The sequence below is a fragment of the Myotis myotis genome, unplaced genomic scaffold (assembly GCF_014108235.1).
Source record: "Myotis myotis isolate mMyoMyo1 unplaced genomic scaffold, mMyoMyo1.p scaffold_m19_p_14, whole genome shotgun sequence".
NCBI lineage: Eukaryota > Metazoa > Chordata > Mammalia > Chiroptera > Vespertilionidae > Myotis > Myotis myotis.
In genome coordinates this window covers 53,007,290-53,122,959 of record NW_023416318.1, presented here as the reverse complement: position 1 = coordinate 53,122,959, position 115,670 = coordinate 53,007,290, and the positions used below count along the sequence as shown (strand labels likewise).

Sequence of the window (115,670 nt, the reverse complement as noted above, 5' to 3'; positions counted from 1 at the left end):
CGTCGGCCACCGGGCGATTCGCGGTCAGGGCGCAGTCCGGGCTGCGGGCTCCGTCCCCAGGAGGGGCGTGCGGGAGGCGGCCGATCAACCAATGGTCCTCTCTCATCATGGATGTTTCTATCTCTCCCTCTCTTCTTTGCCCTCTAAAAAAAGAGAAAGAAATGTTATCTTTAAAAATATTTGGTCTGGATTTGTTAGACACTCTCCCGCTAAGGAAGGACAATAAGGCATAAAATAGTGGAAGGAGGGGTGAAGATCCGGGAGGAGTGGGTTTAAAGCGAATGGCCTTTGAGACGGGCGTGTGGCCATGGCGACCGACACAGCCCCGAACGCCCATGGTTTCGCGAAGGTTCATCCGCTTCGTTGATCTTCATCTGCGCAGAGAACCGCCCTGGTCGCCGCGAGGACCTGAGAACCTGAGGGGGGCACAGGGGCCCTTCTGAACCTGGAACTAAGGCTCACCTCCCGCACCGGGCAGGCGGGTGGGTCGCCTTGAGCACAGGCCGTGCCCGCTGGCGGCAGGTACACAATTCTGCACTTAGCGGTTTGGTTTTCTTGTCACTAACACGCAGGACTGACACCCTCCGCGGGGAGGCAGTGTGGCGCCTGCGGAAAGATCCTGGGCTGCAGAACGGTAGATCCTTTAAGCAAGTCACCAAGATGGAAGACGCTTATCTTACAAACTCTGCAGGGTGACTTTCAAGAAATCTGGAATAATTTTATGCACAATAACATTCCCTCTATTATTTCCAAGAATGCATTGTAAATGCCCACTGCCTGTAAAGTAGTATCCGTCACTTATTGTTATGTTTTGGGTGTAAGGTGTGTAAATAGATCCTGCTCCTAACTTTAGTAATAAAGGTCCCAGACCAGTTCACTTTACTTCCCACTGACCCCTGGGGTTGCCTTGTGTCTCGCCAGCATCAGTTTCGGGTTCTGATTTTGAATCTCACCCTAGGCCAGTCTGGACTGCAGTACCTTCCCCTCCTCCTTATATCCATATCCTACCAGCTCATCAGGACTCACCCATTGGGTATCTTGCTCATTGTCCTGTGCTTTCGCTGTACTGTATAAATACCTTTGAAGGCAATTATATCTTTTTTGATAGGTTTTTATTATAAAAATACAAGGAGCACATCCTACAAGCATAGTAATACTGAACTTGGCTGTAATCCTCTACCCCAGTGGTTCTCAACCTTCTGGCCCTTTAAATACAGTTCCTCATGTTGTGACCCAACCATAAAATTATTTTCGTTGCCACTTCATAACTGTCATGTTGCTACTGTTATGAATCGTCATGTAAATATCTGATATGCAGGATGGTCTTAGGCGACCCCTGTGAAAGGGTCGTTCGACCGCCAAAGGGGTCACGACCCACAGGTTGAGAACCGCTGCTCTACCCGATATCTATGCTTGGACGTTCTCTCAGGCTCCCTGGTTTCCTTAAATCACCACAACCTCCCCCGCTAAGGAAAACACCCTTTTTAAAAAATGTATATATCTTATTGATTTTTTATAGAGAGGAAGGAAGAGGGATAGAGAGCTAGAAACATTGATCAGCTGCCTCCTGCACACCCCCTACTGGGGATGTGCCCGCAACCAAGGTACATGCCCTTGACCAGAATCCAACCTGGGACCCTTCAGTCTGCAGGCCGACGCTCTATCCACTGAGCCACACCGGTCAGGGCGAAAGTGTCTCTTTTAAGGAGCCCACAAAGCTTCGTTCTTTATTAAACGGGGTGGGCTCCTTTTGAACACGTTCTTCACTCTGTTGTTTTTCTCCATCGTGATGGTTACTCTAGGAAAATCTTGTAACATATTTAAAAGTGTCATGTCTTCAACTCACATATGTATCACTCAGCTTGACAATTCACACGTGACCCACCCCTCGGGTTTTAGCTATACCCTCACCACGCCCTCATTCTTGGATTATTTGGAATGATTTTGAAACAAAGCCATCTTTAGAGATTGTAATGTGCTTCTCTGGCCGCCCCCTCCATCTAGACTTGATGACAGGACTGTTCACTCATCAGTGGGTTCCCTGGGACCGACCCAGTGCCTGGCGTATGGCCCACTTTCAGTAAGTATTTTTTGTAAAAATGAATCAGTTAATCGACCACTCCTCATCCTGACCCGAAGTCCCAATTCTTTTCCTCTACATGTTGGCCTTTGGTCATGAAAACAGTGTATTTCGGTGCCAGATGATTGCTTTTTCAAACAGGTCCATGCACACATCGTGTCTCCCCAACAAGAAGTGTCATAGCTGGCCTGGCCGGATGGGCTCAGTGTGTAGAGCGTCGGCCCGAGGACTGAAGGGTCCTGGGTTTGATTGCGGTCAAGGGCACGAACCTCGGTTGCAGGCTCGATTCCCAGCCCTGGTCAGGGCGTGCGGAAGGCAACCAATCAATGTGTCTCTCTCACATTGATGTTTCTCACTCTGTGTCTCTCCCGCTCCCTTCCACCCTCTAAAATCAATGGAAAATATCCTCAGGTGAGGATTAACCAAAAATAAATTAGGACGAATGTCATCCTTGGGGCCAGGAACCGCACAGGAGGGACCACCGTGTTTTCTGTGAGATGAACAAGGTGTCCTTGGTCTTCAGGGCCAGCACCACTCTCCCCGCAGTCACTGGCCCGAGGGCTTGACCTACACAGTCCAGGATTGCTCTTCACTGAGGACACAGCACTCCGTCCCTGGGCTGTAATGAACTTGATATGACGAATTATTTTATGCCCATGCTTAGAGTTCAGAGCCATCCCGCCTGGGTACAAATCCTGGCCCCCCGGACAGCACCTGAATCGAGCGAGTTAACCTGGTCGCTCCCTCCCTCCGTTTCCTCATCTGTACCTCGAAGGGCTGTTGTCAAGCTAAATGAATATAGGCCATAGATCACTGAGTCCAAGGCATCTATTTTTAACATCCCTGAAATAAGGATGTGGTTTGCGTGTCAGGCGTGTTTCATTGACAGTATTTTTCCCCTCCAGTGGTACATGAGTAATGGTGCAACTTCGAGTTAATGAATGGACTTTAGATTCAATGAAATATGGTACATATGAAGCACAGTGCCTGACATAGTTAACACTAAGTATTAGTTATTATTACTTACTCCTGGGAACCAAAACATTGAGTATTGTTTAAGAAAAAAAAAATAGGGGGCAGTTAGAGATCAACTAAGGGACTTGTATGCATGCACATTAGCAGAACCAATGGACACAGACACTGGGGCAGTGGGGGCTTGCCCTCGGGGGTGGGAGGGCTGGGGGGAGGTCAGTCGAGGAAAAAGGAGACATATGTAAAACTTTAAACAATAAAAAAAAACTATAATCAGAAAACAAAGTAGTTAAGCTGCAGGCTCTATTTAACCTTAAATGTTCCATTATTAGTTGCCATTCCAGAAGCCTCCTCCCCTCCCCCTCTCCTTCCTCACCCCCCCCGCATCCTCCTTCTCGTCACCCTCTCCCTCTTCTGTGGTTCTATCCCACATCCGCCAGGTTGTTACTCGCAAATGACAGTCACAGACTCTGGCCGATCTAAAAGGAAAAGGAATCCCAGGAAAGCGAGGAAACCAGCTCAGAAACCAAACAGGGGTGAGGGAGGCTGGGCCCGGCCTAAGTCTACCCCCTGAGGACCCACTGAACCTAGATCCACCGGCGGCCGCCCCAGAACACGGGACATTCCTGCAGCCACCACCTCAGGGTCCCAGCCTCCCCTCCTCCCTGCTGCCGCCAGCTCTCCCCTCAGCCCTCAGAGACTCGTCAAATATTGCATCAGAATAGAATCAGTCCCCGGCTTAGTAACCAGGGTGCACACCTTTCAACCCGGACTCCCTGCTGAGCGGACAAGAGCGACCCGCCCGCCTGCAGCCGTCTCGGCCCTGACCTGAGCGCCGTGCAGGGGCCGCCGCCAGTGCTCTCTTGCCTTCTGGCCTCGGGGCCTCTGCGTGCTGTTCTCTCTGCCTGGCATGCTCCGCCTGCAGCGTTCCCATGGCCGGCTACTCTGTGCCTTCCAGAGCTCAGCGGAAATGTCACCCCTCCGAGTGCCGTCTCCGACCCACAGGGGCTCCCTCTGCTCCCCAGCAGCCTCCTCACATCAGCCAACCATGTCCTGGGCCGATGGCCAGGCCTCAGGCATCTGAGGAACAAAGGGCTGCCTGGGACACAGGCCCCCGCCAGGGAGCTCTGCATGGGAGACCTCCAGCCAGGGAAGCTGAGCGAAGACGCACCGAAAGGCTCGCCCGACTTGACCGTGAAGATCCTCTCCAGGGCCCGGGCCCCAAACCAGAGAGCAGGAAACACCCTACGCCCGGCCGCAGAAGTGGGGTGCCGCCTCCTGCCCGTGTCCTGCTTCAATCTCACACTTGCACTTCGTGTCCATGACACGCAGGACAGTGCGCGTGCTCCGGGGCGTTGGGACGGAGACGGGTGGGCGTGGTGGGTGGACGGCACGCCGTGAACAAGCGCGGCTGTTTCCTGCGCGGGAGCCCAGGTGAATGAGACCCCGAGTGGCTGCAAGGTGACTGCTGTCCTTGCAAGCGCATCGCAGCCTCCGCCTTTGGGATGGAATTGCCGGCTGACGTTTCAGCCACAGCCTTGGAGCTCGCCGGGCCATTTGTTGACTGTTTTCGGCACTGAGGCACTGGGCTGTAAGGCTAGTGAGTGTTCTACCGAGAGCACTTAAGCGGTCAGGTTAAAACCAAACACAAAGCTGGTGGCCCTGGAAGAGAGCACCTCACCTCACGGATGACCTGCTGGGCCTCCACACTCTGGGGCGGCCGGCTCCACAGACACGGAGACAGCAACGAGTGTGGGGCACACAGAGGACACGGCAGCCCCCTGGCCCCACGTCAGAAAGGCCTCACATGGTTTAGCATGCTGCTGTCTCGCCATTTTTATTGATTTCAGAAAGAGGAAGGGAGAGAGAAAGAGATAGAAACATCAATGACGAGAATCATGGATGGGCTGCCTCCTGCACGCCCTGCACTGGGGAGTGAGTTCCTAACCTGGGCATGTGCCCTGACCAGGAATCGAATTGTGACCTCCTGGTTCATAGGTCGACGCTCAACCACTGAGCAACACCGGCCGGGCTTAGTCATTTTTGAATGAGGGGCTGTGCATTACGTGGCCAGTCCCGTGTGCAGGCCATGATGGGCACACCGAGCAGGGGCTGGCGAGGCTTTGAGGACGAGGAAGGCACAGGGACTGGCAGGAAATGAGCTGAAAGGTCGGAAGGGCCAGATCCTGACCATGTGCAGTTCAAGTTAAGGCGCGTGGACTTCACCCTGGAGCTCATGGGCGCCAGGTGGGGTGGTGGCAGGCGCAGGGGTGCACGAGCTGTCTCTCCGAGGCGCGCGTGCAGCTAGAGTTACGGGTCCGGCTGGGGAAGCGGTGATTGCAGTGACCCAGGAGGGTCAGGAGGGAGGCCTGCGCCAGCACGGTGCAGGCAGTAACAGTGAGACCGGGCCCGGATATCTAGCGAGAAAGTCAGCAGTCCTTCAGGATTGCCGTGGGGGCTGAGGGCAGGGCAAGGCTGCCTCCCAGTCTCAGAGGCAGGCCAGAGGCAGGCAGCGTGGGTGGGGGAGGAATGGGGGTGACAACAAAATTACTCAGGATGAGACTTATTGTTAAGATGTCCATTCTCACCACATTGACCTATAGATATAATGCGACCCCCATCAGAATCCCAGCAGGCTTTTTAATTGTTATTTTTTGGCAGACATTGGCAAGCTGACTCTAGAACAGTGATGGCGAACCTATGACACGCGTGTCAGAGGTGACACGGGAACTCATTTTTTTGGTTGATTTTTCTTTGTTAAATGGCATTTAAATATATAAAACAAATATCAAAGATATAAGTCTTTGTTTTACTATGGTTGCAAAGATCAAAAAATTTCTATATGTGACACGGCACCAGAGTTAAGTTAGGGTTTTTCAAAATGCTGACATGCCGAGCTCGAAAGGTTCGCCATCACTGCTCTAGAATGTGTAAAAACGCAAAATGTTTGTTGTTTGTGCTTTTTTTCAAAACACTTGCGGGGATGGTGGGGGGTTAGAAGGCTTCCTGCTAGCTGACTTCATGACATACCATATACGTAAAGCTACAGTGACCGACACAGTGTGATCCCGGAGGAAGAATCAACAGACAGATCAGGGAAGAGATTAAAAAGCCCAGAAAGAGACCCAGTTAATGCCGTCGCCTGATGTTCAACACAGGCACCAAGGCAGCCCGGTGAGCGAAGGACGTGCTTTCCAACGGCGATGCGGGGACAAGCAGGACACACGTGTGCGGAAAAGGAGCGTTGTCCTATTTCACACCATCCCCAAACCATGATCATAAACCCTGCCTCAATGTTAAACCATAAAGCTTTTTAAAAGAAACAGAACAGGCCCCAGTGACTGAGCCGCCGCCGAGGACTCAGCGACCTTCCCCTTGGGCCCCCCTCACTTTGCTTCCCGACGCCCCGTCCCCCCTGCCCGCCTTCTCCCGCCGCAGCCTTCCGCAGGCCGTTTCCACCGAGGAAAAGGAATCCTATCGGATGTCCGCTATCCAGAACCTCCACGCTTTTGGCCCCTTTGCTGGTGCAAGTAAGGGTGATGACCTGCTTCCCGCTGGCACTGAGGGTTATATCCATGTAAGAATCCAACAGAGAAACGGCAGGAAGACCCTTACTGCTGCCCAAGGGATCGCTGGTGATTGCGATAGAAAGGAACTCGTGAAGGCCTTTAAGAAGAAACTGGCCTGCCCTGGTACTGTCATGGAGCATCCAGAACATGGAGAAGTAATTCAGCTGCAGGGTGGCCAGCGCAAGAACATATGCCAGTTCCCCCTGGAGCGTGGACTGGCTAAAGACGACCAGCTGAAGGGTCGTGGGTTTTAAGCGCTTTTGGCTCACTGAAGCTTTAGTGAGGATTTCTTTGCAATGAGTAGAATTTCCCTTCTGTCCCTTGTCACAAGTTTAAAAACCTCACAGCTTGTATAATGTAACCGTTTGGGGTCTGCTTTTCACTTGGACTCGTGTAACTCCTTCATGCAATAAACTGAAAAGAGCCATGCTGTCCAGTCCTGCGGTCCCTCATTCAAACAGAGGTCACGCCGCAGCACCTGGCAGTGCCAGCCTGAAACGGAGCAATACCGTGATGTTTCAGCCAAGCCCACGTCAGGCCAAGCTCCTCGCCAGAGCTCCCTGCCCTCAGAGAACGTCCGCGCCTGAGCAGCCTTCGGTGATGCTGAGAGGAGAGGGGTAAGGAGGGGTAAGGTGGCAGCGGCACCTGTACCACTAGAGGGAACCTCCGCAGTCACAGACCTACACCTGACCAGGTGCTGGAGCCCAGAGCAGCCGCCACCTTCCCTCCAGGAGGTGTAAGGACTTCTGGCTGCCACCAGGGCCTTTTTGACCAGACAGATCCTAGCTAATTGTCCAAACACCATAATTGGAGGCCCACCTTCTATCCCAGTTAAACTTTTGAGAAGGGAACAAATTTCAAGCTGAAGTGTCAGCCATGTAGCTAGCTGCAGAGCTTGCAACTCACTAGCAACAGCTGCCCAATGCCATGTGAAGTGAAAAAAAAAAAGGTTTTTGGGGTGTTTTTTTCCCCTCCTTCAGTTTTAATGTTATGTATATAAACCCTTATTTAAATAAAACTTGTTTTCAGAAACAAACAAAAAAGAAACAGAATAGCCTGTGACCTGGGGGATGGGGACTTGTGCCTTTAGCTCAAATAATCCACATACCACAAAAAAGCCATAATTTTTTTTTTAAAAAAAAGCAACAATTAGTAGTTTTATCAAAATTAGAAACTTCTGATCATCAAAAAACACAGTTAAGAAAATGAAGAGACGCCCTAACTGGTTTGACTGCAGACTGAAGGGACCCAGGTTCAATTCCGGTCAAGGGCATGTACCTTGGTTGCAGATACATCGCCATTGGGGGGTGTGCAGGAGGCAGCTGATCGATGTTTCTCTCTCATCGATGTTTCTAACTCTCTATTCCTCATCCTTCCTTTCTGTAAAATATCAATAAAATATATTTTTTAAAAAGAAAAGAAAATGAAGAGACAAAATACAGAATGATGCCGAAACCGGTTTGGCTCAGTGGATGGAGCGTCGGCCTGCGGACTGAAGGGTCCCGGGTTCGATTCCGGTCGGGGGCATGTACCTGGGTTTCGGGCACATCTCCAGTAGGAGATGTGCAGGAGGCAGCTGATTGATGTTTCTCTCTCATTGGTGTTTCTAACTCTCTGTCTCTCTCCCTTCCTCTCTGTAAAAAATCCATAAAATATATTTTAAAAAAAATGCAGAGTGGGGGGAAATATTTACAAAACATATTCACAAAACATACCTGGCAAAGGTCTGGTAGCCAGGAAATAGAAAGAAGTCTTGCCACTCAGTCACGAATAAAACAAGCAATCCAATAAAGATGTGTTAGTACGTTAGTGACCAATAAACACGTGGAAGTGTACTCGACATAACCAGTCACCAGGGAAATGCAAAGGAAAGCCACACGTGCTGTTATCACACACACATCTGAGGGCTAACACCCCAGCAGCACCAGGGTCCGTGAGGACGCGCAGCGGCAGGCACGGCCACGCACTGCAGGCGGGCGTGGGAAGGAGTGCGATCCCTCGGGGAAACCATTTGAATCCTCCATAGGAGCTGAGTGGACAGAACCCGAAGGCCCAGCAATTTCATTCCTAGATGCAGAGTCAACAGCAATGTGCCCGTGTGTTTAACCAAAGACCTAGGCGAGCATGTTCACCACAGCATCCACCGAACGCACTGCGGTGAGCCGGCGAGGAGCGCGGTGCAGTGAGACGCGTGCAGCGGCCCGGCCGGCGCGGCTGGCTCAGGGTGAGCATGGACTTAAGAACCAGGGGGTCACTGCCGATTCCCGGTCAGGCACATGCCCGGGTTGCGGGCTCGATTCCCAGTAGGGGTCATGCAGGAGGCAGCTGATCCATGACTTTCTCTTATCATTGGTGTCTCTCTCCCCTCCTTCCTCTCTGAAATCAATAAAAAATATATTTTTAAAAAATGAATGAAGCAGATCTCTGCAAACTGAGAAGGGAAAGCCCCACCTGCACACACCTCCCCGACCGAGCCAGCCGTTTCCTGCCACCGGGCGTCGCACTTCCTGCTCCCTCGACCCTCCGTGGCTCGGGCGTCTGGGTCGTGTCTTCAGGGACAACCCTATTGAAAGTGGGTTTTCCTGGTCACGCTCAGTCCCCTTGCCCCTTTCCTCCTAGAACTGTGAAAAAACAAAGTAAATTTCTCGCTTGTATGTACCTGCTTCTTGTGCTGGGAAAGGGAAAGGTTCCCCTGTCATCCTCCGGTCCGTTTGGCCGGCTGAAGAATCAGATCAACAAGATTGACAAGAGAAAATCAAATTTAATTTTGTGCGTACCAAGGGACGACAAAGGGACAGCGCAGGACGCTAGGAAGAGCAGGCATTCAGTAAGTGGCAGTTTGCTCTCCCTTTAAATAGAAGGAAAGGGTGACCTGGCCATCTGTTATTACGGGCAAGGTCCCTAATTCAAATGCCTCTATAAAATTAAAGGAAGTGGAGCAGGAGTTTCTCTGGAGCCCCCGGGCCTCGGTTGGCTTTAGCTCAAAAAATCCACACACCGCAGAGGCACATCTCGGGGTGGCTGGTTCTGAACTCCCACAACTGCCTATGACCTGTTTCCACCCGGACTGTGAGCTTCCCGAGGTAGGTGGCCTTGCCTGTCGTGTCCCACGTTGTTCTCCCAACAATGAGCACACAGTGGGTCCTCCGTTGTCAGGCGAACCCAGGTGTGTGGGCAGTCAGGACTCAGACGGTGCCAGAGGCCTCCCGTTTGGGAAGGAGTGAGATGGGGCGGTGGGTAGGGGGACTCGGAGCCCGAAGGGGAGGATTTTAAGGTAGAAGACGACTGAGCTTGTTTGCAAGCTGAGAGGAGAAATGGGGAGACTGACAGTGAGACGATAAAGGAGAGTGAAGGGGGGAGATGCGAGGATTGGGGGTGAGCAGAGGAGGCGGTGCTGACCTCAAAGAAGGGGAGCCTGTCCGTCCTCTGAGGCCAGAAGAGAAAGGCGGCAGTGGGGACGGACGGGGGTGTGTGGGGCGATGAGTCACAGGTGGTGGAACTAGAAGGGACAGGAGGTGTCACTTTTCTTTCCGTAGGAGGCAGAGTCATCTGCAGAATGGAGACTGCAAGCCCACGGAAGGGACACCAGCAGAGCTGGGGTGCTGGGCCGCGGCATTGCCCGGACGCTGCTTCTCTGCTGTCTCCCCAGCAGGATGGGCCCCGAGAGCGGGCCTGGCCTGTCCTGCTGACCACTCACCCCCAGCACCGTGAGCAGGCCCGGCTCGGGGCACACGTGTGGAGCGTGTGAACGATGAGTGAGCACAGCAAACAGACCTCCGGCGCAAGAGGTCGTGTGGGCCCTTTCTGGGACAGCGTAGCGGCCAGGACGTAGGTGAAGACAGGGAGCCGATCTAGGTGAGGGTTCTGCTGAAACAGGCAGCGGGGGGTGGGGGGTGGGGGTGGGTGGTTGTGGAAAGAGTAGGGCACCAGGGACCCAGGTGCCACTGAGCGGGAAGTCAGACGGTCCGGTCTGGCAGGAAAAGAGGCCGGATCAGGAGGAGGCAACAACAGGAGAAAGCAGAGGCGTGTGTGTGCGTGCTTATGTGTGCGTGTGTGTGCGTGTGTGTGCGTGTGTGTGTATATGTGTGTGTGCGTGTGTGCAGTGGGAGTTCGGCATGAGTGGGGGGGACAGCGGCTGTGGAAAGAGAGTGGGCTCGTGGTAGTTAAGCCTTCACAGGTGGAGCAGTTTCAGGTGATGACAGGCCAGGGTGTGGCCACAGGAGTGGGCAGCTGACGGGACGGGGAAGGGGCGGCCCCTGGCGCGGAGGAGAGCCAGGTGCTCAGAGGCGGGTGGGTGTCGTCCGGGGACACCCTCCTGGAGGAGGGGAGCACTGCCCGGGCTGCACGGAGGAAGGGCTGTGACCGGATGAGGCCTGTCACTCATTCGTTCATTCATTTCTTCATGAAGTACTGACTGTTGGTGAGCTTGCCTGGAGGTGAACCCGGCAGACACGGTCTTTCCTGATGGTCTTGTCATCTCCGAGGCCCTGTCACCAAGGACACACGCCTTCGCTTTCTCCATCCGGTCCCAGGAGGGGCAGCGGCAGCGGGTCAGCTGGTGGCAGGAGCCTCGGGGCCAGGCTTCTCCGCGGACACGGGCATCGGGTCTGGCACCAGCTGTTTCTGCGGGGATCCTGGGGGAGTCCGGGGGCCCCGGGGGTTTGGGATGAGGGCGAGAACGCAGAGGCCTCTGGGGAGAATGAGAGTGAGCAGCGGGGGGGGGGAGCAGGATGAGCTGGAAGCGCACAGGTGGGATGGCTCTCCACACTCAGGAACTCCCGCTCAGGTCATGCCCCGGACCTGCGGGCACGCTGAGCTCCTTCCTGGGTCCCGCTCACGCCCTGCCAGCCGCCCTCCATGTCGCTGCCCTGCATGTCACTGTCCGAGCTGCTCCCGCTACAGGCCCCATCGCGCAGCTTGCGGGGGACTCGTGCTGCTCCCCGTGGCTTTGTGAGTGCAGACCCACTGCTCCTTGAGGATCTTCTTAAGCAAATCCCCTGTGAGCTTGGCGCTCGTGTTTCCGGTGGAAAACTGATGCCGTGCTAAAAAGATGCCCTGGCCCACTCCATCCCCGTTCACCTGTCAGGTGTCACTCCTGCCACGTGGGTCCACGGGGAGGGGCCGGGTGCGTACAGAGCGGCAGGCCGAGCACAGGTGCCCCCGCGGCTCTGAAAGGGAGCCTTCAAGCCTCTGGAAGGAGAGGCTGGGCAGGGGCCACCCACACTGTCCGCCCGCGGAGCTGGCAAAGGGTGTGACTGTCCCCTGAGCTGGCAGCAGGCACCTGGTGGAGTGAGAGGAGGAGGAGGACGGGACTGGCCACGTCCCCACCATTGTCAGCTGTGCGCTCCTGCCTCTGCCTGCAGACTTCCTCCCCTTGGCCGGCGGCTGACCCAGCTGAGCCCACACCAGTGGAGATCCGGACGCCCTGGTCTCTCAGCAGAGCTGGCCTCAGGCTGAGGGCCAGGAGGGGCGGCAAGGCCCAGCCCCCAGCCATCCACACAGTGGGTCCCCCAAAATGCTGGCTGCATGGTGTTGAGATCAACATAGAGGTCAACAAAATGCTGGCTGCATGGTGTTGAGATCAACATAGAGGTCAACAAAATGCTGGCTGCACGGTGTTGAGATCAACATGGAGAACCTGACGTGCGTGACCTCTGACTTCAGTCAGCACAGTGTGGTTCTCAGAATCTGAATTTCAGCAACGTTTATCAGCTGTGTATGCGCCAAGGATGTACTATTGATGGCAATGAACAATGTATATTTATCAAATAATTAAATGTCTGGTTGCTATATGTGTTCAATATCATAGTATTTAACAAGTTGGGAATCCCCTTATTAAACAAACATGGGCCGGCCACCTGCCAGGCACTGTGCCGGGTAGAGGTTCACAGAGGGTGCAGTGTGGCCCCTGCCCTCTAAGCGATGCACCGTCCACGGTGGGGACAGAGGACTAGCCCAGGATTACAGCCTCGTGCACTGCAAACTGGTGGGGGGATGGGGGACACCAGGTCATGTGGGAATTCAAACGAGGATCTAGAAAGGTTTCCAAAGGCAGGTCATGCCTTGCCTGGCTGTGGTGGCTCAGGGGAGTGAACATCACCCCATGGACCAAGAGGTCCCAAGTTCGATTCCTGGTCAGGGCACATGCCCAGGTTGCAGGCTCGATCCCCAGTAGTACAGGAGGCGGCTGATCAATGACTCTCATCATTGATGTTTCTCTCTCTCCCTCTTCCTTCCTCTCTGAAATCAATAAAAAAAAATAAAATAAGAAGGGCAGGTCATGCTGAGCTGACTCTGTTTTAGGTTAGCTTTTTAGTAACCTAGGTGGGATTTGTGGTCGCTTTCTTTTTGTTTAACAGCTATATTGAGACTTAACTCACATACTATACAACTCGCCAATTCAACTATACTCTCCACTAGATGTTTTGCCAGCCTGCAAAGGGAGGTCTTCCTTTTTGAGGGGTAATTTCAAAATTACAGAAAAGTTCTAAGAGTGTTCGCAGATATACGGTGAGGTTATACATTCACAAAGACCTATTATTATTTTGAACAGTTTGAGAGTGAGTAGAAGACACCCTGTCCTCTTACTGGCCCCTATTCCAGCCCTGGCTCCACCCAGTTCCCCAGGGAGCCTGGGTCCTTTGAGTGGACAATGGTGTTTAGAAGGTAAGGTGCCATTGCCTCTGGGCCTTTTGGCTACGATCAAGTGTAGTATCGGTTCTGATCAGTTTAGTATGTGGTACGTCCTTTATCCAAGGACAACATGTTAAATGGATTTCTGAAATTAGGGGATGGATAGCAGCTTCCTCCATGCATTGACCCGGTATTGCAGTGCCTCCTGGAATGACGCACCCGCTTCAGGGGAAAGACAGAAACAAAACCAAGGCGTGGGCCACTGAGGTGTCTCCGTGCTGCTGGCAACACATTGCTCCCAGGGTCCCTCAATCAACAGAGCGAGGAAATTATCTATCAATCAACTATCTATCTATCTATCTATCTATCTATCTATCTATCTATCTATCTATCCATCCATCCACCTTAAATCTAGTTCATTACTGATACCTCTAGTTCCAATCCATCAACCCAGGGTTCATTCTAGTTTTCTCCTCTTTTTTCTTGTTAAATATCTTTTTATTAATTTCAGAGAGGAAGGGAGAGGGAGAGAGAGAGAGAAACATCAACGATGATAAGAATCATGGATCAGCTGCCGCCTGCATGCCCCACACTGGGGATGGAGCCCACAACCCAGGCCTGTGCCCTGACTGGGAATCGAACCATGACCTCCTGGTTCATAGCGACGCTCAACCCCTGAGCCCCGCCGGCCGGGCTCTAGTTTTCTCTCTTTCTGCACTTGTAACTCCCTCCCCTCGTGTGGTAAATCGGCTTCCATTATCCATGTGCTCAGCCGAGGACACACCAGGCTTGTTAACTCGTCCTACTGTGAAAAGTGGGCTGCTCACGGGCGTTCAGCAACAACCTATTTTAACATCGTGATATAGTCCTTCTGAGACAGAGGTTCTCAACCTGTGGGTCGCGACCCCTTTGGGAGTCGAATGACCTTTCACAGGGGTCACCCAAGACCATCGGAAAACACGTATATAATTACATATTGTTTTGTGATTAAGCGCTACGCTTTCATTATGTTCACTTTGTAACAATGAAATTGTGGGTCACCACAACATGAGGAACTGCGTTAAAGGGTCGCGGCGTTAGGAAGGTTGAGAACCACTGTTCTAAGATCTATATTATGGATTATAGATGATTTTTTTACCAAATTGGAATCTTAATTTTGGATTTCCACTTAAAATGTTATGATCATTTCTTATGCCGTTTCATGTTCTCGGAGACACTTTTAATGACAGCATGACTGCGCCAGCGTTAATTTGCCCAACCCCCTTTTGCTGGCATATATGTTGTCTCCAGTTATTAGTCCTTTTTTCCAGTCTTATAAACATAAATGAATGATTATGGATACCATTCATATTTTTACATACATACCCAACACTTATGAACACCATGTTATGTTTTTGTGACCTTTTCAACCCGTTTAAAACTTCTGAAGCAGAATAGATTGAAGAAAAGTAAATAAAATCTCACCCAGATTCTCCAGGCCATCTCCAGCGCTGCGCTCCCTGCTGTAGGTGACCCCAAAAATATTCACTGAGCATCTTCTCGGCACTGAGAACTTGACAGTGAACGAAGCGGTGTGGTCCTGGCCTTCCTGAAGCCTGAGATCAGAGTAAAAAGACCAGCACCTTCCAACCAGGCGTTCCTGCACATTCCGTGTCATTTTCTCATTCCATGTCCATGAGGACCCTCTCACTAGCCCTGGAGGCCACCATTTCACAGGTGAGGAGCCTGGAGAACAGAGAGACAGGGCACAGCTACGAAACAATAGAAATAGGACTTGAGCTCAGCTCCTCTCAGCTCCAAAGTCAGAACTCGAGACCCTGCGGGGCTCTTTGCTGTACCCCAGACTCTTCCCAGAAGCACTCGCTCCACTCTGCTTCCTACCAGGGTAATGACATCGAAGACATGTTGTTGTGTTTGTTTGTTGTATTGATTTCAGAGAGGAAGGGAGAGGGAGAGAGGTAGAAACATCCAGGATGAGAGAGAATCATGGATCGGCTGCCTCCTGCACGCCCCCTACTGGGGATCGAGCCCACAACCTGGGCATGTGCCCTTGACCGGGATGGAACCTGAGACCCTTCAGTCCGCAGGCCGACACTCTATCCACTGAGCCAAACCAGCCAAGGCCTCCCATGCTATTCTTTACCAGCCTCAGAACCAGTGGAAGGTGGGCCCTCTTTGGGGGGATGGGCAAGGTTACGCAGATCACCGATGGCCTCATTTCAAAGCCTGATCTTTTCCTTCATCACCATACTGCCTCGCAAGGGACGATTCCACTGACATGTTTCTCCTCTAGGGAGCGGTGCCTCTAGAAACCCCGCCCTGGGTTCTTCCCAGCGGAGCCTAGAACTCACCTGAGCCCATGGAAGGGGCATTGCGTGTCTGTGCTTCTTTGGACAGAGCATCCTCCGTGCTGCCTCCATGAAGCAATAGCTATCGAGGTCCAGGGGAGCCATCTGGGCGAGGCCACGGAAGGGCAGACCAGCTGGGCCGGCCTCGTTCTTCTGGTTCCCAAACCAGACAGGACTGTTCGATCTTGCACAGCCGTCAGCTGGCTCAAAGCGTAACCATTGCCAACTGCGGAGACATTTCAGGCCTGCGTGGCCAAAGCCAGGTTCATTATAAGCAGAGATGAGCCAAGGCTGGTGGCATTTCCTGCCCGGCCTTTCTATTTCAGAAGAGAGCCTTCTTCATGACCTGGTCCTTTCGGGCTGTGGAGCTGCAGCACTTTTCATAACCAGGGGTGTCTGGGATCAGTGGTCAGGGCCCATAAACGTGCAGGCCCGTAGCTGCAGTTCTAGAGGCTTTGGGAGTGGGGGGAGGGGGGGTGAAAATGGGTCGTTACATGCTGGTTCAGGCTGATACGCCGAAGGGAATGGCTTTCCTTCGATGCTGGGAACGATAGGTGATGTTGTCCTAATAGACAAGGGGTCAGGCCCCACAACTTGTGGCCGATTTCTCTGCATTAAAGACTGATCTCACTTTATAGGGAAACTTGAGGGGATCACACAAGTTGCCTCAAAACGGACCAGGATCTGCCTGGTTGCCTTTGAACATTGCAAATCAAAATACCCTTGGGCAAGTTAGTGTGTTTTTTAACTCTCCCTCTCTCTCTACTTCAAGATGTAAGTTGTCTAACAAGATCTCTTTATTTGCCTTTGGAACCGATGTCTCTGACTCAAGTCCTGAGCTCTGCTAAACTGCTGGTGACAAAGGTTACATTCACTGATAAGAGAGATCTGATCAATTTAAAAAAGCGATTGACAGTAGGACGCCAGGCTTTATGTGTAATATTTCTGTAATCTCATTCATGCCAGAACGTTTATATCTGTTTATATGAATATGCATGAAAAAGTAATAAGGATAGAAATAAGCCAGTTGGAGAAAGATAAATATCACATGATCTCACTCATTTGTGGAATATAATGAACAACATAAACTGATGAACAAAAATAGATCCAGAGAAGCATTGAACAGACCATCCAACCTCAGAAGGGAGGGTGGGGGGAGGGGGTAAAAGATCAACCAAAGGACTTGTATGCATGTATATAAGCATAACCTATGGACACGGACAAAGGGGGTCAGGGCATGTGCTGGGGGGTGAGAGGGGCTGGGGAGTGGTCGATGGGGGAAAAAGAAGACATATGTAAAACTTTAAACCATAAAGAATTTTTTAAAAAGTAATAAGGATACTTTGAATGTTAATGGTGGTTATTTTCAGATCACGGAAACACAGGTGGTATTTTTACCTCCTTCTTCCTACTTTTTGGTGTTTCCCAAAATCTCTACAAGAAGCACAGAATTACCTTTATAAGCAGAAAATAAAACAAGTCATTTGAGAAATGTCAAGCCACCCCTACAGCAGTAGTGTCACCAACTCTGACGTAACCCAATATTTAACAAGAAGTTTAAGATGCGAAAGACTACCAGTGGTTCTCAACCTTCTGGCCCTTTAAATACAGTTCCTCATGTTGTGACCCAACCATAAAATTATTTCCGTTGCTACTTCATAACTGTCATGTTGCTACTGTGATGAATCGTCATGTAAATATCTGATATGCAGGATGGTCTTAGGCGACCCCTGTGAAAGGGTCGTTCGACCGCCAAAGGGGTCGCGACCCACAGGTTGAGAACCGCTGGTAGGCAGATTTATGAATGGAGAGGTATTCAGGAAGACGAGGGTCATGGTAGGGCCTTATCGTTTTCTTAATCAGATGCCCGGGCCTTGTGTTGTATCTGACTCTTTTTTCATGAAACAAGCTAGTTAGAAAGAAACTGTATTTATAGAAAGAATGGTGCCCATGCAAGCTGGGGACTCCCAAAAGGACCACCCAGTCTCCGAGGGGCTGCGCCCAGGTCCTGAGAGTGAAGGCTGCAAACCATGGGCTCCCCAGGAGAGTCCTGGCCCAGCCCTGCAGGCTTGTGGGAACAGCTGGACCGAGACAAGCTGGGTCAGAGGCCCGAGTTCCACCCACGGCTGTGCCGAACCAGCTGTGGGATGCCCGGCAGTCCACGTATCCCTACGCGTGTGGGTCCGTGGAGCCTGCTCCAGCTCCGGGGCCCTGTCTGCCCTGGCTGGGAAGCATGGCAGCGCAGGGTACGTTGCACAATTGGAGACCCATTGTCCAGAGCCACCAGGACACTCCTTCCCTGGAATTGCCACCTCATCGCGCTGCACACACCGGGTTTCCCCATCCCGGTTTCAGTTGTCCTCCCTCGGGAAGATGTCGCAAGGCCTGACTAATGCGCACGAGTGTCCCAATTAGGGCGATGCGGGGCGCAGGTGCTGGGAGCTCCAAAGGGCCAATCCCAAACCCACAACCGGATCGCAGCGCACATGCTGCACATGCTGTGCCCCAAAGCCGCCTTCCCTCCCAGCTTGTGGAGTCACGCCTTCGCCTCTTTACAAAGATCTGAACGCACCCACCACCAGGAGTTGACAGTCGTTTAGTCAGGGGGCGCCCGTTCGGAAGGCAGCAGCCATACCTTCTCCCAAAGAATAATTCTGAGATTAAAAAACAAACAAACAAACAAAAAAAGTCCCTCCCACTGAGCCCACCGAGGCACTCGGTTCCCTCCTCCTCTCCAGGGAAAAGGAATTCTCAGTTTTCTTGATTTGCTTTGTAAGGTGCGCGGTAGGGGCCGGGGTTTGTGAGCGGCGCGCCCGGCGCCCCCGGGCCGGGCCGGGCAGCAAGTCCCTCCCCGCCAGGGGGGCGCCTGGGGCAGGGGGAGTTGCCGGGGCAGCAGGGACGGCGCGCCCACGCCCCGGGGACCTGCGGCTGTGCCCAGGTGTGTGCCAACCGGGCGCTGGCGCTCGCTCTCCGCAGGTCAGTCGGGCCGCTCGGCGATCTTCCCCGAGACCCTGGAGCCCTGTCCCCGGCTGGGGGAGCGGCGGCAGCGAGGGCAGGTGTCCCCGTCCCGGAGCCCCGCCTCTCCCTCCCGCTGCGCTCGGCCATCTCACGTCCTGTCAGCTCCGCGCGGCTGTGCGGGTCTGGCGACCCCGTCCCACCTCCCAGCACCCCGCCGGGTCCCGGCCCCCGCGGGAAGGGCAGCGCCCCCTTTCCACTGTCCCGGGGCGGCCCTCGGCCCCGGCCCCCGGCCCGGGACCGCGGGAGGCGGCAGCCCGGTATGCAAATGCCCGGGGGCGGGCGGGGCCTCCCTCCGCGGGCATATAAGCTCGGGGCGGGGCTCCGCGCACAGCCGCTGCCTCCCGGGAGCCGGCTGAGCGCTCCGGCCCGCGCCCGTCCGCCCGCCTGCCCGCGCGGCTCGCCGGCTCCCGGTAAGGACGCGTAAGGACGTGTGCGATCGATCGGGGATCCGAGACGACGGGGGAGAGGCGCGCCCGCCGCCCGCGTCCCTGTGGTCCGCACGGGGCGTCCTGTTCAGAGCTTCCTCCGTGGGAACCGAGCCTGCGCCTCCGCTGCGCCCTCCCCGCGCCAGGCAGGTGGCCTCCGGGGCGGCGCGCAGGGCCAGCGTGTCCCCAGGCCGCAGACCGGGAGGAGCTGTGCTGTCCGCGGGCAGGAGCGGCTGAGCCTACCTTGAGCACCTTGAGCGCAGGGAGATGGTGTGGGAAGGAAGAGCTGCCAGATGGGTCCCAGGGGCGCCGGGGGGCGGGAAGGGCGCACGGAGCGAGGGAGGACGGCGTGGGCGTGTGCACGTTTGAATGAGCAGGACTAATGGGCTTCGGGGGCCTCCGCACAGAATCTGCCCGCGAGTCTCGGGAAACAACTTTCGAAGCCCCTGGCCCCACCGCTTTTTTTTTCTTATTTCAACAAAAGACTTCCTTCTGAAGTCTATTTAAAATTTTTAAAAATCATGTATTGATTGATTTGAGAGAAAGGAAGGGAGAGAAACATCGAGGACTCTTGTATGTGCCCTGAAGGGAGACCTGCCACCTGAGTGTCTCTGGCGATGCTCTAACCACGGAGCCGCCGCCAGGGCCTGGGTCTATTTTTAAAGCCAGTGCCCGTCTCAGGTTCGGCAAGTGACGACCTGGGGTTTGCCCAGGTGGCCTGGTCTCGTTCCTGCCTCCACCCCATCCTGCATCCCCAGAGACGCAAGGTGCGAAGGAGGAAATGCCATTCCAGAAGGTCCCCCGCCCCGTGTACTGTCCCCCTGTTTATGACGCTGGGTGGGGTCTGTCACTGGACGGGGAGAGCGGAGGAAAAGGAAGCACGCTGTCCCTGAAAAGCAGGCAGAACCCCCTCGGGAAGGCGCCCCTTTGGGAACCCTGGGGGGGACCCGAGGGCACTTCAGGCGGAGATGAGAACATTGCAGATCAGCTTGTACCCATGGGTGTCCTTGGAGCTATGGGATCTGAGCTGAAGGTCAAAGGCACAGAGAATGGGAACCAGGGAGAGGGTTACTTCCCAGGGAAGGGAGTGGTGAGGAAGGAGGGACAGCTGACACTTGTCCTGTTTCTCTGTGTGTGTGGCTCCGGGCAGTTACTGGATAAGAGAAGACTGGAAGCATGTCCGAGTTTTGGTTAATTTCTGCCCCTGGTGATAAGGAAAATTTACAAGCGCTGGAGAGATTGAACACGGTCACTTCCAAGTCCAACCTGTCGTACAACACCAAGTTCGCCATCCCCGACTTCAAGGTACAGTTCCGGGGGGAAGGGAGGAGGGGGGAGGCTGAGGGGGGGGTGTCTGCCAGAAGCCGAGGAGAAAATAAGGGCAGCGGCGGCCACACTGAGGGTCTGCCTGGGGGTGAGGGTGGACGCGGAGCCCAGGGTCCTCCTGGGACGTCACGCCATCGCCCAAATGGCTTGTGGTACCCGGGGACTTGGAGCGACAGGACAGAAGGAAGAAGGAGAGGGCGTGGGCGAAGTGTCTTCACACCGAGGGAGGAGCATCTTACACACTTGAGCTCTTGTGAATTGCTTTCAGATTCTTCCTGTTTCCTCTTCAACATCTAGGAAGACCGATAACAGAGTTGAAATATTCAGGGTGGAGAGTTTCAGCTGTGACAGGGCAGGAAATCCAGGATCCTCCCGGCCCCGTCGGAGAGGCAGGCAGGGGAGCTGGTGTTAGCTGGGCAGATGACAGAGATTTGACAGCAGGAGCGTCTAAGGCAAGCATGTCAAACTCGCAGCCCTCGGCCGCACGCCTCGTTTGTTTGGCCCGTGTTAGCCTTGAGTTTGACGCACTTGGTCTCAGGCAGTGGTTCTCAACCTTCCTAATGCCGCGACCCTTTAATACAGTTCCTCATGTTGTGGTGACCCCCAATTTCATTGTTACAAACTGAACATAATTAAAGCCTAGTGATTAATCACAAAAACAATATGTGATTATATATGTGTTTTCCGATGGTCTTAGGCGACCGCTGTGAAAGGGTCGTTCGACCCCCGAAGGGGTCGCGACCCACAGGTTGAGAACCGCTGGTCTAAGGGTTCTTGCTTTGGAGAACAAAGTGAGATTGAAATGAACAGGACAGACAAATACAGGGACAGTCTTCTCACTTCAAAGAGAGGGACGTTCTGCGCTGCTCCCCGAGGTGGTGGGCCTCCACGGGGAAGCAGCATGGCGAGTGCTGGAGGGGCGGCGCTGCCCACAGAGCTGAGCACGGCCACGCACCCCCTTTCCACCCTCCACGCACCCTTCCCAGGAGAGCTGCACCTCAGCTGCCACAGTTGTTGGTGCTGCTTCTACTTTTATTTATTTATTTATTTTTATAATTGATGTCAGAGAGGAAGGGAGAAGGAGAGAGAGAGAGAGACATCAATGATGAGAGAAAATCATGAATCAGCTGCCTCCTCCACACCCCACACTGGGGATCGAGCCACAACCCGGGTCCGTGCCCTGACCAGGAATCGAACCGTGACCTCCTGGTTCATAGGTCGGCGCTCAACCCCTGAGCCCCACCGGCCGGGCTATGCTTTTCCTTTTGCTAGTGCTTATCGAGCGGTATACTGGGGGTGAGGCACTTTAAACGCATCATCTCGAACCTTTGCAAGTCCCACCTCTAGATCGGCCTGAGGAGGGCACGGGTTGGAGAGCTGGCACGTGGCAGCTCCGGGATTTGAACCTGTGTCTTGCTGACTTCCCAAACCTGCACTGTTGTCCAGGGACGGCTGCTGGGGCAGTGAGTCAGTTCGGCCCCATCGCCATCTCCTCTGCGCGTGGCTGGAGGGGACAAAGAGGAAAACACCCAGGACCCCTGCCCAAAGTTGCTTAAAATCAAGTTTCTTGAAAAGAAGCCGCTTCACCTACCAGAGATACCCAGGCTGCCAGTGATTTTTTTAATCCTCACTGAGGATATCTTTCCATGATTTTAGGAAGAGTGGAAGAGAGAGGGAAAGACAGAGAGAAACACATCCATGGGTTGCCTCCTGCTCACGCTTGGTCAGGGCCCGGGCCAGGGAGGGGCCTGCAACTGAGGCACATGCCCTTGATCGGACTCGAACCCGGGACCCTTCAGTCCGCAGGCCGACACTCTATCCACTGAGCCAAACCGGCCAGGGCTCCTAGCTACTTTTTAACGGCTGATTGGTGGCTGCTACTGTGAAAACAGCGTTTTTTCTTCTGATTCTGCAAATAGACCTTCAGTACAATTTCGGACTCCGATGATTAACACTTACTAGTAGAAGCAGGCTGTGGAAAGTAATCTGAACAGGCAAGGACTCCCATGAACGGCGGGAGGGAGAAGCTGCCCTGCCCGCAACATCACTGTGACGCCTGGAAGGGGACAGAGGGAGGGTGGGGGGGCGCTCTTGGAGAAAAGGGCCTTTTGGAAGGAGCACTTCTCGAACTTGCTTTCTGGTCTATCTGCTCATGACTCGGGATTAACGTGTGACAGCAGGCCGCCTTTCTAACAGGAAAGCCAGGCGAGGGCAGCCACCACGTCCTAGTCACGTCTTCCTGTGGCAGAAACGTGACAATGTATCCCACCGGCAACAAGACATTTAAAAACACTTTAAAAAAAATCCACTGATTTCCCTTAAGAGCTCTTCCCAGCTTCCAGTTTGGCTGCTGACCAAGGACAACGCACTCCAGGCGGCGGGCACAGGAGCCTGCCCCGCGGGGAAAGGCGCCCTCGCTCCTCGGCCACAGACCCTGAGCCCTGCCTGCTCTCTGCTCTTTCCAGGTGGGGACCTTGGATTCCCTCGTCGGCCTCTCGGATGAGTTGGGGAAACTGGATACCTTTGCCGAAAGGTAAACTATTTCTTATTTACTACAAACAAGGGAGAGGCGGCCACTGTTGTCAGAAGACACAGGGCTCTGGCTTTGGCTGAGCCCACACTCGCCTAAACCAGGTCCTAGAAGTCATGAGAAGAGTGTGGGGGGCGGGGGGAAGGGAGGGCGGGGGGGGGGGGGTCGCCTCAGGGCGCTGGGTGGACAGCGGCATGCAGGGTCCACCGGTTTCGCTGGCGGGAGGCAGCTTTTTTTAAGGGGCTGCCTTCAGCACGGAGAGGCCGGCCGTGGCTCAGGTGCTGGCACCTTAGGAAGAGAATGGGTGCAGCGTCCCCCCAGGCGATTTAAGGGTTTTGTTTGGGGTTGCGTTTGGAGTAACATATGCGCATAGTAAAAAATTCAACAGCCCAGTGGAAAGCTATCCGACCTGCTCTCCTCTCTCCTTTGCCCTTGTTTCTCCTCTTTGGAGGCCGCGTGGTGCTAGTTTTCTAGGGGAGCCTTCTGGGGACAGCCGGCACATGCACACGCACATACGAGTATATCCTCAACAGTAACGTCATGCGGACGGCAGCACGCATTCTGCACCTTGCTTCTCCCGCCTGGTCACAGGCTTAGAGACAGTCCCTGAGCGCGCGTCCTTCCTCCCGGCCGCGCCACCGTGAGCAGACGTGGCCTTGATTTATTGGCTTTTCTCTGTGGATGGACATTTAAGTTGTCTAGTCTTTTGCTACACGAACAATCTGTGATGACTGTTCTCGTGCACGTGTGGAAGTGAGGTGGCTGAGAAATGCTGGGAAATGTGACAGGGCTGCCCCCGTGACCCTCCGGGAAGCTGCTCCTGCTAACACTCCCGCCAAAAGGGCGTGAGGATGCTGGAGTCTGAGCATCCTTTGCTGTCTAGAAACACTTTTACCGTCTGGTACAAAATCATTGGAAGTACGTACAGATCACAGAAAAGCATGAGAAAGAAAATACAAATCACCCATAATTGTTATATTTGCAGTAGGTACATCCATTTTCCTACACATAAGCATTATTTTTTAAATATATTTTCATTGATTTCTGAGAGGGAGGGAGAGGGAGAGAGAGAGAAACATCAATGATGAGAGAATCATTGATCAGCTGCCTCCGGCATGCCCCCTCCTGGAGATTGAGCCCCAAACCCAGGCATGTGCCTTGACTGGGAACTGAACCTTCATCTCCTGGTTCATAGGTCAATGTTCAACCATTGAGCAACGCCAGCCGGCTGGGCCACATAAGTATTATTGATGCATACATGTATTCATACATATCCACCTATTCATAAAGGTGACATCACTTCACACATATTTTGTAACTTGCTTTTCATATCTTGTTCTTTTGATCTCACCATTAACTATTGCACTGTAAAATTATGCCATGTGAATTTGCCATCACTTATGAGGTGGTTTTAGAATCATAATTCCTTGTTTTGGTGAAGATGAAAATCTTGTTTAACAAGTGATTTTTAAAAAAATTCAGATGGGCCCTGGCTGGGTGGCTCACTGGTTGGAGCATCAGCCTGGGCAATGACAGATCTCAGGGTTGACTCCTGGTCAGGGACGTCTGCCTGGGCCTCAGGTTCATTTCCCGCCCCCAGGGAGCCAGTCCATGCTGTGTCTCTCACATCCATGTTTCTCTCTTTCTCCCTCCCCCCTCCCTCCCTTCCTTCTACTCCCTCTGAAGAGCAATGGAAAAATATCCTTGGGCCCTGGCCAGGTTGGCTCAGTGGATAGAGCATTGGCCTGTGGACTGAAGGGTCCAGGTTCGATTCCAGTTAAGGGCCCATGCTTCGGTTGTAGGCTCGATCCCCGGCCCCAGTTGGGGCATGTGCAGGAGGCAACCAATCAATGCTTCTCTCTCTGACTCTCCGCCTCCCTTCCACTCTGTCTAAAAAATCAAGGAAGAAATATCCGTGGGTGAGGATTAACAACAACAACACAAAATGCAGAGAGGTTAGATGAGGAAACAGTCGTGGGCACCTCCTGAAATGACCCCGGTCTGACTGCTTCATCTCGCTCCTCCTTGGAGGGTTCAGATTCTCGGGGCCTGTGGGCACGTGCAGCTTGTCCTTGTCAGTGGCTGGAGTCACGGCTGCGACTGCCTCTTCTAATGCGTTGTGTGGGAAATGTGTCACTCGGCGTCCTGGGGGACATAGTTCAGGATGTCTAGCCTTCATAATGGTGCCCTGGGCCAGGGTGTGGTTCTCTGTGCAGTTGCTATTCGTGTTCTCATTGCCCACGCCCACAGAGACTCCCGTGTCGCTAACATGTAGCTCCACGTGGGGTGTTGGGCTAACCACACCACGCCGGCCTCATCCCACGTGAGCAGCTCCTAGTCTTTGAGAAAGAAAACTAGCCTTTGGCTTTCTCATCTGTAAAATGGGGTAATAAGCGACCGCCTCTGCTTTCAGGGGAGATTGAAGGGGAGTAAAATTGTGTTAAATCAAGAATGAAGGGGAGCCCTAGCTGGTTGGGCTCAGTGGATGGAATGTCGGCCTTTGGACTGAAGGGTCCTGGGTTCGATTCCGGTCAGGGGCACATGCCCAGGTTGCGGGCTGGATCCCCAGGAGGCAGCCAGTCGATGATTCTCTCTCATTATCGATATTTCTCTCTCTCTCTCCATTCCTCTATGAAATAAATAAAAATACATTTTTTAAAAAAAGAATGAAGGGGAGTAAAATCAAATCCCAGGACACGCTCTATGACCAATTAACATCCAAGAACAAGTGGCTTGACCCTAAGTATCAGCTCCTTTCCTGGGCCGCTCTGCATGGTGGGCAGTGCGCCTGACAGCGGCCCTGGAAGCCAGCCCACCGCCCTGGGCTGCCGTTGCCGTGGCTCCCTGGCCCCCGTGAGCCACAGCAGGAGGCTGTGCAGCCAGGCAGGGCACTGGCTTCTCTGTGCACTGCTCCCAGGCCTGGCTGCAGAAATGACCTCTACTCGGCATTTTCTCCTTCGAGGCCTTTCCTAGCCACCTACTTTCTTCCCTAGCGCAAGCCGTTACCTGCTCTCTGACTCACCAAAGCCCTCTCTCGCTCTGGAAGTCTGTGATCCTGCAGTACTATTACTTCCACCGTTATGCTGTTGTTGTTTTTAGGAGGCCTTGGTGTTGTGTTCTGTACCTGTTTGTTGTGTAAGTTGCTTGTGATGGTGAGATAGCATCTGTTTAAGGAATGATATGAAAATGTGTGAACAAGCAAAGTTGAGGCTACAATTGTGAAACAGATAAGACCCAGAGGAATGAAAGTGGTGGGGTTCTTTTGTTTGTTTGTTTGTTTAAAAAAAAACAGGCTAGGTGTGGTAAGAATGAAAATCACCTTTCACTTGTGGGTATATAATCTCAAGAGCCTACTTATAGGGAAAAAGAAAAAGGGTGTGGTCGGTTTGAGACCCCCATCATTCTTTTTTTTTCTTTTTTTTTTAAATTGATCTCAGAGAGGAAGGGAGAGGGAGAGAGATAGAAACATCAATGATGAGAGGGAATCATTGATTGGCTGCCTCCTGCACGCCCCACACCGGGGATCGAGCCTGCAACCCAGGCATGTGCCCTGACCAGGAATCGAACCATGACCTCCTGGCCCTGAAGTCATGCTGGCTGGGCGAGACCCCCCAAATTCTTATTCCCAGTGTTTCCCTAGTCCGGATAGCAGGGTACGTGCCTCAGGGGTGAATACTGAGCTTGGGGTGAGATAATGAGGTCCCAGACCGGCCTCAGGTTTTCGGAATGCCCACCCCCGGTTCTCTGGAAAGGACCCGTGTTGTGGGTAAATACATGCCTGCTGGCTGTGTGGCCCGCAGCCTGAACCGCCCGCCTGTCCGGCCAGCAGCACAGCGGGAGGGAGGGTGTTTTCAGGGTGTACTGTTTCCCTAGCCTTTTATTATTTATTCACCCCAGGGCACTGCAGTGTTTTTCCAGCAGCTGGAAGGCGGTTCGTTTACTGGATGGGGCCTTCCTGTGTTTTTGATTTATTTCCCCGTTCTGCCTTGGTTCAGGGACTCGGTACTTACACTGTAGCTCGCGGCCATTTGAGAAACCAAACCATCTTATCTTTTAAAAAGCTACCCCCCCCCCTTTTTTCCCAACGTCTGAGTCCTTCACGGGATCTCAGCCTGGTTTGCTGTGCTGGTTGAAATATTACGTTTCCCGGGCGCCTGGCATCCGGACATACCTCGTGGGCGCCTGTGGCACATCGCCACCGTCACTGGCACGGCGGAGCGTTTCCTGGTGGAGTAGCTGGTGACTTTTCTTCACCCACGTGGGTCCTTGCGGGAGGCAGGGGCGGCTGACGGGAGAGTGCGATGCCTGCTTAGGAGTGCAGATCTCAGGGAGTCCGTTCTCCGAAGGCCATTCCACAGAGAAGAAACATGTCATTTTATTATTTTTAAAATATATTTTTATTGATTTCAGGGAGGAAGGGAGAGGGAGAGAGAGATAGAAACATCAGTGATGAGAGAGAATCATTGACTGCTGCCTCCGGCATGTGGGGCAATCGAGCCTGCAACCCAGGAATGGATCGGGCATGTGCCCTAACTGGGAATCGAACCCTCACCTCCTGGTTCATAGGTCAACGTTCAACCACTGAGCCACGCCAGCTGGGCGCAAAATATAATTTAAAAAATGGCCCAGCTTCTCTGCTGCCGCCAGAACATCAGGTGGAGATCACCCGCGTGCCATTTCTTCCATGCGTTAGGCCAGCGGTTCCCAACCTTGGCTGCACATTAGAATCACCTGGGATTCTTTTTAAAATCCTGATTTCTGGGCCTCGGGATCAGGACGAGGCCCAGAAATCAGGATTTTAAAAAGATTCCCAGGTGATTCTAATGTGCAGCCAAGGTTTCGAACCACTGCGGTAGACAAACACCAATCGAATGCCTCTGTGGGCCCTGTGGTTTCTAGATGCCTGGAAGCGGCCTGGCAGTCCTACTGTGCGTGTTCCCTATTCTCCTGCCCCCCCTCACCCGCACTCACCCCCATGATCACCTGCTCATCCCGCTCAGCTCCCCTGACTTCCCCCTCCCCCAGCTCTTCTGACTTACCCACCGGAGCCCCTCCCGCGTAGCACTCGCCAGAGCGGACATCAGCACTCTCCTGGGAGATTGTCTAACAGCCAGACTGGGGGTCCCACAAAGCCAGGCGCTCGCACACTTACCTCCCCAGAGTGTAGAACACGTGGCCCCCAAGGACCAGCGGAATGTGCGGGTGGAAGAGAGGTTCCTGGGAAGGTCCCAGGCCTTGAGGGAGCTGACCTGACCCCTTCACGTCCCAAAGGAGGAAGGAAGCTCCTACAAGGAGGCGGGGTGAGGGGGTTGGGGGAGGCGGGGCCACAGGGGAACGCACCCTGGATCCAGGTTCACCCACTCACCATGGACGCCTGTCCGCCCGTGCCCACCCTGCCTCTGACGGCTTCCGTTTTCGTGGACGCATTTCTGTTCCATTTCTAATTCTGTTGCTTTGCTGTTGGAGAATGAAGTAAGCGCCGTTCTGCCTCGGGAACTGGAGGTTTTCTTTGACCTGATCCGGGGCGGCTTTTCCTCCGAGTTCTGGTCCCCAGGACGGCGTCTTCTCCCGGCTCCGGCTCCGTGTGTGACACCTGCTGGAGTGACAGGTCAAGGATTTTCGTGTCTGCCGCGCCCCTGCTTTTATACGTGAGCTCCTCGCGGTCACTCCCGGCTAAGGGCTGAGTCACGCTCTGCGACAGGCAGCCCTCCATCAAGGTTGACAAATGCTGTGCTCTGGCCTCTGTTTTTACTGTTTTCTGTCTTCTTTTTTTTTAAATTGCTTTCAGGAGGAAGGGGGAGGGGGGGAGAGGGAGAGAGAGAGAGAGAGAGAGAGAGAGAGAGAGAGAGAGAGAGAGAGAAGCATCCATGATGAGAGAGATTCATGAATCATCTGCCTCCTACAAGCCCCTCATGGGAATCGAGCCCTGACCTCCTGGCTCGTCAGTGGATGCTCAACCCCTGAGCCACGCCGGCCAGGTGCGTTTTCTGTCCTGGGGCTGTAACTGCCACTCCTCGCTCACCCCTTGGGCGCCAGGCGTTGTCAGGTGCTTTCTGTGTCTGTTTCCTCGTGGCACCTGCGCGAGGATGAGCAGCCACACGTGGCGCCCCGGGTGAGCGCACGCACTCACAGAGTTAGTCACGCTGGCGCCCAGCAGGCTTCACCGGGTCGGCCGCTTCCCTCCTGTCCTCGCAGGCCCTGGGCCCTGAGCTCCTCCCAGCTGGCCTGCTGGCCTTCACCGTCCCCAGGCGCTGCCTCAGGTCCCCACCCCTCCCCGTGCCTCCCAGCCGCGCTCACCAAACCAGAGGCAGGTTGGCCAGCAGGGAAGGAAGGAATGCCAGCCGGCCGCTCTGTGCAGCCGCTGGGTAGGGCCAGCCCGAGGCCACGTTGTGAAACTCACAGAATAATTCCTCGGAGATTAGATTTCACACAAAGCATGTCCGACGTGGACCTCGGCCAGCTCCTGGGACCCGGCCCCTCCGCTCCCGCCCTCAGCCCGGCCACACTCGCTCGTGTCTGGCTTTTCACCAGCGAAAGTGGCGGCTTTAAATGGTCCTTCTTTGCATGGCGCCATGTCCTAAGTTAATACCATCCTCACAGCCAGCTCACATGGGCACATTCTCCTTGAACGCGGTCTGCTCATTGCAGCGAAGGCTCCTGGCCCAGGCACTGGGGCTCAAGCAGACAGTCAGGCGCCCTTTTTCTGACCGAACACTGACTCCAGTGGGACCAGCCCTGGGGTGTCCCCTCCAAACCAGCTCTGTGCCCGCCGGCTGCTCCGCGCTCCACCTCCATCCACACCGGCTTCCTCTCCTTCCTGTATTTTTGCACCAAACTCCTAGCCCATCTCCTGATTTTCTCTTCTCGACTCTCCACATGGCAGCCAATGCTCTTTTTATTTGTATTTATTTATTTTTTAAAATCTTCTTAAAAATTTTTATTTTATTGACTTCAGAGAGAAGAAGGGAGAGGGAGAGAGAGAACCATCCATGATGAGGGAGAAAGATGGATCGGCTGCCTCCTGCACGCCCCCACTGGGGATGGAGCCCGCAACCCGGGCCTGTGCCCTGAGCGGGAATTGACCTCCTGGTTCATAGGTCGATGCTCAACCCCTGAGCCACGCCGGCGGGCCCACCACATATTTTTATATTTCCCTTTTTAAACACAAAGTAGTCAGTGACCCCCGTGTGCTCCTGAGCATCACGCTTCCTTTTCATTACCAGCACATCCTGGGAGATTTCTCCCAGCTGCACGTAGTGAGCTTGCCGCTGCCACGCATGCTGCGTGGGGAAGTCCTAGGCACCGGCAGCCCCGGGGAGGCCGCCTGGCTTATTGACTTGCATGGGGAGGGCCTGCCGCCAGCCACACTCAGCGTGTAGCCGTGCACCGCGTCATCATGTGTAGGTGTATCTGCAGGTGTATCTGCAGGCTGAGTTCTAGGAGCCACATTGTCGGGTCAGGGGTCGGTGCTCTGCAGTTTTGCTAGCCGTGCCTGTCCTCTCTGGCTGACCACCTTGCACTTCCACCAGCAATGCGGAGTCCCCATCTCCCTACACCTTTCTAATGAAACGTCTGGTCAGATCTGGGTGTTTTCATGAACCTGACAGGTACGAAATGCTCCCTTGGTGTTGTGTAGGCTTTTTTAAAAAAACCCAAAACCTGCAAATATGAATAACATGCAGGGGATGGCAAAGTGCGAAGGGTATACTGTGATCGAGGAGTTTTGACATAGAGTGGGGCAAAGGTAGGCTTACAGTTCATCTGGAAAATAATGCAGGAACTAATCCACAAGAACACAGGAACACGCTCCGTCCGCGTGCTCACGACTGCAGACCTCCTTCCGTCCCAGCCTGCGTGCACATGGGGCCATCACTCCAGTCTCCCACAGCACTGCCCGGTGTGTGCTGGGCATTCGGGGTGGCTTTGGTGAGTGAAGAAGCAACATGATTCGAGTGGGGGTGTGGCCAGCACGGTGGTCTGTGTAGGGTGGGCTGAGAGGAGGGACATGGGCGGGAGGGTGAGGGGCGGAGGGAGGAAGCTGGACAGGCCAGGCTATTGCTTGTCCACTGTTCTGAGGAGTTAGAACATCAATATTTGAAGGTCTTGGGAAACCACGGACAGAGTTTAAACAGTACGATGGCATGCTAAGAGGTGTGTTTTTAGAGACTCCTCCAGCTGCCGTGGGAGGGAGGGAGGGACGGCGGAGGCCAGCTTGGGAGAGAAGGGGGGTGGGGGGAGCAGCAGGAGGCTGTGGCAGGAAGCCTGGGGCAAGGAGGAGACCCTGGGGTAGGGCCCAGGGCTGGACTTGGACACTCCCGCTCACTGTAAGGCCGGAGGTGAGGGAGAGGGGAGCCGAGCCTGGCCTCTAGCATCAGGGCCAGGCCAGCCCTGCCCCTCTTCTCCAGGCTGGGTCCCCACCCTCAGAGCCAGGAGAGAGGCCAGGACATGCCCCTGCCATTTGATGTGCGCCATTCATTCGGCTACAGTACGTTTGCAAAGCAAGGCGACCCTCCCCCACCATGGAATTTCAGAACATCGTCATCTAGAAAGAAACCCTGCACCCACGGCAGTCACCTCCCACCCCAACCCCAGCCTGGTGGTTGGAGAGGCTCCGGGGATGTCCCAGCCGCCTCTGCAGCCTGGAGAAATGTGTGCCCGCGAGCTGACTGCTTTCCTCTTAAAAAAACACCACACACACACACACACACACACCAAGCAAACAAACAAACCCACAAATCCCTCTTAGGGTGGACAGGCAAGGGTTTTAAATGAGGAGGGGCCTATGGAAAAAATACTGTTATTGCATCCAATTTATTACCCTAAAATCGAGACAGGAAGTAGTGAGGCCTTGTTTCAGGCCTGGCCAGCTACCCAGGAGCCTGTGACCTCTGGCCAGTCCCACGTCCCCCTGGTCTCTGAGGGCCTTTCCGCTGTGACCCAGGTGTGATGCTGGGTGGGCAGATGTTACCATGGTCACACTCCCTCGGCACGACTAAAGGCATGGGAGGGATTTTAAAAAATATTTTATTGATTTCAGAGAGGAAGGGAGAGGGAGAGAGAGGAACAGAAACATCCATGATGAGAGAGAATCTGACCAGCTGCCTCCTGCACACCCCGCACTGGGGATTAGCCCACAACCTGGGCCTGTGCCCTGACCGGGAATCGAACTGCTGATCTCATGGTTCATAGGTCAATGCTCAACCACTGAGCCACACCAGCCGGACCCAATAATTTTTTTTTTTTAATGAATAAACCGGTAGAGAAACTGGCCAAGGATATAACACACTCTTCACAGAAGTAAACCTACAAAAAGATGTCCAGCCTCGCTGATGACCAAAGAGATGCAAATCAGACAGAGCGAGCCTGAGATCTGAAGCCCCGCTGTCAGAGTGGCAGAGACACCGGCCTGGGGAGGGTGCAGGGAAGCGGGCACTCACCGTGGCTCGGAGCACCCATGGGGTCTGCATGTTTGGAGGGTCGTCTGGCCTATTTGCTAAAATGGTGCATGTTTACGCCTCGTGTTCCCGTAGTTACTCCTTAGCAACTTACCCTACGGGTAAGGCTCCGCACAAGCGGGCCAGCGTGCGCCCAGCGCAGCGTCCCGTCCGGGCAGAAGCAAGGCACTGTGCAGCGTAGGGGCTGAGGGAGGGGGCTGTTCCGACCTGCAAAGGCGCTCCCAGTGAGCTGCCACGTGAGAACAGTAAACTCAAAGCCGCCCAGGCCGCGTCCTCACTGAGAAACACGTTCTGGCGCTGACACCACTGGTGACAGGTCCGTGGTCCCAGCGGAGCCAGGGCCTATTTGTCCTCGTGCAGCACTGGCTTCCCAGCAGCTGAGCTTCGTCGGACTGTGTTATTCTGAGGCGCTCCCTGGTGGTGGGGATCCGTGGGGGAACTTGCTCAAGTTACGGTTAGTAAGACTCGGAACTGCTGTTCTAAGCAATGCAACACCTTGGGGTGGGGGGGTGGGGGAGATCTGAGCCCAGGATGGGCCATCGCGACTGTAAAGACAGCAGCGTGGCCTGGGGGCCTGGAGATGGACTGGATGGTTGGGGGGCAACTGACGTCTCTGGGCCTCAGTCTTCCCACCTGTAAAACGGGGTGATCCCATCTTCAAGGATTTTTGGGGGGACTTAGTGAGATAGTGATTATAGCATGTTTGGTGCTTGGTGGACTCCGCCGAGTGGTAGGTATTAGCAAAGGGAACCCTCAGTCACATGCGCCATGGACGGGCCCTGTGATTGGCATGTTTTTTGGAAATGGCTTCTCTCCCGCCCTCTGTTCCTCCATCCGGGCTGCCCAGTGCCCTCCTGCCTGGCCCTGGCCTCCACGCTCTGTGCAGCCAACACGCCCAGTGCCTGCAGCCACAGAAGCCCCTGTCCTCCATTGGGAGGTCAATGACCTGGTCCCCCCTCCTCTTTACAACACCCCTCCCCATGGCCTGGAGCCTGGGAGTCAGGAGAGAGGGCCTGAGGCAAAGACCTGGACCATCAGAACTTGCAGACTCTGGTCCCGGTTTGGCGAGTTTTCCAGCTGAAATTCTAATGGATTAGCCTGCAGGAGTGGACGCTCTGCTCTTAGGCTGGTTCTACGCATGCGCATCAGAGTCCTGCCAAAGGGGTGAGGTCCACGTCTGGCACCTAAGAGGACTGAGGCTCAGAGGGATGAGATGAATGCGGCCCAAACCTCACCCTGGCCGCAGGCAGAGCCCTGCTGAGGGAGTCCTCCTGCCCCAGATGCTGTCTGAGCCCCGGGGGACCTTCTGGAGACTCCGAGGTTCCCGTTCCCCATTCCAGCGGCGATGCCCGATGGTTCTAGGAAAGAGCTGACGCAGGAAGATCAGCTCCCACGGTGGCACCCCCACTTTCTGTGTGCGTTTGATTCTGGTTTGTTTTCCACACAGCGTGACAATACACGCCTCGCTCCACAACAGCAGAAACTGCGCAGCCGGGTCCGCAGGGGCTGCCGGGCGATGGGCCTCCTGCAGGCACCGTCCCTTCCGCAGTCAACCCCGATGGTGGCGCCTCCCGCGGTGCCGGCTCTCCGCTGTCCCGGCGGTGGCATGGAGGGCAGCTTCTTATGCTGAAATTCTAATGGATCAGCCTTTTTCTCTCTGTCCGTTTCCTTAAGCTCGTTTCCCAGAAGTGGAAATTCGGGCTCAGAGGCCGTGAGCACGTGCGGCCCCTTCCTGCCGTTGCCAGATGAGTCCCCCAGGGCGGCCCCGCTCCTTTTCCCACCACCAGAGGTGGAGAGGACTTGGGGGGCAGTGTCCGGCTCTGAGCGGCCCTTCGTTCTGTTCCACAGCCTCATAAAGAGAATGGCCCAGAGCGTGGTGGAGGTCATGGAGGACGCCAAGGGCAAGGTCCAGGAGAACCTCCTGGCCAACGGAGGTAGGTCACTCCCACGGTCACGGCGTGCCTCCTGGGCTCCTGCTGGCCCACGGGCAGCCCCAGTGTGGCCACGCAGCAGTGACCGAGATGATAGGACCTCCTTCCCCTCCCTCCCCCTTCCCCCACCAACCCCGGTGACAGACCGTGTTCTCCATTTGGAAGTCAATGACCTGGTCCATTTGATCCTCACAAAAACCCTTCAAGATGGGATTGCCCCATTTTACAGATGGGAAGACTGAGGCCCAGAGACATCAGTTGTCCCCCAGCCAGCCCTGTCTGCCCCGCTGTTAGCTCAACAACACGGCGTTTGGAAGACATGCCCCTTTGCCAGTTTACAGTCCCCTGTCGCGTTTTTTTACCCTGTAGCTAAAACCCTCTATGAAACGTGAAGTGGAAATGTGTACGGCAGGGTCTAGTGGGTTGCCTGGGCCTGCCCACCGTCTCCATCAGCCTCTGCCCTCTCCCGCCTGGAAGGTTCCATCCTGCCCACAACCCCCCACCGTTTATCCCTTTCCCGAAACGAGGCTGAGGATGCCCTCACGGGCGGAGGAAGGCCTCACACGGAAATCTTAAGCTGCTCCCAGTTAAGTAGAGTTAGACCCACATGCTCTGGTTCATTCATCGTGGGCCTGAAACGAGAGTGCCCCTGCGGCTCTGGAAACGGTAGAACTAACTCCGTGGTGAAACGTCTGCAGCAGCGATCAAGCCCGCGCCTCGATGCCTCGGCCCTGGAAAGGGGCGGACGGGCTCCGTGTGTAACACCGAGATCACGTGCTGCACAGAAACCCGTAGTTCCCCTCCCGCAGCCCTAGAAAGCGTCCTAGCTGCTTGTTCCAGTCGACAAGCGGGGCCGTTCACACTGCCGGCTCTGCACGGGCTTTGTGGGCGAACGCGGGGGAATGATGACGCCTTCTTCCGTTGCAGGTTTGAAGGAAAAGATGAAATGTTTAAAGAGTAGGTGGTGCGTTGTTGCTGTGTGCGTGTTCCGTGTGGTGCCCCGCATGTCCCTGGGGAGGCGGATCTCGGGCTGGTGGTGGGGTACAGTGACCAGGTACGACGGGGTTCCCGAGTGGCCCCCTCGCACTTGGTCACTGTAGCCACACGACCCAGAGAGCGGCCGTGTCCTCCCCTCCCCGCTTCCTGGGGGCTCCCCCGCCGCCTGGCAGCTCCGCGTGCCTCCTGGAGTGGGGGCGCTTGGACCCTGGGGTCCCAGGTGCACATCTGCATCCTAGCTTTGCAGTCTGCTTCCTCCCGGGTGGCTGTCCTGCCTGCTCAGGGGCTGGCTGGCACGTGGCCCCTGGCGGCTTCAACGCCAGGCTGAGCTCTGTGGGGCCTCCATGGGCAAGGAGCCTGCTTCTCTCCAGCCTCCTGGGGTGCCCCTGGGCCCACACAGGCCTTTCCTGGTTCCCGCATGCGAAGGAGCCATTTGCTTTGGGTTTTCTCCCGCCTGCTCACGCGGGTGGAAGGAAGCCGGCACACCCTCTCGGCACCAGCACAGGTCCGCGCAGGTGGGAGTCCCCGGTGCCTTCCCAGCCAGCCTGCTTGTCACAGTGGGTTTCTCGCTGGTGCTAACAAAGAGACGCTTTTGTTAAAAAGATCGGCGGATCTTACTTCCCAGCGGGTCACTGGCAGGGCCCGAGACGGAAGAGCGACGTAGGTAGAGCGCTGCTTCTCTATAAACACCAGGTCTTTGGGGCGCGAGGACGGGAGCCCAGGCCCAGGCAGATAGCGATCCAACCGCCCCTCGCTGTCAGGTGTGACTGTTCCGCCCGTCCGTCCGCCCGTCCGCCCGGCCCCACAGCACCCGCTCCGGGGGCGCTGCCTCGCTCCTCGGCGCACAGCTCAGGGGCCCTGGTGGGGAGCCGTGCGCTGACGTGGGTTTGTGTCCTTCCAGTTGACTTAACGTCCTTTGTGACCCACTTTGAATGGGACATGGCCAAGTACCCGGCGAAGCAGCCGCTGCCCAGCGTGGTGGACACCCTGGCGAAGGTGAGAGGGGGGGCTCCCTCCGGGACACTCGCGCGTCTGTGACCGGGGGCTGCGGGCCCTCTACGCGGCATCTGGACCCTGGCTGGGGTCCTCATCCCCACCTGCCTCCTGCCAGCCCTGACTCCTGGGACAGTCCCTGGGGGTCCAGCCCCTCATCGGAGGTGCCTGTGACAATGGGGGCGCCAGCTGGCGCGGCCCCGTGGTTCTGCCATGTTGGTCAGCGTGGCCTCCAGCTTCTGCCACAGATGGAAGGCTCCGGGGCCCTGGGCGTCTCGCTGCCGTGCTGACCCCGGTCCCACTGAGTGTCCCCTCTCCCCCCACCACACCGGGCGCCTCACAGGCACAGCCCCGTGGCCGTGGCTGGGAGAGCGTCACCGCCAGGAACAAGGCCTCCTGTTGTCTCCGCAGAGCGGCAGAGCCCAGGGCGTGGCGGGGCGGGCGAAGGAGGTGGCGGCTGGGCCCCGTCCCGTCCCATCCCATCCCGTGCGCCAGCGTCTCCTCACACCAGGCTGCTGCCGCCTGTGTCTGGGAAGTGGGTGGGGCCGGAAGGCGGGGACGTGGGTGCGGCTCCCTGGGCATCACCGTGTCAGAGGTCCCAGCCCCGCGGGACAGGCAGACAAGCGGGCAGTGATTCTGGGGGCCCCGGAGGAGGGGCTGCCCAGCGCCAGGTGTGGCCCCAGGAGGCCAGCTGGGACGCGGGCAGGTTCGGGGCTGTTTTCTTAAGGAGCGACGTGTGCCAGTTTGCAAAGCTTGGCGCCTCTTTAAACACTTCTGCTTTTCCGAGCAGCAACTGGCGCAGATCGAGACGGACCTGAAGGGCCGCACGGCCGCCTACAGCACCCTCAAGGCCACGCTGGACAGCCTGAACCAGAAGGCCAAGTGAGTGCCATGTCCGCACACGGCACGGGCCTCCCCCTGCGGGGCAGATCCCGGGGACGGGGCTGTGTGTGTGAGAGAGTCAGACAGACAGACAGACAGACAGACTGAGAGGCACTTCTGACTCGGGAGCTGGCTGGGAGGGGAGGCCTGGAGCAGACACAGCTCCTGCCTGTGCCCGAGGCCACCCTCTGGGGGCTGCTCAGAGCCCCCGGGGGCGCCCCAGGGGTCTCCGCTTGAGAGCGTTCACCCGGGAAGCACTGCGGGCTGATGAACGCGTGTTAGCTGACATCGCGGCCTGTGTGCACGCGGCCAGGCGGTCGTTGGAGGCGTCTCGGCCCGTTGGCGGGCAGTGGCCTCGATCCGGGTGCTAAAAATACCCTGACCTCGATGCGACCAGGTCCGCTGCAGGGAGAGAGCTATTCCAGGTGAGTGCCCCCGGCTGCCGGGCCTGCGGGGCCCGGAAAGGGAAACGGAGCCCTCGCTGGGCCGGTCCCGCCCCGGACGCCCGGGCAGCTGCGAGAGCTGGCCGCCGCGCTGACACCGGAGTAGCTTCAGCTGCTGCCACCAGGGCTCCTCCCAGCAGCAGTGGCAGCACAGGCAGCACAGGGACCGGTGTCCCCTTCAGCAGCCCCTTGGCTGGCAGGTGACAGCACCTGAGGCCCTGCCGGCCACGCAGTGCTGGCCTCCCAGACGCGGAGCTGAGGGTGCACTGAGTCCCCCCGCCCGACACCCTAAGCCTCCCCCACGTGCTGCCTGCCCCTCCCGTCCCCGCCGTGTGTGTGCCGTGGGTGCTCGGGTGCGTGCGGCCTCCACGTGCCTTTCTGCTGACCACGCCCCCTCTGTCCCACGTGGGCTCAGGGCAAACCTCTTCACGCGGACGCTGAGCGACATCGTGAACAAGGACGACTTTGTGCTGGACTCCGAGTATCTGGTCACCCTCCTGGTCATCGTCCCCACGTAAGTGGGCGGGGAGGGGGCCGTGGGCGTCTCAGCCTGAGTTAGTCATCGCGGAAGGCCGCCGGCCCTGCCAGAGGCCCACACGCCACGGCCGGGGCGCAGGCCCTGGGGGAAGCCAGGTGGGGACCATGCTTGCAGGGTAAGAGCAGTGGCCGCAGCAGCCATTCCTTGAGCACCTACTATGCGCCAGGTGTCAGACAGGCTCATTTCACTCCCTCAAGCCAGGGGGAGCTGTGGTCAGCTGCCTTGCCCAGGCTGCGCAGAACCAGGGGCAGAAACCGCCCCTGCCGGTATCTTTGGCGAGTCCTTCACACACGCCTCTCCCGGTGCTCAGGGCCCCTCGGGGAGGCCGGCCCAGGACCGGGCTGGGCGCAGGGCTCCCAGCGCTCCTGCAGGGCCCGTCCTGCTCGCCTCGGTCCCTCGGGAAAAGGGGGGGTGCAGCTTCCTCAACACTCAGGACACCCCACAGCAGTGGTTCTCAACCTTCCTAATGCCGCAACCCTTTAGTAGAGTTCCTCATGTTGGGGTGACCCCCAACCATAAAATTATTTCCGTTGCTACTGCATCACTGTAATGTTGCTACTGTTATGAACCGTCATGTAAATATCTGATATGCAGGATGGATTTTCATTGTTACAAATGGAACATAATGAAAGCATAGTGATTAATCACAAAAACAATATGTAATTATATATGTGTTTTCCGATGGTCTTAGGCGACCCCTGTGAAAGGGTCGTTCGAGCCCCAAAGGGGTCGCGACCCACAGGTTGAGAACCGCTGCCCCACAGCCTTCTCCACAGAAATCACTAACGACTCTGTGTTCTCGCAGACAAAACTACATACAATGGCAGAAGACCTACGAATCCCTCTCGGACATGGTGGTCCCTCGGTCAACCAAGTAAGTGCGATGCCGGCTTAACCCGGGGGTCCCTGGGAAGCATGTGTGGGTGCCCTGGGGCACCCAACCACCACACACTGTGCCCACCAAGAGTCCCTCAACCTGCAGTGGCCATGCACCAGCCACGTGGCAGACTCCCTCCATCTTTTGGGACTTTGCTTCCCTGCCCCCTCCTCCGGGAAGCCCTCCCTGGCTGCCCTCCTTTGCTGTACTCCACTCTGCCTTGTCAGCTGGGTGTGGCCTCTTCCCCACAGGAGGGCCAGGCCAGGGCGGGGCCATGGTGGCCACAGAGTGAGGGAGGGGCGGAGGACAGTCTCAGCATGGAGGTCTGAGCTGCTGTGGGCAGTGAGGGCTGGGCGTGAAGCCATTTAGTTAAGGTCTAACAATGGCCACTCTAAACCTCCTGAGACTTGCGCACATGCAGGTGCACAGTAGAATTATGGGGGTTTTTGGGGTGAGAAATGCCAGGGGTGACCTCAGGGCAGAGAGGTCAGCGGGGGAGGGCTTTCTCCTGTATGAACAGTGATGTCTGTAGCCGGGGGCAGGTACACGGGTATGTGTCCTGTTCGGTGCCTCGCCTGTGCCTGAAATAGCTTGTGATTTATTTAAAAGACCTGACAGCGAGGCCATTCACCTGCCTCCCGGCACTCGGCTCAGCCTGAGGGCAGCCCTGCCCTCTCCTACCCCAGCCCGGAGGCCAGCGGGCACCTGCCCCAAGGCTGGCTCTCCCAGGACCACAGACTCACAGGAGAGGCAGTGAGGGGTGCAGGGAACAGGACAGCCACAGCCTGAGGTCCCCCGGGAGCTGGAGGAATAAGCCAGGGCAGCTATGTCCGAGGGGAGGAGCGGGGCAGACGGGCACAGGCACTGGCCTGCTTGGCGAAGGCCAGGGCACCAGCTGCAGGGCCTTGGCCTCCCAGCCAGAGCCCCCGGCCTTACACCGTCAGGGGCCCTGGGTCTGCGGCGATGGCCTGGAAAGGCCTCCAGCCTGCGGCCAGCCTCCTGGGCATGGGCTCTGAGGAACAGGAGGGGGCCGCCAGCAGCCCACAGAACTCTGCCGGGGCCCCAGGACCCGCATGGGGGGCATCTGGCCAGCAGGACTCAATGATGCTTAGATCACTGGCCTCAGCCACCCCCACGCCCTGGGGACAGCGGCCACCGTGGCTTTCCGTGGACGTGTGCCAGGAGGTGTGTCTAATTAGAACACTGACATTGACCGTGAAGTGGCCATTGTGAGATGTTCCAGCAGCCGAAACGCCCCTCACCGCCCCCCCTCCCTCCCCCGGTTCACTGTCCCCGGAGCGTGCCAGGGCCAGGGCCACCGGGCGCACCAGGGGACCGAGCCCAGGAGTGGCCTCATCTCTCAGGCAATTGATGAACGGGACCCAACCCCAGATCACGGCACAACCAGGCTCCCGTCCCTTCCTCCCCTGGGCCTGGGTTTAATGGCCTGGAGGCCCCTGAGGCTCGGCTTGGGGGGCGAGAGAACGGGCAGGAGAGGAAGTGGAGCGCCGGGACCACAGAGCCAGGAGTGAGGGAGCCTAGGGAGGCCGGGTGTGCAAGGCCACCAGGCGGAGGGGACAGCGGCCGTGGCTGCAGCAACCTCCCAGCCCAGCCCAGCCCAGCGAGCAGACGCGTCTCCCCACAGGCTGATCTTTGAGGACAAGGAGGGCGGCCTCTTCACCGTGACCCTGTTTCGAAAAGTGATTGACGATTTCAAAGCCAGAGCCAAAGAGAACAAGTAAGTTCCGGCGGGCTGGCTGGGCCCTGCCCCCGGGAGCGGCTCCGTGACCGCCTCTGTTTGCCTGGTTAAGGTTCATGGTCCGAGAATTTTACTATGATGAGAAAGAGATCACACGGGAACGGGAAGAGATGACCAGGTTGCTGTCGGCTAAGAAGCAACAATATGTGAGTACCGGCCACAGGCCCGGATTCTCGGGCAAGACGGGGACAGAGGGCCCTGCCAGTCCCCGCCTCTCAGCCCCGCCATCCCCCTGCCCCTGGGCACCTCCCCCACCCGCCACCCCAAGGAACATGTGCTCTCCTGGGGGAGCCAGCGTAGGTCACTGTGGAGATAGCGCCTGAGCTGTCAACTATGGTGCTGGGCAGCTCCAAGCAAGGTCTCCCCGAGCGCTGGCACTGCCCTCCCAGGAAGGGACTGGCTCCATTGTCGCTGAGAAGTCGGGGTGCTGAGAGGGTGATGAGCCAGGCCCTGGGAGAGGACCCTGCCTGGGGCCCCCCCCGAGGTCGAGCAAGGCAGGCCGGGCTGCAGGCAGGGCCCCGCCCCGGAGGTGAGGCCAAGGCCACGCAGCTGTCCTGGGCAGTGTGAGTTCCAGGTGTGATGTGCCGCCTCTGTCCCAGCACCTCTATTTACCCTCGCTGTGCTTTTAGCAAAGAGGGGGTGCTCACCCTGAGATTACCGACAACGGCCACTCGGAAACGTTGAGGGCAGCTGAGCTCAAGAGGGAGACCAGACTTTCGTGTTTAAACAGGGACTCCCTCCGCCGCTCTGTAAAATGGGCGCATTCCAGACGGGGTGCCCTCCGGCTGGGAGCGGGGCCAAGCCGTGTGGCCCCGAATGGGTGGAGCGTTTCGGGTCCCCTCCTCAGTCCTAGCGGGAGGGCTCTGGGAGCACCCACCTCGGTGCTGGGAGGAAGAATGAGTCGAGTGTGCTCCCGGCCCTCTGGGAGGAAGGGCCGTGTGTAAACAGAGCGGCAAGGGCGTGCGAAGCAACAAGTGCCTCTCCTGTGGCCGAGTGTTTGCCCCGAGCCTTCCCAACGGCGGGCCGGGCACCCTGCACATCTGGCCTGACCTCTCTGGGTCAATGGCCTTTTTTCCCCAAAACTACTTGTTATTGACTTCAGAGAGGGAGAGGGAGAGAGAGATAGAAGTACGAATGATGAGAATCACTGATCGGCCGCCTCCTGCACGCTCCACACTGGGGATTGAGCCGCAACCTTGGCATGTGCCCTTGACCAGGAATTGAACCCTGACCTCCTGGTTCATAGGTTGATGCTCAACCACTGAGCACATGGGCCAGGCTCAATGGTCTTTTCAGAGGGACTCCAGACAAGTTGCCCCTCAGAAACGAGCACTAGCCATGGGGCCCCCGAAATGGGGTTCTCAGAGCCCCACTGGACCGGACCGGGGCCTGTGAGAGGCCATGGGAACGAGCATATAAAATGCCCCCCAAGCATAAAAACGCTCACACACCATAAACACGCTTGTACACGTATGTGTATAGATGTGTACCCCGAAGGGATGCACACGCTGCAGATCCTCTGAGACAGGGCTGAGCTGGAGCCCTGGGCCCTGAGGACTCAGACCCATGCACCCAGGCACCCATGCACCAAGTCACCCAGAGACCCAGGGACCCAGGCCCCCAGGGACCCAGGCACCAGGGACCCAGGGACCAGGGACCCACACACCCACACACCCAGGCGCCCACGCACCGAGGTGCCCATGCACCCAGGCACCCACACATCCAGGCACCTAGGCACCCATGCAAGAAAGGTGTTCAGCACCAGAGCTGAGACCCAGAAGGGTTGCGCCTGAACCGCAGCCCTGACACCTGGGAACACTCCCGAGGTCTCTTTAGTGACCGACCCAGCTCTCTGCCGTGTGTCTGGACGGCAGCTGGGTCACAGCAGCTCCCACAAGTGTCCGGGCGGCAGGTCCTGCCCAGAGGACAGGTGGTCAGGTCCCTTGGCACCCACCCGTGTGCTGGCACAGACCCCCCTGAGGACCCAGGACTGACACCTGAGCCGACACCTGCACCGGGTCTCGGGTTCCCCGCGGTGTAGACTTCTGCCCACGCAGCCGGGAGCCCTGCCAGGGCCTCGGGGAATGGAGCTCAGAGGGAGATGCACTAACTCGGAAACACTCAGTCCCTTCCGAGCTCTCGCTGTACGCCAGGGAGGGGCGACAGCAGGCCAGCCGCCCGGCTCCTGCAGACTCTTGGCCCTGAGCCTGTTTGGAGGTGGGCATGAGCAGCATCCTGTATCTTTCTGGCGACTTGTCAGTGGAAGGGACGGCTGGGTCCCGGATGTTGTCGGTTCCCTCTGAGATCACAGGGTGGGAGTCTCCCGAGCGCCCACCTGTCTGAGAGAAAGACGATAAAGGGTGCCGTGCACCGACTGCATGCCCGGCGCCCGAAGGCCAAGGAGGCTGCCGTGGCTGGGCTGGGTGGAGACGCCCTGACCGCGCCCAGACAGACAGCTCCGGAGCTGCCCCGGCCCAGGCCAGGCAGAGGGAGCGATGTGTAACCCCAGCCCTCGGCCAGAGACGGGCTCTTTCCCCGGAATACGGAGCCACAGGAAGGCTGTCCCGGGCCGGGCCGGGCAGACAGGGCCACACCTCCACCCCTGGGCGGGCGGCATCCCTGAGCCTGCCTTCCGTCAGGCGACGAGAATGGTTTCTGTTTCTGATGTGTTTCCTGAAAGATTAATAAATCGTTTCTGTGCCTTTAGCAAACTTCCTGTGTTGCTCTTAAAAAGGGATCCTCCACCTTCCCGGACCACAAGGTTAAGGTAACCCCGCTAGGTAGCCCCGATAGGCCCGCTGCGGGGCACAGCGACAGAGAGAGAGAGAGTGAGGGCGAGAGCGAGGTAAGCAACCCCCGGAGCCCTGGGGTCCCCGCTCGCATGCCCTCGCCAGCGCAGGTGTCTGAGTGGCAAATCCTTGCCTTTCTGTTCTCTAAGCGGCTTTTGAGGTCTTCAAGGAGCCCAGAGCGGGGCCTTCTTCCTAATCTGCAGGGCCTCTTTGGGGCGGCCCCGCCCCCCAACAATGGACGGTGCTTTGGGCCAAGCTGCCTCTGCTCTGCCTGGAGGTGACGAGCTGGTGACGGGCAGGCCCTGCTGGGGGCAGGCGTGGGCGGCAGCTCCGCTGTCCTGTCCTGGCTGGACCCACTCCTGACCTTTGTGGGCTCAGGGCCTTTGCTGCGAGACTTGAACTCCCCCAGGTGACCGCCACACCAGCGTTAGTGACACCCTCACGCCCTGGGGCTGTGGTCATAGCGTGAGGTGGGGGCCCAGCTAGAGCCTTCCAAGAAGGTGGGCCCTTGTAGCACAGAGTCTGATGGAGGCTGTGAGCTGCCTGCTGAGAGCCCTGAGGTCAGGGGCTGCCCAGCGCCCCGCTGCCCGGTCTGAGGTGGCCCCACGCATATGCCGGTGGCTGGCCCGCTGAGCTTCCGGCCCCAGGCCCCAGGCCCCCCGGAGAGCACGGTGCTGGGACTCGCCTGGGCCTTGTGGGCCCGACTCGCTGCTTCTGCTGGCCCTGCCCCGGGCGCTCCTTCTCAGCTCAGGGCTTGCTCTGTCCAACCTGCCTGGAGGGGATGGGCTGGTGACGGGCAGGCCCTTCTTGGCTCGGGTCGGCGGAGGGGCCGAGAGGTCACGGCTGCCCTTCTCTGCAGGGCCCCCTGCTGCGCTGGCTCAAGGTGAACTTCAGCGAAGCCTTCATCGCCTGGGTGCACATCAAGGCGCTGAGAGTGTTCGTGGAGTCCGTGCTCAGGTAGGTCGGCGGAGGTGCCCGCCGGGCTGTCCGGGGTGGGGTGGCCGAGAGCGGCAGCTCTGGGGCCACGGGGCTCCCCTCCAGCCTCCAGGCTCCGGGCCAGGACTTCCGGGGTCCCGTAAACCCTCCCTCAGCCCTGCTCTGCTCTGTCCCTGTCCTGCCAGCCTCAGGCAGGTGCCTCCCGGTCTCCCGCTGGCTCCCCCCAGCCCCGCAGCGTAGCCGCTAGGGCCCAGGGACCCTGCAAATACCAGCGCCTCTCACACCTGGACCTGAGAGCTCCCCTCTCAAGGCCCCAGAAAAGTAAAACTCAAACCACATATAAACCACCAGCACCAAAACTTAGGATACCTTTTTTTTTTAACAAAAGAAAAATAGATTCACCGTGGAAATTTTGGAAACAATAGATAAGCACACATAATGAATAGAAATCCCCTGAAACTTGAACAGCGAGAGAAAACACTGCTAAAATGCAGTTTGTCTTTTGACCTTTTAAATGTACAGATGTGCATAATCCTATGTATTTATGAAAATGGAGTCAAACAGGTACTATTTCTTAAAGCCTGCTTTTTAGGTGCTTGAACATGTCCCGTATCGCAAACACATCCTGAGGTGCCCCTCCAGCCCTCCCCGCCTTCACTGCAGGTTGCTCCGGGTCCCCTCCCACCACCCACCTGGCTGGCCAGCCTGACCCCTGCCCAAGCTGCTGCGTCTCCCGGTCCCACCCTCCTCCCAACATAGGTTTCTGCCTGTGTGGCTCCCCTCCCTCCAGCACTGTCACTGCCAATGCTCAGCTTGGACTCCGCTGCTCCTTCACCCTCACGTCCTGCCCCCGCTGCCTCCACCCACCGCACCTTCCACAGGCCTGCCCAGCCTGCCTTCGCTTTCTTTTCCGCTCGTCTCCCACCTCAGCTTGCCCGGCTGTTGCCATGGGCTCCTACCTGGTTTTGCCCCCAGTTCATCCTCCACGTGGCTGCCAGTGTGGTTTTGTCCAAACGCAGATGGAGCTGACCCTGGCTCCTCATCTTCTACCCCATCTCAGAGGTTGGCGCCTTGGTGATGAGTCCCAGACTGGCCCCGCTGCTGCGGTGACCAGTGTCCCGAGACGGCTGTGCGACACGAGCACTGTAAAAAGTCACGCTCAGAGTCTGTGCCGTGGGAAACGTTCCTCACGGTCCCACGCCCACCCGTGCTCAGGGCGGAGAGTTTCAAGTCTCCGTGTCTCCCGACTGGGATCGTTTATACCTCAGATTCTGCAACTTGCTTTTTTCATCTGCTCTGTGTGTGTAGAGATACCAGGTCCTTTTTAAAAATATGTTTATTGATTTCAGAGAGGAAGGGAGAGGGAGAGACATCAATGATGTGAGGGAATCATCGATCAGCTGCCTCTTGCACACCCCACACTGGGGATCGAGCCCAGAACCCGGGCATGTGCCCTGATCAGGAATCGAACCGGGACCTCCTGGTTCATAGGTCAACGCTCAACCCCTGAGCCCCGCCGGCCGGGCTTACTTGACCCTCTTTAAAGGCCTTCCACTTCCCAGCCTATGGAGAGATCGCAACTGAGAGAACAGATGAGCAAGTGCATTAGAGCAGCAGGGACCGTCCGCTGGCCTCTGCCCCCGTCGGTGCTGCCGCTCTGCCTTCTCCAGACGCCGTTTCTGACCTTTCCTCCTCTGCGAGCCCAGGCGAGGGCTGGGCTGAGCCCCCCTCTGCCCCGATCATCGGGCCTCATTGCACAGAGTAGATGCTAAATGACTGTGGACAGAGTAGCATCAAAGTGAGGACGCGCTAGTTCATCTTCAGGGTCAGTGAGCCGGGGTGGTCAGCTGCATGAACTGGACGGGGCCTCAGGCGGGGCTGTGGTGGGACTGCCAAGGGGGCCGGGGACTCGCGCATCGGCCTGGTCCTGAGCGCGGTCTCAATAGGAACACGTTAGGGAATCCTCCGTGATGACTGATGTATGGAGTTCACCTAGGAGGGACCACCTCAGGGACCCCCGGCATTTAAGGAGTGGCAGCTGAGAAGCCCTGAGGAAGTGAGCCGGGAGAGGGTGCTGGAGGGCCAGGGAGGGGAAGCTTCAGGTGCTGATGTCCCTGGTGTGAGAAGCTAAAGGCAAAGGATGACTGAGTGACACAGATCATGGTGACAGGACACTGGACACTGACATTTGGAACAGGAGTTGTAGGGAGTTGAAGTTTTTGTTTGGAACAAGGCAAGATGGCGATGTAAAGGGGAGGAGAAAGGCTGGACCAGGGGTGGGCAAACTTTTTGACTCGAGGGCCACAATGGGTTCTTAAACTGGACCGGAGGGCCGGAACAAAAGCATGGATGGAGTGTTTGTGTGAACTAATATAAATTCAAAGTAAACATCATTACATAAAAGGGTACGGTCTTTTTTTTTTTTTTTAGTTTTATTCATTTCAAACGGGCCGGATTCGGCCCGCGGGCCGTAGTTTGCCCACAGCTGGGCTGGACCCTGCAGCAGTGAGGCGGGCACTGACAATCCGTACAGGTTGCAGGGGGAGGTAGGCCTGATGCCTGGTTACACGGGACGCCATTACAGACAGCCCACTTCCCCGGTCCCGTTGACTTCCCTTTCTGCAGCTCAAATACATTTCAGTATTTTGGGGTACACGGCATCAGCAGCCAGAAGTGAGGACTGGCAAAGTGTGGGAGCCAGGGGGAATTTACGGACACTGGGAAATAAAAACTAAGGAGTAGTAACAGATTTTTGGCCACATGAGTCGCTGCGCGTCGGGCAAGTCCAAGGGTATGATCCTTTACGGACTCGCACAGCTGGCGCGGGGACAGGAAGGCGTGTGGTGAGCAGTTCGGACCCAGGCGTGCCGAGTCCATTCAAAACCTTTGTCCACAGAAACTCAGGAGAAGGAACGAACAAGCTTGATAAACCAGCTGGGTTCCAGTCAGTGCTTTGGGTCAGAACAGTCGGTCAAATTGCCTGTTTACCCCACGCACTCCCCACCTTGTGGCCACCAGGGCTGGGCTGACCTCCCGGCTCCCCAGTCAACAACCATCCTGTCAGAAGCAGGCCAGCGTGTTGTAGGGATTTGTCTAGCCAGAAGGACCTGGTAATCTGCTGCTTCTCCCAACGCTGGCCACGCTGCTGGACGAGCTCTTTTCCCAAGCTGTGCTGGCGGCAGCTCTGCAGTAGAGCCCGCTTAGCTCCCGTCCAGTCCCCGTCCCCACACTTGCTTCAGAGCAACCCACTCACACAGCTTGTCTGTCCGGGAAGGTACGGACTCCCAGTGAATTTTCAGGCTGTGCTCCTCCAGCCTCAAAAGAAGTCGTCCATCAAGCGTTTGCGAGAGGTTCTGAACTCCGTCTTCAAACACCTGGACGAAGTGGCAGCTGCTAGCATGTTGGACGTAGGTATCCGACGCGGAAACAGCCCGTCTACAGCTTGGGTCAGCCTCTCCACGTGGTGCAAACGTTCCCCAAATGGTGCTTGCCAGGCTCTAGTGAGAATCTACCTTTCACAAGTAGGGAAGTGTGAAGGCTGTGTGTGTGTGTGTGTGTGTGTGTGTGTGTGTGTGTGTGGCGGGGTGAGGGTGGGGGTGGGGTGGGAGCTGTGCAGGGCAGAGCATGCGGTCAGTGCCTAGAGCTTCCTCAAAAAGGTAAAGATAAAACCGGAAACTCGTTTGTGCACTTAGAACATGATGTCTTTTTTGCAGGCAGCTATGGATATCCCTGGGTTGCAACTCAATAACCAAGACTACTTTCCTTACGTCTACTTCCGCATCGACCTCAGTCTGCTCGACTAGCACGCCGAGTGGGCGCCGCTCAGCTCTGCCACGCAGACGACATGACGGGCGCTCCTTTCCCTCCGCAAAAGTTCGTCTCCTACAGGACTTAGATTTTCAGAGAAATGGCTCACAGAAGTTGCTCACTGTTGTATTTATTTTTTGTAAGTTACAATAAAGAAGTGCTCAGTCCTTCCAATGGGCTCTTCACTTACATCCTAACATAATCCACACTTCCTTTTTCTGAATGTCTTACATGGATGGGGACTGCTTAGCAAGGGGCCACCTGCTGCTGTCTGTCTTAAGGGACGCTTTGTGAGGACTTAGTAGCAACACTGAAGACCATGCGCTAACTGTACAACCTGCTGCAGCCCCCGCCGTTGCTGCTGGTGGCCCCACGCGCGCTGGGGCCTGAGCCGTTCCCACTGCGGGGCTGCCTGTCGTCCTCTCTGTGAACTCGCTCTCCACTTCACAGGCCCGGGGAGCCTGGCCTGCAGCCACAGGAATGTGTGCTGTGGGGCATCCAGATGGCGTCATCCGTCACACGTTCTTAGAAAGGAAAGACCTCAGGGCCAGACCGTCATCACCAGATCAATTTACTGGCTAAGCATCAGGCTCTGAAATTATGACGGGGACACTAATTTCATACATTTGTTGGCATTGTCCAAAATATTGTTTTATTCTTTCATGGAAAAGCCATTAATATTCAAATGAAAGAATCACATTAAAAAACTGACATAAGAAACAGCCTCCAAGAACACCCCAGCAGCAGTCAGAGGGAGGGAAAGTGTTTCAACAGCCCAGAAGTTTTCTTCAAAATAGTACTTGACAGAAGCCACCCCATCCACTGGCTACAATTCACAGAATTTTTCACTGTTTTCTTGAGATGCAAAAGTTCATTGTTGCAGTGTTTTCAAATGACCAATCAAGTGCTACTTCTTGGTTACAAGGCCACAGTAGATGCGTCTGATTGCAGAGAACGTTCCTCCACTGCTGGAAACATCTGCTCCCAAGAAAAGAAGGCGCAAGTTGTGCTGAGCCTCACAACTCGTCTTTCTCCAAGTCGTCCAGCTCCACGTCACTGAGGTCAATGTCGTCTTCCACAGGAAGCTGCAAAACAGGGAACCACGTCAGGCCCGCAGTCAGGCGCAGGGCGCAGGCACAGGCGGCCCTGGAGCTCGCAGTCTCCGCTCACGGAGGAGGAATGATCCCGAGGGGCTCCGGACCACAACACCAGCTCCTGCCCGACCCAGGTCTACTCTACAGCTGGGCGAGAAGCTGAGAACATAGGGAACATGGCTCTACTGGCACTCTTCAGCTTGGCCTGTCGAGGAGGGCAGGCAGAATGTGCCAGAATAAAGGCTCATTTCAAAGCTGTGACTTCCCATTTCTGTAAGGCAGGTGCATGAATTCAAGGTTCATGTTCACGCTGGGGTGCTGTCCGGAAAGCAACCTCATTATGACCTGATCTTGAGGTCTATGTTAAGCAAACCAAACGCCATGCAGCCATATTCACAGAGGGGATGGGATGAGGCCCTGAGAGGAGGGACCTCCCTGAGGCTGTGATGTTTCTGGCATCAGGTGAAGGCTTAGGTCCAGACGCGGCCCCTTTCCCAGGGGGGCCAAGGGCCGGCTCCCTCCCCTTCCTCCCCACCCCGAAAATTCCGGTCAACCAGCATTCCCCAAAACAGGAGGCCGTGGGAGATGGTTGCATGGTGGCTGCGGTCGACCAGATGTCCCGGCCCGGACTTGGTCTCCGGTGGGCGTCTGTGAGAGAGCGGGTCGTTCCTTCGGAAAGGATTCGGTTCACAAGCAGCAAAGATGCGCAGGGACCGGGAAGGTAAAAAGAGGATGGCATCCCCACCACGAGTCCTGCGCACAGCCTCCCGCCCCGTCCCGGGACTCACCTCGCCATCCTTGCCGTCCCAAGGCTCTCTGGTGCTGATGGTGGGGAAAGCCCCCCCTCCTACGGGTGCTGTGGATCCTCGCCCAAAAGAGAGCTCCCTTGGGGGAAACAGCCAAACAAGCGCAGGCGTTAGAGGGACTGCGGGTGCACGGAGAGCCAGCTGTAGAGGATGGTCTGCCACCTGCTCATGCAGACACCCCCCCAGGACACGCCATGAACGGCACTGCCTGTTCAAGCAGGACCACCGCACACCAGGCCTGGAATCCACCGGGGTCGGCGTCAGACAGAGCGGCTCATTTAACAAACAGCACGTGTATTTTACTAAAATACAAATTATGTAAAACTACCAAGTTGAGAGTTAAGCCCCAGAAAGGCTGTGAAAGACGGCGATTCCATTCCTCTCCTCGGTCCCACAGTGAGCCCCGATTCCACAGGCCCCGGTGACCGACCCACGGACAGTGCGAGCGCTTCCCTCGCCGCTCGGCTTCAGGGAGACGCGAGCCCTGCCTCTGGCAGGCGCTGGGAGAGAACAGGCCCGGGAAGACCACAGGCTGGGAAACGGCTGCTGTACAGGAGCCTCGAATGTGCTCTGGTGAAGGGCGCTGGAATGTGGGCTTGGAAAACCCCAAAGGATAGATACTACGTTTCCTGTGGGTGCTTGACAGCCGCTCTCTGCACGTGGAAAAGTGGGGAAACATAACTGCTACTCTGCCTGTTTGACAGTAACACCATTCTGAAATAACTACACTCTAAGACCAATGCCCAGAAATGGCAACCAGATCATCTGAGGTCAAGGGCACCAAGCACGCTCGGGTGGGAATGGGGGAGACAGGCTGCTTCCGCCGCCCATGAGACCTTGCCGAGAATCAGGAAGAGCCCAGTATCAACTGAACAGAATGGCGAGGTGACAGAAAACAGGGAAGCATGAGCATCAACTGCTACTGCAGAACATTCCCATGGAGAAGGCAACTGAGCAGCTCAAATGTACAAACTTCTAAGTCTCTGATGACAAATACAAACTAATTCCACTTATTGCCTGTTCTACATCAACCCAGTTTTGAATCAAAGCCCACAGCAAAAACAAGCAGACAAAACAAAACAACTCAAAAGGGCAAAAAGGTTACCTGAGAAACTCGTTAATGCCTTGCTCACTGAAAGACCCTTTCAGAAGAGCGAACTTCATCTTGCGTGCGTTAATGGCCGCCATGGCGGGGTAGCCAAACCCCCCGATCCCCAGTGCGTTCTCCAGCTCAGACTGCGCGCCAGCTTCCGTCCACAGCCACCTAGGAAGGCAGACTGATTTCAGGGCAAAGGCCCCTTTCCATTCAGTTAGACCCTAACTAGCAGATCTTGATTAAAGAACAAAAGACTACACTTCAACTATTTTATGGATGAAATAAATGAGAACAAAAGGTAAGTTTTAAAAAATAATGTATTCTATATGTGCTCCTGAGTAATACAGTTCTTCCCTCAAGTTTCCTACACCCAAACTCCAGAAGTCCCCCAAATGGACTGGTCTACCTATAAGACAGTTTCTCCACCCACCCCCATCTCCAAAATATTGTCCACTAAGCCTCATGAACTTTCTGTGTTTGTTACCAATATCATTTAGGTAATTATGTATGTATCATTTAGGTAATTATAACACATGTAATAACTACTTTTTAAAAAGTTATGGATATGTCATCATTATTCCAGAGTGGTGCAAAAGTAGGTTTACAGCTGTTCATATGGAAAATACACAATTAGTAAATAATGCAGGAATAAACTATTTCATGTACTCACAACTCTAAACCTACTTTTGCCCCACCCTGTGTAACAATGTTCAACCACCCCGGCCGGCTTGGCTCAGTGGTTGAGCATCAAACCAATGAATCAAGAGGTCACACTCTGATTCCTGGTCAGGGCACATGCCTAGGTTGGGGACTCAATCTCCAGTGTGGGGCGTGGAGGAGGCAGATCAATGATTCTCTCTCATCACTGATCTTTCTAGCTCTCTCTCCCCCTTTCTCTTCCTCTCAGAAATCAATAAAAATATATTTAATTTTTAAAAAAATGCTCAACCAAATTTCTTAACTTCTACAAAGGGGAAAATGAAAAACTACAGGCGGCCTTCTGTAGGCACACAATCAGTGCCTGCCGAACTAACAGGAAGCACAAAGCACAGTGAGAGAGATCGCAGGGGGCTGCAACACAGGACGAGGATGAGAAGCCAAAAGATAAAGGGAGGAGACAGGCATCCTTTGTTTTAAAAATGTGTCTAGATCTGGCGTTGCAGGGGAGGGTACAGAAGCACCTCTGTTTCTTCCTCCTTATCTAGCCTTCGAGGCCATGCTAGAATTCAGCTATGTTACTAATTAAGTTTTTGCTTGCTAGCCTGGGACCCCAACCACCATTTAAACTACAATTCATATGAGAAAAAGTATGTTACAAACAACTGCCTTATAAGTAAGAAACCGGCAGTACTTCTTTTCTTCCTAAATGACAAACAGGAACCCATCCTAAGAAAACTGAGGGAGCCACACCCTTTCAGGAAGCACCACCTCTCCTGCCCACGTGGGAGGGACTAAGTTCAGGAACTTACCCCCACATTTTCTTCTTGTATTTGTCTGCCAATTTCAGAAGAACTTCCAAATAAGAATTTCTGCCTGCCGCTCCTGATTTAAACAAGCAGAAATTGTAAAGACAGAAATAAAGGAGCAGCATGAATTGCTTTAGAAAATGTTCAGAGCAGCGAGTTCCTGTTCGTCGTACCCGTGTCGAGAATGTGGGGCAGGACGGCCACCACACAGAGCTGGTGCTCCTCACACGTCTTCTTGGCGACGTCCTCACTGACGATCTGGGACCCGGCAGACAGGGACGGAGACAAAGCCTTAGCACCATCACTTCCATTACAGGGCAGAGCAGGAGTCTCCCAGGACACTTCCTGCTGCTCCCGAGCCTCCACCAGCCCCGCCTCAGAGGTTCCGTGACGGGTCCTCAGCCGTATGGGGGTGCTGAGGACTCGCACCCACAGTCTGAGGTCAGAATGCCGGGCGCTGCCTGGCTCTGACACTTCTGTCACACTTATGCGCATCATAATTTTTATGAATTTGCAGCTCCCTGTGCCTCAGTTTCCTCATATGTTAAATGGAGATTAAAAATAGTATTTACTGCTACGTGTTCACGTGAGAATTAAATGAGGGAAATCTACATGAAAGCAGAACAGTGCCTAGTACATAGTTCACTGCTCAATAATGCTGGCTATTACTCTCAGAATGAAAGGAAAGACCCATTCTATTGCTGAGAAGCTCAGGTGTACTTTTTCACAATGCAATGATCTCAGTGCTAACGTTAGGAAAAGCAGCGATTTAACTGACAGGTTTTGCCCATTTGAAAGCACAGAAACACTTTAAAGAGGATTTTAAAGGCGAAGAGTCAATGTGAAGAGAGGCCTACTGCCCCCCTCCCGTCAGACGAAGGCGTCCCTCCCTGTGCGACAGGCCTGCTGACCTCGAGCAGCTCAGGAGGCGGAGCGTTATCAGAAAACAGGTCCAGGGCCCGGGAGACGATGTCAGATCTTGTCCGCCCCCCGTCATAATCCACAGGAGACTCGCCTTTCTGGAATATCTTGATTGTAGGAAATCCCCTAATCTATTAAAGATCAAATGAGCATTTAATAAGAAGCAAGGTAATCTTTATGGTTTCTGAAACCACCTTCTGAGTAATTTAAGGTCAAAAATATTCCCAGCCTGCATCCGTGTCCAAGGATGACACACAGGTCTATAAGTCAGGGGGTTTAACAATCTGATGCAGGGCGTGGCCAGGTCTTATTCAAACCCTGGATATACACGTAACATATCTGCTCTAGAACAAATGGACCCACTCAAAAGCCCTACGAACAACTTGCATGCGTGTGGGAAAGCTAAGGGACCACACTAGGCGCACAGGAACAGTGGAATCCTGGGAGGGAAAGCTCCCAGACTCACTACTTATTAGTTATAACAGTAAGTGGCTTAATTTCTTCATGACAAGAAGACGAAACACCCCTCCTCTCACACGGAGGCCTGGTGTTCTGGGTAAAGCAACAGGGAAAAGACGAGTATTTCACAAAGAGAAAGCCTGATAAACGTACCCCGTACCGGCCGGTCAGCATCTGGTTGGCCGTGGCGTCCACAGCCGCCAGCTTCACCTTCCCTTTCGTTTGCTCTTTCACCTCGGTGGCTGCCGCGGCCCATTCTGGCTCTAGGCTGCAAACAAACAGCCTCATCTCAGCACAGAGACTTTAACTGAGGGGCGCATTTCCGCCTGCCCGGTGACGCCACACTTGGAAAACATTTTCCGTAGATTTATGAAAGACATGATGCGCCCTTCCCATGAGCTTCCCAGTCCTTCGTCACTCCCCCCTAGTTTGACTGCTTAGCTCTGTTAACCTTTGAAAATCTGACAGAGGAAACTCCTGGGACTAAAGCCAATGTTTATTGCTCGTTTAGAGTCAGAGCACTTTGGGAGGAGATACTGGTTATATCTATGATCTGGTTCAGCTTTTCAAAGGGAGTTACACACTCACTTATATGTGGAATCTAAACACACACACACATGCAACAAGCTCCTTGACACAGGGAACAGATTGGTGGTTGCTATAGGCAGGGGGCAGGGTGGGCGAAGACGAAGAGAGTAAAACACAAAAACAAAAACAGAAAACTCCGAAGCAAGCCCGATAATTGTACTGAAAACTCTGACTTAAGAAAAAGACTTGGTTCAGAGAACTTACTTTTTGCAGTGTCCACACCAGGGGGCGTAAAACTCAACCATCCAAACGTCTTCACTGTCAAGAACATTCTTGTCAAAGGTGTCGTCCGTCAGCTCGATCACGTCTTTCTTACTTGAGCTTTCACTTCGACCCTGTCATCGGGACATCAAACATTAAACTACGCAGTGGCCAAAAGAACAGGATCCCTATTCTAAACGCACCGATAACTAAATCGCCTCTACATTTTAACGTTTTTTGAGTTTTTCTTTCAAGTAAAAACTACTTTGTCAAATGAGGACACTGTGTTTATCATTTTTGCTGGATAAACAATATTTAGTTTCAAACAGTTACCTGTAGTACATTCAGTATAACAAACAGGGATCTAAATTCGGTCCCTTGCTGTTTGTCTAAGAGCAACTTCAGCCTGGCTCAAAGAATCACCTTAACAACACGATTCGAATTCAGACTCCAGCTCACCGCTGGCGACCCCAGGATGCCGCACATCACTACCTTTACCAGCTTTCCACAGTCTCTGCCACTGAGGAAAAATAAAGTAACACCCCCCCCCCTTCCTTTTCTCAAGTGCTTTTCCTCAGTGTCGATCCTGAGAAACCATGAGCGCTGCTACCTTGCTTCTGCTGCCTGGGCCCCAGCCCGGAGCTAGGGGGCGACTGCTCATTCCGTGACCAAGCCTGAGATGCAGGCAAGGGCGCCAAGAGGAGCAGAGGGCCCTTTATCTACATTTACCAGGGAACCCAATGCCCTTCACAAGATCATAAGCATCTGACGGCTTAACGTCACACCTCATACCAGGGCATCTGAAACGCCAAGCCACAGAGCAGGAACTTCTTTCTCGTCTTCCCTACACACTTATGGAGAATTTCCCATGGATCTGGGCTCACTCACTGCCCCGGATTTGGGCCGAGAGGGCACCCAAATTCCACCTGTGCCGTCGATCGGAGGAGCTGGGCCCTCCTCTCTGTGCACGTGAGCGTGGCCTGGCGCTCGCCCTCTGCGCCCACTCCTCTCCCAGCCCCGGGCCGAGGAGGCCTCTCTGGGGCTGGCTCTGGGCCCGCGGGTGGGCAGGGTGCCCTGGGACTGACTGGCTACCATGACGGTGGTTCTGGGGCGGCCAAATGAGCAAGCTGGAGGGCTGACTCCCTCTGGGTCAGGGGACCCAGCCTCCTATTATTTTTTAAAAGGAAGCCCACCAATTTGCAGTATTTAAAAAGAAACCTATCTTCCGCCAGGGGTGCACTGAGGCTTCACCATCATCACACAGGAGAGCCGACCCCGGAGCCTTACCTGTCTTCCAGAGCTGTAGCCCCTGCCCCCCAGGCGGTCCTTGACGAGCTGGCGCAGGGCACCGAGAGCGGCATCCACGATGGCGTCCGCAGTCCTGCCACCTGCAGGGACAAGGCGTCAGCAGAGCAGTGGGCGGTTGCACGCCCCGCGCCCAGGCCCTGCAGCTAAGACTCAAGAATGACAACAGCCTTCGGAAGTCTGCGATTTCTAAGGCAAAACTCAAATAAAATCGCGTCAGAAAGTTTCATCTTCCTTTTTTCTTACAGGATTTCCTAATCAAATTGCCTAGAGGGATCAAAGCTGAGAACACCTCACTCCTGACATAGAAAACACAGCACAGCAACACGCTGAATGCATCCCATGTCCCGATCAGCTAGTGCTGCACCCCTGGTGGAGGCTCCCAGGGCCAGTGCCTACACAGAAGGCGGAGGCCATGGGAGAACAGGCTCCGGCTCGGCCCTGAGCCGTGACCTCCCACCAATCCTCACCTGAAATACACCAAGTCAAGGAACATGCGAGCCAAAGGCAAGTGAGGGTTTTCTCACTCTAGACCAGTCGTGGGCAAACTACGGCCCACGGGCTGGATCCGGCCCGTTTGAAATGAATAAAACTAAAAAAAAAAAAAAAAAAAAGACTGTACCCTTTTATGTAATGATGTTTACTTTGAATTTATATTAGTTCACACAAACACTCCATCCATGCTTTTGTTCCGGCCCTCCGGTCCAGTTTAAGAACCCATTGTGGCCCTCGAGTCAAAAAGTTTGCCCACCCCTGCTCTAGACCAAGAGTCGACAAATTCTTACTTTACTTACAAAAACAGGCAGCAAGCCAAATGCAAAACGCAACCCCTACTCTAAACACTTGTTTTTTCCAAGTTAGCAAAGCAAATTATTATTCTGAAGCAGAAAGCAGATGTTTACTCAGAAAAATGAAACTGATCATCTGACGAAGGTTCCGAGCTGGGGGTCCGGAAGAAAGGGGGTGTGTAAGGCCTCGCTGCAGGATTCTGTCCCACAGCTTGGTGACGAGCCAGCAACACTGTCTTTACCACGTCACAGGCTTTACATGTACGAGTTCAGGGGTAAAACAGGTTTTCACGCGCCATTTCACAGACAAGCAGCAGGTCCAGGAGTGAAGCGTTCTATTTAGTTACGAAGCCCGTGTGATGAGGCCAACGTAAAGCCAGGCTGCTGCCAGCAAGGTCCTCTCTCCAGACCCTGCCCTCCCTCGAGTTCCCTTCCTGAGAAGGGCCTCCCGGCTGGACACAGGCGGCCACCAGCAGAGATGCTACGGCAACACCTTGCTTGACTGGGACGCTGGTTCTCCTCCCCCCGCCCCCCGAACTTGTTTTGCTCACATAAAGCAACACTGACTGACTCTAAGTTGTCACTTTCGGGCCCATGTAATGAAATCTTAAAAAAAAAAAGATCAGATGAGCCGTAATTTAAATTTAAATACATCATGCCCAATGCTTTTTATTAGGACCACAAACATAGCCCAACCTAGCAACTCTGATTATCTTACATATGATGATGATCTGCCTGTGATATTCTAAATGCAATAGGACCATTGCATAAAAGAACCCACAGGGTAACTAAAATAACATTTAGCTTTGAGAGTCTGGAGCCAGAATTCTCTCCTCAGTTGCCTCAGTGACTAAGAGCAGATACTCACGATTTACTTATCTACAAAGCAGGGAAACTTTGTAGTTACTTCTCAATAGTCTGGGAGACTAAGTAAAAGCTTTAATACTGTATGTTTACAAGACAAAGATTCATGGGCGAAATGCTCCATAGTAACATCAACAGTTTAAATTGACTCTCAAATTACAAGCCTTCTTTCTGCCACATGGCTCTGCGAGACCCTTTCCTAGTTAGAGGGCAAAGAGCTCACAGCAAGACATTTGTAGCCCTGGCCAGTGTGCTCAGTGGTTAGACCGTCGGCTTATGCCCCAAAGGATCATGAGTTCGATCTCGGGCCCGTCAGAGAGTGTGCAGGAGGCAACCAATCAATGCGTCTCTCACTTCGATGTTTCTCTCTCTCCATCCCCCTCCCTTCCATTCTCTCTAAAAAAAAAAAAAATCAATGAGGAAAATATCCTCAGGAGAGGATTAACAAAAACAAAAAACACTTGAAAATCTTTATTCAGCATCAAGTAACTGAAGTACTAAGTAGCTAGTATTTTTTTCGTTATAAAAAGAAAGACAAGAGGGAAGCACAGAACATCATCACTCCATCGCTGCAAAGGCCGTGTGGGCTAAGCCAAATGAACGACAACAAATAACTTTTTACCTGCATGACACACATTTAAGCTTCAGAACCAACCAGAAGAGGTGGGAATCGCTCTGTGCCATTGCAGGGCTAAGGAGGTTTAGGCACAAAGAGGCTGAGGCAGCAGGGCAAGCAAATTACAGAATCCTAGTTTTCTCCTATTGTCCCCCCACCTGCTCAAATGAAAATTCCACCAGGGAAGGAGGTAGCCAAGTCCTTACCCTGATAATCTTCTGGTCTGTTTTTGTTGGATCCAAAAATCTTGATGGTAGGGAACCCCTGCACCCCATACTGGCCTCCGAGGGACTGATGCTTATCCGCGTCCACGGCACCCACCTTCACAACACCCTGTGGAAACGCGAGAGAGCTGTCTACTTGCAGCTGCAGCCGAGTTCACAAGAACCAGCATCTGATTCACGTCAGCATCACAGATAACAAAGGGCTTTACACAGAGCGAGGGAGGGCTTCAGTCTGGGAAACCATTCCCAAGAGGAACGATGAGTGAAACACAAATTCTCCCATGAAACAGGACTGACAGGCGACATAAACATTAAAATGGACAGTATTCCTTTGCTTCCTAGATCATTTGGGCATCAAAACAAGGGTTTTGAGCTTTAATATGCAAATCAGTTTCCTATTATGCATTAACTCACTAGCATGAATTGAAACATACACAAGTGAATGTGGACATCTCAAAAACTTACTTTTAATGCAGTTGCTACTTTCTTCCATTCTGGTGTTAACCGTTGGCAGTGGCCACACCTTTTAGGGGATAAAAACACAAGTAAGGCAACAGTTAAAGCCTTTAATCCCCAATTCAAAAATCACCCACAACAGTGTACTGAGTGACAGGCCCTGGGTGACTGCTTACAGAGAGTACAAAGCATCAGTAAAACAGGAACCTGAAGGAGCTCATCTTTGTATGACTTTATTAAAATCCTGTTTCATCTCAGAACTTTAAAGTGTTTCCTAATTACTGCTCAATTAAATTCTATTCAGTTTGAACAAACTCTAGCACTCCTGACTCCATACCAGAGACTAAACTTTAGCGTGTACCTGGTCAAGTGAGCCTCAGTGTGTGGCTCCAGCTGTACGGCAATGTGGCAGCATCACCTCCTAAAGCAGAGGGGTTCTGCCTTTATTTGCTGCACTGGATATTAAGTGAAATATTCATGGGGACTGGATAGTAAGTGAAGTATTTCATGGGGACTGGATATTAAGTGAAATATTTCATTGGGACTGGATATTAAGTGAAGTATTTCACTGGGACTGGATATTAAGTGAAGTATTTCACTGGGACTGGATATTAAGTGAAGTATTTCATGGGGACTGGATATTAAGTGAAATATTCATGGGGACTGGATATTAAGTGAAATATTTCATGGGGACTGGATATTAAGTGAAATATTCATGGGGACTGGATATTAAGTGAAGTATTTCATGGGGACTGGATATTAAGTGAAGTATTTCATGGGGACTGGATATTAAGTGAAATATTCATGGGGACTGGATATTAAGTGAAGTATTTCATGGGGACTGGATATTAAGTGAAATATTTCATGGGGACTGGATATTAAGTGAAGTATTTCATGGGGACTGGATATTAAGTGAAGTATTTCATGGGGACTGGATATTAAGTGAAGTATTTCATGGGGATTGGATATTAAATGAAATATTTCATGGGGACTGGCATTATGTTTCCAAAACTCAGCTTCATGGTCTTCCAAAGGAAAAGCTAAAGCAACAGTGGAAACCTTCCATCAGGCAGACCTCAGGGGGAATGCGCCTGACTGTCCTGTGTGAGCTCGAAGGCACAGTTCACTCCTCAGAGGACCACTCTGGGTCTCAGGTCACCAGCAGCTCCCCTGCAGGTGCACTTGGTGGGAGTCGGGTCCCCCCAGGCAGGCGTGGCCTGCCCGTTCCCAGCTGTGACAGTCTCCTGCCACTTCGCACCGCTCCCACTGACCATCTCTACACTTCTATTTGTTGGGTTTTGTTTTGTTTTCATTAAATGTTTTAACTACATACTGTATTCTGACTATATATATAATTGTACACCATTAACGTCAATAGTAATTACATCTTCACCCCACGAGGGTTTTTTTCCAACAATGAATGTAAAGCAAGACAATAACTTACATATTTCTGGGAGCAACCCTCTTCAAGAAACAGAATGGAGTCCATCACTGGCCCTTCCCTTTCCTTTGCCCAACGTTCTTTCTTTAGTTTCCCTCCTGTCCCCATCCTACTTACCTCATTGTAAGGATAAACCATCTTGAATTATAAGTTTCTTTTCCTTTTCTTGCAACATTAGCTACTCCCCCCCCTTACCCGCCCCCCCCCCCCCCCCACACACACTTGGCTCAATCTCCATGGCCCTTAATAAACAATCCTTTGTGGAGTCTCCCACGTCTACTTCTTCTAAGGAGTGAAGTAGGTAAACTAGATGGCTGAACAAAATCGCATTTTATATAGCATTTTTCCTTCTAAAGTACCACAAACAACAGACAACTATTTTATAATACTTACCATGGAGCAAAGAATTCTACAAACCACAAACTGTTACTCTGAATAACTTCTTGGTTGAAATTTGATGGAGTTAATTCGATTACATCATCACTAGAGGAGTACAGCCCGTTCGCTGTTAGAAAGAAGGTGCAGCTCACCAGACCTGGAGGAAGCACCAAAAGCAGGTCATTAGCAGCAGGACACCCAGGCGGCCAGGCTTCTCCCACTGACCAAGGCCCTTTGCACTGGAGGACGGCCTGGGTCGGTCCCTCCTAGCCCTGTGCCCCTCTCCCTGCTGCTGTCGGAGCCCCTAGGATTCTCCTCCCACTGGCGCAGTCCGCACTCTCCTCTCTGGAGATGCACTGGAAAACGATTCAAACATTATTCTAGTGCCTTCGTTCTCTATACCCACCCTACGAGGTAGCACTACTATTGCCACTTTATGGGCCAGGACACGGAAACACTGGGAGGCCACATCTAGCTGTGAGCTTGGGTAGCCCACGCAGTATTTGTTCCCTGTGTTATTCAGTTGCCATATCAGCATGCCATCTTCATTTTTTTAATTTTGTTTTATTGTTTAAAGTATTACAAATAGTGGTACATATGTCTCCTTTTTTCCACCCATCGACCTTCCCCGGGCTTCCCCTATCCCCCGGCACATGCCCTCCCCCCCTCCCCCCCTCAGTGTCTTGTGTCCATTGGTTATGCTTATATCCATGCATACAAGTCCTTCGGTAATCTCTTACCTCCCCCCTCAAGTCTTTTAAATTGGTAATACTATCAAAATTGCACCTCCTCTTTTAAAATTCATATATAATTTTGTTTTTTAATTACATTGTTTTACACTGAAGAACAATGCTAAATAAGAGATTGTTCTTGATTTTAAGAGGAATATTTTCCCATATGCATGATGCTGGCTTTTGAGTTGAAACAGATAAACTATGTTATTAATGAAATTTCTATTACTGTCTTTTCAGCATCTATGAGAATTATCATATAATTTCTTTTAATCTGTTGATAAAACGAATGAAAAGTGAGTGACCCATCTTCTAAGCTAGTGTGTGTATATATGCCATCTTAGTCACATTTTCAAATGGAACTTTTTAGAATAACTCAATGGTAAATTTCTTCTGGAATTAATTGTTCTATTACTGAATATTCCACCTAATACTTACATAGCACTTTCTATTTTCAAATCACTTACAAACACATCAGATCACTTGATTTTTCGCAGCATCACTAACTAGAGACGAGAACCATCCTTACTGTAAAGGGCAGAGTGAGACCAAGGCCCATCTACGGGCATGCCTGTAAGTGGCAGAGCAGCTCTCTGAATTACCAGGAGAGCGGGCCACATAAGCCGAGGGAAAGGCGGGCTGGGCAACAGCAACAAATGCTACTGAGAGCTTAAGCAGGAAAGACGGAAAACTGCATCGGATCTAGTGACAAAGTCTAGTGACAAAGACCATCAGGCCCTGGCAGCGGGGGAGGAGTGAGCCTAAGCAGCAGGCAGTCTACAGAAGATCGGAGTAGGAGGGACACATTGGGGAAAACAATACAGTTAACTGTCAACAAGTTTCATTATGAAGAGCAGAGAACGCAAGCAAATGTGGGGTAGAAGGATGGTTTCTTTTAAAGATGGGAGTGAGCTGAGCGCGAAGGGAGGCACATGTGGTGGGAGAACGGCTAAAGATAAAGTACAGGGAATCATGGACAAAATGAAATGCCCGCAGTCAGAGGGGAGGGACACACAGCCTGTGACAGATGGACCATCCCGCTGGTGACTGTAGCCTGAAGAGGACTGCACAGTCTTTACTCCATTTCAAGAGGCGGGGAAGGGCGAGTGTGAATGAAGAACAGAACAACCGAAGTGGCTCCCTCGATAACTGTGCTGCCCAACGAGGTAGCCATTAGCCACACATGGCTACCGCACGCTGAGATGTGCTATGGGTGTAAAAAGCACTGCATTTCAAAAACTTGGTAGGAAAGAAAATTTAAACATATCTCATTAATATTTTTTATATTGACTACATGCTGAAATAGTATTTTAGACATATTGGGTAAATAAATATATATTAAAACAAATTTCACTCATTTTGTTGCCTTTTTCATGTGGCTACTAGAAAATTTTTGATTACCTAAGGTTGCATTAAATTTTGATTGGCTGGTGCTGCTCAATAATTTTTTCATTGCTGCAGAAAAAGTTAAATAGAGCTTGATATATTTAGTGAAGCAAGTGAATTAAGAACCTAAGCAAAGATAGTCCCAACTCCAAATAAGCTTGAAAGTAACATTGGTCCTGAAGAATCCTGAGAGCTACTGCATTTAAAGAAGTTTATCTTTTTTTCTGAAGTCAATGTGCATTGATACTTGTTCAATACATGTAGTTGTGAAATTTTCAAAAAATGGAAAAGCAAAAGAAAAGCCACCAACAGTCCCCACTAGAATATTCTTACTGACATCTCTATGCAACAAGAGTCTAAAATTTTATTATATATTTGTATAAATAGAATCTATCTATATATTTATATTCCCTTCTGTAACCTTTTGTCACTCAAAATAAGTTGCAGACATTTTCTATATAATTATGGGTTACTTATCACCCCCATAGTAACCAATTTTAATGGCTCTATCATGTTGCCAATCCACTACTGACAGAATCTGATTGTTTCCCACACTTCACTATTAACGGGCTAAGCTGAAAATGCTTTTCACCTTTGCTCCACTCAAATGAGTGGTGACTAGTTAGGACACAATCTTACAGGGGGTGCTGGGGATTCGGCTAATATTTTGATATATTTATGTGTCCAACTGCTCCCCAGAAACTGACATCTTAACAAAGAATAACACTTCCATGGCCTGTGTGCCAGGCATTGCTCTAAACATTTAAAATATAGTAACTCGTTTAAGAACTCTATGTGGTATGTGCCCTCATGTTCCCTTTAGGTCAGAAAAACAAAGGCACGTACCTAAGGCCGTATAATTAGAAACGGAACATGGTTATGTAGCCCACGTTTTTAACCGAAGGTCTGCAGACGGCGGAAACAATCCCAGGGAGGGTCGCCAGGTCAGTCGTGGCAGGGGATTCTGTTCGTCCTTTCTCAGTAAGAACAGCAATCAAGACTGTACTGTCCCCTTCAAGCTAAAGTCACCAAAGGGATGGCCCATGATTTTACCTTGGGAATGAGCCTTCTGTCCAGACAAAGGTGGCCACGCCCACTGACTGACACTCACTGTAACAGGGACTGAGGCCTGCACCCTCTCGCAGTCCAGGAGCCCTCGGGGGATGTCCCACTGACGGCAGTCAGACATCCTTAGCACTGCTGTGGAGGCAGAAGAGGCTCCCGCCACCCCTGCTGCACTCGCCAGCAGTGAGCCCAGCTTCTGGCTGAGCGGTGCTCCCCCTGTGGGAGCGCACTGACCACCAGGGGTCAGCTCCTGTGTTGAGCATCTGCCCCCTGCTGGTCAGTGTGTGTCATAGCGACCAGTGGTTTTGCAGTTCGGTGAATTTGCATATTACCCTTTTACTATATAGGACTAGAGGCCAGGTGCATGAAATTCATGCATGTGTGTGGGGGGGGTGGGTTCAGCCCAGCCTGCACCCTCTGTCCCGCAATGAATTGCCCCAAAGATGTAGGCCCTGCCCACCCACCACAGCCCACTGGTCAGTGGCCTGGGCCTCCCTCTTTGGGGCAATCGTGGAGCCCCTCAATTGATCGCCCCACCAGCCGGTGGCCTGGGCCTTCCTCTGCAGGGTGATCATGGGGCGATGGCTGGCCGCTGACCAATTGCATCACACCCGCCCTGGCTGGCCTGGCGCCAGTGGGTGTCATAGCCTGGTCGTCCAGACGGTCGTCCTGCTGTTCGGCCAATGTGCATATTACGCTTTTATTATTACAGATTATATAGGATACTGGCGTTGGATGTTTGCTTGTCTTTAAATTTTGCCTCGTTCTCACAAGAGTCCCCGCCCCCCAATATATGGCTATCCAATGGAAATATCTTAACGATAGAGTCTTGAGATCTAATCTTATTACAAGGCAGTATCACCTGGGAGGGTTAGAAGGAAATCAAACATAATACTCAGAAAGACAGGATAAAGGATGTATAAATTCCAACAGCAAAAACATAGCCAGTAACTACCCCACAGAAACCCTCAAGAAAACCCAAACCGTAGGTCCACTTACGATGATAAAGCAGGTCAAAGCTGACCAATAGCGTTCTGTCTCTAAAACTCACATCCCATTCCACTCCCAGATAATGAGCACCGATGGGGACCGGAACACCTGATGGGAGCCCGCCATCCGCGCTTGCCCTGATCCCTCCACAGCGGCTCAGGATGCTGCAAATCCACATCCGTCACATCTCCATCCCACACCTGCCAGCAAGGCGACACGGACCAACGCAGCCACCCAGAGACCCAGCGGAGCGGGCTCCCCAGAAGGCTGAGTCCACTGGTGCCCACAATGAGCCTCGGACTTGGAGAGCTTAGTCTGAATCCACGTGTGGGCACCTTTTAAACAGATCACCCCCACCCCCATCTCTTCTCCCCGCAGCGATACGGCAGGTATTTCTATCTTGTTTGCTCTCTGCGGACGTGTACGCACTCACGAACGCTCGGAACAGCCCACGGAGGGCCAGTCAGGGGTGGCTAAGGAACTCCCGCCCAGACACGCAGCTATGCCTGCGGGGGAGGGGCTGGGCTCAACCCTGCGGTCGGTCGGGGTCTCGATCGGGGTCGGGGCAAGGACCGTTAGGGCCCAGGAGGCGCCCGGAGGGGGGGGGGGGGGGGGAGTGGGTCCTAACGTCGCTCCCTGGTCCCTAAGGCGGGCATTGCCATCACTCAGCCAAGTCTGGGCTCCCTATAGTTCTGCAAAGCGCGAGCCCATGGACCGTAACCAGCTTTAGGGACGCACTGCGCCCGACGAGGCAACTGCCAGGCCCGCGTGTCGGTATTTCAGTTCTTCTTGGAAGTCGGGGTCCCATCAAACAAGTGGTGAGGACAAGCGGGGTGAGGAGCCGTGACCCCCCCGTCCACACTCGGGGCCGAGGTCCCCTGGAGGCTGCAGCCCCAAGCCCGGCCGCCGTCAGAGGTCCAGCCCGGCCGCCAGCGCTCGCCCGCAGCCCCGGCCTCCGCCCCCGCCCGGCCGCCCCTCCACCCGGAGCTCGGCGCGCGGCGCTCGGACCCGGGCTCGCCGCTGTCCCGGGGTCCCCGGCGCCCGGGTGCGAGCCCGGCCTCCGGGCTCCCTGCACCCGCCACGCTCCGCACACGCACCCCCCACCCCCCCCCTCCAGGGTGGCTGCAGCCCCCGCCAAGGGCGCCCTCACCTCCCCACGCGCCCCGGAGTCCGCCAGGGCCCCGCACCTCCGCCCTTGGCCCGCACGGGGGACTCCGGCCAAGGGCTCCCTCTACCGCCCCCGGACTCCCCGTTCACCCCCGGGCCCCATAGCCTCCCCGACCGGGTCCCCGCGGGGGCCAGGCCGCGAGCCCCCACCCCAGAGCGGACAGGCCCAGGCCACGCGCCCGCCCGCTTCCCGGGCTGCGGACCGTCGTGGGGGCTCGGGGCCTCCAAACTGCGCCCCAAGACGACGAAGGACGCGCCTACCGAGCACCAGGCGAGCCATGCCGAGCGTCCGGGCCGCCGCGCGTCCTGCCGCCGCCTCTGCTCCGCCGCGCCGCGCCCCCGCCGCCCTCGGCCCGCCCTCGGCCCGCGAGGCAGGCGCCGGCGCTGCGGAGGGGCGGCCGGAAGGCGCTCGCCAAGCCGTGGCCGCGGCTCATTGGCCCCTGCAGGCGTCGCTCATTCGCGTAGCCAATGGGAGGCGGCCGGGTAGAGGTTACGGGTCTGGTGGGTTTTTTTAACGGGGGCGGGGCGACCGGCGGAAGGAGGGACCTGTAGGGGTGGCCGGCCCCATCGCTCCTTCCCAGGGGCCCCTCCGACCGCCACCCCTCCCGGGCGTTCGGGACTGTTTTGTTTGCGCCCAGCATTTGGTTTTTCTTATTTCTGGGGCCCTTATTCTCTCTCCCCCCCGCCCCCGCCTTGCCTCCGACGAGCCCCTTTCCAGGCCTGATGCACCCCTGGCCTCCCCACCCCTTACCTCTTTGTCTCCGGGGAGGATACCTTCCTTCCGGCCTTCGGAGCATCTAGGACCTTATTACATGACACTGATTTTTCTTGTTCCCGGATGAGCATTCGGTCAAAAAACACATGCTAAGCGCAGACTGCATGTAACGCACGCCACCTGGTACTCGTTCTGTTGACTCTCTTTAAAAGTTGTCTTGTCCTGGGCACATGCGTGTGTAAGACCAGCTTCCGCGTGGGCCTTAAGCTTCAGGGCCCTGGCTTTTCTTCCCCGCCCTGGCGGAGCCCTGGCAATGCCCTCACGGGCTCCTATGTCTTGTAAGGTTTGCAGAAGTAAAATAGTTCAGGTATAATGGGCTGAGACTACGGCGTCTCTTCACTCTGATCTCCCCGCCTATGTTTGGAGTGGACTGGAGCATCTCGCTGTTGTATCAGCGATAGTTTATTCCTCTGCAGTGCTTACTGTATAGCAGTTCCGATTCTGGCGAAGCCATGTATGAACACAGTGGGGTCCGCGGTGGTAGTGACTGCGAGGGCTTCCTGGAGGAAGTGGCACTAGACCTGAGTCTGCAAGATTTGCTCGACAGAGAGGAGAAAGCCACGGCAGGCAGAGGGACCAAAGGGAGTGAAGAGGCAGAGCAAGGAGAACGGACAGCATGAGGCGGAGCTGGCAGCCAATGCCAGATGCTGGGGTGATGCTGGGGGTGCTGTGTGACTTGGTGAGTCATTCAGATCCTGTGGAGGCGGGGCCTTGTGGGTCCCTGAGTTTTGATTCTCTAAGATCTCTTTGGGTTTATAGATGCTGCTGTAAAATCTAGGATTTGGTGTGTCAGGCTAGTGGTGGCCTCTGAAACAGACAACCCCGATATCTCATTGGCTTATACCATAGTTTGTTTCTGGCGCTCACTGGGAGTGGCTTTCCTTGTGTTGAGTTGGGGACTCTGGCTCCTCCCATCTACAATGCAGCCGGCTTCTAAAACAGGCCCCCAGGAGGCGAAACTGGCTGTTGGAGAGGAGGGGTGGAAAACATCTTAGCTGTTACAAGGGTCCAGTACATAAACAGAGACACAGTATATCGGTGTTCTTCACATTTCATGGGAGAGAGAAAATTAGGGAAAAAAATGTCTAAAAAAGCTCCTTAAGCCTGCCTGGCATGGTTCGGTGGTTGAACATCGACCTATGAAGCAGGAGATCACGGTTTGATTCCCAGTCAAGCACTTTCCTGGGTTTTGGGCTCGATCCCGGGTGTGGGGCGTGCAGGAGGCAGCCAGTCAATGATTCTCTCTCAAAATTGATGTTTCTGTCTCTCTCTCCCTCTCCCTTCCTCTCTGAAATCAATAAGAATATATTTTTTAAAAATAAAGTGGGAGAGAGAAGCCTGTTTTCCTAGGGTCTGCCCAGCTTTCAAAGCCCGCCTCTTGCCTGTGGAAGATTGGGAGTCCAAGGACCTTTTTGTTTTGTGGTGGTTTTTTCTTTTGTCTTTTGTTTTGCTTTAAGTAACTTTCTATTGAAATAAAACATTGTTAGGGACTGAATTATATCTTCCCAAGTCCATAATGTTGAAGCCTAAAAATCCAAATGTCTATGTTTGGAAATAGGGTCCCTAAAGAGGTAACTGAGGTTAAGTGAGGTCATGGGGGCGGGGGAGAGCATTAATCCAACAGGACTGGTGTCCCTATAAGAAGAGGAATGAGTACAAAGAGTAAAGGTCAAGTGAGGCCTGGCCAGAAGGCAGTTGTCTGCACAACAAGGAGAGAGGCTTCAAACCTACCCTGCCGGCACCTTGATTTTGGACTTCCAGCCGCCAGAACTGTGACACAGTTCCGCCCCTCCATCTGTGGGACTTTGTCATGGCAGCCTGGCAAGCTAATACAAACATTCACACTAGAACTAGCACAAATCGTTATGGGTGGCAACTCCTCGACATTTTCATAAGGCGAACATCCCGTGTGAACAGCGCCCCAGAAGAAACCGTGGGAAAGATAACTGGCACCATGCACTGCCATCATAGATTAGTTTTGCCTGCTCGGGCCCTCTCTACAAACAGAATCAATCCGTGCGGACTGTATCAGCTTCTCTCACGCAGAGCCACGTTGGGGTGTTCATCCATAGCACGGCTGGTTGCGCCCCGTTGTATCAATGGACCATAGTCTGTGTGTTCTGGTGGGCACGGGTAGATGCCACACCCCTGGTGGGTTGGCACAGTGCGATAGTTAACAGACCAGACGCACACCTTTCGGTCGGTCGGGGCCCCCAGCTCTTTCTAAGGTGCTGCTGAGTGTCTGGGGGCCTGTTTGTATAACAGTCTACATCTCGGCTCCAGCAAACACCAGCTGTTCAGTGGCGTGGAGGAGGGCGTGGTGCTGGCAGGTCCTCACCGGGTCCCTGGGACCCGTCTCCACGCCGGTCACTGTTAACACCACTAAGAGTTTTAAGGACAAAAGATTAAAGATGAAAACCTTTTGCATGACTACATTTCTTGAGTTCTAGACCTTTGGCTGCATTTAGTGCGGCTCTCTGGGCGCTCAGGGAGTGAGAATAGAGTGTCCCAGAGCGGGGTGATTGAGGCCATTTCAGAAAGTCGTGTTGGCCTTGGCCGGGCCGATCAAACACCGGCTCCAGGCCGTTACTCCCGGAGAAACAGTCACCGAAGGACAGGCCCTTCTCCTGCGCTGATCAAAGGCTTGGTCACCAAGCAGAAAGGAATGCATGGAGGACTTAGGAGGAGGAAGGGACAGCCAGAAACCTTGCTCTTTCTTCTAGGACAATGAACAGAATTAGTAACTCAAGTTCCCACCACATTTCATAGTTAATAATAATAATAAAATACAATCACTTGGTATGTGCTCTCCCCCAGAGTTTTTTAAAGCAGGGTTGGGGGTGAGGATGTTGATGAGTAAACCAGAAAAGTTTCTTTTCCTCCCATTTCCTTATAATTTCTGTCCTCCTGCAAGCTGTAGGTTAGAACGAGGGCTGCACTCGAGGTCTCCCAGGCCTGGGCTCCTTCCTGGAGGCTCAGGGTAGAGGGGGTCGGGGGGGGGGCTGTTTCCTGGGCTTTTCCTGTTTCTAGGATGCCTGCATCCCTTGCCTCACAGCCTCTTCCTCCATCTTCAAAGCCAAGGATGCCCCGCTGAGTCCTCCCTTCTCATGTCCCGCCTCTGTTCTCCCTCCCGCCTCCCTCTTTCACTGTAGGGACCTTGTGATTCCAGGGTCGAGGCGAGTAACCCAGGATGCTCCCCCACACTAAGGTCAGCTGACCTGCAATTCCCCTCGGCCTTATGATGGAGCATATGGGACACAGACGTCTCTGGGGGAGAGGGGCCCATTATCCGCCCACCATGGTAATCACCACAATTTATAGCTATTTATTTGCCCATTTCCTTTTGTCTGACTTGTCCGAGATGTGGGGCTCTGTGTCTTTGCTGCTCCCACAGTACCGCAGTGGCTGGCCCAGTGCTGGCCCCAGCGGCTGCTCAGTGTATGTAGTGAGTGGAGGGACGAACCATCTGCAGGGCAGTGTTATTGTGCCTCTCTGATACGTAAGAAGAGGTTCGTAGAGGTGTAAACGCTCACCCAAGCTCTCAGAGCCATGGATCTTGGAGTTTATAAAGTCAGGATGGGCTGGGTTATGCTGCAGTAACAAGCAACCCTCACCTCTGTGTCTTGCTACAAGAAAGGGTCATTTCTCCCAGGCTGCCTGTCTGTCACAGGCTGCCTACAGCTCTGGTCCACATCAGCCTCACTCTGGGACCCACATAGTAGAGCTGCCACCACCAGGAACGTTGCTATTCTCGGGACAGAGGAAAGGGACCCCCTCATCTGACAACACACAGGCTCTTAAATCTTCTGTTCGGAAGTGACACACCTCACTTGCCAGGGCTGACCAGCAGACCCTGAGCGACGGATGATTCTGTGAAAGAAAAAAAATTATGTGCAATCCCCTGTACCTGCTAATGAGGGCAGATCCTGGTAACCACAAGGTCTGATGGATGATTACTCTGACACACGTTTCTGTGAAAGAGAAGCTAAGGGGCTAGTTGGCATAAGGAGCCAAAAAAGCCTCGCTTGCCTGCCTCCTTAGCCTTTTATTGTCACAACAGCTTGAACTAAAATTAACCTGTAGATACCATCAGCAGGGAAAGTATCCTTGAGGAAGCACATGCCTCTACAAGGTCGTGTCTAAACACCAAACAAAGAGAATTCTAGCAAAACACCCAGGGGCCTGGACTTGTTTGGAAAAGTCAAGGCAGGGGCTGCTGCCTTCAGCACGGTCCCCCTAGGGGCCCCCGACCTTTCGGAGAATCCTCCTTACAGACTTTCCAACCAAAGTCCCGTGCTTCCCCACACTCACTCCCGTCCACTCCTGTGTATTGGACCAAGCAGGACACGTGAGTTCAACTAGCAGGGGTTGTATTAGTTTGCTGGGGCTGCCACAACAAGAGACCATACACTGGGTGGCTTAGACCACAGAAATGTAACGTCTCATGGTTCTGGAGGCTGGATGTCCAAGATCGAGGTGCGGGCAGGGTTGGTTTCTCCTGAGGCCTCTGCCCCTGGCTGTTCCGGCCCCTTTCTCTCTGTGTCCTCACTTGTTCCTGGTGTAGCTTCCTCTTTTTATAAGGACACCGGTCCTATTGGGTTCGGCCACCCCTTGTGACCTCATTGAGCCTTAGTATCCTCCTTAGCGGCCACCTCCGTTGGAATCTGGGGTACAAGCTCACTCCTAGGAAACCCTTCCTTGCAGGGGGGGTGCAAAGGAGAAGTGACCCCTGGCTCTGGCTCTGGCTCTGCAGTGGGCTGGGGTGCCGTGCAGCTGGCTCCCCGGGAAAATTCTCAGGGGCGCTCTGCTGAGCCCCAGATCCCAGGGTCCTGGGCCTTCCTCCTCCTGCCTACTAACATGATCACTCCATTAAAAGCCACAGGCTGGTGCAGTCTGGGGGCATTTTATCGTATCATCTCCCTGATGAGCTAGCTCCACCTCAGGTCATCAGAGGCAGAAGCTGGGGGCTCATCCTGGCCCCCCCTTTTCCTGGGGCGGGGCCCCAGGTAGTTTCCATGACTGTGCCAATTCAGCAGGTCTCCAGCCTCCTAGAGCTTCTTGTGGACGGAACCGAAGGCTTCCCAGGTATCCCCTGGGTCACTCGGTGCCCAGTGCCCCGTCCTGTGGGGACCCTCCCCGGGCAGCCCTCAGGACCACCGGGTCCTGCAGCCTGCGGAACGCGTTTCACATCCCTTTTCCGTCCGGGTTGAGCACTTTGACTCTGTCCTGCACCCACAAGTTCTCATCCCCACACCCTCCACGCCTGGCACTGCCTGTAACTTGGCCAAAAGCTGTAAAAGCAAGGATGTGGACCTTCTGCTCACCAAACATCAGACCCTGTGGTTACCAGGATCTGCCCTCATTCGCAGGTACAGGGGGTTGCACACTTTTTTTTTTCTTTCACAGAATCAATCACCAAGTGCTGCCAAATTTGAAACCTAAATAACATTTCTTCTCTCCATCCACACAGGCCCACCTCAAATTTCAGCATCTTGGGCCTGAACTGCTACAAGGACCTCCTTGCTTCATCCCTTCTTGGCTCTCCTCTATTCCACCCTTCCACTGCAGAGTTCCGGAGTTTTCCAGAGCTTTCTAGAGGTTGAGAGAGGCCTAGGTGTGCCACGCCAGCACGGCCAAGGGTGAACCATAGTGGGGCGGCTGAAAGGCTTAGAAAAGACAGACAAGAGAATGAAAGCTGGGTCTCGGTGGGACGCTGCTTCCCTGAGAGACAGCGACCACGCCCACAAGCCGTGTCTTTATTTTATAGCCGATGCCATGAGGCAAAGTAGGGGCGTGGTCAAGATGTTTACAACATTCTTGTGGGTTTCAATCCTACTCAACTACATGCACCTGAACTCTATCAAGCCCACATCACTCAGGCACATGGGGCCACGTGTTCGGACCATAGGTTCAAGCTTACAACTACAGCTGTTGGCTATAATTGTGCTGGGAGGGCTCTGCCCTCCAAGCTGGGACTTGCACGTGGCCATGAGAGGACTGTGCCCTCTCAATAGTCTGAGGCTTGAACCTGTCCGAACACTGTAGCCGCTCTCCACACCTAGGACCCTTATTTTTTGACATACTAAAAACCAAAGACATGTCCAAGCAGGGTTACAAAGTCACGATGAATTTTACATGTTTACTTTGCACAGAATTAGGGCTTTAATTTAAAAGCAATGTAATGCTAGCCAGCTGGGCTAGTCATGAGACAATTGTAGAATCTGAAAAATTTAATATAGTGCATTCCAACTGGTGTGACCTGGTCACAAGACACGAGTTCAAAGCAGTTCCATGGATATCACGTTTTCCCGCCCTGCCAGGATGGCCCCGTGACTGATATTGAACCTCATTTGGGGATAACCTCTCAAGCCCGACTTTGGGTTCCTTTGAGAACGAGGAGCTGGCCCAAAGTCCTTCCAGCCTCCTGCAGTGGCACCAATCAAACGGGAAGGATTCCCTCTCTGGCTGTCGCTGTTAGGATGCCTCTCCCCATCCTTCCCTCGCACAGCTGATGCCCATTCACCCTCTACGTCCCTGGCCAGAGCTGTCCCTTCCGGGAGCTTCGCCAAGCCTGTCCCAGGGAGGGCGAGGGACTGCTCTCCTCCCGGCCCCACCTACATCCTCTTCCTCCAACTTCTTACCACAACGTGTGTCTTCCCCCCGCCACCCCATCCCGTGCTCCAGGGGCAGCGTGATGGGTCAGGCCTATATGCCCAGCTCCTAGCAGGGGCCTGGGGAAATGAAGGGACGAACCTTCAAATAAATAAACGTATACGCGAATGGAATGCCACCGGGCTCTGCGCCTATCGGTTCTCCGTTTGGTTGGGGCTGGGTAATTTTGTTTGCACTGGTGGAACTTGGTACATTTGCAAATCCGGTCCGAGGCCAAAGTCCTGTTCATCTTTCCTGGGGAAGGGGGTGAGGGGGCGTGGTTACCGCACCTGAGCGTCACCAGAGGGGCCACAAGGTGGCGCCGAGTCCCTGTGCAGGACGGTTGCAACCCACCTTCTCCCTTGCAGGGCCCAGGGAGCCTATGCCAAGAGGCTGCAGAGGATTCTCAGTTGTTTCCTCTGGAATACCCAGGAGCTCACGCCACAATTCCCAACCCAGCCCCTGCCGGCAAACACAGTTTGTAAAAGGTGTGAATTCAGTTAGAGGGAGACATGCATACAAGGGAATAACCAGAATGTTCCCTTTGGACAGTCAGCGCCTGCACTTAGTGGACTCGGAACATTTTTGTTGAATGTCATACTACGTGCTCACGAGTGTGAGTGTCTGCGGTGGGAGCGAGACAACAACGGAGAAACGACGGTCCTTGGTTTCACTGAGTCTTGTCGAGTCAGCCGCCCCTTTGCGCACAACCGAGTTACCCCGGTGACCTCAGGACCGGCTGTGAGCCGAGAGGGGTTCAGACATGGGAATGCGGAGGTCCTGGCCCGCAGTGATTCAACGGGAATCCATTTTCCCCTCTATCTCCGTCAGGCTTCATTCTTGGGGTTCTTTTTTTTTTTTAAAATATTGATTTCAGAGAGGAAGAAAGGGGGAGAGATAGGAACAGCAATGATGGGAGAGAATCACTGATGGGCTGCCTCCTGCAAGTCCCCACTGGGCATGTGCCCTTGACCAGAATCGAGCCTGGGACCTTTCAGTTCACAGGCCGACGCTCTACCCATTGAGCTAAACAGGGCTTATTTCTTCAGTCGCTATCTCAGGTCTCCAGGGCTCAGTCTGGCTGGAAGTTGCCAGGAGAGGCGCCGGCAGTGGCAGGCCACGGCCACCAGGTGTCGCTGCAGGCAAGCCAGGTGTAGGGCAGAGGCAGGAGGGAAGGAGAACAGAGGCCATGGAGTGACAGTCTGGGGTGGGAGACTAGAGAGGGTCCATTAGATAGAGCAATTAGGAGGTGTTTCCATAGAGCGGCAGACGCTGGGATTCTATGAAACAATCGTAGGAATCAGGGTGTTCACTCGTTGGTCGTATCCTAGCAACGGCATCTTCTCAACAGGTCTAAGTGCTCTAGACCGGAGACCAAATGACACAGGAACCCGGTGTTCTAGAATGTCGGCAGGGGCTCGTCAGCCAGTTTCCCACCTGGGGGTACTCAGGAGAGCAGTAAAAGGTCCCCCCTTTTCTCTACGTTTCCAGGGAGTGGATGGCAGGCGTTTATTATGGTAACAAAACTCAAATGCTTTGCGGGTCACCTCCTGGAATTCAGAGTTAACGAGGGAACAGGATGAGAGCAGGCTCCCAGCAGGGAAAACGAGCTGCAAATTGTCCTTCGCAGCCTTTTAAATCAAACATCACAGAATGTTCTTAAGACTTCACTGTGGGGTGACATGCTTTCCCAAGACACCGGCAATGCCTTTTTTCCCTTCCATGGATCCTCCCGCATCGGCGATGGCTGATTGCACCCGAAGGCCACATTCAGCATCCGTTAATGACGCCCAGAAAAGCAGGAGAGGGTGCTCGACCTCCAAGTACAGGCCCAGGAGATGCAAGGACGGGAAAGGTCCGGCCTCTTCCAACGAGGCCCCACGGTGAGAACGAGAGTTAATAACATGCAAACCTCGGGGTGGGTCTGAGCTCCACCCTGGCTGCCGGGAGCTGGTCCATGCTTGCTGTTTCAAGGGACCTGGCATATATGGCATACTGTTCTTAATATGTTTGCTCACCTTCTTGGCACTATGTGTTTTAACCAAGGTCACCTCTCTGAGAAAGGTTGTTTCCCCAGGTAGGGATTTTCCCCTGAAGTTAGGGAGGGAATAAAACCTCTTAACTAAGTGCCAGGCGGGTAATTAATCACTTTAACTATGAACAATCATGCTTAAGCTACATAATCTTTACTCCCTGGAATGGAGATAAGAAACGCCCTAACCTTTGGAATAGAGATTGATAGGATTGGAATCAACTGGTATAAATACAGATGTAACAAGACAGAACTTAGAAGACAGAACCTACACAGAACCTAGAGACAGAAGAACTTCGCTGGAGAGAACATGGCAAAAGATCCTGGACAGAAACTGGCAACAGAACCTAGAGACAGAACCTAGCGAGAGAACCTGGCTGAAGAACCTAGAGACAGAACCTGGCTGCAGAACCTGGATAGAACATGGCAAGAGAACCTGACTAGAACCTGGTGACTGAACCTGGCTGGAGAACCTGGACAGAACCTGGCTGGAGAACCTAGTGAGGGAACATGGCTACAGAACCTGGCTGGAGAACCTAGCAAGAGAACATGGACACAGAACCTGGCTGGAGGTCCTAACCAGAACTTCGCTGGAGATCCAGACCAGAACTTGGCTGGAGATCCTGGCTAGAGATCCTGGCTAGGCTGCTGATCAACTGGACGCTGTCTCCGTGTCATTCCTTCTTCGCCGACTCCGTCCACACCTTTGGGGACCCCTGGACCTGCTGGGGTTGGACCCCAGCACCCGGCCAGTCTTCGTGGGTGGTGGAGTCAGGGAGGGTGGATGACATAACATAATAAAAATCTTCTTACGGTAATTTTCAAATGCCAGCAAAAATAGAATGGAGTAAGAGTTTCCAAGTATTCATGGCCAGTCAACAACATTTGATCAATCTTGTCTCATCCATACATTACACTGAGGTGTCATTTACATACAGGTAATGCACCTGCATGTGCCTTTTGATGAATGTAGACAGATGGAGACATTCTTGTACATGACCACGATCAGGTACTTAACATCCTGGTCACGTCCCAAAGTTCCCTTGTGTCCCCTCCCAGGCAGGGGTCCATCCGCCTGGTCCCCGAGCCCAGAGGCCGAGGCAGACCCTCCAGGGACACGGGGTCCTCCCGGGGGTGCTTGAGCCACAGGCTCAGCTGGCTCCTGTTCCCAGGACATTCTGAGGGCGCCTTCTCCCCTCGGAGAGCTGCGGACCTTTGAGGGGTGATGCTCCCCTTTCCTTGGTAAACAGTCAGCCCAGCTTCGTCTCCCAGCAGGCCCTGAGGGTAGCTGTGGGAGCCAGCTCTCCAACCAGCCACCCCTAAAGCCAGTCTTTGATTTTAAAGATTTTAAAAAATATGTACTTTTATTGATTTCAGAGAGGAAGGGAGAGAGAGACAGAAACATCAATGATGAGAGAGAATCACTGATCAGCTGCCTCCTGTATGCCCCTCACTGGGGATCGAGCCCGAGACCTGGGAATCGAACCCTGGCCTCCTGGTTCATAGGTTGATGTTCAACTCCTGAGCCACGCCGGCCGGGCTGATGTTCCAGACTTTTCTGCTCTCGTGGTTGGCTCCTCTGATCTGTGTTTCTCTGGCTCTGAAATGCCTGCAGGCTCATCTCAGGGGCAGGAGCGGCTCAGTCACCGTTTGCCACCTCGATGTGGCTTTCCCCACAAAGGCATCAAATCGATCACATCTCAGGGACTCACATGGTTCCTGCGTGGACCTGGAGGCCGGCTCGCAGGGCGGTGATGCTCACCCTACCGAGTCTGGGTTGTGGAATCAAACCCCCACTTCCACTTATATGTTCCTGTGATTGACCCCGAAATCCGACGAATCTTGACCAGCATTTCCGCTTCGATCAGGAGGGGAACTTGTGAGCCGTGTGACTAAAGCGCAGAGGAGATCTAATAACGGAGCCGACAAGCCAGCTTCATTATTCCCGCGCTCTGCGCCTATTTTTAAAACATGACGCCTGGTGGCGCATAATTACATCCCGTGCATGTGCCGGCGGTTTAGACAGGTCTGCTGTTCTAATTCCAGTATCTGGTTCGCGTAATGGGCATTTCTATTCACATACAATAGAGCATCCAAGTATTTACAAAAATCCAACGTGGTATCAAAGGCAGCTTGTAATTACTGCCGGGGGCAGCTCCAGCAACACCACGGCCCTCCCCCCTCGCCTCCCCCTGCCCCCGACCTGGGGCCTGACACTGGGGAGCCGAGAGCTCTCGCGGGGCTTGAAGCCAGACAGACCCACGTTCAAGTCCCGCCGGGTCCCAGCTCACGACTGGGACCGTCCTGGTTCTTAATCTCCTCAGAGGCAGGAAACATGTCTGGATCCCAGAGGGTTGGCCGAGGTCTGGCCCTTAAGCTGGGGGGTGGCTGTGCGGGTATTTGTAACAGGGCAGTCGTCACCCCTAACACTGGTGATACACACGCTTCTCTATGTGTTTATATCCCCTGACATCTGCATCTACTCCAAGTGCAAGCTCTTGGGGTTTGCAAGGGAGCACAAGCGTTGCGCTCCTCGCCAGCCCTGCCCCCCCAAGAGCTCTCTGTGACTCGTGATGGGGAACCAGGGGCCATGCACTGCCCTGCCTGCCCAGGGGCTGGGTGTGCTCTGAACAGCCGCAGGGAGGGGAGGGGCGTGCCCAGGACCACAGCTGGGGGGCGGGGGGGGGGAGGGGGAGGTGAGGGCGGCTCCAGCGGGCACCCTGCTCTTCCAGGGGGATGGGGGGTGGCGGCCTCAGAAGCAAGAAGTGGTCGGCGAGCCTCTGAGCCCCCCGACCTTTCTGTCTAAGGGCAGTGGAGCCAGACCGAGGCCAGGCCCTGCTCGGCCCTGCGAGGGGCCTCGTCTGACAAATCAGCCCCAGACACGGGCTCTGTGAGGAGGAGACGAGAAGGGGATACAGACAGCCATGCGCCATTATCCTGTTACCTATGGTTGTCAAGGTTACCAGAGCCTCGTTTCTTAGTAACCACTCCTCCCAAAATAGCCCCATCGGCGCCAGCCAGTGAGCGGCACCCTGTGTCATGAGCATCTTCTCCAGCGTTTTGAGGGGAGCAGACAAGGAGGCCCCTCTCCGGGGAATCAGGTGACAGGTGACCCACCACCCTTTCTCACCTCGCCCTTCGCGGAGCTGGGAGGAGTTATAGGCCCCGTTTTCCAGGCGAGAAAGCAGCCCGAAGGTTCGGGGACCCGCCTGAAGCCAGACGAAGCACAGGGGTCAGAACTGGGGCCCAGGCCTGGCCTGGCAGTCTCCCGGGGAAGGCATCTCTCAGGGAATAGGGGGCATCGCAGGAGGAGAGGCCCCCTGGAGGGAGGGGGAGGGGGTGTTCCTTGCACACGCAGAGCCTCCTCCCACCACACGGTACCCGCAGCCAGCTGAGTGCAAGGGGGTGGGTCCTGCCCTGAGAGGCCGGACCCCTCTATCTACCGGCAGCATCTTGGGGGCCCCTTGGGCGGCACTGGGCCTCTGCTGCGTGGTGAGCCCTGCTCAGGCGTGCAGACATCCAGCTGGATGTGGGCAGGACAGGGACTCACAGATGCCCCCTCCCTGGGGGAGGAGGGGGGGTGGCTGAGAGGAGCCAAGACAGTGGACAACCCCTCCGTAACTGCAGCCCCAGGCCCCCCGAACGGCTTCCTGATGGAACCACCCCAGCGGCCAGGCCAAGCGTGCTCAGAGCTCGGGAGGGCTCGAGGCTGCCCTGGCTCGTTTTCCTAGCTCCTCCTGATTTTTGATTTTTTGCTTGATTCCCAAGCATGCATCAGAGTTAAGGAAGCAGTTCTATGATTAAAGGACTTAGAAATGTAGAGGACAATGTACTTGGGTCTGAATGGCATCATTAGAGACCCGGGAGGAAAAGCAGTGGTAGGAGAATCACATACAGATCTTGTGTCTCACCCTCCTGCAAACGCAAGCTCGCTCAGAGACCGGCTACTTCATGCGTTTGGGTAAGAAGCCAGCGCAGCCCGGCCGGCGTGGCTCAGGGGTTGAGCATTGACCTATGAACCAGGAGGTCACAGTTCGATTCCCAGTCGGGGCACATGCCTGGGTTGCGGGCTCGATCCCCAGTGGGGGGCGAGGAGGGGGCTGCTGATCAGTGATTCTCTCCCATCACTGAGGTTTCTCTCTCTCCCTCTCCCTTCCTCTCTGAGATCCATAAGAAAAGGTTTAAAAAATAAAAGAGAAGCCAACACGTGTCTCCCTCCGTGGAGTGTCCGAGGCGCTCCCCAGTGCAGGTCTGAACTCGGTCTGGCTCCACGTTGCGGGAGGGCGGGAACCTTCTCACGTTGGAGGAAGCGTGTGATGCCGCCGAAAGCCACCAGGATTTGCTCTGAGGACCAAGCGTGGCGGGGACCCCACACCTGCTAAGATGCTGGGCACCCTTCTGTTCTTAGCAGTGAGTCATCAACTAGATTTTAAGTTGTGTTTTTGTTGATGGAGAACTGGAGGCTTTAGGATGTGGGAGGCACTGGGGTGGGGCGGGGGGAACCTAGCTGGGCAGAGTCTGGCGCGAGCCCACGGAGGCCGGTGAGGTGGACGCAGGCTCCCAGTCCCACTTCCTGGTCACAGACCCACAGTGAGCATCAACCCCCATTCGCTGGGTTCAGCGATGTGCTAGGCTCCTCTCAGGCCTCTCCTCACTGGTTTCAGGCGCCTCTTGGAAACAGGTGCAAGCAGTTTCCTTCAAAGGGCACGCATGGTCGGCACACTCAGAGCCAGGGCGAACTTCAGCTGGGCCAGCTTCGAATTCCCTAGGCTCTGTGCCAAGTGGACACGTGTGTGTGTGTGTGTGTGTGTGAATACGGTGGTGGCGTGGGGCCAGGAGGCAGTGGGGAAAGGTGCGGGGAGCCCTGGGCTGGAGCCAGGAAGACCTGAAGTCCAACCTTGGCTTGGTCACTTCCTAGTGACCTGAGCTTGGGCAAGTGCGTTGGCCTCTGAGCCTTGTTTTCCTCTTCTGCAGGACGGAGTTGGTCTCAGGGCCTTCTCCGGGGTGTTGTGAGCCACGCAGGAGGCGCGGAGAGTGGGAGCACTTGTCAGTGGGGACACACTGCGTTGGAAGGATGTCAGTCAACAGAGGTTTATTGAGCACCTGCTGTGTGCCAGGCACTAGGAATGTAACAGTGGAAGACAGCGGAACTGAGAGCCTGTGGGGAGAAGGGACACACGGATGAGGTTATTAGGAAGGCTCCTGTCTGTGGTCTGGGTCCACGCCCACCTGGCTGGGGCCTCCTCCCTCTGGGAGAGGGGCCGGGTGCAGAGTGCCAGAGCGCCTGCCCCGTTCCCTGGCACCTCCTCACATGCCAGCTCAGCCCGCAGCTATGCACTCGCTCTGCACATCTCCTGTTTTGGTGTCCTCCCGGCAGCCACGCCTGGTCTCCCTGAGTCAGAGAGCCACTCCTTAACCCCTGGTCCCACTCACAGCGGGAAGAGTTCTGGCGGGAACGGGCAAGTTCCCAGGAACACAGGCGCCTCTACTTCCTGTGCACAGAGCTTGCAGGTGCTCTGGGCCGGGCTGGGCCTGCCGCTCTCCCCCGCTCCGGGCAGCTTTGCCGGGCGCTGGCCGGGGGGCACACACGCACTTCTGCCCTCTTGGTGGTACTGAGGGTTGTGTAGTCTGAAAAACGCACGGGGTGGGTCAGGGGGTGTGAGGCAGCCAGATTAGGTGGGAACATCACCCAGATTTGGCAGAAGGTAGAAGAGGGGACATCAGCTGGTCACCTTGACCGTCTGCATAAGTGGATCTTTATTTGGGCAGAAGGCTTCACGGAGCAGGAAGTTGAACCTGTTGCCTGGAGAGCTCCTCAAAGGCCTTTGGGAATTGTTCTAATACTCCCTTCTCTTTACCAATAATAAAGACACAGCAACCAATGGAATCTGAAAGAAAGAAACAGAAAGGCTGGGAACTGGTGGGCCCCCCGCCTTAGTGAGCCCCGTCGTCCTTGGACGTTCAGGTGGTTTACCTCTGAAGACCTGTTTTTATATTTTTTTTAAAAAAATATTTTTTAATTTATTTCAGAGAGAAAAGGAGAGGGAGAAAGAGAAACATCAAAAATGAGAGAATAATTGATTGGCTGCCTCCTGCACGCCCCCCACTAGGGACCAAGCCCACAGCCCAGGCACGTGCCCTTGACTGGAATCGAACCTGGGACCCTTCAGTCTGCAGGCCGACGCTCTATCCACTGAGCCACACCAGTTAGGGCTCTTTTCAGGTTTTGAGGGAGAGGCCTCTCATCGCCCTTTTTCCTTTTGGTAATAGAAGCCCCCGAGCTCTAGGCAGGCCCGTCATCAGCCACCACAGACCACGCTGCCTGCCTCCCTTGCAGCTAACTGTCCATGTGACTAACGTTTGGCCAGGGGGTTGGAGAGGAGAGTGGTGCATGCAATTTCCAAATTACTTTTTAAGTTGCTCCCCCTGCTCGCTCTGTCCACCTTCCCTGGGCTGGGATGTGGACGTGGTTTTGAGGAGCCTGTGTCCGCCATGCGGCGAGCAATGACAGCCTAGGGCTGTGGGCGGCAAACTGCGGCTCGCGAGCCACATGCGGCTCTTTGGCCCCTTGAGTGTGGCTCTTCCTAAGCCTTAGGAGGACCCTAATGAAGTTAATAACAATGTACCTACCTATATAGTTTAAGTTTAAAAAATTCGGCTCTCAAAAGAAATTTCAATCGTTGTCCTGTTGATATTTGGCTCTGTTGACTAATGAGTTTGCCGACCACGGGCCTAGGGGCTGGCAAAGCGATCAGACAGAAGAAACTCGAGTCCCGAAAGGACCTCACCGAGCCGAGACGCCTGTCGGCCTTGGCCCACTGCCCGCATTCAGACTGTTATGCGAAAGAGAAACATGTTTCTATTTCAAGTCATTGCATTTGGGATCCTCTGCTATAGCAACCTAGCCGAAGCCCTAAGTAATCCATAGTCAGCCACAGGAAGGGATGGCTGAGGGTCTGACTATCGGTAACGTGGTTCTATGCTGAGCGCCATTTAGACTTACTTATTGCTACCCCTGCTATTACACAGGTCGCTAAGACTTCCTAAGATAGTATAGTAGGTGTAGTCTACCCAGCTCGCTTAAAATTCTTTTTGAATTCTTTTTCATTTTAAAACCAAGTATATGCCAGGTAGCACTTTTGGGAGCTATGGCTCTTGACACGCCGGAGTACGTATTTATAGGAGGCAGTGAAAGCCATGCCAGCCGGTGGGCTTCCTTTATGCTGTGACTTCCAGGAAAATGAGAGCCAGGTGTGCTTGGTGCTCTGTCATCAGCCCGGTGCCAGAGGCTCCTTTTTATTGTTTCTTCCCTCGGTACATGCCATTTTCTGTTTGTTAAAGGACTGATTGCATCTGCGGCCACATGGCCAAGCGTTAGTCTGTAGAGAGTGGATGGAAGTGATGCGTGCCATTTCCAGATCCCACCTTTTACCAGGAAATCGCGTGTCTCTCCCACCCTTCCCGTGGGCTGGAACCCGGAGGCGATCATATGAGTGCATTTTGATTGTGGTAGGAAGACGGCACCCTAGGGAATGACGAAGCGATAAGCCAGAGGGCCTAGGGTGCTGGGCTGGTGCTGTTCCCTGATCTGGGTGGTGGTCACACAGGTGTGTGTGCAGATAAAAGGTAACTGAGCCAGCCTCTTAGGATTCTGTACCTTATTATATCTAAGTGATAGGACAGTAAGAAAAAGAAGGTGGGAGGAGCCTGGGTCCCTGAATGACCTTGTGGAGTGGAATTCACACTGGGCTGTTACAAAAGAGGAGAACTGCTGGATGGCTGGTGCTGTTGTACCTGGGAGCTTCTGTTCTGGCTATTTAGCTTGTACCTTAACAAATCTGTTTCTTACGTGTAGGCATTTTTACTTTCTGTTTCCACTATTTGCACAGAGCTTGGTGAACAGAAGGCGCCCCGTGTCTGTTTGTTGAGTGCATGGTTTTGTATATGGCTTTTATCCACATTTGAGGACATCCGGTGTTAATAAGGAAAGAGCAGAAACCAAGATGGCGGCATTGGTAAACACTGGAGATTGCTGCCTCGCACAACCACTTCAAAAATACAACTAAAAGACGGAACGGACATCACCCAGAACCACAGGAAGGCTGGCTGAGTGGAAGTTCCACAACTAGAAGGAAAGAGAAAAGCATACTGAGCCTCAGAGGAGGCGCAGTGCGGAAGTGAAATACTAAGGTGCGGACTGCATGCGGAGCGGGCTGGCGGCTGAGGGCGCGATTGTCTGTTTCAATCGGGAGGGAGTCTCAGGCTCTGAGCTCCAGTTCTGGGTGAGTCTCTAGGGACCCAGACTCATATGGGAGAAGTGGGACTGTCTGGCATTGGTCAGAACTCGAGGGCAGCTTTCTCTCTGAGGTTTACAGCGGTTGCTGGGACACTGAGAGGCAGAGCCTCTGGGGACAGGACTGAGAACAGCCATAACTGCTCGCTCTGCCCGCCCTGTTGATCCCCTGGGACCCGCCCCGCCCAAGCCCTGCACAGAGGCATTTGCGGGATAGCCTCAGGCAAAGGCTAGATTAGCACCTCCCTAGAGGACAGAAGTTCTCCCACTGCAGACACAGCTGATTCTCACAGCCAGTTGGCCTGGAGGTCAAATCCCCCCCAGTGTTACCTACAACAATCAAGGCTTAGCTACAACAAGACTGTGCACAAAGACCACTAGGGGGTGCACCAAGAGTGTCTACCTCAGGTAATTGGGACACTTAGCAGAGAAAGCCACTCTATCGACACAGTGAAGCATAAAAAATGCCGAGACAAAGAAACAGGACACAAATGACAGAAATGGAGGAAAGCAGGCTGCTGGATATATAATTCAAAACCACACTTTTGAGGTCTTTCAAGAGTCTTCTAGAGACTGCCGATAAACTTAATGAGATGTACAAGAAATCTAATGAGACCCTCGATGTTGTGATAAAGGACCAACTAGAAATTAAGCATACACGGACTGAAATAAAGAATATTATACAGACACCCAACAGCAGACCAGAGGAGCGCAAGAATCAAGTCAAAGATTTGAAATGTGAAGAAGCAAAAAACACCCAATCAGAAAAGCAAAATGAAAAAATAATCTGAAAATACGAAGATAGTGTAAGGAGCCTCTGGGACAGCTTCAAGCGTACCAACATCCAAATTATAGGGGTGCCAGAAGATGAGACAGAGCAAGATATTGAAAACCTATTTGAAGAAATAATGACAGAAAACTTCCCCTACCTGGTGAAAGAAATAGACTTACAAGTCCAGGAAGCACAGAGAACCCCAAACAAAATGAATCCAAAGAGGACCACACCAAGACACATCATAATTAAAATGCCAAGAGCAAAAGACAAAGAGAGAATCTTAAAAGCAGCAAGAGAAAGAAACTCAGTTACCTACAAGGGAATACCCATACGACTGTCAGCGGATTTCTCAATAGAAACTTTGCAAGCCAGAAGGGAGTGGCAAGAAATATTCAAAGTGATGAATGCCAAGAACCTACAACCAAGATTACTTTATCCAGCAAAGCTATCATTCAGAATTGAAGGTCAGATAAAGAGCTTCACAGATAAGGAAAAGCTAAAGGAATTCATCACCACCAAACCAGTATTATATGAAATGCTGAAAGGTATCCTTTAAGAAGAGGAAGAAGAAGAAAAAGGCAAAGATACAAATTATGAACAACAAATACGCATCTATCAACAAGTGAATCTAAGAATCAAGTGAATAAATCATCTGATGAACAGAATGAACTGTTGATTATAATAGAATCAGGGACATAGAAAGGGAATGGACTGACTATTCTTGGGGGGGAAGGGGTGTGGGAGATACGGGAAGAGACTGGACAAAAATCGTGCACCTATGGATGAGGACAGTGGGTGGGGAGTGAGGGCGGAGGGTGGGGTGGGAACTGGGAGGAGGGGAGTTATGGGGGGAAAAAAGAGGAACAAATGTAATAATCTGAACAATAAAGATTTAATTAAAAAAAAATAAGGAAAGAGCCACCACATGCAGAGGGAGGGGACCCCTCCCCCCTCCCTCTCCCCCTCCCCCTTTCCTCCCCCTCCCCCCGTCTCCCGCGTGAAGCCTGAGTGTTCCTGCAGCTTCTCAGCTGCCTACCTCCCAGGCACCTCCCATCTGAGGGCCAGAGGGCCAGCTGCAGCCAGCGTGCTCTCAGCTTCTGTAAATGATAAGTGCTTCCCGAGACAGGAAGTGCCCCCTGCCCGCTGCTGGGTGTGGAGGTGGGTGCTACTTCCCCCTGACTCACCATCACCCTGTGCTCTGCAGCTGCCAGGCTCTGGGCGGGGGTGCAGGTTGGTGCAGGTCCCGGCAGAGCTGCAGGAGGGGAGCGCTAGGTCACAGGCTAGGTTGTGAAGGAGTAGGAGGAAGGGCGGACGGCCAGTGACAGCTTGCTGTGCCCTAGGGGCTCCTCTCTGGTTCGTTAACAAACACTCATTTCTTTTTTAAAATATATTTTCATTGATTTCAGAGAGGAAGGGAGAGGGAGAGAGAGAGAGAAACATCAATGATGAGAGAATCATCAATCGGCTGCCTCCTGCACGCCCCCACACTGAGGATGGAGCCCACAACCCAGGCTGTGCCCTGACAGAGAATCAAACTGTGACCTCCTGGTTCATAGGTAAGCGCTCAGCCACCGAGCCATGCCAGCCAGACACACACTCATTTCTTTGATCCTGCACTGTGTGGGGGTGGGGGCCGGAAGGGTACACACGGTCCCTGCCCTCAAGAGCTCACAGCCCGGCTGGCAAGTCATGCCCCTAAACAAATGCCATGATAAAGACCATACCAATCCCACTATTTCACTCACATCTACTAGATGTCTGGCATCTTCTATACATTATTTACTTTTACAAAAATCTCACAGATAGGTACTGTTTATAGGAGAGAAAACAGAAACTTGAAAAGGCAAAGCAAAGCACGGTCAGAGCCAGGAGGCCTGACGACGATCCCTCTAGTCTATGTCCCCCTGCAGCCGGGGCCCCCTGGCTGGAGACGGGTGTCAGGGCTGTAACAGGGCCCTCTGCACGGTCCTGGGGGCAGGCTGTGGTCTGCGAGGGCTCCCAGAGGCCTGAACTGGGCCTTAAACATTGAGGGTAACCCACCAAGCAGACGACGTGTGGGTCATTCTGGACGGCACGTGCAGAGGCCAGAGGAGAGGAGCCATGGCTCATCTTAGCTGGTGTCACTGGGCCCCGGGTGAGCAAGGGGAGCGGCAGGGGTGGGAGATGAGGCCAGAAAGGTGAACAACTGCCCTTCGGGGTGAGCCCCCGAGGGCGGAGGGTCAGTCATCTGTCAATGGAATGACATCACTGCCCGTGTGTGTGGGGGGGGAATGTTCGTTCGTTCATTCATTCATTGTTTTCTCATTGAACAAGACCAGGGCTCTCTGTGGGGCCTGGTTGTGGCCTGTGGGTGGGAGCACCCTCCCTGGAGGGCCACCCAGGCTGCATGGATCCTGCCTCGTCCCTCACTGTCATCCCCCTGGGCTACCACAGATGAGTCCTGAAAACCCCCACGTCCTAAGAACGGAACACTCACTTCCTTCTTTAGGAAAACAGTTCTGTGGTAACATACATTGAGAAAATGGGGAACGCTTGCAGGGTAGCTTCTTAAAGTCTCCGCGAAGTGAAGAGCTGTGTTTCACTTTGTGTGTCAGTTTCCCGAGGTGCCGGGACAAAGCGCCACCATCCGGGTTGTTGGAAACCACAGAGAATGAATGACCCGCTCACAGTTCTGGAGGCCGGAAGCCGAGGCCCAAGGGTCAGCAGGCCTCCCTCCCTTCCCCTCCCCCAGCCTCTGTGCGGCCGGCAGGGCAGCACGTAGATGCCTGGCTCGCCGCTGTCACCTTCCATCTGCAGCGGTTACCCTAGTCCCTGCCTCCTGGCCGTGGCCTTGGCGTCTTCCTCTTCTTATAAGGACACCAGCGAGACTGCAGCGAGGACCCACCTACTGCAGCCTGACCTCATCTTAGCTGCTGACATCTGCACAGCCTGTTTCTAAATAAGGCCACGGGCTGAGGTCCTGGGGTTCGCACTTCAACAGACACTTTGTGGGGACACAATTCAGCCCTTGACACTTTGTTTAGCCCAGCATTTCCGCAGAACTTTTTTCCTCTTGAAAATGCCGACGGAAGAGGTAACCGTGGAGGAGGCGCCTGGCCCAGCCGGGATGCTGGTCCCTGAGGCCCTGGGAGGAAAGGGAAGGTCCAGGGGACAGCGACCCCAGAGCCAGGGTTCCAGGCCTGCCCTAGGGGAGGGGGCTCCCACTTTCCCAGGAGCCTGGTGCCTGCTGTCCTGTGCCCCCACCAAGGCCACCCACTGGCTGAGCCACCCCAGAGTGTGGATGGAGCAGACTTGGGGTCCAGGTCGTCTGTCCCCAGTGGCGCAGCATCCCCAGCATCCCGTGTCCCAGCTCCTGTCACACCTGGGCCCGCACCCCCAGGCTCCGGGCTGGAGGTGGCAGGGTTCTCACACCTGCTGAGCTGGCTTGTGGGAAGCACCAGAACAGACCACAGGTCTTCCTCCCTCGCTTCCCCTGCCCATGGGCTTGCAACGCCTCGCACTGCTCCCGCTCCCGCTCCGTGGCTCCCGGGAGAAGAGAGGGAGCATTTGGAATTGTCTCCGTGGTAGAAAGACACGGATTCAAGTTCAGGGTTGGCCACCAACTGCAGGTGACCTTCAGCGAGCCCCTTCGCCTGATCTGCATTTGTAAAGAGGCGAGGCTAACAGCACAGGCCTGCTCCCTCAGCCCCCCAGTGCGAGGCCAGGCCCCCGGGCAGAGGTGCAGACAGCAGCACTGACCCCCTCCTCTCTCTCCTCTCTCCTTCGTTCCAGGGACGTGAAGTAAAGCGGGGACTCTGAATGTCCCTTGACGTGCCATCCTCACAGCCCCACGGTCTCCCCGGCCTCCGGGGCTGCGCCAGGCGCTGCTGAGGGGGATGCTAATGAGGAGCCCTCCCACTCGGAAGGACTAACCGCTGTGACCCTGCAGGGCCGTCCAGTTACAAGTCTGCTGGACCACCAGCTCCACAGCGCACGCGGTCAGACAGCCCCAGGTTCAAGAATGAACCTCAGAGGCCAATGGCCAGCAGCCTTCAGCCCCTGGAGTCCGCGGGCCACAGGCTGCGGCCGTGGCTCTGAGTTTCTGATTCTCTGACCTTTTCGTGTGCAATAGGTCAGTGAGGGAAGACATGGCCGCGGGTGGACAATGGGATGTGGTCCCTGGTCCCTCCAGCCCCAGGTAGGAGGCTGCCTGTCCTGGGTCTCAGCCTCACCCACTCTCCTGGGGCCTGGCCGTGGGCTGTCTTGAGCCTGTGGCCCGGTGGGGAGGGTTTGGCACCTGTGGCCTGAGGACTGTCCCAGAGAAACCCCAGGCCATGTAGGGAAGGCTCCTCTCAGCCTCCATCCTGCTTGCAGAGACCTGGGTGCCTCCCTGCGATCATTTAAAAGTGCTCTCACCCAGAAGAGTGCTCCAGAGGCAAATGCAGTGATTTTCGCCCAAGGCAGACACTGGGTAAATGACACGCCTGCTCCCTTAAAACCACCACAATCAAGGACTATTTGTCAAGCTGCTTATTTGGTGGAGACAAGCTGCCAAGATCACAAAGGGAACATTTCCACGATGTCTCTGAGAGGCCAATCTTCCTCCCACGCTGAGTCCTCCCCAGCTTAACCCCTCCCGCCCCCCAGCTCTGCCCACCGGACCTCGCCTGGGGCATTTCCCGAGCTGCTGGGGGCAGGGGGCAGGGGGTGACAGCTTTACTGAGGAGCCAGCCTCTCCGTCCTAGAGATCCTCTCTTCTGTGGCGCTGGTATTATTTAACCCTCGCTTTACAAATCAGTCTTTCACATGTTTACACGCTCTTCTCCCAAGGGGACTGGCACAGCTGGGCCATTTCCTACGAGGCTTATCGTGTGTGATTTACACGTGTGGTTTTAGGGTGTGTGTACATGTGTGTGCACATGTGTGCGTGCATGGGTATGTCACATGTGCACTGTTACGGGGATGGAAGAGTTAAGGAGCCAACCCCAGAGGCAAGCAGCAGACAGTTGTAAGCCCAGCTGCTTGGGGGTGGAGGGGGTGGTGATAACAGGGCACAGTCAGCAGTTATCACTTAAGGGACTCTCTGTCACCGGGGAGCTTTTAGAGAGCCAGCCCAGAGGACATTTTCTTCTCACCCCCAAATTCAAGATCCTGGTGCTGGCTGCCCGGAGAAATAGAGGTGCCTGGGGGGAGTTGTCCCTTCTGACACTTATTCGAGGGCCACGGGGAAGGAGGATGCAGCCCTGCCGGCCTGGCCCAGTGGGTGAGCATTGACCTATGACCCAGGAGGTCAGGGTTCAATTCCCAGTCAGGGCACAGGCCCGGGTTACAGGCTTGATCCCCAGGGTGGGGCCTGCAGGAGGCAGCCAATCAATGATTTGCTCTCATCATTGATGTTCCTATCTCTCTTACCCCCTCTTCCTTCCTCTCTAAAAGCAATACAAATATATATTTAAAGAAAAAAAGACAAAAGACAGATGCAGACAAAGATACTGACACCTCTTCCTGCCATGCTTCCGCGGGACGTTGGGGGGGTGGGGGCGGGGCGGCGGGTCGCGGAGATTACCGAGGCCTGCAGTTAATCCAGAGAAGGGTGGAGAGCGAGAGGAACGGGGAGTGACAGATCCCGGTGATGGTGGGGAGGGAGCAGCTGCGAGCAGTGAGCATGGTTCTGTATGCTGCCCTGATGTCTCAGCAAGCTCTGTGCCTTCCATGGGGTTGTGGGGTTCAGAACGAGTCACCCCAAGATGTGCCTCTGCGGTGTGTGGATTGTGTTGAGCTAAAGGCCACCAAGGCCCTGTGGGCCCAAGAGAAGCGTCTGCCCCACTTAACTACTTAGAAGAATTTGAGTTGGGGGCCCTGCCCATGAGGGGTCATGACAGATAGCCTCTCTGACCAATGCATAGGGCAGAGGAACTCCGGTTTACCGATTTACCGCACATCTGCTCGTCTTATCATCCCACGGGGCCAGGAAGACTCCAGCAATCTCCATCCACTGCCTGCTGAGCTGAAATGGCTCCCCACTGCCCCCCCCCCCCCGCCCTCCAGCTGAAGTGTGGCTGCTCCCCTCTGATGAAGGGTGTCACTAACACCTGTGGAAGCAGTGGGCCCGGGTGGCAGCGAGAGCCACCCTCACCGCCAAGACTGCTCCTCAAGGCGCCTCAGCGTCTGGAAGAACATTTCCGACTGGAGGGTTCACAAGGCATCTTGTCCAACGAGGAGGCGGGGTGTTGACCTGGGCTCACGCCTCTGAGTGCGCAGGTGTGATTTGCCGGCAGAGGCCCACGAGCTAGGAAACCTGGTCGGTGACGGCCCAGAGCCGCGCACACGCAGCCCAGATCTGGGAGCGACATTTCCCTTTGCTCCTCAGGAGTCAGGAGAGCCTTCTGGGGGCGGCAGGGACTGTTCGCCGGCGGTTCTTTATCTCCGTCGGCATCCTGTGCAAAGCCAAAGAAGGGCAACGCTACCTTCGTTTATGGAGCTCTGTTTATGGTGTTATCCAGGGAGCTCTGCAATCCATCAGCTTTATACCAGGGGCACAGGCACGGCGGGAAGGCTGTGGTCTGCGGGGACACAGTTGTATCTGAAAGATGCCGAAGTTGGTCGCACACAGGAGGCTGCCGGGGCGGTCACGGTGCCGAGCGTCAGGAGCGCTGCTGTGCAGCACCATTTGGGTTTTGAGGATTTTCACTTCCATCGTCTCCTCTGCAGCTCGGCACAGCCTCGCCGTGGAGCTTCTCTTCAGCCATGTCCAGTTGAGAGACCTGCCTACCGGGTCGGAGTGGCTAAATGACTCGCACCAAAGAGGGAGAGGGAGGGGTGTGGACGCGCACTTTTCCCAGAGGCCATCCTTTGTGTTCCTGCATCGGGAGGTGGAGGAGGGAATGGTGACAGGAGCCTTAGAAGGACAGCCATCCTGTGGGATTAGGGTCCAGCAAAACTCATAATTCACCGTAAATTGGTGACATCTGCAAAGACACTCCTTGGAAAGAGGCCACGGGTATTTGGTCTTGGACCCTTGGCAAGTGAAGAGGCAACAGAGACCCCAGGAGGCAAAATGACTTGTCCGAGGTCCTACCGCCAGTCCACGCAGAGGTGGGGCTCAAAGCCTAGTTCTCTGACCGAGAGCCAACCTGCCTGGGAAGATGTGGGCCTCCTGGCCTCGGCCATGGCATGACCTCACTCTCAGGAAGCAGAAAACGAAAGGCCTCTTCTTCCTTTCATGCTGCCCCTCTCCCTGCTTCCTGCATGTCATGCGCTCTCCATCACCGAGGCCAACAAGCCTAGACTCACCCCTGCATGGAGGGCGACAGTGGATGGGAGACCTGCGTGATCGGCGGTTCTTCCCAGGGCCCTTCTGTACAATTGTGAATCCTATCAGATTGCATAACCACACAGGGAGACCCTGTGCAGCCCATGGGGTGACGAAGGCATGGACGCTCCCCAGGGCACTGCCACCACCTGCGTCTGATGGCTGGGTGCTGATTCGGAGGAAGGCGCCGAGCTCATGACATCATAATTATTTGCTTCTCTCGCACGGAAACATCCCACAAATGACAGTAATTATCAAGTCCTGCCTGGCAAGACATTTTCTTCAAAACATGAGAAGATGATCCTGAATGTTCTCTCGTTAGTCCCATCCCTCTTCCCTCCCTCTCTCCATCCCACCTCCCACTCTGCTCCCTCCCATTCAGCCCACACGCGCAACTTCCCACTCCCCACTTCCCACTTCCCGAAGTCTGCCCTTTCTCTCCTCATTTGACCCCCTAACACCCCCAGGAGCAGATGCAGAGCTGGGGGCACCAAGAGACACGCACTTGTCAAACGCTTCCCAGATGGAGACGCTGAGGAGTTTCAATGGAGTGTTAGTGTTGGCTGAGCTGACTCCATGGCCCTTAGCTGAATTCCACGGGACATAAGGAGGTGGTGGCTGTCCCCAGGCCTCAACTTCCCTCTCCTCTGTGCCGAGCTGGGGACCGGATGTCCTAGGTGGCTGCTCAGCTCCAGTGACGAGCACAGGGCTTGGACAGACGCACCCATTTTTAACTGGGTTGTTTCCTCACGGTTGAGTTCTAAGAGCTCTTTGTGTATTTTCGATAACGGTCCTTTATCAGATGTGGCTTTTGCAAGTATTTCTCCCATCTGTGACTTGTCCTCGAAGTCTCCTGACATCGTCCTTCACAGAGCAGAAGTCTTCAGTACGGTCCAGCTGACTCATATTTCTTTCATGGATCGTGTGTCTTTGGTGTTGTATCTAAAAAGTCATTGCCATACCCAAGGTCACCTTGGTTTTCTCCTCTGTTGTCTTCTAGGAGTTTTGTTGTTTTGCATTTTACATTTAGGGCTGTGATCCATTTCGAGTTAGTTTTGTGAAGGATGTAAAGACTGTGTCTATATTTCTTTTTCTTACATGTAGATGTCCAGTTGTTCCAGCATTGTGTATTGGAAGTCTATCTTTGCTTTATTGGATTGCCATGTTCCCTTGTCAAGGATCGGCTGACTATATTTCTGTGTGTATTTACCTGGACTCTATTCCATTGATCTATTTGTCTATTTTCACCACTACCACTGTAGCTTATGGTGAGTCTCAAAGTCGAGTAGTGTCAGTCCTCTGACTTCGTCCTTCTCCTTCAATATTGAGCTGGCTATTCTGGATGTTTCGCCCTCCATGTAAACTTTAGAATCAGTTGTCAATACCCACAAATTATTTGCTGGGATTTTTATTGGGATTGCATTGAATTTAAGGATCAAGTTGGGAAGAACTGGCATCTTGACAAAGCAAGTCTTCCTATCCATGAACATGGAATTATCTCTTCAGTTTCGTTCTTCTTTGATTTCTTTCACCAGAATTTGTAGTTTTCCTCATATAGATCTTGTAGAAATTTTGTCAGATTTATACCTCCGTATTTCATTTTGGGGGCGGAGGAAGGAGGGGTTCATGTAATAGTAATGGAATGGTGCATGTCTGAGTTCATCAAAGGGAGATTCTTCTGGGTGGGCCTGGCCTAATCAGGTAAGCCTGAGGCCTTAGGCCTTCACTGGAACCAGAGCGGTTCTGCTGCCGGCCTCAGAGAAGAGGAAGCTTCCACGGGTTCTCTAGTTGCAAAGACATGAATTCTGCCCCGCGAGCAGGTGAGAGGCTTGAGCTTCAGATGAGCCCAGTCCCAGCCACATTGTGAATGAAGCCTGTGAGGCCTTGAGCCAGGGACCCAGCTCAGCCTGGCCAGACAGCTGACCACTAATGCTGTGGCTTTAAGCAGCTGCCCTGTGGTCACCCGCCACACAGTCACAGAGAACTCAGCACCGGGCACAGCACTGGACCTGGGCGAATAGCCAGCTGGGGGATGCAGATATGGGGCTTACACATTTTTCAAAATTTACAATGACTCTATGCTAACTGTGCGACTAAAGAACAGGAGAATGCGACAGGGCTTGCTCTTCAGAGTTTGCTTCTCCTTTCGCACTCCCAGGATGCTTTCAAAGTGCACTTGGAAGCACACGGCATCCCACCCTCTCCTCCTGACGCTGGTCTACTCCAAACCCTGGGCCCCTTTCCACTGTTTCTCTTTCCCTGAAAAACTCAGAGGAACTTGATTTCAGCCCCCCACCCTCCAGGAAGCTGCCTGGCCCAATGGCTCCCACCTCTTTCTACACATCTGGGACGTGTGGCGGCTCTGTCATGTTCCCAGTCCTCACACCCACCACCAGAGCTGGATGAGTCACAGCTGAACAGGCCCAGGGAGGTGGGGGTGTGCCCGCATGGGGATCTGCCCACAGTGGGACTGGCTCCCAGGAAGTCTTTCCTCTATCCTCCTCCCTGCCCGCCTCCTTCCCTCCCTTCCTTCTTCCTCCCGTTGCCTTCACGTGTTCAGCATCTTATAGTTCATAAAGCCTGTTCACACCCATTATTTCAGTAGTTTCTTATAAGATCTTGTACTAGTTCCATTTTGCAGATGAAAAAAATGAGGCATAGAAAAGAAAAAAGAAGCAAAAAACCCCTGACGTTTCCTGGTGATTCAGTTTTACATCATTCTCCTCTCGATCTGCCCCCACTCTTCCCCACCCACACCCCTCCCACCCAGCTGGCCTCCTGCACTTGACTTCCAGTTTATTCAGACAGGAGGAAGTGGGCTGTCTTCAGGGCAAGCAACTCTCCAGGGCCCCAGGGACAGCTCACTACACTGGTAAGTGCACAGCAAATAATGAAATGTACCTGTTTGATGGAGTAGAGAATCTTGGTGAAAGGTGTTATTAAATTCAGCAACACACAAAGAAAACTTAACTGAACGGAACTGATTACTCCATAAAAAAGGGAATAGATTATAGCGCGCAGCATCCGTCGTCTAGACAAATCACTTAGACACACATGTACTGTTTTAATTAGTGCCATAAAAATTAAGCATTCTGTAGCCCAAAATGTTATTGTTCAACAAATCAAAAAAATACATAATCAGTAAAGAACAGTACGGCTCCAACAATCGCCCCCATACTGCCTAAATTGACGGTGTGTCCCTCCTATTTAAATGAAAAGCCCACACGAGTCAAAATTGCTGCTGTCTCCTGTGTCTGACAGAGGGTTCTGCAGTCCCTACTCCCCCATGAGATCATGAAATGCACAGTTCTAAGAGAAGTCACATACAGGGCTGAGTATACCACCGCCAGAAACAGTCCATTTTTAGCCAAAAAGAAAAAAAAGTCCAGATATTTTTCCTGGTTTCATCCTTTAGGAAACTCTCAATGGATATGGGCTCCTGGCTCAAGTCTCTGTGCATCAGTGACCTTCAGTGAGAAGGAGGCGAATATATATATATATATATATATATATATATATATATTAATCTTTGACATCTCAGTCTAAGCCTTCACAAAACCCAGGCAGGGTCCAGGGGTCAGATGACAAAATGTCTGTGTCCAGAGCTTAGGGGAGGGGGAGGTCTAGGGAGAACTTGGCAGGTGTGAGGGAAGAAGGGGATGCCATAGCCTGTTCCGGCTGCTATAACAAAATACTTCTGGCATCTGGAAGTCTAAGACCGAGGGGCTGCTAGGGTTTCTGGGGAGGGCTCTCTGCCTGGCTTGCAGATGGCCGCCTTCCTGGTGCACCCTCACATGCCTTTCAGCTGTGACTGTGTGTGGAGAGCGAGAGAGACCTCAGGTGTCTCTTCCTATAAGGACACTAATTAGATCCGGGCCTCACTTCATTAAACCTTAATTATCTCCTTAAAGGCCCCATCTTGAAATGCAGTCATATTGGGGGGTGAAGGCTTCCACATATGAATGGGGGGGTAAGGGGGAGGCACAGTTGAGTCCATAGCAGAGGAGGAGCCAGGCCCAGGGAGAACACCAGGTGAGGAGGAATCCAAATACCCAACCTGCAGGTGCCACCATGGCCAGGTGAGCAGAGGCCTGGGGGGGTGGGATGAGTGAGGCTTGGGGAACGGGAAGGGCACTCTGGCTCGGATATGTGAGTAGCCAAGGCTCCGAGGCCCGCGATGGTTTCGGGTCTGGGAGGTGGGACATGGGGCGTGCAGTTGAGGATCGAGTGAATGGCAGCCTCTCGCTCCCCTCCCTCGAGATGCTGGGGCTGCTCCCCACGGAGAGAATCAGACTTGCGTGCCTACCTTGCCTCCTCCCTCCTCTGCTGCCTGGCTTCTGGGGCCTGGGGCATCCTCAGGAGTCTCCTCTCTGCCCTCTTCTGCGACCAGCGCTCCAGCTTCAAGCCCCTCCCCCGCCTGGACCTGTGATTACAGCTGTCTCTCTTCCACACCAGCTATCGGCCGCACCTGCTCTGCTGAGGGCTGTCTGGGGGCATTTTCTCCGCTGTATTTCGCACCCGCTACCCCTCCTCCCTCCCTGCAGCTCAGGAGCAGCGTCCTCGGGGTGACAGGGCCTGGATTTGCCGAATGGACGTTCTGGAGCTGGAGTGAGCTCTGGCTACAGTGACCAGATTTCAGCCATACCTGTGTTTACCAGGTGTGATGGGCTCTTGATAAGGGCAGAAACAGGATGGTGGGGAACCAGCTAGAAATGTAAGAAATATTACTCCTGCTCTGTTCACCGTGCCTGTTTTGCTCTGATTAAAGAAGGCACATTCTCACCTGGCTGGCAGTTACACACCCGGGACCTGGGAGCTCACCGGGAATTGCAGCCCATCCTCCCCAGCCGGGAGCTGCCTGTGATCAGGGAAAGATGAGGAACTTGTTGCCGAAACCAGAGCCGCCAGCCCTTTAAAGATCCCCAGCCCCTGCATATCACCAGCCCTTTGAAGACCCCAGCCCTCTGCTTACCTGTTAACTGCCCGTTTGGCATACCCTTTGGCTACTTCCCCATGTAATCTGTTGTCCTTTACCCAATATAAGCAGCTGGCTTATGGTGGGTGGAGAGCAGACTTTTTGTGGATGACCTGCTGCTCTCCCATACTGCCGGCAATCTATATATATAAAAGGCTAATATGCTAAGTGTTTGTCTGGGTAATGATGTCACATAGCAATGCCTGGCTTCCTCTCCCTAGCAACTAGCTTCCTTGGAATTTCTTCAGCCCAGGAACAGGACCTGCTTTATAGCCAGGTGCAAACATTTCACACTTTAACCAAATTCTGTGAAGCATTTTCCCATGCCTCATCTCATTTGATCCTCACAGAAGTCCTGGAGTAGGTAGGTAGGAGACTCGGTAGAATCCTATTTTCTTTTCATTAGCTGGAAAATGGAGAATTAGAAAGCTTAGAAACTTGACCTGACTGAAAAGAAGAAATGGTGGACCTTGAAAATGACTTCAGGTTTTCTCACTGTGCAGAATATAGTCAAACACTGCTGCAGTTAAATATTTCACCCTTTGTTCTCCCTGCATGATCTACAATAATAATCTGCTTCATGTTGATATTTACTGCTGTGTTGCTGACAATTACCTGAAAGAGAAGTTGGGGTGCTTCACTGGGCTGGAAAAAGTTTAGCTAAGTCAGAAAGCAGGTCTAATTAAGCAAGTTTATTCTCTATCTATAGAAGGCTAAGTTGACTTGTGCATGTATGATACACATAAAGCTCTCACTGGCGCCAACCGCACGCGTGTTTCCATCTGTCATTGTTGATCGTGAATTTGGTTGACACTCCTATTATAGAGAAAGGGTGAATAGCAATATTAAAATATTTCTTCTAATTAATTTCCTTTCAATGTGCACAAATTTGTGCACCGGGCCACTAGTATTAGAATAAAAGCTCATATGATTCAAACCCGTCTCTGCTTAATTGGCTCAAGTAGTGACTGGGACACATTGATTGTCTGGTTATACTCTGATGTTTTCTATTATATAATCTATGCCATACTTATTTTCACCATGGGTGATCTACTCTGATATTTCCTATTATCCTCTACTAGAGGCCCAGTGTATGAATTCATGCACCAGTAGGGTCCCTTGGCCTGGTCTGTGGGATCAGGCCGAAACCGGCTCTCCTACATCCCCTGAAAGGTCCTGGATTGCAAGAGGGCACAGGCCAGGCTGAGGGACCCCAGTGGTGCACGATCAGGGCTGGGGAGGGACACAGGAGGGCTCCAGGGCGTGTCCAGTCCATCTTGCTCAGTCCCGATTGGCTGGACCCCAGCAGCAAGCTAACCTACCAGATGGAGCATCTGCTCCCTGGTGGTCAGTGCATGTCATAGCGAGTGGTTGAGCAGCCTTAGCATATCATTAGCATATTACTCTTTGATTGGTTGATGGGACGACTGGACACTTAGCATTTTAGGCTTTTACTATATAGGATGCTTTCTCAATAAGAAATGCTGGCAATACTCAATAAATTCATTGCACAACCAATCCACTATTGAGCCATGACCTGAGGTCCAAAAACTCCAGACCTCCCAGGATCCACTGGGCTCCATGAGTCCTGTTTCCAGCTTCCCCCACCCCTCAGTTTCAGGGCCTGCCAACCTGCCTCCAAACCACGTGCCTTCCTTTGCATGGGCTGCCCTCTCCCAGGTGAGGTGGGCACACCAGGTGAGGGCTTCAGACCTGCAGGCTGGGCTAAAGCGTGTGCTCTCCCAGAGGCCCAAGTCTCCAGGATTGCTGAGCCAGCGAGGTACCTGGAACTCCTGACTCCCACTGCACCGAGGACCCAGTGACCGTCCCATGGGGTGGCTGGGGAGCTCCACCTGCTGAGGGGTCACCATCACACCCACAAAAGCAAACACCATTTCGGGGCAAAATGCAGCCTCTCGCTTTTCCTGTCTCTTCTCAGGTTTCCAAGCTTGTGGGCCACCCCTCAGCGCCCCCTGTAGGGAAACTCAGGAACACTGCTTCTTACACAGACCTCTCTGCTACACTGATTACTGCAGGCTGTAATAATCAGCTATAAAAAACATTCTCTACTGGAGTATGAACCCCACTACCAAACCTGGGTGTGTGAGTGTGTGAGTGTGTGTGTGCTTGCCACTGGAGAAATGATGGAATAAATGGGAGTTGTTTAAGCCCTTTCAGCCTAGATTAAGACACAGTAGGAACTGGCCTCTGTCGGTACCAGGGACCCACAAAGGACATGGAGACGGAGTAAATGAGCAGGGGCTGGAGGGTGAGCAGGGGGGTGTGGGGAGGGGACAGGCGGCACTAGATTGGAGAGGAGACTTGGCCTTAGAGCCAGGTGGGCCTCAGCTCAAGTGCCAGCGGCACCACAACCAGCTGTGTGACCTGGAGGCGAAGCGTGTGGACCACAGGCTGCTGGGCACAGACTCCGACTTTGCCACTTGCTGGCTGAGTGACCTTGGCCGGTGACCTGACATCTTGTTTCCTCAGAGAGATGCTGTGGGGATGAAATGAACATGCAAAGCATTCGGAGAGCGCCTGGCTCATGGTGCACTTATAATAACCAGTTATCAGTTCATAATAAATGATATCACTGCTCAACCTTCCTGAATCTCCATTCCTTACTCTGCAGTAACAGGTTGCAGGTTTATTTTAAATGAAAAGGAAATACAATTTGTAAAACGAGGTTTCACCGAACACTACTTACTTAGCATGATGTATTCGAATCTTATACTATCTCATTAAAGATAAGAAGTATTGCCCTAACCGGTTTGGCTCAGTGGATAGAGCGTCGGCCTGCGGACTCAAGGGTCCCAGGTTCGATTCTGGTCAAGGGCATGTACCTTGGTTGCAGGCACATGCCCAGTAGGGAGTGTGCAGGAGGCAGCTGATCGATGTTTCTCTCTCATTGATGTTTCTAACTCTCTATCCCTCTCCCTTCCTCTCTGTAAAAAATCAATAAAATATATTTTTAAAAAAAGAAGTATTGTCAGTGAGCCAGCAAGTGGATTTCATGATCCATTGATGGATAGAAACTTAGGTCAAAAAAACCCAAAACAGCCAAACCGGTTTGGTTCAGTGGATAGAGCCTCGGCCTGCAGACTGAAAGGTCCCAGGTTCGATTCTGGTCAAGGGCATGAAACTTGGTTGGGGCACATCCCCAGTGGGAGGTGTGCAGGAGGCAGCTGGTCGATGTTTCTCTCTCAATGTTTCTAACTCTCTATCCCTCTCCCTTCCTCTTTGTGAAGAATCAATAAAATATATTAAAAAAAACACACACACAAGAAAAAAACACCCCAGCCTACAGAATATATTTTAATAGACTTCATTTTCCAGAATAGTTTTAGTCTCACAGTAAAACTGAACAGAAAGGAGAGAGCTCCCACATACCCTTGCCCCCCTCCCCCCAGCTCCCCCAGCTGTGGACAGCCCCCACCAGAATGAGACACTTGTTACCATCCACGAACCTGCGCTGACACGTCGCTGCCACTCACAGGCCATAGTTTACATCACTGCTCAGTGCTGGACATTCTGTGGGTTTAGACAACTGCGCCGTATCCATCATCACTGTCTCCTACAGCGCAATCTCCCTGCCCTAAAACCCGCCTGGGCCCTGCTCTAGCACCTTCCTCTAGCACAGTGGTTCTCAACCTGGGCTGCACATTAGAATCCCCTGGGAATCTTTTTAAAATCCTGATTTCTGGGACTCATCCTCCGGAAATTCTGTTTCTTTGTTACTAATGTTGTGGCCTCACCCCATCACAAAGAAACAGAATTTCGGGAGGATGAGGGCAGCGAGGCCTGGAGGCGGGACCTCCGCCTGCTCACCAGCCTGGGCGCAGCGAGGGCAGCGGGGAACTCTGAGTGAGGAGGATCTGGGCGACCTGGGCCAGTCCCAGCTCTCCTACCGGGGCCTGGACTGCACGTCCTCACTGTGCAGGGTGCGGGGGAGTGTGGGGAAGTGCTGCCCACCGCAGGGCAGCCTTAGCGAGGTAGAGGGCCGGCGAGCCTGGGGAACCTGGCGCAGGAGCGGCCTCCTGAGGGCTCTCTTGGGCACGTTTTTCCTGCAGAGCAACAGGCCACCGAGTTCTTTCTCCATCTGTCTTCCCTCAGGGAAACTTCCCGGCCTGAGCCGCCTGCCGCTGCACAGGGGGTCCGGGCCCGCGGCGCCCCGCTGCGCCGGGAGGGGCGGGCCTGGCGCGGGGGCGCAGCTGTGCCGTCTGCGCAAGGGTTAAGCGGCTCGCAGGCAGCTGCCGCGCGTGCCTTGCAGAATTTCACCAGAAGAGGGTACAGTTTGAAAGGCTCTTGACGTCAGGCTGGAATTCCTATTGTGCCTGGACACGGCTTGGGCAGAGCAAGCCCAAGTTCGCTCTCCCAACCCCTCGGCGGACTGCGCGGCGGGGGGCTCAGGGACACGGTCGGCGCGGGGGACACACGCCGGCGCCCGCGTGGCTTCGGGACGCGCTAGGCGCTGTCTGCGCGCCCCGGGGAAGGGGGACCCTGCCTGCCACCACCCAGGACACCCCACTTCTGCAGGAAGCCGAGCCCCAGGGGCGGATCGCGCCGCTCGGGGAGCCGAGGTGAGTGCCCGGGGTGGGGCCGGAGGCCGCGAGAGCCCCCCGCCCACGCGCCCCGGCGCCCGGATGCCCGCCCCGAGCCCCGCCGGGTGCATGCCTCCTCCGCGGCGCGTCCCCGCCGCCGGCTCCCCGCTGTGACCGCCCTTCCGAGCAGGCGGGCGCCGGCAGGGCTTCCCCGAGAGCCGCGCACCGGTGGGACCAGCGGACTCCCGGGCGGCAGCGGCGGCGGCGGCGGCGGCGGGGCGCGGAGCCGAGAGAATGGACGGAACCGGGGAGCGCAGCCTCCCGGAGCCGGATAGCCAGGGCTCCCGGGTTGGCGACGACGTGGAGATCGTGGTGAACGTGGGGGGCGTCCGGCAGGTGCTGTACGGAGACCTGCTCAGCCGGTATCCCGAGACCCGGCTGGCGGAGCTGCTGACCTGCCTGGCCGGCGGCTACGACAGCATCTTCTCCCTGTGCGACGACTACGACCCCGGGAAGCGCGAGTTCTACTTCGACCGCGACCCGGACGCCTTCAAGTGCGTCCTGGAGGTGTACTATTTCGGGGAGGTGCACATGAAGAAGGGCATCTGCCCCATCTGCTTCAAGGGCGAGATGGACTTCTGGAAGGTGGACCTCAAGTTCCTGGACCAGTGCTGCCGGAGCCACCTGCGTGAGAAGCGCGAGGAGCTGGAGGAGATCGCGCGCCGCGTGCAGCTCATCCTGGACGACCTGGGCCGGGACGCGGCCGCGGGGCGCTGGCGCCGCTGCCAGCAGCGCGTCTGGAAGTTCCTGGAGAAGCCCGAGTCCTCGCGCCCCGCGCGCGCCGTGGCCGTGCTGTCCTTCCTGCTCATCCTCCTCTCGTCCATGGTCATGTGCATGGGCACCATCCCCGAGCTGCAGGTGCTGGACGCCGAGGGCAGCCGCGTGGAGCACCCGACGCTGGAGAGCGTGGAGACGGCGTGCATCGGCTGGTTCACGCTGGAGTACCTGCTGCGCCTGTTCGCCTCGCCCAACAAGCTGCACTTCGTCCTGTCCTTCATGAACATCGTGGACGTGCTGGCCATCCTGCCCTTCTACGTGAGCCTGACGCTCACGCACCTGGGCGCGCGCATGATGGAGCTGACCAAGGTGCAGCAGGCCGTGCAGGCGCTGCGCATCATGCGCGTGGCCCGCATCTTCAAGCTGGCGCGCCACTCCACCGGCCTGCAGACGCTCACCTACGCGCTCAAACGCAGCTTCAAGGAGCTGGGGCTGCTGCTCATGTACCTGGCCGTGGGCATCTTCGTCTTCTCGGCCCTGGGCTACACCATGGAGCAGAGCCACCCCGAGACGCTGTTCAAGAGCATCCCGCAGTCCTTCTGGTGGGCCATCATCACCATGACGACCGTGGGCTACGGCGACATCTACCCCAAGACCACGCTGGGCAAGCTGAACGCGGCCATCAGCTTCCTGTGCGGGGTCATCGCCATCGCCCTCCCCATCCACCCCATCATCAACAACTTCGTCCGGTACTACAACAAGCAGCGCGTCCTGGAGACGGCGGCCAAGCACGAGCTGGAGCTCATGGAGCTCAACTCCGGTGGCGCTGGCGGGGGCGAGGGCAAGGCCGTGGGCTCCCTGGGCGACCTGGACAACCTCCCACCACTGGAGCCCGCAGCCGGCAAGGAGGGGGCCTGGGGCAGCCGGCTCAAGATCTCCCACAGCGACACTGTCATCCCCCTCCTGACCCAGGAGAAGCACCACAGGACCCGGCTGCAGAGCTGCAAGTGACATGGGCTGTCGGGGCGCAGGTGGGCGGATGCTGTGACTGTCCCTGCCCCCCCTCCCCTCCTGAGCTGAACTCTGAAGGCCCTCTGGGCATCTGCCATGAGGCTGGGTAAGACCCTGTGCGTTGCTGGCTGTCCGGGAGCCGGGAGCCGGCGCTGGGAGGGGTGGCGGGGAGCCAAGGCAGGAGGGGTGATGGAGGCTGTTTCACGGGCGGCACTGACCCTGGGCCCGTTCTGTATCTTTCAATAAAGCCCTGCTCTGTGCACCCGCCCGTGTCGCAGGTTCTCTTACTGGCTGGGGATCCTCACCCCTGCCTGACCCCTGGATGGGGGTGGCTCAGGCATGCCCAGTGCCAGGCCCGTGCCAGGCCGGAGGTAGGTGTGCAGGCCAGGGGGTATTTTTAGTTGGAAGCTAATTGCAGAAGGGCTCACACGCAGGGCTTGGTGCCAAGGAGCCTTGCCACGTTCCAGGAGGCTCTGTGCCTGCGGCTCCTCTTTCCTTCTGGGGAGAAGCTCGCTCCCGGGCACGCCCAGGAGGGCGAGGGCCACCGAGCTGGCACACCCGGCAGCGTGGTTACCACGGATTTATCACCTGCACAAGGCCTTTTTCACAGCTTCTTCCCATTCCTTCTAGCAACCCTGCTAGATAGGCATCCCCATTTTACAGATAAAGAAACTGAGGCCTAAGGTCACGCAAAGGAGGGATTCAACCCCAGATCTGATGATCCCAAAGCCCAAGCATCGTCTCTCTTTTTTAAAAAAATGTTTTTATTGATTTTAGAGAGGGAAGAGGGAGAGGGCTAAAAACATTGATGTGAGAGTGTCCAGGGGTGGGGCGTGAGGGTGGTCCCTGATGCTGCTTCCTGTATCCCCCCTACTGGGGATTGAGCCCAAATCGAACCTGTGACCTCTTGGTTCATGGGCCGATGCTCGACCACTGAGCCACACTGGCTGGGCCATGCACTCTCTGACACCAGGTGAACTGAGGACAGGCACATGCTTAGGCGCATGAGGGGAGAGTGGACCTACAGACCAGGACAGGCCTGAGCTTCCCTGGGATGGGCAAGTCTGCCCTCCAGCTCCTCCCTCCTTCTCGAACCAGCACTTCTGAGGGAGCAGGTGGACTACCTGAGCCTGCCTAGGTGGCCCCTGCCGGCTGGGGTGGGGAGCCCCAGGAAACAGAGACAGACAGACCTGGGTCTGAAACCAGGAAGAGATGTGAGATCCTTCTAGCTCAAACATTTTTCTCTCCTCTCCCTCTCCCACCACTCCTTAGCCGTGTGGTCTAAGGCCTGTGGATTCAGCTCCCTGACCTTCCTTCTGAGCACTTATAAAATGGGAATATTAGAAATAACCTCGGAGAATCAGAGTGCTAGCACGGTGCCTGGCACATAGTAACTGCTCAGTGAGTGGCGGCCATTGCTGTTACTCTGGGCGGCACACTCGGCCTCCTCAGGTCTGGGCTGGGCTGGGCATGCAGGGGGGAGTGGGTACAGGGCATTGTCACACTGTCCGTGGTCAAAGGCGGTCTCCTTGGAACTGAATTGGTCCCAATAGGCCCCTTCCCTAGGCTTCCACCTCCAGGAGCCCCAGACCTCTGTCCTTCCTTCCCTGGGGGGCAGCTGGTGCAGAGGGAGGAGCCTGTGGGGTGGGGGGCGGAGGAGGTGGTCCCTGGTCTGCGGCGGGCGGTCTGTGTCTGGCTTTCCCATATGCGCGAAGAGGGAGGTTCTTGGGTTCCCACCCAGTCTGCCCTCCCAGGGTTTCAAAGCCTCGGCTGTAGGGCTTGCTGTGTTGGGGACTCCAGGGGTGGGAGGGCGTCATGCTGGAGGGGGCCTAGGAGGGGGGCCTTGGGAGAGTCAGGGCCCCTTGTGGGGTGCAAGTTCCTGAGCCAATGTTGTGCACCCCCTCACACACGTTTCTCCAGGGAGATGCTGCATCAGGGGGCCGTCGAGGGCAGAGGAAGGAGTGGGGGAGGAGAGGGTCGGGAAGAGGGGCCTGTTTCGCGGGCTCAGGGGGCCTGCTGAGTGGGTGCGTTGCCTCTCTGTGTCCCCCTCCCGCCCCAGAGCCCTAGGGAAGCCGGAGCCTGTGCCCCTGGGCCGGCCTGTGGGCTCTGAGCCGGGAGGGGAGGGGAGGGAAGAGGCGGGGGCAGGGGCAGCTGGAGAGAGGCCAGGGGCGCCTTCCCTGCTGTTCGCTGGGGTGGGGGTGGGGGGTCGGGAGGTGTCTTTGCAGCCACAGAGCATCTCGGAGCCGTTTTCTCCACTGGAAGGAGCCGAGCCGAGAGCCCGAGAGCGTGGAGGTTTGCTGCGTGTCCTTCGCGCATGAGGGTCGCTCAGGGTCCAGGTCCCAGAGGGGCCCGGAGTGTCTTTAAGGAAAGAGGGGAGGGAAGCACGCTCTTCAGACCAGACGCTCAGGCCGAGGAGTCAGGGCCCAGCCTGGCAGCTTCGGAGGCGTCTGGAGGTACTGCCTCCAGCGAGGAGGTGACACACCAGAACTCGGGGAAACTGTGACCTGGGACTATTCCACCCGCCCCCCCCCCCCCCCAGGGCACGGGAGCGGCAGGCAGACCCAGCACCTGCCCGGGTGATGGTGGTGGGTGAGCGCCCCGCTTTACAGGGGCCCTGCTCCTGGGGGAGGCGGACACAGGCAGGCGGGCACGGGACTGGTTCCAGGCAGAGGCCCTGCCTCCCCCAGCCCTGGCTTCGAAGGGGCTGCTGGTCCTGCTAAGCCAGCCAGGCTCGGGCTCCCCCCCGCCCCCCCCACTCCCCGCCGCCCCCCCCCCCACACACACACACACGGGGGTAATTCAGTGCCTCCCCAGCCCCCTGACACCTCCCTGGGTGGCGAGGGACGGTGCACCCAGAGGCCTCCCCTTTCTGCCTGTGAGGACAGCTCCGTGCACTGCCCACGGGACTCCCCGTGGCAGCAGATTTGAAAAGGGGTTTCAGCGCCACCCCCCAATGCTTTTCTCCACTCGTGGAGGCCGAGACGTGGCTACAGGTTTGCCGTGGGTTTCCAATGGGGGTTCCCAACGTTGCCGACAGAAGCAGGAGGTGGGAGGCTCTGGGAGGCTCTGCTCCGTCATGCCCATGCCGTGGTTATTGTCTCCAGCCAGCCGGCGCCAGGCTGCTGGGTGGGCGCCTTTATTGCCCGCGCCGGCTGCCTCGGCTGCAGGTGAGCCCCTTGTGTCCTGTCCCAGAGCCACCGTGGACTGCCTGTGGTCACACAGCCGGAGAGACGTCAGCCGGTATGAGCTGGGAAACCTCTATCTCTTCCCCAACTTTGGCAGAGGACATGTGACTACCCCAACACATTCAGACCGGACCCTTCCCAGCCATGGGCGTGCATCCCCTGCAGACCTGTAGCCTCCCTCCGCTGCTCCCCCCGCTGCTCCCCCCGCTGCGCCCCCCGCTGCGCCCTCCTCTTGCTGCTCTCCAGGATCCTGGTTCCTTCCCGCCTCTCGCTCCCTCCTGCCACAGGCGGCGGCCCCCTCTGATGGACATGTCCTCCCTCCCCCGCTTACTGAGCGTTTCTATGTCCTTCAGCCGGACCACTGCGCCTTTCCCGGGTCTCCTGTCTGGGTCAGGTGCCGCTTACTGCACCGCGTGCCTCTCTTCTGACGCTCATCACGTTTGCAAGTTTACCTTTATTCATCAGATTTTTATTTCTATGAATGACTTCTATCTCTCCCACTAGACTCCTTGAGGACAAGGTCTGGGTTTCTGCTTACCCTTGAACTCCCAGATCACAGCACCGTGCCCAGCATCTAGTGTGCACTTGATAAGTATATGCTGAATGAAAGGACCTGTTAGCTTACTTACATCAACGACTCTCCCAGCCTACCCACTCTGCCACACGCTAAAAAAGTTGTTACTTCTTCTGTAGCTCCCCTGACTGCTCTCTGCAATAGACATAAACTTCTGTTTCTCCGCACGGCGGCTCTGGCCAGCGTCTCTTGACTTCACAGGACATACAAAGGGGGGTTAGGCGCTGCCCTCCCCCTTCCTGCCCTCCCCCTTCCTGCCCACTCGCTGGCCCCCGGGCCTCGAGCCTGTGCATTGCCAGGCTTTGCCACATGGACACTCTGTTCTGCAACTATCATTGTTTCTGTGCTTTGACAGTGAGGCGGAGTCTAGACAAGTGTGAACCAATCACCAGTGTTTTAAATATCACGATTATATAACAGTTCTTCGCAGATGCAGGGAAGGGAGGGACCCGACGCCACAGGTGAAGGGGCGGCCTGGCTGTCTGAAACGCCCGTGCTGAGGTGCCCTCCCGTCCTCAGCAGGATTCTCCATTTCTCCACCAGGACTTGGGCTCTTCCTCCCGGAGGCATCCTTTTCGGAGCCTTCTAACTGCCCGCTGGGTTGCACCATTCGCTCTGAGGTCTCGGGCACACTTGTCCCCCCGGGATTTTTTTCACACCGCAGCCCTGGGTTTGGGGTCAAGTGTTTCAGTTTCTTGGCTACCGCCGTCCTCTTTCTTGGCGTCCGTTTTTGTTCTGCTGCGGGTAGAGCCTTGGGTCTCTCTCTCAGGACAGATCGATGGAGGACTCACCGCCGAGTCGTGTGCCCGCCTGAACGCGTCTTCCCTGTGCCCTGGCACCGGGCTGACAGCGGGCCGGGCGAGACTCTCCATGCGACTTCGGCCGAAGTCAGTCCCCGGTTGGTTCTTTTGCGGGTCACTGGACTTTTCACCCTGGATGTCTGTGTGCCTCTGGGATTCTGAAATTCCTTCAGGACGTAGACTGTCACCTAGAAAGTGTGCGGCTTTCTCAGCGTTGCCCGTTCAGCGCTTGGTAGTGACTTGAATTTGGAGACTCGGAGAAACGGACTGTTATTGGTTTCCCGCGTTTCTTCTGTGTTTGCCTCCAAGCACTCCTCCCAGGAGCCGAGGAGCAGCGCGACTCCGTGCCAGTGGTCACTCGGCACCGTCGCCTGTCGCCTGCTGCCCTACTTCCCGAGGCTTTCTTGGCTTTTGTGCCTGTGGCGGGGTTCCGCTCTGCTCATGTTATTCATCTAATTGCCTCCATTTTTTTTTTTTTTTTGAATTCTGACTAAATTTCCAGGAAATCTTTCTTTTCTGGTTGCTCCTGTTCAGCACCAGCTCGCAGCCCCGTCCCACTCGGTTCTCCTGTGCGGAAGTTCCCGAAGCGACGCCAGCCCTGTTCGGAAGGACCCTGAGCTCGGAGGACTGCGTGGGGACTGTGTCTGAGACAGTGTCCGCGTGGGAGAGGCAGGGCCTTGGGCCGGAGAGACCACCGCTCACACCCACCAGCCCAGAGGCGTGATCTTGACTCGCACAGCCTCCGGCCGCCTCCGTTGTAACTGGGAAAATTCCCCTGGCCTCGCAGACGTGCGTGGGGATGAGAGGGGATGTGGGCAGCTCCCGTGGGCCCTGGATTCGCACCTGATTGTGAATGAGGCTTCGTGAGTTCACCCGGCACAGGCCCTGCCCTCTTCCCACCCCTTTCAATGAGCAGAAAACTGCCTTTGTCATCCTCACCCAGAGCTGTCTGGCTCTGGGACTCTATACATATATGTACGCATTTTAGTCTTTTCTGGGCAGCTTCTCATGCATATTCAGATCCCAGAGTTCTGGGAATGAGCCAGTGCTTGCTGCACAGTGTAATTGATCTGAATATAGCCCCGCACCGAAGGCTGCCAACCCCCTCCCCCCTGCCACCCCACCCCGCTCATCCCCTCTCCTCACTCCCCCACAACCAGTTTGGGCCAAAGATCAACACACCGGATACACCCGCGAGGACTAATGGAAACTAATTGTTGGGGCTGGAGGAGTCCTTTCCTCCCCCTGGGTTTTTTGTTGTTGTTTTTAAAAATATATGTTTACTGATTTCAGAGAGGGAGAGAGACAGAAACATCAATGATAAGAGAGAATCATTGATCGGCTGCCGGCACAAGCCCACAACCCGGACATGTGCCCTGACCGGGAATCGAACCCAGGACCCTTCAGCCTGCAGGTTGATGCTCTACCCACTGAGCCACACCAGCTAGGGCTCCCCTGGATTTTTGTTTTCCTTTGAGTCTAGTGCCTGGGCCTCTGTTCACCCTCTTTCTGTGGGTGACCGACAGTCAGGAGCGGAGTATCGGGGAGGCCGAGCGTGTCCCTAAGCTCTGGACGGTGACCGCTCCTTCCTCTGAGTGCGGGACTCAGGGCACAACCCACCTCGGGTGGCCGCCCCAGGCTGGCACTGCCTGGAGATGTCGACAGGGGGCGCTGAAGGTGATGGGGCAGGTAGGGAGCAGGCTTCCAGCCTCAGGCCTGCGCCTCAAGTCTTCCTGTCCTCCTCCCAGTGAGGGCTGGGGCGAGCCGCCCACCTGCTCCGGGGCACCTGGGCCAGAGGCGATGCAGCGTGAGGGGGGCCCTGGTTACATCAGCCGAGGCACATCCTGCCGACCAGGTTCCTGGGGTGTGAGCCAGACAAAGGCCCCACCTCCAGGAGGGGGTGGCAGGCGGCAGTCATAGCGAGCTGCCCCTACGAAGCCCTTGCAGGTCCCCCCCCGCCGCGTGGCCAGTCGAGGCTGGCCGTGCGGTACTATTAGGGTAAAGCCCTTTCTTTCATCAGGAGAGCTTTGGAGAGAGAAATATTCCCAAGCCGTTTAAAATATGTGTTCGTAAACCCTCACTTGTGATTTGCAATAGCAACTACAAGGAGTGTCTACCAGCTTTGTACCCATCTGCACCGCGCGTGACATCAAAATCCCGTGGCGGCTGTAGCGATCGATCACTGATCGTCTGGGACCAGCGACACGCGGCCCAGCCCACCGCCGGGTCTGTTCTAACCCGAGGAGGAGCCGGGAGAGCGGGGTGTGGGATAGACATGGTGGAAGCCGCTGGCCTGCAGGACCCCGAGAGCCGACGCCTTCCGGACCCAAACGTGCGTCTCGTTTCTCCGCCTGTTGAGCTGTGGGAGGAGCACTGCCTGCCCTGGTCCGTCCATCCGTCCGTCTGTCTGTCTCCAGGACGGGAAGGCTGTGACAGGTCCCTCAGCATGAGGACGCGGGGACCCTGGAGAGGGCTCCCTCAGAAGGAACTCCCTGAGCTTTGTAAACTGTGCTCCTTATAGACAGTTCTAGTAAAGCATAAAGCTACAGACGAAACGTGTCAGTCCAACCGCATGGAGACCACTAGCCATCGCCCACATCCCTCTGCAGGCGCACCCCGCTTACCCCCGGGGCACCCGGCCCTCTCCCCCTGCAAGCGGGAAGGGAGGGGGCTGCGCGCTGCCGTCTCCCCGGGCGGGGGCGCTCCCTGGCCTGCAGGTGGCCTCTTCTCGCTGTGCTCACATGGTGTTTTCTCCGCATGTTTTAAATGGGGGGGTGGGGGGGGTGGGGAGGAAGAGAGAGAGAGAGAGAGAGAGAGAGAGGAGGGGGGAGAAAGATAGAGAGAGCGAGAGAGTGGTCTGGAGTCTCTTCTTCTAAGAGCACTAATCCCATCATGGGCCCCGCTCACAACCCCATCTAACTCTAATTACCCCCAAAGGCCTCGTCTCCAAACACCATCACTTTGGGGGTTGGGGCCTCAACATACGAATCTGGGGGGAAGCAGCATTCAGTCTAGAGCGGGAGAAAGCCCTCCTTGGGCACCTACTGTGCGCCCAGCACGGAGCTGCTGCTTTACCCCCACCAGGATATTTGTTCTCACACCCCCCCCCCCCCGAAAGGCATGGATTGTTGCCCTCGCCTCACACGTCAAGAAACTAAGGTTTGTGGCAGAATTGGGGTTTAAACCAAGAGAGCCCTTTTGCTACGAGGCGAAGGGTTCACGAGAAAGACAATTTAAAAATGGCCCCGAAGGGAGGGAAGGGCCTGGGAGAGGGGATGGAGGGCTGCTCTCAGGCCCTCACCCTCTCGCTGTCCAGCAGGCTCTCCGGGGAGGAGACGCAGGAGCCGCTTTGCAGGTGCCAAGAGGCTTGCCCTGCCCTGGAGACAACCTGCACTGACAACCCACCCCCCCCACCCTGCTTCCCAGAACGGGGCTCTCACTGTGGCTTCTGACACCAAATTGGGCAGAACAAGTCCTTAACGATCATTTTCTCTAGCGATTACACTGGCTGTTGAGCAAACCTTAATAGTAATTAGTTTGCCAAAGATAGCAGCTCCCCTGGAGAGCAGAAGGGATGGTAATTACCACAGCAGCTTTTCTGGTGATTTCCTGCAAAAATGATCCCGCTCCCCCAGAGGGTCTCCCTGGGCCATTTCAGCCCAGAGCCTCAGGCCCAGGGCGCGGCTGCTAGCCAGCCAGGCGTGCCCACCTCTCATTCTCTTCGTCCCTTAAGTGACGATCACAGTTTCGCCTTCACCACTGCCTTCACCTCGTGTCTGCCAAGCAACCTTGCGCGCTCACCAACCCCTGGGGGGGAGGGTATATCAGGGTGCCTCACACATATGGGTGTTTCAGATGAACCTCGAGGGCCCTGCAAGCAGGAGACGGGTGTGAGCACGCGGAGTCTGATCCAGGGCTGATCAGCAGGGACCCGCCCCCGTGGGGTCTTGTGTCAGGATGAACGTCACCCTGAAGGCCACAGCGGAACTAAAGCAGGAATGTGACAAGATCCGATGATCGGGTAAAATGAAACCTTCAAAATAGGGCGGCAGTAGCCTGGAAGGCGGCAGAGGAGAGGACGGGGTCCAGGTGGGAGGCCGCGGAGGACAGACAGCCACCGGCCTCGCCGCCTGCCCAGGCGCCCAGCAGGACGGCGTACGCTGGAGGGTAAGGGGAGCCCCAGCCACGGATGGGCTGCCCAGAGACTGCGGGTCACCGGAGGGCATCGCGTGCAGGTGACCCCAGAAAATATTTTTTGAAACATTTTTTCTGACTATAAAAGTATTTTGCATTTAGTAGAAACAAATAAGAAAAGTATCAGAAAGTAGGACCACATAGGCAACTGCTGTTCACACGCGGCTTTTGACCCCATGCGTAGATCTCTACATAACGTTCTTGCGTATGTTTCACATGAACTCACCATGCGTAGCCAGAGTGCCCGTGTGGATACAATGCGCTCACAGCTGCAGCCCTAGTCTAGACGTTGTTTTGAATTCCACGTCTGCCCTGGTGCCAGAAGCCAGTTCCAGCAGGTCATAATTGCAAGAGTTTCATCGAAAGATTGATGGAACTTGGGTACTCAACCAGGGCTGACTCACAGAAGTTACCGCCTGCTGGGATGGCTTCAGGCATGTCCCAAACCCGGACCGGGAGCGGTGCTGTGCTGCGGTAGCGGGGCCTGCTTCATAAACTGGAACGACAGTTTTCTGGGTTGAGGGTGGAGGCACAGGGCTGGCCTGCAGACACTAGGCAACAGGCTGGCTTCTCCTCCCTTCAAGGCCCATCTGAGTCAGCTCCCAACGTGGGCGTGGCTCCCATCAGGGTCGGGGAGGGGGGGGGGCGGGGGGCGGGCGGGGGAGGTGCCTCGGTTGCATAAACCAAAGCCGAGCTTCAAACAACGGAGCAGAAGGTACCTGACAGCCGTGGGCCGGAAGGAGACATCCAAGCCCAGGTTTGCCATTTTTATTTCAAACAAGGGGCAGGACACGGTAAACCAAACGAACTCCCAGCAGAGCACTAAGTAAATTCCAGTCGCATTCAACACTAAGTATAAAAAGCCTATAAATATTAGGGAAAAAACACTGTTTAGCCTCCATGTGTCCTCGCGGTTACAAGAGACTCTTAAAATATGATGCTGAAGGTGGAACCCATCAGACACCAAATGGAGAGGTTTGATCACGAAGAGAGAAGAACTCTACTCGCTAAACCAGCCATAAAGCCAGCAAAGGCAGCGACAGCCTGGCACACATCTACAACCTGTCAGGCTAAGGAGAGATTCAACAACTGTGATATATACGGAGCTGAGAAAAGTCAATAGGAAAGACAGAAATACTCCAGTAAAAAATGATAAAAAGGCCGAAACCGGTTTGGCTCAGTGGATAGAGCTTCGGCCTGCAGACTGAAGGGTCCCAGGTTCGATTCCGGTCAAGGGCATGTACCTGGGTTGCGGGCATATCCCCAGTGGGAGATGTGCAGGAGGCAGCTGATCGATGTTTCTCTCTCATCAATGTTTCTAACTCTCTATCTCTCTCCCTTCCTCTCTGTAAAAAATCAATAAAATATATTTAAAAAAAAAATGATAAAAAGACATGGGAACAGCACACAAGAAAGACAAACAATTAGCTGATATATGGGCAAATGTTCACCTGCGTGTTAATCAAATACAGGTGAAAGGAAGTGTTGTTTTGCCCTGGGCTTCGGTTGGCAGGCACTGGTGAACCCAGGTGCAGACACACTGGCATTCTCATGCACTACTCTTGGGCATATAAACAAATATAATATCGATGGGGGCATTCTGGTGATGTATTTTCTAAAAATCTTAATTTTTGCATACCCTCTGATCCCAGTAATTCCACCTCCAGGAATTATTCCAAGGAAATAACCATGAATATATGCGAAGACTTAGCTGCAAAGACATTCATAACAGCCTTATTCACCAAAGCAAAAAAGTTGACAAAACAGAGGATTGATTCAGTCCTGGCTGATGTGGCGCATGCAGAAGGTCGCCAGTTTGCTTCCGGGTCAGGGCACATTCCTGGGTTGCCAGCTTGATTCCCAGTGGGGGGCGTGCAGGAGGCAGCCAATTGATGTTTCTCTCTCTCCCTTTCCCTTTCTCTCTAAAATCAATAAAAACATATTTTTTAAAAAAGGGAAAAAACAGAGTGGAATACCAATGGGCTGCCTCCTGCACCCCCCCTACCACGCACCCTGACCAGGAATGGAACCAGCAGCCGCAGGCCACGGTAGCATTTCACTCCTTTTTGCAGCCCAATAATATTCCATGTGTCGATGGACCACATTTTGTTAATCCATGCACCTGCTCACGTACTTTCGGGGGGTTTTTACTTGGGGCTGTTAGGAAGAATACTGCTGTGAAGATGTGCGTACACGTTTTTGTTGAACATACGTTTTCATTTCTCTTAGGCGCTTACCTGGAGTGGAACTGCTGAGTCACGTGATAACTCTATGCCTAACTCTTTGAGGAACGTCCAGGCTGTTGTGCAGAGCGGCTGCACGGTTTTACATTCCCACCGGCAGGGAAGGAGGGCTCCAATTTCTCCGCACCCTCGTCAGCACGTGTTTCCTGTTGTTTTGATGGCAGCCATCCTAGTGGGAGTGAAGTGCTATCTCGCCGTGGCTTCCACTTGCGTTCCCGGTGACTAACGGTGCTGAGCATCTTGCCATGTGCTTCTTGGCCATTTACGTGTCTTCTTTGGAGACCGTCTCTCAGATCCTCTGCCCGTGTGCGCATTGCCTGCTTGTCTTTTGTGGTTTCATTGTCCCCTTGGTTTTGGGTCTCCGTGAGGTTCCATCTTCCTGTCCGCCTCCCCCAGATCCTCATAACAGTCCACCCCTTGCCCCAGCCAGCACGAGCAAGTCTTTCCTCTATAAGGAAAAAGAACACAGCCCCAACGGTGTGGCTCAGTGGTTGAGCATCGACCTATGAACCAGGAGGTCAGGGCACATGCCCAGGTTGCAGGCTCAATCCCAGCGTGTGTGTGTGTGTGTGTGTGTGTGTGTGTGTGTGTGTGTGTGCAGGAGGCAGCCAATCAATGATTCTCTCTCATCATTGATGTTTCTACCCCTCTCTCCCTCTCCCTTCCTCTCTGAAATCAGTAAAAAAATATATTTTAAAAAATATAATTAAAAAATAGAGGAAAGAACACAGATAGTAAACTTTTTACCATTTCCTCCTCCTTGTCTTATAATCCCTTCCAAGGAGCTAGCCTGTCCTTGGGCTTTTCCCTCGGGCATCACCACCCCCATCCAGAGACTTCCTCTGGGCCGCATTGTCCTGGCTCACTTGATATTTGGGGCTATTTTTAAATGTATCTATTAAACCTGAGACAATTAGCATAATTCTGCGACTTCCTGCCTACTTGAGAGAAAGCCATTTGCCTCCCTCAGTCGTGGATTCATTAAGAAACTCATCAGCGAGGGCCGTCCAGGGGGCCCTTTCCATCTGCGCGAAGTCACCAGACGCTGAGCAGCAACTCCCTCACCTCGGAAGCCGACGCAAGGAACCTGCGCTTTGCAAGTGGCCAGCGTTTGCCGAAAGGAGTGCAGCACCCAGAGGGGGGTCCAGGTAACATCCCCCCCCCGCCCCCCACCCCGCCCGGCACGGAGGACTTGGGGTTGCTC

General features: G+C 54.7%; 4 protein-coding genes, 2 long non-coding RNA genes and 1 pseudogene across 22 annotated transcripts; 5 read left to right on the top strand and 2 right to left on the bottom strand.

Annotated features, from left to right (window-relative positions):
* The first annotated feature begins 6,451 nt into the window (after positions 1-6,451).
* Positions 6,452-7,055, top strand: LOC118668760 (eukaryotic translation initiation factor 1-like). The gene has a single exon (XM_036333869.1). The coding sequence runs from the start codon at positions 6,534-6,536 to the stop codon at positions 6,873-6,875; it is 342 nt and encodes a 113-aa protein (XP_036189762.1). The 5' UTR covers positions 6,452-6,533; the 3' UTR covers positions 6,876-7,055.
* Positions 7,056-10,135: 3,080 nt separating this feature from the next.
* Positions 10,136-12,411, top strand: LOC118669280. The gene is made up of 2 exons (XR_004971938.1): positions 10,136-10,476; positions 11,030-12,411. It is a non-coding gene; the product is annotated as an uncharacterized LOC118669280 (long non-coding RNA).
* LOC118669281 lies at positions 11,187-16,665 on the bottom strand. Its single transcript, XR_004971939.1, has 3 exons — positions 15,606-16,665; positions 14,719-14,979; positions 11,187-11,311 (listed from the first exon to the last, which is right to left on the bottom strand). It is a non-coding gene; the product is annotated as an uncharacterized LOC118669281 (long non-coding RNA).
* On the top strand, positions 13,298-13,478 carry LOC118669571 (annotated as a pseudogene).
* Positions 16,666-18,938: 2,273 nt separating the features above from the next.
* ATP6V1C2 (ATPase H+ transporting V1 subunit C2) lies at positions 18,939-56,470 on the top strand. 17 transcript variants are annotated; one of them, XM_036335336.1, is made up of 16 exons: positions 18,940-19,191; positions 20,196-20,350; positions 22,837-22,904; positions 34,205-34,290; positions 35,215-35,244; positions 36,185-36,279; positions 37,067-37,158; positions 38,017-38,115; positions 38,945-39,013; positions 40,662-40,754; positions 40,828-40,921; positions 43,483-43,620; positions 44,424-44,521; positions 47,775-47,907; positions 48,214-51,601; positions 56,171-56,470. In XM_036335336.1, exons 2-15 carry the CDS (start codon positions 20,222-20,224, stop codon positions 48,301-48,303), a joined length of 1,314 nt encoding a protein of 437 aa, XP_036191229.1. In that variant the 5' UTR covers positions 18,940-19,191; positions 20,196-20,221; the 3' UTR covers positions 48,304-51,601; positions 56,171-56,470. The 17 variants fall into 17 exon arrangements, with proteins under 17 accessions (XP_036191240.1, XP_036191233.1, XP_036191231.1 ...); XM_036335339.1 differs by lacking the exon at positions 56,171-56,470 and having other exon boundaries at positions 43,483-43,542; positions 48,214-48,509; XM_036335347.1 differs by lacking the exons at positions 47,775-47,907; positions 48,214-51,601; positions 56,171-56,470 and adding an exon at positions 47,397-47,768 and having other exon boundaries at positions 18,939-19,191; positions 43,483-43,542.
* PDIA6 (protein disulfide isomerase family A member 6) lies at positions 48,937-66,752 on the bottom strand. Its single transcript, XM_036335351.1, has 13 exons — positions 66,611-66,752; positions 61,026-61,167; positions 59,201-59,258; positions 58,718-58,844; positions 56,226-56,326; positions 54,942-55,072; positions 54,303-54,417; positions 53,681-53,821; positions 52,943-53,027; positions 52,773-52,845; positions 51,313-51,471; positions 50,190-50,286; positions 48,937-49,392 (listed from the first exon to the last, which is right to left on the bottom strand). The coding sequence occupies exons 1-13, from the start codon at positions 66,627-66,629 to the stop codon at positions 49,324-49,326; spliced, it is 1,317 nt and encodes a 438-aa protein (XP_036191244.1). The 5' UTR covers positions 66,630-66,752; the 3' UTR covers positions 48,937-49,323.
* Positions 66,753-101,282: 34,530 nt separating this feature from the next.
* On the top strand, positions 101,283-103,725 carry KCNF1 (potassium voltage-gated channel modifier subfamily F member 1). The gene has a single exon (XM_036335331.1). It carries the CDS (start codon positions 101,977-101,979, stop codon positions 103,468-103,470), a length of 1,494 nt encoding a protein of 497 aa, XP_036191224.1. The 5' UTR covers positions 101,283-101,976; the 3' UTR covers positions 103,471-103,725.
* The last annotated feature ends 11,945 nt before the right edge of the window (positions 103,726-115,670 follow it).

Bases quoted from the DNA above. Each gene is read 5' to 3' on its own strand.
- LOC118668760 (XM_036333869.1), top strand. From the start codon at position 6,534: ATGTCCGCTATCCAGAACCTCCACGCTTTTGGCCCCTTTGCTGGTGCA.
- ATP6V1C2 (XM_036335333.1), top strand. From the start codon at position 20,222: ATGTCCGAGTTTTGGTTAATTTCTGCCCCTGGTGATAAGGAAAATTTA. The intron at 38,116-38,944 runs GTAAGTGGGCGG...GTGTTCTCGCAG, and splicing joins CTCCTGGTCATCGTCCCCAC to ACAAAACTACATACAATGGC. The intron at 39,014-40,661 runs GTAAGTGCGATG...GTCTCCCCACAG, and splicing joins GTGGTCCCTCGGTCAACCAA to GCTGATCTTTGAGGACAAGG.
- PDIA6 (XM_036335351.1), bottom strand. The intron at 55,073-56,225 runs GTAAGGCTCCGG...TCCCGATGACAG, and splicing joins GCTACAGCTCTGGAAGACAG to GGTCGAAGTGAAAGCTCAAG. The intron at 53,822-54,302 runs GTACGTTTATCA...GATCTTTAATAG, and splicing joins TGCTGACCGGCCGGTACGGG to ATTAGGGGATTTCCTACAAT.
- KCNF1 (XM_036335331.1), top strand. From the start codon at position 101,977: ATGGACGGAACCGGGGAGCGCAGCCTCCCGGAGCCGGATAGCCAGGGC.